The sequence below is a fragment of the Podarcis erhardii genome (assembly GCF_964252035.2).
Source record: "Podarcis erhardii genome assembly, chromosome: 13".
Lineage (NCBI taxonomy): Eukaryota > Metazoa > Chordata > Lepidosauria > Squamata > Lacertidae > Podarcis > Podarcis erhardii.
Window position 1 is genome coordinate 36,133,640 of NC_138502.1, and position 141,743 is coordinate 36,275,382.

The following is a 141,743-nucleotide window of genomic DNA, read 5'->3' on the forward strand; positions in this document are numbered from 1 at the left end:
GTGCAGCTTTGGCTGTGGAATTTCTACCTGTGATGCAGCTGTTAAAGACCCAGAACCTCAATGGGGGGGAGGGGAGAGAGAATGGGTGTCACTCTTATTTACTACACTATGCACTCAACAGTAGCACCAATTCAGAGAGTCATTCTCAGCAATTTACATGTCATTTTTACTTTTAACATGACAGCGCCCATCTCTAATGCCGTTTTTGTGCAGGTGCACATAAGGCGTTTATAAAATTCACCGTAATTGCAGTTCTGCAATGGTAATGGAAGACTTAGAACTGAGCTACTCATGCAGCGGAATCACATGGTAGCCTTTCCTGGACAAGATTGCAAGAGAGGAGCAGCAACCCCCTAAGACAGGGTTGTAATCTGCACATAGAAAACTAGCTCTTAAGGGGAAAGCAAGTCTATCTTCTGCACAGGCAAGGAAAATGTGTATGGGAAAGCATTTGTCTGAGGGCAACAGATGACCACTTTTCTATATAATAAACTTATGCAACAGTTTCCACGTAGGTTCCAGCTGTCTGGATCCACACAATAACAAGTTCCTGCTTCTAAACTTCTGAATTGTATCTGTTCTTTAAACAGTGACTTGTGTGTCCAAAACAGCAGAGTAATAATTGCAAGGTAATTGAATATCAACAGCGACACAGCCAGCGCAAGTTTGGTTAGCAACGACAGTGCAGCTATTCTGTACACAAATCACACTGCGGTTACTGGATTACACAGAGAAATTACATGCTACTCGGATGTTTGAAAAATGCAGCATACATGCGAGGTCACAGCTGTTACAGAGATGGTTGCCACCTATATTTGTGGTCCTGGTTGTTAAACAGCTACAATGCAGCCACTATGAGATGGAAGGTTTGCCTAGTGTGCAGCTATGAAGTTCCTCCTCTGTTAAAGGCACAGAGCAGCAATCAGAAAAGGGGACAACCTAAATAAGAGTCACCTTTTTTTTCTTCTTAGCTGTGTACACTGGCTTAAAATGAAGCTTTCTTTTCTCAATTCAGATTGAAGCTGCGGTTTGGGGGGTGGGGGTGGGGAAGCATCAAAACACAGTATTGCATAAGGAATTATGGGATAGATAAAGATTGTTGCTAATGTTGTACAGTACACTGCTTCCCAAACCAGCAGTGGGAGCAAAATAAATGGGAGTTTACTCCATTCACTCCAGTTCCAGTGTGCTCCCACCAATGGTTCTTGAGGCTCAGTACACAGGACTGCAATGCATATGTAGCCTGCATTCTTGAAAAACGGTCCTCTGTGATGTGCTTTCCCTGATGATAAGAGCTGTTTGACAGTGGAACAGACTACCTTGGAAGGTGGAGGACTTCACTGGAGGTTTTTAAATAGAGATTGGCTGGCCATCTGTCAGGGATTCTTTAGCTGTGATTCCTGCATTGCAAGGGGTTGGACTAGATGACCCTTTGGGCCCGCTTACAACTCTACAGTTCTACGATTCTATAAAACCAGCTTCCATCCAATTAGAAAACAGAAGCTGCAGCGAAGGTGAGGTTGTATACTTTGGAGACCAGCTATCATGCCTGTGCAGATGTCAGCACATGCACAGATATCAGCTTCAGCAAATTGGAGATCAAGTCAGATAATGTGCTCTGGGTGAAAAACATCCCTCTTCCTCTCTCTGATGTGTAAAGCAATGTAAAAAAAGAGACTTGAAACACAAATGGGAAGGGGTGACATCACTGCATGTCAAGCTGCTAATGTGTGCATATCCTGACACCTAGTTTCGTTGTAATAAGTGCACATGCACAGTTTGGAGAATGTGGAAATAATTTTTCTCTCTCCCTTCTCATAAAACTGGAACCCAGGGCATGCCACTGAAACCATTCGGCAGGAGATTTGACCATAGGCAAAAAGGAAGCAGTAACTTTGTTCAGGACGCAATTTGTGGCATTAAGTATTACCCAGAAGTAAATGGGCCTAAGTTATTTGTAGAGGGCAATTCTGTCCGTGGCTGCTGGTCACAATGGCTGCTTGCAGCATCAAGTGAGACAGCGTGCTGCTGAAGACCATGGCAGTGTGCCACTGCTAGGATTACAACTGCTTGTAGGCTTCCCAGAGTTGTCTGTTTGGCCATTGTGGGAAATATGATGCTGGATTAGATGGGCTTTTGATCTTACCCAGCGGAGCTCTGCTGGAGCCATACTTGCATAGATGGAACAGCACCTCAATGATCACAGGGTTCTGTCTTGTCCCTGCACACCAGTTACAATCTTCATCTGCTGCGGTTTGCAATGTAAGTTAACACTCTGACATAACTTACAATTACCTTGCAAACCAAAATCTGAATGAAGTGGACTGTAGCTACCCTTTTATTTATAGGTACCATAATCACCCTTTTCTTAGGTAATTGCACTGCTCTTCATTTCTACCCAGACACCTTCAGCTTACTCACACACATTACTCACACAGTAGCTTTTATTCTCTTATGGCATAAGTCTTACGCACATCCTAATGAAGCCCAAGTAGCTATGGATTTCTTCTTCTTCATTTGTAAAGCATTTCTGCTCCGCGTTCTCTCTGCAGCCAGACAGGGCAAAAATGTCACTATGGATGAATGAATGTAAACTTCCCCTTAGGTCTCGCTCTACCCAGCCTGTAAGACCAATGGAGCAGGAAACCATACATATTAAGACAAGAAAGGTGGCTGGGAGAGTAGGGATCGTTTGCTGGATACTTGCTGGGTTAAGACTTTAGAGAAACGCTTCACTGTCCCCTCCTGCGCAGATATCTCAGGCTAGATCATAGGGGTTGACTTTGAAAGAGACATCACTTATCAGAGGAGAGATTCCCTGGAGGGAGTGAAGGGTGCTCTTCAGCTGGCAGAAGACCAAACTGAGCTCACGTGGCTAAGTGTTTTGTAGCTAGCCAGACTGGGGTGGAAGAAGGCCATGCTGCGGCTTGAGTGGATTTGAAAATGACTGAACGGAAGGTGATTTTTTGCCCAAGGATGCCAGAGAATTGTGACTGGGCTGAGAAGAAGGGTCAGCTCAGAGGGAGCAATAAGGCAATCCCCTTTCGAGTTATGCAGGTGGGAAGGCTGTAGCTCAGTGGTAGAGCAACTGCTTTGAATGCAGAAGGTCCCAGTTTCAACCCCTGGTGTCTCAAAGTAAGGCTGGGAAGATTTCTACCTGCTATTTCTACCTGCTAGTTATGTAAGGTTTCCTGGGAGAGCCGCTGCCAGTCAGGGCAGATTGTACTGAACTAGATGAACCAATGGTTTGACTCAGTAGGAGGCAGAATTCTAAGCTTAAGACATTCTAGTGCCAGAAGTAGAATGTTCAAGCAGTATTCTTCGCTCTCGCCCTTTCCTTGGTGGTAAACATTTAATGCTATCTAAATCAAGATGGCTGCCCTGTGGTTCTCCTTGGCCCATTGACTGTTCTAGCTGGGGCTGATGGGAGTTGTAGTTTAACAGCATCTAGCGGGCCACCCCTGAACTCGGTAACTGATCAGCTGCTGCCCTTTCATGGGTATCACCAAAATTTGAAGCATGATCTAGGCTGCCTTGCCCTAATGATCAGTAGGGAGTCAGTCCTAGAGATGGGGCAAAAGGTTTGGTTGTGCTGCACTCAACTGCTGTCTTGGGAGGGACACCAAAGCAGAAGAAGTGGACAGGCTTGGCATTTACCGCCTTGTGATGAATGGAAGAATGGTTTGGGGCTGAGTCTTGGAAGAAAAGGGAGAGCTGTCATAGGATCTGCATGCAAGGCAGATGCTCTACCAGTGAGCTATGCTCACAACAAAACAAAAGTTATGTAAGCATTACACTTTTGTTGTAGCCTAAGAAATTAAAATGTGTCTGCCCCTATCCCTTTCACTGTGGATTGTCAGCAAAATGAAATATAGCCACCTAATGAAAGGGGATCCTATAAAGAGGGACAGATGGATGCTGACAACTCCTTTGCTTCTGCCAGTTGTATCCTGGAGATGTATTTACAGTCCCCTCGCCTCAATGCGCTAACAGTGTTCCCTATGATGCCCTGATTCAGAAGCGGGTGGCTGATGGTGTTCCCTTATTTATCCCCCGCTCTTGCTATTTGGGACTGGGTCGCTCTGGGTATGTTCCACTGTGCGCTCCAACAGATGTAACCCAAGAACGCATTGCTGTGATTTCATGGAGGCATCTTCATGCCAGGGCCTCTTTGACTCACAGAAGGGTAGCGGCGTGTGACAAGGCAGAGGGAGAGGGGAGTAAAAAGGAGCAGAGGAGGGCAGGAGGGACTGTTTCTTCCTGGATGGACTGCGCCCTCAGCCAACCAAGCAAGGAGTAGCGCAAAAGGGTGTGTCTGTTTGTCTAACTGTCTCCTTGCGACTGAGTTCACGTGATGCCCCCTTATTTTCTGTCCTGCCATGTGCTCCGCCGGCAACCCACTGTGACTTGCCCCATCCCAAATTTAATCACAGCTGTCTTTCTCCTCCAGTCTCCTCTCTAAAAGTGATGCGAAAGGTTCTCTCTGTACCCAATGTACTGTCTTTGGCTTCGAAAGCCAAACCAGAGACCGGCGTTTGGGCTAATTGGTATTTGGGGTTTTGCTTTTGCAGAGCCTTCCAGTTAAGACAATGAGGTGCAGGGCTAAGTCAGGTCGGGGTGTGGGGATCAGTCACTTGGATAGGTAAGGTGGGTCACACTTGGGTTACGAGACGTTTGCTGGGGTTTTCCGAGTTGCCCATAGGCACCACGCCGTCTAGCAGTTCCGAATTGGGCACAGTATGGGGGTTATCCCCATGGTGATGCTTCTCCTTGAGGTGGGCCCTCTCCCGGATAGCGGCAGGGGCAGGGGAGGGCGGTGGGGTGTATGGGCAGGTGGTAATGTGAATGTACTGCCCTGTCTCCTCGCACTCTGTCTCACGGTGGTAGAAATAGCTGAAGTTGGAGACAATGACAGGCACCGGGAGGGAGATGGTGAGCACTCCAGCGATGGCACACAGGGAGCCTACAATTTTGCCACCTACAGTCTCAGGGTACATGTCGCCGTACCCCACGGTCGTCATGCTGACCACGGCCCACCAGAAGGCCGCAGGGATGCTGGTGAAGCTTGTGCCTTCGTGGTCAGCTTCGGCAAAGTAGACAGAGCTGGAGAACAGGATGACTCCGATGAAGAGGAAGAAGATGAGCAAGCCAAGCTCCCTCATGCTGGCCTTGAGTGTCTGTCCTAGGATCTGCAAGCCTTTGGAGTGCCTGGAGAGCTTGAAGATCCTGAAGACCCTCACCAACCGGATGACCCTGAGGATTGCCAAAGACATAGCAGGCTGGCCCACACCCCGCTGGCGGGCAAACTCCGTGCCGAGGGCTACAAAGTAAGGGATGATGGCCACGAAATCAATCATGTTCATGACGTTCTTGAAGAAGGCGGGCTTACTGGGACAGGCGACGAACCGCACGAGGATCTCAAAGGAGAACCAGCAGATGCAAATGGTCTCAACAATGAAGAAAGGGTCTTCAGCATGGGACTTTTGTGGTGGCAGGTGATGTACTATGCTGCTGTTCAAACGGTGATGAACCATCTGTGGAAAGCAGGAAGGGGTGGGAGAAAGAGAGAGACGTCAAGGCATCATTGTGTTAATATGACTTGTTAAACCTGAAAGAGTTCACAAAACTATCTGCGGCACAGCGAGAAATTTGGCTGTCATGCTGGACTCAAATATGATGCTTATTACCAAGCTACACTGCTCATATGTGGTTTTCCCCCCTGATTTTGGTTTTGTTTCAAATTCTTACTCTGTTTCAACAGAATTATAACAAAAAATATCTGTATAGTACAAAGCATTAGGGTCAAGGGAAAGTGTTTAGTCCACTTCTTCAAAGTAAGATGCAAGGACTTGCATCCCTGGTTATATTTTGTGCCATTCTGTCAACCTTTCCCCAAAGACCACTGCATCGCCTCCTCCAGCACAGAAAATGGAAACAAAGCCTTCCTGCCTTATTCACATTTTCCATTAACACAATCACAGCTAAAACATACAAGTCACATCACTACCATAGCATTCACACTAGCTCCATCACAAGGGCCGTGGCCGGTCCTCCACTCGGGCAGATGGGGCATCTGACCATGGTACTACTGAAGGATACTGATGGGAGTGCCAAGGAAGCTGTATCTTACACTACAGCAGGTGTAGCCAACGTGATGCTCTCCAAAAGTGGTGGACTGCAGCACCCATCAGTCCCAACCAGCATGGTCAATGGTGAGGGATGATAGGAGTTGCAGGTTAAAGCCTGCATTGCCTACCTCTGCCTGACAGGCTGTGCTGTCTGGGAGGCAGCAGCATGTTCACAGAGCCAGCCTACAAGCATTCATAGTTGTGCCACAACTACAGTCTGTCTTGCTAGTGCCAGGCAAATCCTTTCACATAAGTATCATAGGTGACCTCCTGCTACTTTAAAGCCCTAAGTGGCTTAGGCCCCAAATATCTGGAAGTCTCCCTTCCTCCAGCACTATTGGGTGTTAAGATCAATTTGCTAGTTTCACCACCCTCAGAGGTTCAGGGGTTGGTGGCCCAAGAGGGAGCACTCTTTCGTAGCCCCCAAGCTGTGGAATTCCCTCTCCACAGAGGTGCATCTGGACCTTCCTTGCATAGTTTCCATCATCTGCTGAAGACACACCTCTTTACCTTGCTTTTTGGCACCTGAACATGGGCATAGCCAGGATTTATGTTAGGGGGGCAGAACCTCAGTTAGTTTTTTTTAATTGATTTACTTGATTGGGGGAGCAGCTTCCCCCCACCCCTGGCTATGCCCATGTACTCAAGTAGTAGTAGTAGTAGTAATTATTATTATTATTATTATTATTAATAATAATAATAATAATACCCTGCCCATCTGGCTGGGTTTCCCCAGCCATTCTGGGCAGCTCCCAACAGATTATTAAAAACATAATAAAACATCAAACATTAAAAACTTCCCTAAACAGAATTGCCTTCAGATTCCTTCTAAAAGTCAGATAGTTGTTTATTTCCTTGACATCTGATGGGAGGGCATTTCACAGCACAGGCACCACTACCGAGAAAGCCCTCTGCTGAGATATATATTGTTATAGATTTGTAGGTGCTAGAGCAGGGATCAGCAAACTTTTTCAGCAGGGGGCCGGTCCACTGTCCCTCAGACCTTGTGGGGGGCTGGACTATTTTTGGGGGGGGGGGCGAGAAATGAACGAATTCCTATGCCCCACAAATAACCCAGAGATGCATTTTAAATAAAAGGGCACATTCTGCTCATGTAAAAACATGCTGATTCCTGGACCGTCCGCAGGCTGAATTTAGAAGGGGATTGGACCAGATCCGGCTCCCGGGCCTTAGTTTGCCTACCCATGTGCTAGAGTTTAATTAAGGCTTGGAGTACTAAAACTGGGAAATAGCCAGACTCATGTGTCTTTAGGATAGATCCATGCATGTCTTTAGCATAGATCCATGTGTACTACAAGCTTCCAATCCTTTAATTAGCATATGTGCAAGACTAATGAAGTTAAGGTAACTTCCTAAACTGTGTATTAGACACCTCACCAATCCCTTAATTTTAAACATGTGTTAGAAAGTAATAACCTTGAGATGATAGCCTGGGGTAATGGGTCGTTCACACAAGAAGATCAAAGGAAGTGGGGCCTCTGTTAAAAGAGGCCAATGCTTACATTAGGGAGGAGAGTAGGCTGGGATGTGACTTTGGAAGCGAGGCAAGCTGCAGGGCACAGAGCAATGATGCTGCTGTGGCTAGGGGAGAAGCAGGACCTGCATGGAATGCTGATGCTCTGAGCCTCTCTATGGCAGGTTCAGGTTGTATATATGGGTAAATGAAACATATAACATAAAGACCCCATAGTCTCTGCTGTGCCTCATTGTCCAAAAGGAAACAGAGACCCTTGTAAGTATGCTTGAAACTCCCTGGAATCTCAAACTGCTCAGAGATTGAGGGTGGCGTGTAACAATACTTACAGTGGTGCCTCGCAAGACAAAATTAATTCGTTCCACGAGTTTTTTCGTGTTGCGATTTTTTCGTCTTGCGAAGCACGGACTTTGGAAAAGCTTCAATAATCACCAAAGTCTTCAAAAACCTCAAAAAAGGCTACCACACCGCGTGCTATGAGTTGCTCCTCGAAGTGAATGCACTGTTTTAAGAAAAAGGAAACAAACTTGCAAGACAAAGGAAACAAACTTGCAAGACGTTTTCGTCTTGCAAAGCAAGCCCATAGGGAAATCCGTCTTGCGAAGCAACTAAAAAAATGAAAAACTCTTTCATTTTGCGAGTTTTTCGTCTTTCGTGGCATTCGTCTTGCGAGGTACCACTGTACTACTACTACTAGCCTTTATTGGCACAAGGTGTAACAATACTTTAGGCCCTACTTGATCGAAATCCATTTTAACTGTGTTAAATTGTATTTTTGAAATTACTCTTGGACCTCATGATGAAGGGCAGGTAAGAAATCTACTGTTGTTGTTCATTATTATTTTACTTGGAAACCATCCAAAGCTACTTCGGCAGGGGGAGGAAAGCAACAGGCGCAAGCTGACTTTGGGTGGTGGCAGCAAAAAAGAACGACTTTGACCTATAAAAATAGGGAAAGCGGAAAGGAACGAAAGCAGGAGGAATGAAAAATGTGGAGCTAGGTCTAGAACACTAAAAAAAAAACCCAAAAACCTTTGCTCAGCAGATCTAATTGTGTCAGTGCTCCCTGCTATCCTGCCTTCTTTTCCTAGTTTAGAAACTACATTCCACTGAATGCTTCATAATCCACAATATCAACACTGGCTAAGTACACATCATATATTTATAGCTCATGACCCCCCCCCCAAAGAATCCTGGAAACTGTAGTTCCCCTCACATAGCTGCAATTCACAGCACCCTTATCAAACTACAGTTCACAGGGCGCTTGGAATGTGTGTGCTTTAAATGCATGGTCTGTATGCAGCAACTGAGAAGTTCTCACTTTTCCCAAAAGACTTCCTCAACTTCCCCCCCATATAATTCCTGTTCTGTACATGACACCACAGTTACACAATTTTTGCACCACAGAGAGCAGCTCAGGCTGTGCTTTCACACTGTACTCCATGACATCCTACACACCCCGTCCTGCAGATGACCTCTTCTTGGTTGTTCAGAATAATGGGGAAACCGGGAACAGAGGTAGGCATGTGCATGATACAGAGTTTGGTGGTTTACAGGCCATCACTGTGAGGTGCTCATTCATACACGGAGAGATGAGAGAGTATAGTAGCTAAGAGACTTGGCTGTGAATCAGGAAGGAGGGAAGGGGAAGAGGAATTCTGTTCAGATTTTAATGCAAACCTATCATTTAACTAGGGATGCGGGTGGCGCTGTGGGTTAAACCACAGAGCCTAGGACTTGCCGATCAGAAGGTTGGCGGTTCAAATCCCCACGACGGGGTGAGCTCCCGTTGCTCGGTCCCTGCTCCTGCCAACCTAGCAGTTCGAAAGCACGTCAAAGTGCAAGTAGATAAATAGGTACCGCTCCAGCGGGAAGGTAAATGGTGTTTCCGTGTGCTGCTCTGGTACGCCAGAAGCGGCATGGTCATGCTGTATGCCGGCTCCCTCAGCCAATAAAGCGAGATAAACGCCGCAACCCCAGAGTCTGTCATGACTGGACCTAATGGTCAGGGGTCCCTTTACCTTTACCTATCATTTAACTGGCACCTTCTCATATGCAAACCAAAACCAAAGCTACCTTTTGAAATTTGCACTTCTTTGAATTTTGCATTGCACTTCTTCAACCAAATAGTGTGCATAAAAATTCATACGTTAGTGAAAAGAAATACAATAATGTTTGCTTAAAAGTGTACATCAGGCAAAATTTAGTAAAAAAGTGTGAATATCAAACAAATGTGGAAGATAGGAAAATGGGAAGCCAGAATGGGCAGATTCATTCTAACTGCAGGTCCCTGGTTGGAATCTTGCTACTGACACGAACCCATAGGTAAAGGTAAAGGGACCCCTGACCACTAGGTCCAGTCATGACCGACTCTGGGGTTGCGGTGCTCATCTCGCTTTATTGGCCGAGGGAGACGGCGTACAGCTTCTGGGTCATGTGGCCTGCATGACTAAGCTGCTTCTGGCGAACCAGAGCAGCGCACGGAAAAGCCGTTTACCTTCCCCCCGGAGCGGTACCTATTTATCTACTTGCACTTTGACGTGCTTTTGAACTGCTAGGTTGGCAGAAGCTGGGACCAAGCAATGGGAGCTCACCCCATCGTGGGGATTCGAACTGCCGACCTTCTGATCAGCAAGTCCCAGGCTCTGTGGTTTAACCCACAGCGCCACCCACGTCCCGACACGAACCCATAGGCAAGCCACATTCTCAGCCTTTACAACCCCCTCTCTCTGCATCTGCAATGTGGAAGACAATAATACTGACATGCCTGGCTTAAAGGGTTATGGTAAGAATTGTAGCTAGATACATACAGGAAGCACTTTGAACACTTACAAGCTGTATACTGGTGTTAAATATTATTTTATTACTGTTCACTCTGAATGCTTCAATTGAATTAAGTTAAATGAACAGCATATTTTGTTCTGAATGGATGGTATTTTGTTTCTAATGCTTTGGAATTGAAAAGCTATGCAGTATACAGAAACAGTACATTCCTTTACTGATATGCATATACAAGAAAATGAGAAAGATGGAAGAGCTATTTATTTTTATCCTTTATAAGTTGGCAAGTGAGTTCTGTTAAGCAACTCAGGTCTCCTGTTCTGTTTCCACAGCTGGCCATTTCCCATCCTCACTGGAAACAAGCAATTTGAGGGAATCAAAGCAATTTGAGGGAACCTGTGAAGAACAGATGAAAGTTCTGGGTACGTTTAGCTCAGTGAAGAGAAAATTCTGGCTGTGTCACTATTCCTTTAAAACATGTTCAGAACACACACTCACCCTGTCCAACAGTTTGTTAAGAGTTGCTGGGAATTGTAATTCTGTGAAGCGCAAACTACAGTACTGTACCCAGAATTCGGGGGGGGGGGGCACAAATGTACTTTGAATGTGTTTTAAAGATACAGTCTGTTTGAATGTGTTTTAAAGATACAGGGTAACTGTCTTCAAATATCCAAAGAGCTGTCAGACAGCAGATGGAAACAAACTTGTGGAAACTGCAAAGAAACAGATTTTGGCTAAGCATTAGCAGAACATTCCTTATGGTAAGAGCTGTTTGACAGTGGGACAAACTGCCTTTGGAAATGGTGAGATCTGCTTTACTGGAGGTATTTAAGCAGAAGATAAATAGCTGCATCTTACAATGTAAATCCTGAATTGAGCATGGGACTAGTGTAGATGGCCTCGACAGTCCCATCTAAAACTTTATGATTTAGACCCCTTCTGAAACTCTATGATTCTGTGACTTGGGCTACATACACACTATACATTTAAAGCACATGGCTTCTCTCAAAGAAACCTGGGAGTTGTAGCTTATTTAGATTGCTGGGAATTGCAGCACTGTGAGGGGTAAATTACAGTTCCCATGATCCTTTGTGGGAGCAAGTAATCTACTTTGGGGGGTTCTTTGGGGGAACCACATGGATCCACAGTGGGGTAGGGAGAGAAGGGTCATATAAAAATGTATATATTGCCCATTGGGAGCAGGGACACATACCAGCTTGGCCTATATATTCTCAGGGAGAATCAAAGCTGTTTCTGAAGTCTGGAGAAAAGCCGAATGTCAAGGTCAAACACCCCTCCCAGCTCTGTCCTCTGGTCAGCTCTAATTTCCTGGCTCGCTAATTTTGACTCCTGTTCACTATGTAAGAAGGACTTGTTTGCTTTGCAAGCAAGTGAGGTGTGTAGTGGGTTAATGGGAATTCTGTCTCAGATCTGTTTGGACTCAGAATAGCCCCTGGACTAGGTCAGTCTGTCTGATGCCCATGTGTAGAGAGCATACTTAAGAGCTGCATTCAATATTAGGCATGCGCAGAGCATGTTTTAATGAACATGACTACCATGCGTCCATTCATTTCAAAGGGCCTCCCCTGAATAGAACTTAGTTGCTTGACACTGGCTTAGATGCAAGCAAGGCTTCTTTACATTTGTGGTGGAGAGAACCCCGGCAGTCTCCAGAGAAATCCTGCATTTTCCACGCAACCTGTGTCGATTCCTTAGTGCCTACTGTTCTCCGGACAGCTCAGAGTGGAATCAGTTCAGCTGTCAAGCAATCTCTAATCCAGCTATTGGGAGGCCTCAGATTTACTTCACTCTGGTCTACAGAGGGAACTGCATCATTTGCCTTTAGAGACCACTCTCTAAAACCCATAGCACATCCTACATACTAATAGCGAAAATATTCTCCAAGCTAGATCCTTATCCATCCGAAACAGCACCACCTCCATGCAAGAGGGAGACATCAACCAGCTTAGGGCATCTCAGCAGTTTGCAAAAGTACAAAAAACCTTTTGGAGGGAATCCTAAAGGTGGAGAGAGAAAGCCCAGTTACAGCTTAATCAGGGGCATGCGGTGAAATTTTTCGTAGGGGAACAGTTAGGGCCAGAGGTGCCAGTTTGTGAGTGCAATGAGTTGCACATGTGATGTCCCAACATTCTGACATCATGCGCATGAGCTTCCTGGACTTTGGGAAGGAGGCACCAGTGTGTTGGAGGGCAGGGGGTACGTGCAGCTAATACTTGGGAAGCTTGGCGATAGCCTGGTACTGTCCAAATTCACACCATTTTTGGTCCAACAGGAAATTAATTAAGTGACACAAGCATCCTACCCACATTTGCCCTGGAGGAAACAGGACTGAAGTTGCTTTTGTTCTGCAATTTTATTATCCATTCTGACTCTTTAGAAGGCACAGGCTTTAGGTTTAAAAAAACAAATAATCTATGCTAGGCCTCATGTAGAGGATCAAATCCTGCAGCCATTATGAGATTACGCTGACATATTGATCCTACTGATTTCCAGTGATTCAAACTGCAGATGTGTAGCTTGTTATTCCACCAGGGGAGTTCCACTGTATTTAGCCTCTCATTGATTGCAATGCACATATTTCTATATAACCAGAGTGCAGAAATTGTGTACAGTATTTCTGGGCCTGATTTAAGGTGCTCAACCTAGTGTTTAAAACTCTGGGTGACTTAGGTCCCAAATATCTGAATGACCATCTCCTTCCCTACAGACGTTCTCAGAGGTTAAGATCAACAGAGGTGCATCACACACATTAATTTTACAACTTTTGTGGTGTGCTGAATTCATGGGAGGGGGGAAGTGATGTACTTGAAAGGTATGGTGTCCTGGCAGCAATTTGATATCATTTAAATGGTGCCATAGGTGAGCTGCCTCACTCTTTCTCAATTGCAGGGCTGGTCTAGTTTGCCCTATAATCACACCAGCAAGCTGAATGCTGGTTCCCTTCATGTCTGAGGTGTGCTGCCTGCACTTAAAAAACATTTATTTTAAACAGCCATATAATATTGATCCTTCACCTTAAAAAGCAAACTAATGAAAACAGTTGAAAACTCCTCTGGGAACTAGGGATAGGGATTTTTCAGAGCTTATTATTTGACAGAGAAAAGTCTGTTGAGTATTTAATGCTAAGGGCGTCCTCGAACTGGTCTCAGAGTACTTAGGAGTACTTAAGACATTAAATATTGTCTTCCTAGGTTCTTGACGGTTTAAGTCAATATTTACAACATGAAAAGGGTAATTCACAAAGCTCCTTCCAGATCTGGAAAAAGGGTACTTCAGCCAAGGTGAGAGGAGGGTGAAAGTGAAGGCGCTTCCAGACTGTCAGCATTTTGGGATGAGATTCAATTGCCTATCAGCACATTCAGATTCAGTGATTAAAGTTGAATTGCAGCTCTTGCGCAACAAAACCTCTTCCTCTTCCCCCCAAATCAGACTTTTTGCTGGAAGGAAAGTGATAAGGAAATGTACTGGAGAAAGTGGGATAACATTTGCTTGTTGCAATGTTGCCTAACCTCTCCACAGACAAAACTGAATGAATGCTCAATGAATAGCTGACATCACCTCATCTCCTAACACAAACTTTCTGCAAACAGATCAGGATGAAGGCTTGATTAAACAGGTCATCTAGAAAGCAACTTTAGCCTCAAACATATGGAGGTTCTTCACGTTTCAGAGGTCATCATGGCCTCACAAGAAAAGAGAGGAAATAAACTAAGGAGACTTCCAGATTGTCACCATTTTCAGGTAGTATTCAATCACATCCAGGTAAATTGTAAAATGCACTGGAAATTGTGGCATAATACTGGCTTTGACACAATATCATCTAACTTCCCCGTAAACAAATCAGAATCAATGCTCAGGAAATAGCCAACTTTCTCTAATCCCACTGCAAACAAATCAGGATGAATGTTCAATAAACAATTAACCTAGCTGCAATCCAAACTGAGGCTACTGGCATAAGCCTCATCATGGCACAAAATCAGAGAGGCAAGGGATGCAACAGAGGCATGTACACACTTTACACAGAAAACACATTGAAAGCACATGACTTCCTCCCATGAATCCTGGGAACTGTAGTTTGTTAATGGTGGTTGGAATTATTATTATTATATTTATATCCCACCTTTTCTCTTGACTGGGACTCAAGGCAACCTACAGATAAAGTAGAAACAGCTAAAACATTGGGGGGGGGAACCATCATTAAAAAGAATTAAACATTAATAGAATTAAAACTATACATATGATCCATTAAAATTAGTAGTTCTGTGAGGAGATAAACTACAGTTCCCAGGATTTATTGGTGGGTCATGTGCTTTAAATGTATGGTGTGTACATAGCCATACAACTGAAACAAAAATCAAATTGAGCTGAATTTTCAATTCCAGATCCCCAACCTCAACATTTGAGTTTTAGGGATACTTTTAAACATTAATCACACACCAGTAAATGGTAATTGCACTGGTTTTAGGTATGAGCTTGCTAAATTTACTATGCCCTTATTTTCGTTTGAGTGGCTCAAAACAACTGTTTTGGTCCTGCTCAGGTTCACCTTAACAACTAAATATACATTGCTCTTCAGTTAGCTATGTGTATATATGTGTATATTAGAGGTGTGGGAAACTCCTACTCAAGGGAACTAGCTTGGCACAGCAATAACTGTGCCTTAGTTTAACCCCCGCCGGCTGCCATCAGGGCATTACATAAAACGGCTCTGCTGAATATAGTTCCAAGTAATTAGCCTGTGGTGTTGATGGCTTTCTAGACAGTGGTGGTGACCAAAATAAGACAACAAACGCCACAGATATGTCAGCTTCTCAGTTTCCGAGGGGATGGGGGGGGGTCTGGGCTTAAGACTGTGAAAGGAATATCTTGTGAGTGACCTGTATAAGGGTTAACTGTGTCTTGTGGAAGGAAAACAGCCACTTCCAGGCTCTGTGTGCCCCTACAGGAGAAGGAGTCCCACAATGGGCACACAGAGAACCCTATATTAAATTTGCGGGAGAGGGCTTTGGTTCAAGCAGTTATGAAATACTACATTTTAAGTATAACTTACACCTCTTGTCCCCGTCCCTTCGCTCAAGCTACTTACATTTTGCATGGCTGATCCCATACTACATAAAACAGTAACAGAAGACTTCTGGAACTTTACAAACTTTAAGATATTGCACTCACATGCACTTTCCCCCTGTCAATAATAGGAAAAGTCTTGCGGATGTTTTTAAAAGTTTATCATGATTTTATATGTGTTCTAATCCTCTTCCCCCTTCCGAAAGGCCTGTATTTGATACATTTTGCTATATTAAAGGTAAAGGGACCCCTGACCATTAGGTCCAGTCATGGCTGACACTGGGGTTGTGGCGCTTATTGGCCGAGGGAGCCGGCGTACAGCTTCTGGGTCATGTGGCCAGCATGACTAAGCCGCTTCTGGCGAACCAAAGCAGCGCACGGAAATGCTGTTTACCTTCTTGTCGGAGCGGTACCTATTTATCTACTTGCACTTTGACGTGCTTTCAAACTGCTAGGTTGGCAGGAGCTGGGACTGAACAATGGGAGCTCACCCCGTCGCAGGGATTCGAACCGCCGACCTTCTGATCGGCAAGTCCTAGGCTCTGTGGTTTAACCCACAGCGCCACCCACATCCCTCTTTGCTATATATTACACTGTGACTAAGTCAGTAACAAATTGCTACTCCGTTTTTTAAACAGGTTGCGTAAATATGAACTGATTACTTGTGTTCGGTCTTACCTACTTCTTGAGGTTGTTGTGAACCCAAAATGGAGGAGGGGAAAGAACCACGAATGCTGCCATGAGCTCCTTGGAGCAACTGGTTTGGTTGTTCTGGGTGCAGAGCCTTGGGGGCACCGCAACATTGATGTGGAATGGAAGGAAAGAGGAGTGGGGACGTCGAATTTTGGCATCGCTGAAATTTGAGACCCCAAGGTCCACCACTGCTTGGAGGAAGGGTATGTGGAAACATAATAAATATATATGAAGTAAAAATAATCTCATGAGATAGGGCTACTCTAAAAGAGAGTGGGTTGGATCCAGACTAAGTTAGTAGCACTTTAGTTTTATTGAAAACATTGGGAAGCTTGTCGTGTCCCCACTGATTTCAGTGGGACAGGTATGGGCAACCTGCAGCTCTCTTGATGTTGCTGGACTCCAACTCCCATCAACCCTATGCTGATGGGAGTTGGAATCCAGCAACATCTGGTGGGCCACAGGCTCCCCATCACTAGACTCAAGCTTGACTAACATAGTCTGGATCAACCCCAGTTATTCGCCTGGGTAAATGTCTCTGAGTTTCCTGCACCTCAATTCCCAAGAGACTGTGGTCGTATTCTGATTTTCCAAACCCACATATAGGCCAATGTGTTCTTACAAGCAATCACATAAACAGTCTCAACCCCCACAACTCACCTAAACCCCTGCTCTGTTTTTTCCACCACACCAGGCACTGTACAAGCCTGTTTTTTTATCCCCCAGTTCAGTCCATAAACCCAGAAGAACCCCAACCCTGAGCCCCCGAGTTTAGACAGCTGCTCTACCAACACCGCCTCCATGGGGTTCTCCAAGGTCTGGCACCTGATATCCTTTAACTGGGGATGCCAGGATGGGTTGTGGGACACCCTGCATGAAAAGCATGTGCTCTACCACCAGGATCCAGCCCCTCCCTGCATATGTCAGGGGGTGGTCAGGGCCCTCTGAGTTACCAGATGCATTTATGTGTATGATGAGCATCTCTCAACACTCAGTTTGTTCATTTCCTTGAAATTCAGATCTTTAAATTGCCCAAGATCAGCATGTGGCTCCAAAACCCTTGATTGTTTGCACATGTGATACTTAAAATTGTTGGGCTGGGGTGTTCTTTTTGCATTTGCCATATCTGTCATTTGTATTTTCTCTACACCTACACAAAATAGAACGTGCATTTTTAAAGAAGTCTATCTTCCACTTTCTACCAAACAAAGTTTATACAAAGAGTAGACCCATTGAAAGTAATGGTCCTAAGTTAGAGACATGTCCATTAAGTTTAATGCGTATACTCCCAACAACATCCCAATATGTACACTAATAATACAAAAGGCTCAAAAGTGATTTTAGTGTCATGTGCAAAACTACTTCAATTTAGCTATTCTTTCCATCCTGTTCATATAAGGTGCTATATTGTATACACACTGGGTTGTATCCAAGTAAGTATCCTACTCAGAGTACGTCCAGTGAAATTAATGAAACTAACTTAAAAAGGTAAAGGTAAAGGACCCCTGACAGTTAAGTCCAGTCGTGAACGACTCTGGGGTTGCGACGCTCATCTCGCTTTACTGGCCGAGGGAACCAACATTTGTCCACAGACGGTTTTTCTGGGTCTTGTGGCCAGCATGACTAAGCTGCTTCTGGCAAAACCAAAGCAGTGCACGGAAACGCTGTTTACCTTCCCACTGGAGCGGTACCTATTTATCTACTTGCACTTTGACGTGCTTTCGAACTGCTAGGTTGGCAGGAGCTGGGACCGAACAATGGGAACTCATCCCGTCGTGGGAATTCGAACCACTGACCTGATCGGCAAGCCCTAGGCTCAGTGGTTTAGACTACAGCGCCATCCGCGTCCCTGAAACTAACTTAGTCATGCCCATTAGTTTAAATGGGTCTGCTCTGAGATTGACTAAAGTTGGACGCAACCCATTTACCTGGAGAATTAAGCCCCACAGAACTGAGTGGGGCTAACTTCCAAGTTGACAAAATAGCATTGCGCTGCATGAGTGAATATCTACCATCTGTGAAATGTGTCTGTTCAACCTGCAGTTCATCCTGTAGTAAGTGGTCACATGATTGCTCACGATGCAACTCAGTTACAGCTTACCCCACATTTAAAATGTCACTGAAACCTTTGAAAGAGGTTGGTGTTATTGACACACTCAAGGCATGACAACCACGTTCAAAGCACATTCTTTGCCTTGAATAATTGTGGGCACCATAGGTTACCCCTCAGAGTCACAATTCCCAGCAGCTCTTAACAAACAGCCATGCCCAGAATTCTTTCATGGAAAGAATGTGCTATGGATGTGCTTTAAAGGTATTATAGTGTGTACATAACCTTTAGTCACATCCAAACTGCGCATTTAAAGCATGTTGCTCCCCACAGAGAATCCTGAGAACTGTGATTTGTTAAGGGTGCCAGGAATTGTAGCTCTCCGAAGGGTAAACTAATGTACGGTGTGAATACATTTGTGTTAAAGTACACAGCAATATAAGAAAGATGGGGACCAGAGCAAAGAAAAGGAGGGAAGTAGGGAAAAGGGAACACACATAGGAGATTAGAATGCACATCTGCTTTTATTTTATTTATTATAATCTTTTGTCTTTCTCTTTATTTTTATTTTGTTTTCTGTAAAGTAGGTGTATGTAGTAAGTTTTGCAATCTGGTGTATATATTGTATTGTTGTGTAAGTTAATGTTGATTGTTTAATAAATATTCTTCTGATAAAAAAAATAGAATGCATATCTGTCAGGGAACTGACATCAGAGCGAGAGGCGGAGGCAGGGCTCCAAAGCGATGCCGGAGAGGGGACCAGCAGGGGGGAAGGAATTCAGCGTAACACCAGTAGAGAAGAGAGGGAGATGGAGGAATTGGTGACAGGGCTCCAAGACCCTTCACCCGAAACTAGCGGAGAGAGCGCTGGCACGCCCCTGCCTTCCCCTTACTTGCGCAGATGCGTTCCGCGCAGGGAACATAGGAGGAGACTTGGCGTCAAACAGCTTTTATGCTGGAAGAGGTTCAAGAAACGCCCACTGACAGATTCTGCAAGTGACTGACCGGCCATGGAGTGTGAGCTGTCAGCCAAGGCATGGTTGGCCAGGCAATCTAACCAAAACTGAAGGCAACTTACGCACAAGTAATCCCTTACAACCATTACAATATCTGTTATTCCTCTTGGATATGAATAAGGTGTAAGGGATGGATACACTGGCTGGGTTCACACCTTTACATGCTGTTTTATCATGGTTTTGTTTTTGTTTTTTGTTTTTACTTGATCTTATTGCAGTTGTGAAGCAGGTCATAGTCAATAAAAGGAAACATAGAACATAAAGGAAGCCAGCCGCCTTATACCAAGTCTGACCACTGGTTCATCCAGTTCAGCAATGGCCTGGTTCATACAACACGGTAAATTAAACTATCACTTGCTGGGACTGTGCAACTGTGTGGGCTCTCGGAGAGGAGCTCTTAGCTGCTTTGCTTCTCCCTAGACCTTTTTAATGCCGCACTCAGCTAAGGCAAGGTTTGCCTTTGCATGTCATTCAAACCAGGACTTGGGGTTAAGCTCTCTCCTCACCAGTGTGCAAAATTCCCCCGGTGCCAGGCACGCTTTGCAACTGGTGCGGGTCCAGTTGTGACCACGTGGAGATCTCTGAATACCAGGTTGGCAACCAACATCTCCATCTGGCTGACCCCTCCAGTTTTCTTAAGCAGGTAAGCAAAAAGGTAAAGGTAAAGGACCCCTGACCATTAGGTCCAGTCGTGACCAACTCTGGGGTTGCGGCACTCATCTCATTTTACTGGCCGAGGGAGCCGGCGTACAGCTTCCAGGTCATGTGGCCAGCATGACTAAGCCGCTTCAGACAAACCAGAGCAGCGCACGGAAACGCCGTTTACCTTCCCACTGGAGCGATACCTATTTATCTACTTGCACTTTGACGTGCTTTCGAACTGCTAGGTTGGCAGGAGCAGAAACCGAGCAACGGGAGCTCACCCCGTTGTGGGGATTTGAACCACTGACCTTCTGATTGGCAAGTCCTAGGCTCAGTGGTTTAACCCACAGCGCCAACCATGTCCCTAGGTAAGCAAAAGAGCTTATTTATTGCAGTTATATGCCACCTTTTTCTCCAAAGAGTACACGGTTCACCCCCCCTCCTCAGTTATTCCTTACAATGAGCTTGTGAGGTAGGTTAAGTGGCTTCTCCTTCCACAAGACACCTCAAACACCTATCCAGACATTCATTAATTTCTAGGTTAGATTTTCCTTTGAAATCCATGAGGACTAGAAACAAATGGGTGTGGAGATGTTCAGGATTTTGCTTAAAGGTTTTAATCATAGCTGCTGTCTCAGAAGAGAAAGCAAAATTTTGTGTTGGTAATTGAAATGAATGCTTACTTCCATTAAAAAGAGTCAAAGCCTCACCTCACTGAAATATGGAATTGTTAACTGTCATCAGTTCTCAATTAATCACTTAAAAGCAAGAACACTTATGTAGTAAAAACCTTTCATCCAGGCAGAAGGGGAAGAAAAACCCTTCCAAGCTGCATTATGCATCAGGTATCTTATCTCCGTGGCTAAATAAACTTTTGTCATTTGCAAACGATTGGCTCAGCTACCATACATAGCTGGTGACCACCAGCATTTTAGCATCTGAGGGGGCAGGTATCAGCAACAGAATATTCTCAAACATTGCAGCTGCTCTGCAAGGAATGTGAAAAGTCAGTTTGGCTAGGCACTTCAGGAGTGATGGAGAAAGCAGAGGTGGGGTGCTGGCTAATCAGACAGATTATAAAGACCAAGAGGTGGGGGAGCTAAACATAGGAAGCACAGAGGAAGGGTGATTGAAAGAAGAGATCATAGGAACATAGGAAACTGCCTTATATGAAGTCAGACAATTGGTCCATCTAGCTCAGTGTTATTTTTTAATGTCTGGCAATGGCTCTCTGGCATTTTAGACAAGGTTCTCCCCTAGTCCTATGTGGAGATGCTAGGAATTGAACCTGCAACCTTCTACGTGAAAAGCGGATGTGAAACTACCACTAAACTAGGGGCCTTCATGCAAAGAAAAAAGAAGTTTGCTGAGAAGGAGGGACCTGAAAGAAGTATAGATGGAGAAGACTGGAGCCTGATAGAAAGGTGCAGGGGAGCGGGTGCAGCAGGGAAGGAGGAGAGAACAAGAAGAAGTGTATCTAGAGACTAACTGTTCACAGGCTCCAGGAACAGAGGAGGCTGGGGGCTGTTGAACCATGGGGGCAAGATGAGAAAGAAGGTCCCTTTCAGTACAATCCTGTGCAAGTATATTCAAAAGGAAGCCCCGCTAAGTTCAGTGGGGCTTACTGCCCACAAAGGCTGCAACCCTATACAGCACAATTACCTGGGAGCAAGTTCCACTGCACTTAACGGGCCTTGCTTCCGAGTAGACATGCATAGCATCGCAGTGTTAGTGCCCCATTACACCCATCTGCCAATTTTGACGACTCCTTCCTTGCAAGTGGGTTGGGGGAAATGTACAAAACACCAAGCTTTATTGTAAAACTCTCCAGATTTAGGTTCCATAATTTAAAAAGGGCCCAAAGAGAACAGGTTGCTCTGAAAGAAGAAAATGGCTTCTATTTGCAAAATGTTATTGGAAGGTGGCATTAGGACGCAGCTGTTTCTACTGGTGATGTAGATGCTTCCATGCTTGCACCAAAACAGGTATCAGGTAAGGGAGGGGTCTGTGTGATGCAGTCCATTGGGCAGTCCATGATGTGGAGGGGCAGTGGGGGCTCTGTATGGCAGTGTGCCCCATAGGGATTCCCCTCTTGGCCTCAGAAGCCAGGTCCTTTTGGCCTTTAAAGCTAGAAACATCACATCAATTATCTCCTGCTGCCTCCCCTCATCCTGCTGCTGTCAGGATCCCTTGATAGTGAACACAGCACCAAGGGTGTTAATCCAGCCCACCTGCTCATGCCCTCTCCCACCCCCCGCCAGCCGCTGCTGCAGAGCCAGCAGCAGGTTAACACCAGTCACACCAGGAGGAAGGCAGGCGCCAGAGAAATCTTGCTGGACAGCCAATTAGGGCGCCTAGGCTATCTCTGAGAAGATGGGGATTTGCAAGGTATGAGCAGAAAGTTTTTAGGAACGATGCATGGTGGTTATAAAAAGGATGGAAGTGGACAAATTTGTCAGATTCAGGCTGTGTACATGCTCCCATTTACTCTGTATCCAGTGTGCTCCCACCAATTATTTGGAAAGTGGTGTGCACAATGTCAGCCACAATCCATATCTATCCTGTCATTTCTTATGAAATAGAGCATATAGATATGCCCCCCCCAAAAGCAAACTAAATTTGATCTGCATTGAGAAAAAGAACAACTTGGCTTCATTTTAAGCTGGTAACGTACATATGGCTGTTGTGTTGTCATTTTTTAGTTGAAAAGGGGGGAAAAATCATTTGGTACTATCAGTTGCATCCAGACTCAGTTAGCTGTACTTGGGTCCCATTAAAAGCAGTGGGACAAGTTAGTTCCAAAGTCCCAATGATTTCACTGGGAATTAAGCTTTCAGTACAACTAATTGTTGTAAACTGTCCCAAGTGATGTGTGAACACTAGAAGGGTGAGGTATAAATCCTTACACAAATTAATCAATAAATGCTTCCAACCACAGCAACGACAGTTCGGTGTTAGTTTTCATCACTGAACAGAGTCTTATGTTTTGAAATAAGTCATCTTCTGCCTGATCATGTGAAGGAATTTGCTTAGATCAATTGAAGGACCAGAACTACCAGACACATGACTGAAAAAGAGCACACTCCATTTTAGAAATTCATTTGCTGTGTTGTGCAATGTTCCAACAAGAAAACAAGAAGAGCATAAGTTAGGAAAGAGGAACCTATGGCCCTCCAGATACTGCCAGATTCTAACTCCCATCAGCCCCAAGCAAGCGTGGGCAATGGTCAATGATGATGGGAGTTGTAGTCTTAGAACATCTGGAGGGCCACAGATGCCACACCCTTGATGTAAATACAGATAACTCTAAGTCAACTTTCTTCAGTTAAATCTAACTAAATAGTCACGGCTCCCTCTCCCACATGCTGCCATACAGCTGAGTCCACATTCATCAAGGGTAATGGGTCTAATCCCCCTGCAAAGTTAAACACCCACCACACATACACCCTATTTCAATTCCTGCAGAGAAATACGACAGCTGGGAGCCAGAACTCCAGAGCCCTCTTGGAAAGTGTCTAGTGGTTTAGAGTAAACTAACTGTGGGACACAAATACGTGTAACTATGACGACCTTTAGCAAATCATCTCAACTTTGACAGTGGACATTTTTGCCTGGATAAATACTGTAATAGGGGGGAAAGGAAGCTTAACCCTTTCTCAGCCCAATGTTTTCCTGCCACAACTTCCCAGTTTAATCTGCCCACTAATTTCCTGCTGTGATTTCTCTCTGCCAAATACTTCTGCAGAGTTTTGAGTGCATGTTTCTGAAGGTCTAAGAGGTTTGAAATGGCTCTCTAGAAAGGAGGTTAAATGGGTTGAGAGAGAGTGGAAATCAGGACTCTTGCATCCCATCCCTATCACTTAACTTTTGTACAGCTACAAATTACACAGGCACACTTGAACTTATTTTTTGGTCTCAGTGCTGGATGAGTGGTGATGGGAGGGCCTAGGCAGAAACATCTGGGTGAAGAGACTGTAAGGGAGAATTGACAAGGAGAGGGAGAGTTAAGCATCCACTTCCTGTCCACCATACTTGCTTGCAAACATCTCCCATCTTCATATTAATGATAAAGAGACAAATACAGGATTGGGAAAGCCATGATATGCAGTCTTAGAGGAGGGAAAATAAATTTATCACATCCATACCATACAATTAAAGTACTCTTATGCCACATTAACAGTCATGGTTCCCCCCACCACCCAAATATCCGGGGGAACTGTAGCTGGGAACTGTAGCTCTGTGATGGTGAATCATTCCCATCATTATTTGGGGGATGCTGTGACTGTTAAAGTGCTTTAAGAATGCTTTAAATCTATGGTGTGGATGTGACCAGAGAAGAGAGAGAGAAAGAGAGATCAGAAACAGGACTCAGCTATCTCTGGTACTTCCATGTAAAATATTATGTTATGGCCAAGCTCTCTAGTCAGCGGTTATTTCTAATAAGCTAAACTATTTTGCTGCCTGATGGGGAAAGCAGCAATTGGTGTTCTTCAGCTCAAGGTATATAGTGCCCAAAGCCAGTGAAGGTATTTTGGTACTTGAGGCACAAAAGCCTAGAAGCACACTCTTCCTGGATGGCAAAAATACAACAGAGATAATGAAATAATAATTTATATTATACCCTTTCATGATGCCCCAAATCACTTGCCTGAGGTGGCTGCTTCACTCTGCCTCAAAGCATAAACTGCTGAGCTCTGGTTGAAAGCCATATCTTCCAACCTGGAATCTCTTAGTCCCTAGCACATAGGTTATGTTAGCTCACTCATGTGGGAAATGCATTCTGCACAAGTTTTAGAGATGAGCCTTGGCTCAACATAGTCCCTTCCTATTTTTCAGGATGATGGAATCTCTCTGTTCTTTCTAAGTCACCTGATCTAATCAATACCACACAGGGATCTTACTAGCCACTGTTATGGGATTACTCACTCCAAAGCCCTGTAGCACCCAGCTTTCATCCACCACTGCAGTTCTTCTCTTTTGCAGGTTTCCTTAAGAACCACTTAAAGATCCTACCACATGGATCCTATTTTTCCGACCAGTTTCACACTGGCATTCCTGATCTCCAGGTCAAAGGCCCCACCTGCACTATAAATGTAAAGCAATATCATACACTTTAAACAGCAATGGGTCGTCTTTGTCCCTGCCAGCCCCAAATCCTGGGTACTGTAATTTGCTAAGGGTGCTGAGAATTGTTAAGAGACCCCTATTCCCTTTACAGAGCTACAATTCTCAGAGTTCCTTGGGGAAATGGATTGATTGTTAAACCACAATGGGAACTAGAGCTTTCTGAGGAGCATAGGGAATCTTCCAACAATTATCAGTACTCTTAACAAATGACAGTTCCCAGGATTCTTTTGGGGAAGCCATGGCTATTTAAAGCGTTAGGCTTCAAATGCACAGTGCAGATGGGACCTAAATCCAAATCAGCCAATATGTACTGAGTTACATTCAGTAAAATGTATTTGTTGCTGTGCATTCCACCAAGGTCAAAGCAGATCCAGTGGTCATGGAAGATAAACGGAACATAGTCTAGTAAAGAGTGAAAACAGTGTGTCCATTCCACAGCATCAGAAGATTGATTAACCACCCGGCAGTGACTGGGGGTTGGAAATATCACACAGATGGTGGAGGCACTGGAGATGGCAACATGATCTGGGGCTTCTGAAGGTTTGCAGTTTGGGGCTGTAGACTAGAAAAGGCATCTTTTCATAACATTAAACCTCCAAGTGTGAATTCATGCAAATGTTTCTCCCACTGCTACAGGATTGTTCCCAATAGAGACACATGTGTAGGTGGGACATTGGAAGGGCCCAAGGTATGGTGAGGCTGTGGGCCCATCAACATTAATCTCCATATGTATTGGAATGGGACCCTTTCCACTATCATTTTCTACATGTATTTGTGGCTAGATGATGGCAACCAAAGCTGTATGAATCCACTTTTACTACCCTTCTCAAAGGTGTTCAGGTTGCCTCTAAAATAAAAAGATAAAATGCTAATAATTTGAAAGCATAGCATGCAGGGTTGTGGGATGTATTTCGTTGCTAAGACATTGTTCCACAATTCCAGGATGTCATAGCCTCACAGGAGATATACTTACCAATCCATAATATTACAGCTTGTGATTTATCCCTATTTCTACTAAAGGTAAAGGTAAAGGGACCCCTGACCATTAGGTCCAGTCGTGGCCAACTCTGGGGTTGCGGTGCTCATCTCGCTCTATAGGCCGAGGGAGCCAACGTACAGCTTCCGGGTCATGTGGCCAGCATGACTAAGCCGCTTCTGGCGAAGCAGAGCAGTGCACAGAAACACTGTTTACCTTCCTGCCAGAGCGGGAAGTGCTTTCAAACTGCTAGGTTGGCAGGAGCAGGGACCGAGCAACGGTCCGTCACGGGGATTTGAACCGCCGACCTTCGGATCGGCAAGTCCTAGGCTCTGTGGTTTAACCCACAGCACCACCTGCGTCCCTTTCTGCTACTTTCATCTTAATGATGGCCCTGAGAGGTTCTAATATGAACCTATATCTCTGAGGGATAGTAGGGGATGGAGAAGAGAATGCTGAAGTTCTTCCCCAAAAATTCACTTATTTGACTCATCAGTAGTTTTTTGAATTGTCTCCTGTTTCTTCCAATACTAGACAGCAGTCCCCAATATTCACAGCTGGTCATATGCGACTCCCACTAAATTGCTTCTGCAATTATAGGTAAGAAACATTTTATTGGGGGAATTTATATTATGTGATGTTGGGGCCAAGATAGAGCCTTGGGGGTTCATAGACTGAAGACTTGCCCATATCCCTATCACTCTTTACAAGGAGACATCCTAAATCTCAGGTTTCCAAGTGAAGGCAATGTGGTGAATGGGAAATAAAAAGAAGTATTTAAAAAAATAAAATATGAAAGTCACATTTGACATTTTTCATACGTCAAATTCAATATTTGCCATCAATTGATTCCCCCTCTCTTCTGCCTGTGAAAAAATACCCTTATATTTTAGTGGAACTACTATCTCGATGGTAGTGGTGGTAGATGATTATTTCCAAATCTCAGTGGTGAAGCAGGACTCATATGAGAGTTGTATAAAATGTGGAAGCTTTGGAGAAGGCTTAGTTATAATCTGACAATTTTGAGGGATAAGAAATAAGAATACCTTTTCATGCCGCTGGCTCTAGGATGTTGGGCTCAGGAATGGCACCTTCAGTGCCCATCCCACTGGGAGAGAACTCTCTGATACCTGACCTTCTTGGATACTCTGCACAAATTGGAAATGGTAGCATTGCTAGGGTGGTGGGCCCTCTGCTGGACCTGGAGCCCTAGCAAATGCCCAATATTGCCACCCTCTGGACCTCACCCTGATTTGGAACCTACTAAAATTGTTATGGCAGTGCCACTAAGAGAAGACAAACGTTGGAAGCAAGTGCAGAGAAGAAAGATCAATGTGGAGCTAGTCACTCACCGGCAACGTCATGTCTCTCTCATCTCGAAACTCAGGAAGGGTCTCCAGGCAGAAGATCACAATAGAGATGAGGATGACCATCACTGATATTATTGCGATGATGCGAGCAGCCTGGGAACTCTCTGGATGCTCAAAGAGCAGCCACACTTGTTTGAGAAACTCCCTATCAGGCATGGGCTGCTCTTCTTCCTTAATGAAACCCTCATCATCGCGGAATTTGCTGAGTGCCTCCTCCCCTAGCTGGTAGAACTTGAGTTCCTCCAGGAAAACATCAATGGGGATGTTGGCTGGTCGTCGGAGCCGCCCTCCCGACTGGTAATAATACAAGATGGAGTCAAAGCAGGGCCGGTTTCGGTCAAAGAAGTATTCACCACGCAGTGGGTCGTAGTATCGCACGCGGCGTCGCGGGTCACCTAGTAGGGTGTCGGGGAACCTGAGCAAGGTCTTCATTTGGGTCTCGAAGCGTAGGCCCGAAACATTTATCACCACCCGCTCACAGCAGTCCTTGTGCCGACACCCCCCGCCGTTGGCAATGGGTTCATTGTCCACTGCTGTTGGTGGCAATAGCTTCTCCATGGCAGGTTTGCAGCTACAGTGATCCTAGCATGAGGTCAGGAGCCATGAGCTGGACTTCACCCTGATGCCCTCTCCCTCTCCAGAGAATGGTTTCTGTACACTTCTGTACACTATTCTGTACACTTCCCAATATCAGTTCACTCACGCTGTTATCTGAATCTCAGATGGCATCTTCTCTCTCTTACTTTCCTGCTGTTCTAGCTCCCTTTCCTTTCCTTTCACTGATCCACTCCTTACTTCAAGCATATCTGACCTCGCTTCTGGCTAGATTCTCTCTCTCTCTTTCTCATTTGCTTATTACCCCTTCCCTACTTCACACCATCTCTTTCCTTTCTTGGCATGAACTTGTTTTTGTAATGCCAGTCTCCTGCCACTGACACCCACGTGCCACCTCCCTAACTCTTCCCCTCTTGCTGCACTGCATTCAAGCTTCCTCTGGTTTTCTCTCTGCAAAGGAGTTAGACCCGCAATCTAGATCCCCCTCCCCACTGCCCTTCTCTATGTCCCCTTTCTGAGAACACCCCTGCCTTCTAGTGCCAGCGTCCAAGGTTTCTGCCTGTAAACACTTTCCTCAGACCTAGAGGTATCAGGTTGCCCAGGACGGTACAGACTCTTGGCCCCCTTGCCAAAAAAACCAGCACCGCCCCTATCCCCAGCAGTACACTGATCAGAGGAGGGGAGAGCTAAAAATAACTGGAATGGCGGTGACATAGGGGCAGGCAGAGTGCCCGGGGCAGAGAAGGGGGTGGGCAGGGCACCTTCAAGATGGTAGGGAGGCCTGCCAGCCAGAACTCTTGTGATGTCTAGAAAGAAGGAGTGGTGCTTCTGCCAGAACACCTGGGTCTCTGAGAACAGAGCGGGGTCTCGTGAGCTAGGCTGAGAGACTTGGGAGGACTCAAGGGTTGTTGTGAGGTTTGGATCAGCAGCCAAGGAGACGCCACACTAAATCATATTTAGTGCCCCAGGCTTCTCTGACAGCTAAACTAGCTCTATCCTTGCTTGCCAATAATCACGCTCAAAAAAAATGCAGACACACCAACACAGGGCTGGCCGGCCCTACCGTAAGCCTGAGTGAGGCAGCTGCCACAGGTGGCATAGAGTCATGATAGGGCAACCAAGTTATATTTAATTATTAATGTCTTTTTACTGCACAGGGTGTGGGGGGAAGAGAAGCACTTGTAGGGCTTTCTGCCTCAGGTGCCAAAATAACTCAACCAGACTTGGGTTCTAGATGGGGAGGGCTGATTTGCTGCTCTGACTCAAGTAGCAAGATGTCCTGGCCCTGCACAAATGGCACCCCTCATCATTGTATTAAGTTTAAACACCTTCTATGCCTCTTCATGATAGTTGTTCTTCTAATCTTTTTTTTGCTTCTTCTGTATTCTTCTCCTTTCACCGAAAACAAAGCTTCATCCTCAGTCTTCATTCCCTTTGTGTTCTTTCTAATTTCCTTGCTTTTTTCTCCCACAGTCCCTTGTGCATTGCTCTCTTGTTCTCAATATTTGACTGGCCTTTTCTTTGTCTTCCTTTAAGAACTGATTCAAAATGTCTCTCTCCCACATTTCCTTCTGGATATTCTATTTTATTTTTTCCAATTATTTTCCTTCCTACTGCTAGGTTCATAACTGTTCGGGATTTAACTCTTTTTTAAAAAAAAAAATGCTTTTCACTCAACAAATACAAAGGTTTCCCATTCTCTCCATTGCCCCTCTCCTTAAGACTGTGTATACAACATACACTTATGGCACATTTGAAGCAATAAACTGTCATTTATTAAAGGTGCTGGGAATTATAGCTCTGTGTGGGGTAAACTACAGTTTTCAGGGTTATTGGGGGTGGGAGATGTGCTGTAAATGTGCTTTAAATGTATGGTGCATACAAAATGGTCTCATGTGTTTTCGATTGTGAGTCAGCAAGCAGGAATCTGTTCATTTTATCCATGTACAACAGCCAGTATATTTTAGATGCATTTATCAATATTAAGCGGTGATGATGATGTATGCACCTCAAGCATTTTCCTCATGCTAGTGAGAGTATAAACATTCAGGTATTTTTGCTAGCCAGCTCCTCCAGACAACCTATTTATTGAGCATTCACCCTGATTTGTTTGCACAAAGCATACACGGGGCTCAGATTGTATCTGTTTCTTATTGAGCATTTATTCTGATTTGTTTGCCAGCGTGAGGGGTTTATATACGACATGTGTATTCAGCCTGCGTTCATCCTGATTTGCTTGCCAAGTGTGTTTGCACATCTTTCTACACTTTCCCCACACTTTTCAATGCATTTCCCTATCACTTTCCAAACTTCAAAAAGTCCGGTTCTTTTTAAAGAAAAAATTGGAAAATGGGAAACTGAGAAAAGCTGAAATTGGCAGTTTCGCTTATCCCTACTACTGGTGCTTAGTGCAAACTGAGAATGCATCCTGGGACAATGACTAGCTCTCTCCCATGGCTGCACTTGGCATGGAAGTTTGTTAGTGGCGTGCAAGGTATGTTTCGAGGATACTGCCACCATTACCGGTCTTCTAACTGAAGAGCCTGATAAACACTGAGGGAAGCCCAGGCTTTTCTGGAAGGAAGTTTGAAAGCCTCTGTCCCAGATAATGAAATACGTAGTAGCAGTGCAGGGTGGGATGAGCTAATCAGTAGCTTACTAATCGTAATAGTTACTCCAGCCAGCAAGGGATGGAAGAATCGATAAGTTTCGGTTCTGTCTAATTTCTAATTTTTCCAAACTAAAATTCAGTTCTCTACATTTTGCATTAAAAAAAATCCTCATCAAAATTCATCAGCATTTTGGCAATTTATTACATACACCAACAATACTGGACTTACATACTGATTATCAGCAGCAGCATTACAAATTTGGATGTTGTAATTACAGACTACATCTCCTTCCAGGAAAAATAACTTTTCTTTCTTTGTGAATGATGAACTGACTGCTGCTTAGACTTTGTGCTCTACCCTTTATGCTGTAGAAACAAAAGTTGATGTGAAAACTTGAATTTATTACAATGTACCATTGTATAATTACAATGTACCATTGTACCATTGACGGAAGGGGTGGGCAGGAGGGTTTGGGGGATCTTTACGTCTGTTCCTGTTATTGTTTGTTTTTCTTCTTATATTTAATTTTAAAAAATTAAAAAGCATCAGGATTTAGTGTGAATTTCTCATAGCAACACGTCTGTAAGTGGTTTTTAAGCTTCATCAGGAGAGCACAGGTCCCCCATTCCTGCAGTAAGAAAAAGGATTAAAGGCTTCTGGGTGTGTTTTACACACACAGCACCCCTTTCTCTGGTCTAAAGAATCTGGTCTGTTCTGCCCATCCAAGTTACACCACAGACTGCTGTGTTTCCTTAATTTGTAATGGTTGTGAGCACAATACCATCATCCATGAGGCTTCCAGTTGTCTTTGTGTTGTGCCCTTGCAATCACACCTATTTACATAGAACTGTAGCTCTTAGTATGCTGTGAGCCTTGACATTCAGCCCTTTTGCTCTGTGCAGTTTTAGGCCATGAGGGGAACAGGGTATCTGGAGCTGACACTTTCAAACTGTTTCTCTGCCCTGTTTATGGCCACACCTTTCACTGTACTGTGGATTGTTAAAACAGACAAGGGCTTAACTTGTTTTCAGAGTTCAATTTACATCCATATTGCAAGGAGAGCAGGTTCAGCATATCCCTTGGAGTCTTGAAAAGGATTGCTGCCCCACCATGGAGTAATGCCTAATTACTTTTATAATTTAGATACTCCATCATATAGCAGAGCTTTTGTGCTAGCTCGTCTAAATGCATTCCCCTCATATGTATTGTCTGGAAGGTTTCAAAAAATCTCCTTCCAGATCAGATTTTGTTCCTGTAATAAGAAAACACCAATACATCACATATTTTTGGATTGCCCACTTCTCAACACCCATCGCAGAGATCTCCTACCGACTCCCTTACAGCTCAAAATATTGATTTGCAAAGAGTCTATAATCCAATATTTCCTGAGGGATGATACTCTCAAAACTACCAAGATTGTTTTGGGGTACTTAGCCTAAATCTTCAAAGCTAAATCTAAAGTTGCCTGATTTATTCAATGGTGGTTATCTAGTCTTTTATATATTGTTTGTGTTTGGATTAGCAATGTATTTGGATGACCTTGTATGAATTTTATGATTTTACTGTTTTAACTTATGCCAAGAAAGGAAAGAAATCTTGAAAAGTTATGTATTACTGCTTTCTTTCACCTTACACAAGCAGGCAGATCTTCTCCTGATGAATATTTCTGAAACATTCACTATCTCACAGTGCCACCTGCTGCCAGTCAATGCACTTCAGATATATTCCTTTCTGCGAACTGCTGTGCAGTAATTGAGGTTCTGGTGAGCTGTTTTGGGAAGCTTTTAATGTTTGATTTTTATTTATTTTTGTATTTATTATTTTTGTATTTTTGTTGGATGCCACCCAGAATGACTGTGGCAGCCCAATCATATGGATGGGATATATAAAATTTATAAAATTTATGATTGTGATCGTTTCCCTTTCCTGTTATTGCTTTGGTTTGCCTGCTAGACACTATCCTACTCCCCCAAATGAAATTTGATCTGTCCTGTTCACTTACCCTAACTTGGGTTCACGTCTGTGTCTATGTGCATATATGTGCAGCTGCTGCCTTGTGTGGGCTTGTTGTGTGGTGATGTTGTGCTGTTAACATAGAATCATAGAATCTTAAGTGTTGGAAGGGACCCCTGGGGTCATCTAGCCCAACCCCCTGCAATGCAGGAACGAACATGGAATCTTTATTTTCATTTTGCAACATTGCAATGTAGTAAAGGTTGTTACTTACACTGGCACCATGAATATGATAGAAACTCCTGTCCCTGAGAACTGCTGGCGTAAAGACGCAAAGGTGGTGTCCATGGTTCTCCCTCTCCCCATTTTATCCTCACGGCGATCCTCTGAGGTAGGTTAGGCTGAGAGACTCAAGGTTATCCTGTGAGCTTCATGGCTCAAAAGTGGGGAAAGTCCAGCATTCGAACCATTATACTGGCTCCTAGGTACCATTATATTTAAAAAAAAAAAAAAGGTTTCTGGCCTTTGTAGAACCTGAGATATGAGGCAAAATGAACAGGTCCTATTCTTTTTTTTGTGAGAAACTAGACTGCTCCTCCCTTTAGTGTCGCTTTCTTCCCAAGACTGCACCTTAATCTAACTTTAACCACCCTACTTTAATCAGTGAACACTTTTTGCTATGTGGTCCTAACGGAAAAACAGCTTCTTGCACCAAATCTGAGGGTGGGGAAAGATTGCCCCTGCCCTCTGTATCCAACATGATCAGGAAAATCTGGGCGAAATGACCTCTAGCCGTCCTTCTGGCCAGAGCTAACCGACGGAACTCCCTTCCACGTGAGATTTACCACAGGCACGTTGACATGCGCCAGCAAGGGAAGCTTTCCTGCGCGCGGGTTTTTGTCGCGTCAGGAGGAAGGGTTCAAAGTAGCAAAATTCCACATGGACTTTGGAATGGGTTTTTGTTGGGGTGTTAAAACTCCAGAGAGGAGAAACATTCAAAATGTGCAGCTTCCCCTCTATAGCCCCGAGGCGATACACTCCAAACCTTCGCCCACCCTCGAACTGGCCTCAGCGCAGCCAATGCATAACATTTTATTCTTCTTAAGAGGACTACTTCCCTCGCCCTTCCCCCACCAGCAGCTCTCCTCAGTTTCTTCCAACCGTAAAACTCGAGCGGAGGGATCACCGCGTGTTTAAAAAAGCGGTAAAGAAGGACCGGCCGCGTAAGGATCTGGACATGCTGACTGGAGGAGGGAGGGCGGGACTGGTTGGTTGGTTGGATGTTGGAGGCTGAGCATGCGCAGAGGCAGCACGGACTAGGCCCAGCCTGAGGCGGCGGCGGCGGCGGGCGCCGAGGCATCTGAGGGAAAGAGCGCCCACGGCCCACCGCAGTGAAAGAGAGGCGGCGAGTACGTGAGGGAGCGTGGTCGCGGCCCAGGGACGGGGGGCAGTAACCGTGTGGGGGGGGGGCGCTGTGTGAGAGGAAGAAGTGGGGTTGTTGTGGTGTATTTCTACCCCCCCACACACGTTTGTCGCGCGCGTGTCTGTGTGCGGTTGGGCCAGAGGGGAGGGGCTTGGGAATAACGGGTGGTTTTTTAGGGGGGGGAGGTTAAAGGGCAGCGATTTTATGAAGGGGGGCAGAGAAGCAAAGGTTGATTACAAAAAAAGGAGGGAGAGGGGAGGCTGTGATTCTGGGTGAAGAGGGGGAGGGATCCAGGAGCCTCCTGGGATGATAATAATAATAACAGTAATAGTAATAACTGTGGTACTGTATTCACATCGTTCTCAAAGCACTGCACTTAAGTGCTGTGACTGCTTCTATTGCAGCCCTTCAAGGTAGGTCACCATATGGTTATTTCCCACCCCCTCCATAAGGCCACTTTCTGAGGCCTCTACCAATGCAGTATCGGGGGGGGGGGACAGGGGACGGGGAGGGCTAAGGTGGTGGAATGGACTGTACCACTTCAAACTGCAGGTGTGCGTATGTGTGCACTCACGTTCTTTCAATGCTCTCCTGCATTGTGAAAACGGAGATGCGAAGAGCTGTGCATTGTAGAGAGAGAGCGGTTTGGTCTGTAAAACTTGCTTGCTTGTTTTCACTCCTCGCAAGTGGTTTTTGTACGCAGGGGGAAGGGGCCCCAAGGAGCACCGGACAGTAATAAATTGCCCACTTGCACTGTGGAATGGTACAGTCCACTCTACCCCCTTCCCATCCACCCACCCATTTGCTGCATGTCTGGAGCAGGCCTCAGATCGGAGCAGATTCAAAACAGGACTTCCTGCTTTGAAGCAGTCTCTTAGCAGTGGCATTCTCTGGGTCTACTTACTCCCAGATGCGTGTGTATAGCATTGCAACACTACTCTCTGCTGCACCAGCTGATAAGAGAGGTGTAGTATAGGGAGGAGGGAGCCTGAGAGATATTGGGTTGAGCTTAGTATGATTTACTTCTGAGCAAATGGACATAGGATTGTACTATAAGTCCAGCTTCCAACGTTTGATGTTCAGAAGTGTTTTGTTGTTTTAACTGATTTGTGCAAGGATGTAGATTACTAACAGTTCTTGTGCCATATTAAGAACTTCTTAGGGAATGTTTGCACCAGCTGTCTTTATCCTGTTCTCAAACTGTCTGTTCTTTTTCTTATGTGTGGCAGGTTTTCCAAGATGACGCAATTCCTGCCCCCGAATTTGTTGGCGCTATTTGCCCCCCGTGATCCTATACCCTACCTACCTCCTCTGGAGAAACTACCCCATGAGAAGCACCATAATCAGCCCTACAGTGGCATTGCCCCCTACATTCGAGAATTTGAGGTAAGTACTTTTAAGAATTGGCCTGATTTGTAATTTGTTAGAACGTTGGCTAGTGCCTGCAGAATTTGGCTGTTGCAAGAGCAGCTTTTATTTTTCAACACTTTGTCCTTTATTAAAAATGAGCTCTTTCTCTTACAGGACCCACGTGATGCTCCTCCACCTACCCGCGCAGAGACGCGTGAGGAACGAATGGAACGGAAGGTATGTACAGGGCATAGCAATTTGTGGGTTATTGCAACAGTAACTCTGATCCAGGATTCCTAGATTACATGGGGGAATGCCGCAGGTTCCACCCTTGACTGTTTGTTGGTAGCTTTCTTCCTTAGAAGCTGAGGTTTGTGGGTCCCTATTGCTTTCAAAGGGATGTATTTCTTCAGGTAGTTAATCTGAACTGGAAGGTAATATTCTGCCCTTGACACCTTTCCTTGCAGAGGCGAGAGAAGATTGAGCGCCGGCAACAAGAGGTTGAGACTGAGCTGAAGATGTGTAAGTCAGGGAGAGGAGCAATGGGGGAAGGAATGAACTTTGTGAAAGTCTCACCACTTTTGGTCTTTAACCATGAATGAATTCAATGTTTCATTGATTCTTCTTAAGATGGGCCTAATGTTCACATGTGTGAAAGAACAAATGACCCCCCCCTTTTCCTTCATTTCTTATCCGTTACCTTATTCTTTTTCCAATCAGGGGACCCTCACAATGATCCCAATGCTCAAGGAGATGCCTTCAAGACTCTCTTTGTGGCCAGAGTTGTAAGTTACCTTCTTCCTTCTGCCAACACTTTGTTTAAAATAAATTGCGAATGTCCTTACCAGTAGGAGAGGAGAGGTTAGTTTACAGATGGAAACAAACAGCTGCTTTAACAGTTTCCACCATTGCCAACAGTACTTTCCTATGTAAATAAACTTATAAAAACCAGGGTTAAAAATTATGGCACAGCTTTTAAGGTGGTGTTAAAAGTACGGAAAGAGCACAAAGAACCCCTCATGCCAGGGATCTCCCCATTCATCCCGATACAAGGTCATTCTGATTTTCTTGAGAGAAACAGGTCATTTCTGAATCACAGAAACGGGCTAAGCTTCATAAACTATTGGAATTTTACATGGGAATGTGGCTCTAGGGAGCAGTGGAAGCATTAACTACACCATCCCAACATTGTGCGGCTTTCATGGTAGCAAGTAGGATCACTTTTAGATTGCCCCACATTATGGGACAAGCAACCAGAGACCTGGGTCAGTATGAGAAGATAATTTTAGAAGTAAATGACAAAGATGTAAAGGGCTAGTTTCCAGTTTGCATTAGTTCTTAATACAATGGACATGCAATCACCTGAAGAGTTAAGAAAAGTCTGGGAAATGGGACTGGGACAACACAAAAATGATAATTAACTCCCTTAGGACTTTCTTACTTTCACAACAATGCATCAGCATTATGTTGTAGAGGTTTTAAGACAAAGGGTATTTCAAACACATGTGGTGGACGTGTCATAAGGGATGAGATATTTGAGGAAATTTTCAAAACAACTAGGCTAACAAATTATGAAATCCCCAGAAATAAATATTGCATTTGTTTTTAAATAATAATAATGATGGTCTGAAAATTAGGACCTTAATTTGATGAGGGCAGTGATTGCAACAAATTGTGGAAGAATCTGGAGCTACAATGAATCGTTGGAATTCAAATAGTCTGGCTGAAAAGCTATGCAGATTGGTAAAGTTTTATTTCATACACATATAAATGAAAAAATAACAGAAGGGTTCCCAGGGTATTTCAGAAATTGTGCATATTGTGTAGCATGTGGTCTGCATCAAATATAATATTGCTCTTTGAGGGGGGAAAATGGGTTCTCTTCTGCAAACCTTTAACTGCTTCTGTGATCTTTTGCCTGTCAGTTTGTTTATATCCTTTAAGTCATATCTGCAAAACAAACAAAAACAACTCTACCAGTTATAACCTCTATGTCTGCTCCTTATTTGACTTCCCATTTTCCTTGCAGAACTATGACACAACAGAATCCAAGCTGAGGCGGGAGTTTGAAGTTTATGGCCCTATCAAAAGAGTAAGTAGAAAGGAATTTCTAGGCTTCATTCACACAAAATGTAATGTAGGCATTGGAATCTGGAGCTTCCTGTATCACTTAACTATCTTTTTTTGCAGAAATGCCCCTTTAATTACACCATAGCAGGCATGGTCAGCCAAGAAGCCGAGAGTTGAATGTGTACTGATCATGGGGTTTTATAAGGAGATGGACTTCATTTGGGTCCTAAGAAGGTATTAGGGCTATACATTTAACCAGTTAACCCTTGCTGCCACTTCAATTCCATTCCAGATCTACATGGTGTACAATAAGCACTCCGGCAAGCCACGTGGCTACGCCTTCATTGAATACGAACATGAACGTGACATGCACTGTAAGTACAATAGTTTTCTGGGATGTTTTTATGATTTGTGTGTTTTGTCTTTTTATTAATTAGTTTTTCAATTACAAAAGCATGTTTTTTCAAAGCCCTTGAGTTATTTGAGGGCTTGGGCTCCCCCCAACAGGTAAGTACAGAGTGGGGGAGCCCGGCTTGGTTTGGCAAGCACCCAAGTTCCGTTAATCTGGCCCTGTTGGGTTTCCAAGTGAGGACCCTTCCAGTCATACCAATAATAGAAAGTGAGGGGGAGGCAGGGGAGAGAATCCTTCCATTCACATCAACAGTAGAATCCAGAAGGGAGGAAGTTTTACCCTCTTCTCCCTATATATTTTGTCATTCATGTAGGGTTTGGACTTGGGAATCTCAGTATTACTCTAGGTAGGCTTGCTCTCTTTCGAGAGCGTTACTTCCATCTCTTTGTCTAGTTCTGAAAAAAGAAATTAACGTAGCTGGGGTGCTGCAAATGCAATGTGTGTGTGTGTGTGTGTGTGTGTGCGTGTGTATGCTAAAGTAACAGGCAACAGTTCAACAGCTCTCATCTTTACCCCTCAAGATTCCCTTGTGTTGGGGGGAACCCTGTAGACCGAGGGTGGGCAATTAACTAGTCATGCCAGCAGGCTGGAGTTCTTGCTTGCATTGCAGAACCCAGCAGGGTCATAAAGGCTGCCCCCACACACTGAACTGTTGCCCATCTCCTTTCTGTTAATTTTTTTTAAAGAGGGAGAATGAATGCTGTGAAGAAGTAGTTCTTCTAAAGCAAGTGTAACTTTGACCTGTAGCTGTGTTTTGAAAAGATGCTGTTGTTGAGAGGCGTGTTGTGAGCGGGGTGTATTAATTCTGTGTTCTTATTGTCACTGCAGCCACCTTTCTGATGGCTATTGCCACTGCTGGCTTGCAGCTGATCCTTATGCTTCCCCTTTACAACATCTCATTGTATGGTTGGTATAAGGGTTTGTATAATTGGTAAGAAACCGCAGTACCCAACACACTTCTATACACAAGCCAGGTCAAAGGCAGATGCTAGGTGACATGACTTAGTGTGGAGGTGGGGTGGAGGGAAGGAAGGAAGAGGAATGTGTTTCTCTTCTGGCTTCTGCGCTGTTCTCTTGCTGTGTGGAAGGAGAAGGAGAAATGGGTTCCTTATGCTTGGTTGTTGTCCTTATATTTTGCAGCATAAATATAATGGGGAGGGAGGGAAGAATAATAATAGGTCAGCCCTCTCCAGTAGGGCTCAAATATCCTGAGTGAACCCTCCCTCTCCAAGACACACATGTGCTGTTTTACGCTCTGCAGTCTGTGAGGCTGGATTGGCAATCATTAAACAACGCAGGCAGAAACAGTTGGCGAGTGAGAATTTTTTCAAAAATATCATTTTATTATGTTTGCCCCAAGTAGGTAGGGGCTCCTCAGTCCTTTTCAGACTGGCTAGATCAAAATGCTTCCTCTCAATCATTAACACACATAAGAAAGCATCACAGTATTTGAGGTCACTTTCTGAAATCACCATGAGAATGTTAATCTTTCCACTTTTAATCACTGCTTACATTAATAGCGTAGACACAAGAGATGGTAATATCTGATGCTAATACGAGGCTCCCAAATATCCTGACAGACCTGGGTTAGATTGTGTTAGTGCTCTTTGGAAAGGACTGGGCTCTGTTAGTCCTCTTTGGAAAGGTGGGGAAACCCCAGACTACATCATTCTTAAACATTCTAGCTTAAATAAAAGCAAGTTGCAGCATATTAAGGTAGCTTTGTAATTTAGCACTTGCCTGATGTTTGTGGCCAGTGACAATTGCCCAAAGAAGCACCTCCAGTGCCAGAGGGATAGAGCCACTCACATATAAGCTCCATTATTCTATCTTGAAAACAAGGTAGCATCATAAAGCATGTGTACCTGGCTGTCTTCTCACTTTACTTGGACAGACACCCGGACTAGGTGCCTGGGCAGTGGAGTGACTGGTAGCAGTGAGAGTGGTATTGGTAAGCTTAGGAATGAATGGGAAGCCATCCTCTGAACAATTATTTGCACAGCTGTATTAGGGGAGAGCAAACATATATATCAACTACCACTTAAGTCAGTTCTTGAATTTAAGAGTTTTAACAGATTGTACATTTGTGGAATGGAGGATTCTTCCCAGTTATTAGGTCACATGAATCAGATTGAGACACACGGGGCCTTACATTTTAAATCTTTTGGCTTTGCTGCTTTATCTCTAGGTACAGTGGTGCCCCGCAAGACGAACGCCTCGCAAGACGGAAAACCCGCTAGACGAAAGGGTTTTCCGTTTTGGAGGCGCTTCGCAAAACAAATTTCCCTATGGGCTTGCTTCGCAAGACGAAAATGTCTTGCGAGTTCCTGCGGGTTCCCCCCCCCCTTTTTCTAAGCCGCTAAGCCGCTTATCAGCTGATCCGCTAAGCCGCTAATAGCGCTAATCCGCTAAGCTGTCAATGGGCTTGCTTCGCAAGACGAAAAAACCGCTAGACGAAGAGACTCGCGGAACGGATTAATTTCGTCTTGCGAGGCACCACTGTACAGAAATTGCATTGACTAACAATATTTTACCATGAGCCACTGCAACTTGCCCTGGCCAAACTTGGAGGCAAATATCTTTTGATGCTCCTGTTAATGTACATAATCCCTGAGTAGGCTGATGTGTGTTTCTTAGGAGGGAGTGTATTTTTATGCCTGTGCTCTTCGATTGATAGGAACCAGGACTGAGGATATTTGAGCTCTGCTTTTAGTTAGGAAGCTGATGGGTGGTTGGGTAGTTAGCAAGAGTGGGAGCACAAAGCTATGTAGAGTAATTCCTCTGGCTACCCTTGCAGGGCTTGCCAAGGCCGTAATGGGACCTGCAAAGTGGGACACGGTTGGGATGTCTGTCTCAACAGAGGTTCTAAATCGTTGATCCCCCAATGTGGGTTTTAACATGCAAGCAGGCAACTATACCACTGTTGCTGGGTTCCTAATTATTGCTAGAGAAGGCAGTTCAGATACATCACACATACCTTGCTGTTCTTTCTTGTTATCTTCTTTTCTGTCTGGCTCCTTTAGCTTAGATCTTTCAATTGTGTAGTATTTGGAGCCCTCAACCCTGCCTAATGCACGCTATAGCTAGGAATGCCAAGGTGGGGGGAGGCTTGGTAAAATTCAGGACTTAAACCTGAAAAGGACCATCCTGTTGCCTCCCAGTATTTACTTTGGAAGGATGTGTTCCGTCAGAGGCCTTTAAGCTTTGGAGTATTGAAACTTAATAAGGATTTAGATGGGGCCCTTCAGCTTGCCATTGTCTGCAAGGCAAGATCTAGAATGTCAAAGGCAGCAGTATATCGCTAAATAGCAAACCATAAAGGCCAACGTGCACGTACTGTCCACCTCTGCTTTGCTTCGGGGCACTGTTGACAAGGTTGGGAAGTTAATTAAACAAAGAAAAACCCACCTTTGCCCTTGAAACTTAACTGCTGACCTCTGAATCCTAGGGGGAAAGCGGTAAGTGCTGCCCTTGGATCTATTAAAGAACAGGAAAAAACAAGAGTGCCTGTGAGTTTAGTATTGGAGCTATAAACTGCTTAGTGTGCTGATTAACAGGTGTTCGCTGTTGGCTCCTTGAGGGACTTGGTAAATTCTGAAAGCTCCCTCCCCAGCATTGCGATTATGTGTCTCCAGCAATCCAGAGCAGAGTGTTACTTTGCCAAATTCTGATAAGTAAGTGCTACTTACAGAGAGTCTCATACTCATCTTTTACATAGTAATCTTGTCACAAGATGGAGGGATTCCTTATACATTCTTCTCTGTTGATTTGTTCTCATAAAGGTGTGCCCTTATAAAAAGGATGAGAGAGGTACAGTGAATGGAAATGCACACCCTGCGTGTCCTTGCCTCTTTTTAATTGTGCAAGCACATGAAAGCATGAAGAATTATTAGGAATCTCTTTGTGGTGAGATTTCTGTATGAAAAAACGAATTCACCAATTTATCCAGAGTAACGTGTGAACTGGCCTCTCCTAGAGAGAAAAGTTTGAAGGTCTAACTTGGCATTGAAAAGCTTTGAAAACCCAGGGCTTGGTCATTGATGGGATACCAGAAAGGGCTTGAAATAGTAACTTTTCAGGCCTAACTGTAATGTGACATCAGAGCTGTTCTAGGTGAGCTTCCCCAACATATCAGCTGCTGCTGCTCAAAGCCCTTGAACGCCCTGAGAAAAGCTTGGGGATTTTTATGCTAGGGCCATTGTGCTTAATTATAAAACGTCCCAGGAAGGTAAGATGCAATGCAGAGGGTGGTTTCAGGTAAGCAATCTGGGACTCGCCCAACCATGGACTGACCTCTTCACTGGAGAAAAGGCCCATCTTCGTCTCCCATCTTCAATAAAATGGTGGTGAATATGGGGGGCAGGGACGCTGCTCCTTGCTGACTTTGGTCCACTGGCTGCCCATTTTGGAAATGAGCCATGAGGCTAACTTGGAGACTCAATTTGTAGGGGGTGGCGGTCTGTCATTGTGCCCCAAGACTGTGACTGGCTTCTGATTCTCAGGGCTTCGAGGCCCAGGATGACATCTTTGCCATTGGTCATTGGACAAAGCCTGACTTGACGATGAAGATCTTGTCAAGCTCCACCTTCCACAGCTTTCTCTAGTAGCTGAACAATCTCCACTTTTTGTTCTGATTTTTTAAATGAAGGTTAGGGGGATGGCAGACCGTTGGAAAATACATCCTCCTTCAAAGAAACCGATTTTTGGACTTAAAAAAAAATCAGAGCTTTTCTGCTGTGTACTGTTGCATCAGGATTTAGAACAGGTGAAATCAGAACAGGTGAAAATGTTTTGTGCCATAATAAGTTAGAGCCAGTACTTTTTCTTTATTTCACGGAACCTTCTGCTTGAAATGGAGAGCTTCCAAGTCTTTTTTTCTGAAGTAATATTTTCCCATTAAATGTATGTACATCAGAAGATTTTTGCCATTTGTTTCTATAAGAAGGGAATTTCAACCCTTTTTTTCCAGTTACGTATATGAGAACATCCTCCTTGAGCATATATGCATGAGTGAGGAAGGGGAAAATCCTATTTACCCACATCGAAGAGAGAGATTATCTCTTATCTTTTTTATGTGCATGCTTAAGGATAATGTGTTTATTTTTTCTCTAATGCAGTTTATGCACATGGTTAGCTTTAAACCATTATAGTTAATTTTTTGTGCTTCTCAACAAAATACAGCCCCAGCATTTTTATCTAAAAATAACTGTACACACATTCCCCTACTCTTTTGAACTGTGCATGTTCAGTAAAACTAAAATTTCATTCCTGAAAGTGTCCCCAAAAAGACATACAGTCAACTATCTTGCTCTATTTTTTAAAAGATACCCAGCACTTTGATAACTGATAATAAACAATAGCAACATTTGGCTCTCTGAATTTGGTGATGGGCATGTTTTTAAAAGGGAATACTTCAGAAATTTGTGGATTGAAGTCCTCTGGTAGTGTCTAGAGCTGCTTCACTGACCATGGGACCTACTGCCCACGCCTGCATTATTGACCACATATAGGTGCCTTTAGTATATTTGAGGAGTGGTGGCGCGTGGGAGCCACAAAGCTTGCAAGCACCCCTTAAGGCATAAACTATCTTCAAGCTCTTTAGAGTTTTGTGTAGTTTTGGGGAGTGGGGTGAGGCTGGGGGGACTGGGGAGGGGCTGGCAAGGGTGGGGTGGGATCTGAGTGTCCGACTTCCGCTGCTGAGACAGGTAAGGCAGGGAAGGTCGGCTCAGCAGCTAAAATGCAAAACCCAAAATACCGCCCCAGCCGGGGGCTCCCGGGCAGGGGGGAGCTGCGCCTCGGGCCCCAGCGCTAGCAGCCCGATGCAGTGAGTTTGAGGAGTTAAAAGTTGCAATGGTTTTGTAAGTAGTTTCTCCAGGTAAATGCTTTTATTTCCTTTTTACTTGTTAGCTGTGCTCGCCCACCCTTCCTTTAGCAAGTGGCTTGAGAACATTTCCTCTCCCCTTAAAGTCGTCCTAGAGATTTGCAGTGGGTTTGAAAGCGGCATGGGTGAGGGTGGGGGGCGGAATAGTGGGTTAAAGTGGGCTGGGAGTGTTGAGCCAGTTGAGCGAGGGTGCCAGCCAGTTCCCTGAGTGTTTTTCCTTGTGCGTACTACCCTCTTCCTTCCCCACCAGACCTTTCACTCCCCTGTAACCTAGAAAGCATTTCTATATCCCTCTTCCCCCCTCCCCTTCACCTGTTTGCCCCCCCCCCATTTATTTTTATTTATTTATTTTGATGGCAGGAACTCTTGCTTTTGGGTTGGGTTTGGGGGCATGGCCAATCTTGGGACTGGCTGGCTGGGGGTACAAATAAGCAGCAGAGCCTGGCCCACTCTGAGGTTTGCCGGGAGGGCTGGGGTGGAGGGCTTGCTTGTCTGTACCCAGCCTTTTTCCTTCTGGGCAAGTGATGTATGTAGCGTGAGTCTTGACTGCTCAATAACCTTCCTTCTTTTTGCAGCAGAGGCCAGGGGGCTACATTGTGAGGTGGTGCTGGGGATTGCTCCACAACTCTGGGGCAGCTGTGGTCAGGCAGCCCATAAAGTTTACTTGCCGGTTGTGTCCCCCACCCCACCCCACCCCATTCCCACAATGATGTGGATTTTGCCCAGCTACTTTAATCAAGGCAAGCTCTTGTGTTCAGGACAAGCTTTGAGGTAACGCTTCCCAAGCAGATGTGGAGCAATCCCTCGCCCGGGGCAGCGGGGCCAATGGGAGCCTCCTTCAGAATCCTTTGTGTTTGGTATATGTCTTTGGGGGCGGGTGGGCTTGTTGATGTGCAGTCCGGATAATGGCAGTTCCCTTTGCCCTCCCCTCCCCCCTGGATACCCCTCCTAATCTGTTGCAGCGGCTTACAAGCACGCCGATGGGAAAAAAATAGATGGCAGGCGGGTGCTGGTGGACGTAGAGAGAGGCCGCACGGTGAAGGGATGGCGCCCACGCAGGCTTGGTAAGTGTGTGCAGAGAGCTATACCATGCTTGCTGCCAGTTTTTCTGCCCCACCCTTGTCCCCGATAGTTGCAAGCCCCAAGAAGTCTTGGCGGGGGGGGGGGTGAGGGGCAGACATCAGTGCTGCTAGACTGCTGCATTCTGGCCACCAAGGATGTTGACATTTAGTAAGTGGAGATCTAGAAGACAAACTGAGGGAACTAAATATGTCCAGCCCAGAAAGAAGGAAAATGAAACATAGGGAGTTGTGTACTTAAAGTGGCTATTCCCTATGTTTTTTGAGGGTGGGCCAAGACTGGTTAGGTCTTAACTAGAGGAAAGTAGACTTGAGTTAAACGTTTCTTTGAAAACCTGCTTACATGTGGGAGCTGTTTGCCAGTGGAGAAATGCTTTTGAAAGGTAGAGAAATCCCCTGTGCTTGAGAAGTTTTCAAAATAATGCTGGATAGGCATCTGTTGATGTTTTCTCTGAAGGTTGTTGTGTTGGGCCAGAGGTACTTGTCAACTCTTAGTCAGTTTCTGGAAAGATGAACATGAACCGTTCCAAGGTGCTTTCATCCTTCCTTCTGATCCCTCCATTTGGCAAGGTCTGCTTTCTGTATGTTTTTTGCGAGGCAGGAGAAATTGTTCTCACTGCATATGTGGCTCAGAAACCAGGAGAGATCCTTTCCCTCCCTCTGGTTTCAAAGGAGTTCAATTTAAACAAGATATATTAGAACAAGAACAGCACACACTGGGCATGCAAGTCTGAAGGACGATGTTTCTTCCAGCCCTGGCCTTCTAACTGTGAACAAGCTTGGAAAGACCCAACATTGTCAGTGTGATGTAGTGGTTAAGAGCAGTAGACTCGTAATCTGGTGAACCGGGTTCGCGTCTCTGCTTCTCCACATGCAGCTGCTGGGTGATCTTGGGCTAGTCACACTTCTCTGAAGTCTCTCAGCCCCACTCACCTCACAGAGTGTTTGTTGTAGGGGAGGAAGGGAAGGGAGAATGTTAGCTGCTTTGAGACTCCTTTGAGTAGTGATAAAGCGGATATCAAATCCAAACTCTTCTTCTTTCCCCTCCTTTGCAGGTGGTGGTCTCGGTGGCACCCGGCGAGGAGGTGCTGACGTCAACATCAGACATTCAGGCCGGGATGACACCTCCCGATACGATGAAAGGTGAGTTGAGTTGCATAAAGTAGAACAGAGTGGTATCACTGCCATTCTCCCTCTCCCCTCAAAAAGTTATACTGTTGTAGGAATTTCATTTCTAATACAAGAGAATGATTGGTGGCAGCTCCCATTCAAAGTATTACTTAGCACCAACTGTGTGCTAAATGTACAGAAGGCTTACAGGCTTAAAGTCAAAAGCAAATATCCTAGCGTTTAAAATTAGAACATTTCTCAATTGCAGCCAGACCCTCCTCTTGTATCTCTTAAAAATTAAATACACACAAAATGGGACAGATTTGAATAGATTTGTATAATTTGTCTCAACCTCCACCCCCCTTGATTGTAAAGATAAGGGTATTAAACCAGATTCTGTGATTAAGGTAGTTTGGATTGCAAGCTTTTATTGTGTGTTGCTTTTTTATAATGCTGGACCATGGAAGGCATGACAGTTAAACCGGTTTGTAGTGCAGATGTGTCCTTGTATAGATGCCATGTTCAGTCATGGGTTTCCTCTTGTTTTGTACAGTGCCAAAGTAGTAGTTAAAGACAATTACTTGACATTTGAGAAAGTACATTCTGTCCCCTCATCACCACCCCGGCTCACAGGGATCGAGACCGCGAACGGGAGCGGGATCGCCGAGACCGCAGCCGAGACCGAGACAAAGAGCGGGAACGCCGTCGCAGCCGATCCCGGGAGCGCCGGCGGCGGACGCGGAGCCGAGAGAAAGATGAGCGGAAGCGCAGCCGGGAGCGCAGCAAGGATAAAGACCGGGAGCGCAAGCGCCGCAGCCGTTCCAGGGATCGCAAGCGGGACCGGGACCGGGATAGAGACAAGAAGGAAGAGCTGCCAGAAGTGGCTGAGGCCCCGCCTGATGAGGCCACCCTTGGCGAGATGGGCGTAGATGGGCTGGAGGTGAAGCCCGAAGTGGGGGAAGAGAAGGGCAGGGACAGAGATAGGGACAGGGACAGGGATAGAGAGAGGGATCGGCGGCGCAGCCATCGCGACAAAGACAGAGACAGGGATCGTGACAGAGAGCGTCGTCGTGATAGGGACAGAGACAGGGACCGTGACAGGGAGCACAAGCGGGAGCGGGGGGAGCGGGGAGGGGAGAAACGGGAAGAGAGGGGGCAGGACAATGGCATGGGAGAGGCCTTGGAAGAAACCAGCCAGGATATGTTCCTGGACCAAGAATCCATGCAGTCAGCTGATGGCTATTTGTCCACTGAGAATGGATATATGATGGAGCCCCCAATGGAGTGATGAATGGAGACGCTTCTGTGCCCCGTGTGGTCCAGTCAGGTGAGGCTTTTGTCTCCCGGGCTGCCTAACCAATGAGGCCCCATCAGCCAGTTGATGTAATTGATTTTAACTGGTTTTGTTTAGAAGGGTAAGTCTGTTTCAGTTCTGCCTGTCCTACCCCATTTCTTCTTAACATGTAACCTTCCACGGATCCCTTGTGTATTTGGATATTTTTCTTTAAACAAGAATAAAGTGGTGTTAATGTTTTCTTCTCCATGTGAAGTGTGTCTGGAACTGACATGTTTAAAGAGAGGCTCTGCTGGATTCCAGGTTGTCGGCGGCTCAGAGATCCACAAAGAAGGTCTTGGTTATATGTCAAACGCATTACTGTTGCTGGAACCTTTACTGGTAACGGAGTAATGATTCAGCTTTTTGCTTGCAGTGAAAAGTAAGGGGGAAGCAGCAGAAGTTGGAAATGAACCGAAAGACAGTGATTACTTCATTCTGTGAATTCAGTTATAGGAGTGGTATAACAGGAAGATAGTGACCAAATGCTAAAAATAGGTTAGGAGGAAATATTTCAAAAGGGACTGGTGAAAAAGGCAGGCAGGGTTCATCCCTGCACTGAAATTAAGCTCAAGTTTATTTAGACTTTGCCTAATGAGGGCATCTGTGAGGAAGGTACTCTATGAAGTTTAGGTTTTGTCGTGGATAAAAGCCAAGGATTGGGAGAATTTAATTTGGAGCCCAGCAATAGGAAGAAAGTCTAGGTCCAGTGTTGTCAAGGCTGTATATTTTCTACTGAAAGAAACTAGTTCTGTGTCCAAGTAATCCAGATTTTGCACTAAGAAAAGTTGACTGTCACAATTTGTATGTTCAGAAGTATGCATTTTAAAATTATTTTTAATAATTTATTCTAAGTGATAGCCAAGGGCGGGGACAAGATTTACACCTGCAACTCACTGGGCATGTTTTAGCCAGCCCTCTTGTCTTTCAGGATCTTTGCCAGTACAGTGGTACCTCGGGTTACAGACGCTTCAGGTTACAGATTCCGCTAACCTGGAAGTAGTACCTCGGGTTAAGTACTTTGTTTCAGGATGAGAACAGAAATCGCGCAGCGGTGGTGCGGCAGCAGCGGTAGGCCCCATTAGCTAAGGTGGTACCTCGGGTTAAGAACAGCTTCAGGTTAAGAATGGCCTCCAGAACAAATCAAGTTCTTAACCCGAGGTACCACTGTACTGCTCCATGCACTTTCAAGTATGTCTTTGAAGCTGTGTTGGTAAAGCCCAGAATCCTGTTTTAGTCATATGAAAGCAGAGATTCTAGGAAACCCTAGTGAACACATAACCCTGCTAGCACTGGGCAGCTCAGAAGTTGGAGTCGTGGCTTGGCATTAAGGCATAGAGGTGGCGGCTGAAAGCTTTGGTGACGAGTAGATTACACTAGGCGAGCAGAATCAAAGGCTTTTTGTGCCCTTGCTACCACCTCCCCTGAATACAAAATATATCTGCTAATAGGAATGGTTAGGCTGAGATGGAGGTATTAAGAAATACCTTTTATGATACTTCAGCAGGGGCCTACTTTTCTTGCAGGGTCTTAATATCATTCGTTTAGGGAAGTAGACATTTTCATGGCTCATCGTCCTTTACATACTGCATCTCTGCTGCAGCTTAATTTAATAGGAGGGCAGGCTCCTACAAGCAGAATTTGGCAAGGAGGCAAGCTGCATACAGCTGCTAGCCTAAACTGGTACTGGAGTAGAGAATTGCATAAGGATGCCTGGAACAGTAGCAGAGTGTGTGGGAGAAATCTAGGCTATGAGCATGGGCTGTGGAACTCTTGCTTAGAAGCCCCATCTGCTGGTCTGTGTCTGAGCTGTTTACCATGCTATTTTTCTCTTGTTTGGGAAGCCTGCCACCATGGCAGACTCATTTGTTGGAGAAAAATTGAGTTATTTGCTAGAGAACATTTTTATCCCATATGAAAATCCCACAGGCGGACTAATACACACACACACACACACACACACACACACACACACACACTTCCATGGCCCCTGCCTGATCTACTCACCCAGCTACCAAGAGAGAGTTTGCCTTGCATCTGTTAGTCCTGTTTAGATACCTGCCTGCAGCTTAAAGTAAGTGCTGATTGCAGTGATACTCTTTGAATGTTGACTGACTGCCTGTCAGCTAAGGCATGGGGGTGGTCCAGAGCCTGCCTTACTGTAGCAGCAGACTTGACACATCTGGCAGAGTTGACTGTGGTGGGGTTGCTGCCTTTGGGGAGGTAAAGGGGCACGCGCCCGTCAATCAAGATAGGAAATTGTAGGTCAAGCATTGCAGGAGACAGGCCCATGACCTGGCAAAAGCCTGGAGGAAGAATTTTTTGTTTGGCAGGTTCCCCTTGAGTGAGGCAAAGAGGAGTATGGCATGCACTTTCTACTTGGCCTGTGGCCTAATCTCCCAGCTTTGTAGGTGACACTTAATAATGGCACTAAGTTGTATCTGGGTCGGCAGATAGCAGGGAGTTGAGAAGATGCCCCAGTTTCAGTGGTGGTGGGCCAGGGAAGTTATAGTTCGAATGGAAGGGCTGACCACCATCTGGGACGGAGATGGCCCCCTGTTGCAGCCTTCCTACTCCTTCAGAGGTTACTGGCTCCTCTGGTTTGGTGGTCTTATAAATGAATGCCACAATAGGACCGTGCTCATCCATGACTTAATTGCGGATGAAGGGGGTGCACTGGGTGCCACTGACCTGACTCAGCTGTGCCCATCTGGGTACTCAATACAACACCAGTCTGGACTGGGTCAAGAGAGAGTGTGTTGGCTATCATAGAAACACCATCTCCTTTACCAGAATACCTCTTGATGTAGGGGTGGTCTTAGAGGTCTGCATCTGGTGGTGGGCTCGAAAGACAAATTGGGGGAGCTGCTGGTCTACTGGCCACCCTGTTGCCCAGTGGCATCCCTAACCAAGCTAGCAGAGGTGGTCTCTGACATGGTGTTAAGAGGATCGTAGGACAATAGTCCTGGATGACTTCAGTATCCATGTGGGTTCTGCTGCTGGGCCAGTCATGGTCACATGACAACCATGGGGCTGTCTCATTGGTCCAACATTCGAAGGTTTGGAAGGCCACACCCTTGATGGAGTCTTTACCCCCGAAAGGTTTGGACTAGTAGTGGCAATTTCTTTGCAAGGATGTTGGGTCAGTTCTCACAGTGGCCACCCAGATGCCTGTGGGAAACCCACAAGCAGGACCCAAGCACAAGTTTCTGGAAGCCACCTGCAGTGCCTGCGGAAACCCAGCCAGACGGGTGGGGTATTAGTATTATCTCCAGCAACTGATAATTCAAGGATACTGCTTCTGGAGGCAGAGCATAGCCAACGTAAGTTTATTTAACGCTCTTCCAAGTTGGCCATGACTGCCTCCTGCAACCATGAGTTCCATAGTTTTACTGCACTGTGTGGAGAAGTACCAGTACTTTCTTTTGTCTGCCCATAATCTTTAAACATTCAGCTGCATTGGATGGCCATTGCAGAGAGGAAGAAAAACTTCACTATACACTTCCTCCATGCCATGCATGAATTTGTAAATCTCAATCATGTCACCTCTTACCTCTCCAAACACTGCAACTTTCTCTCATAAGAGAACTGCTCCACCCCTGATCATTTTGGTTGCCCTTTTCTGAACCACCTCCAGCTCTACAATATTGTGAGATGACCAGAACTGTACACTGTATTCCAAATGCCGCACCATAGCTTTCTTTAATATCAGCAGTTTTATTTTTAAATTCCTGTCCTAATGATTCCTGATGTGGAAGTAGCTTATTCACAGCTGCCACCCCAATGGATCAACATCTTCATTAAGCTATCCAAGGTCTCGTTCCTGGTCAGTCACCCCATGAATGTTTATGTGACATGAATTGCATTATGTCACATTGAATTGCATTTGCCATGTTACTGCCCATTCCCTCAGTTTGGAGAGGTCCTTTTAGCGCTCTTCACAATCTCTTCCACTCAGCCCTGTTTCTCCATAACATCTATATCAGGAGGCCTTGCAGGCCCTGGACCAGTCAGTACCTGGATGCACTGATGGGATGAATGAGTGAAAATAAGCTGAAATTGAACCCTGGCAAGATGGAGGCACTGTGGGTAAGTGGTTTTCTTACAGTCGAGCAGAAAATTTTGTTAAATAAAAATTATCCAGGGAGCTAATTTTGGTAAACGTGATTGCTTCCTCCATTTGATCTTCACATCCATCCATCTTGTGCAATAAATGGTGATAGCAGTTCAACCCGTGGGATCTGCATGATTCAGTGGGGAAGAGAAATGGCTCTTGCATCCTGAATTCTGCAATGCAGCCCATCTTGGATGTTGTCTACCTTCCCATATATCCTACTGAAATCCAGCGTGTATAATTTTTATGCTCCAGATAGTTTGTGCAAATGTAACATGTTTGTCAGGTGTTCGCCGTTAGCTTTTCATTACACAATCGCCCACTATAAAAAATACTTGAGACCAGCTGGATAAATTAAAAGGGGGGGAAACGACACAATGAGAGTCACCTGCTGACAGGACCGCCGCTTTCCACTTCGCTCTGGGTGCGAGCTTCAGGAAAGAGGCTTGAAACATTAACAAAGATATTTTCCTGTTCAACGCTTTCCAAACCTGTAATAAACGCGTGCGTAAGGGACTCCTGGGACTTCTGCCAGGAGGTTGGGTTGCGTCCGATTCTTCAAAGGCGCCTAGAAGTGGCAAGTTCAAAGCGCTGATTCACCTGCGATGCGCTTTAATAGCGATGCTAACATCCGCGTAAGGCACTCTCGCGGGGTGGGGGTGGAGAAAAGGAAGTCGCTGCGCATCCTGCACGGGTGGGAGCACGCGTGGAAGGGGATGCAGCGGTGAGCGGATCTCCCTCGTCGCCTCGCGCTGCTGCTGCAACGACCAAGGATCTCGCCGGGCCAGTCCACCATGGTGCCTCACCGGCTGCGGGTCGGACGCGGTACGTAGGTGGAAAAGGAGGGGGGGGGGAATCCGTGGAGAGGCGCGCGCAGGATGATGGCTCCTCCTCGGGCTGCTTCGCTCGGGCGTTTGTGCGGCGCGGCCCGGGCGCATCTCCTGGCCGCGCCGGGCCTAAGCGGTGCACGGGAGGGGGCCGGGCGCCCTCCGCACGTGCCGCGGCAGACACGCGCACCAGCAGCCCAGCGGGCAGGGCTGCGGCGTATCAGGTTGCCAAGCCCTCTTCCCTCCCCTCGCCGCTCTCCGCGCGTTGACGTGCGAGAGGCGGCGGTGGGGCTTCGCCAGAGCGAAGATGGCAGCGCTGGCCGAGCCTCTGGGGCTGGAGAGGGGTAAGCTGCGCCGGCAGTGGAGAAGGAGGGGAGACACGGTCTTGGAGAGGGGTGGCCATCTCCTGGCCGGCCTGGAGTGGGAGAGATCGGCGGGTGGCTGGAAGGGGGAGATTCCCGCGTACATGGAGGAGGAGGAGGAGGAGGATCGGGGCGGATGGATCCGCCAGCTTCGACGCGCGAAAACGAGCAAGAGCCGTGCGCCCTCGCTGCGTCCCAGGGGGATGGCGGGGAGGGAAAAGAGCATCGCCGGGGCACGCGCGGGAAGGCGAGATCCCGCGGAAAGATGGAGGTGGCGGGTGGGTCCTTCCTTCCTTTCTCCCTCCCTTGCTCGGCATGGCTGCTGAGGAGGAGATCGGAGCTGCTTCCTCGCAGCTCGCCCGGATCTTCGCTTTCGCGCGCTCTCCTTTACGCGCGGCGAGAGCGCAAGGGAAGCGCGCGGCGATGTTCGCCGGGGCGGCCCGGGGCTTCCTCCCGCTCGGCTGACAACCCCGCCGCCTCTTCTCCCTCTCCTCAGATGTGGCGCGGGCGGTTGAACTGCTGGAGCGGCTGCAGCGCAGCGGGGAGGTGCCGCCTCAGAAACTCCAAGCCCTTCAGAGGGTGTTGCAGAGCAAATTCTGCTCGGCCATCAGGGAGGTGAGCGAGCGACTCTTCCCGGGTCCTTCCTTGGCAGACGCTTCTCCTTTCCTTCATTTATACTTTCGTCTCTCCTCCCCTCCTCTCCTTTCCCGCGCTCCTTGCCTGGCCTTCTTCCTCTAGACCAGTTCGTCCCCCACCTGTCACTGCGAGTTGCACCTGTGTCACAGCATCTGGCCTCTTGTCACTCCCCTGTCACCCCAACCTTTGTCCTATGTTTGCAATCAGGCAGTGGCAGACTTGGGGCTTTCAAATTTCAGCACAACGCCAAAATTTGGTGCATCTAGCCTCTGGCCCTCCACTCTGCATTATCTCGTGCCTGGATGGCTCAGTTGGTTGCAGTGTTTCCCAACCTTGGGCCTCCAGCTGTTTTTGAACTACAATTCCCATCATCCCTGACCACTGGTCTTGCTAGCTAGGGATGATGGGAGTTGTAGTCCAAAAACAGCTGGAGGCCCAAGGTTCGGAAACACTGGGTTAGAGCACTGTGATCATAACACCTGGATGGGACAGCTGCATTTCAGGGGGTTGGACTAGATGGTCCTCAGGGTCCCTTCCAACTCCATGATTTTTATGATTTCTTGCAGCGCCCACTCAGGCCGGGCAAACCAGTTACACTCCCTAACTCCGCCTCTGAACCAAGGCGGCCCTACTGTTATTTGCTCACCTCAGAGAGCTGATTTGAGGTTTCCTAAAAAGAGCTTCAAATCATTAGTTACTTAGCTTTATTCTTATTTGCGCTTTTAACGTTGGGCAAAGGGGAGAGATGCTTGTGGGATTTTCCTGCCTCAGGTGGCGAAATAACTTGATGGGCCTTGGTGCGCTGTGCATCTTTCATAGGAGGGGGGCTGACACCACTTGCTGCCTCACACAGGAAAATGTCTGAAGTGGCCTCTGTCTGGACTCTCCTTTAAACACTCCTAATCCCTTCTGTATCCCCTCAAAGCCAGTACAGTGGTACCTCGGGTTAAGAACTTAACTCGTTCCGGAGGTCCGTTCTTAACCTGAAACTGTTCTTAACCTGAGATACCACTTTAGCTAATGGGGCCTTCCACTGCCGCCACATGATTTCTGTTCTCATCCTGAAGCAAAGTTCTTAGCCCGAGGTACTATTTCTGGTTTAGCAGAGTCTGTAACCTGAAGCGTCTGTAACCTGAAGCATCTGTAACCTGAGGTACCACTGTATTAGGAAGAAGGGAAGCATCCTTATATGTTTACTCAGATCATAGGTCCCATCTAGAGCATTACAGTCATACCTCAGGTTACAGACGCTTCAGGTTGCGTTTTTTTGGGTTGCGGACCACTGCGGACCCGGAAGTACTGGAACAGGTTACTTCCAGGTTTCGGCGGTCGCACATGCGCAGAAGCGCTAAATTGCACTATGCACAGAAGCACCGAATCACAACCCATGCATGCTAAGACGCGGGTGGCAAACGTGCATCCCGCACGGATCACGTTCGCAACCCGAGCATCCACTGTATTGTTTACACTGGCAGGCTGCAGCTCGCCAGGGATTCAGACTGGGTTATTTCTCATGTCTACTCGGAGGTACTGAGTACTGAATCATAGAAACATAGCACCATGAAAGGAGATGTTCTACCTGCTCTCCCCGCCCCCCGTCTTGTTTCCATGCTCTCTTATCTCCTGTTCAGTCCATCCCATATTTCCATTCCACAGCGGATGCTTCTTTCAAGTATCCTCCTTAGCATCTGTGTTCCAAATGGTATCAACTCTGGACAAATCTCCCTGACCCCCCCCCTTTTATTGTCTCTTTTCTGGACAGGTCTATGAGCAGTTGTACGACACACTGGATATCACGGGGAGTGCTGAAATTCGGGCGCATGCCACGGCTAAGGTATGAGAAGAAACCTGTTGCTTTGCTTCCAGTTGTGTAGGTTCCCACCACCTGCTACGTATTTTGGGAAGTTGTTTGCCTGCTTGTTGTGATTCCTCTTAAAACATGTTAACCAAATTTTGCATGATCAAGCAATATGATTTTGGTTTATGTTTAAATCCAGCCAGATGCCATTTTGAACAGAGGTGGCTGGCTGAACCTTTCAAAGCTGCACTGATTTTAACCAGTGGTTTCAAAACGGTGTTGGTTTCAACTGCAGGTTTCGATACTGCACTATTTTTTAAAAAATCATTCTGTTCCTTAGAATTCTTGTGCAACGCTTGGTCTGAAGTTGCTCCTGACTTTTTCATAGAATTCATATTTCATTCAACTTACTGAATTTGCTGTAATGGTGCTAGATAGCTTTAAAGCAATGTTCGAAATTAGCCAGGCGCGTTTTGCATCTGACTTTCCCAGGTGCCAGGATGGCGCTTGACATCTCCACCATCTGGAGATGCCTGCCTGGTGAACCTTGGATCTTGGCTGTTTTCACACACTAGCAGCACATCCTGTAGAATTAAATCCGTTATATTTTAACTGCACAATCAGAATGAATTTCAGGAACCAACCACAAAGTCGTATTGAAAAATACTGCTTCCGAGCTGTCTCGCCCCAAAATCAACTAAGCATTCCGTTTTGGCGACTGTGACCCTGGTTTAAGGAGCCATTTGTTGCCTAACTTATATAGCTGAGTTTCTAACACTGCTTAAAAGGCTGTGGACCGGCCCTTTCATTAGACAGAGTGAGGCAGATGCCTCAGACAGCTCATTTTCAATGTCACGGAATTACAGCAACCTGATATTTAGTTTCGCTGGGCGTTTTTAAACTATTATTTACTATGCGATGGTTGTACACTCAGGGAGAGGTACCAGTGGGATTTTTGTGCGTCGGGTGTCAAAATAACTTGACCGGCCTTTGGCTGCAAGCACCTTGACGTGGGGCTGGGATGAGGGAAAAACAGCTTAGTCCGGCCCTGATTAAATAGCTTTAGAAGGGGATTAGACCAGCTTGGGAAGCAAAGAGACTTTCAGTGGCTATTAGACATAATGGCTATATGTACCCCTTGGGTCTGGAGGCAATATACCCTCTCAGGGTACCAGTTTGCTGGGAACAACAGCAGGAGAGGGCTGTTTTGCCTTGCTTTTGGCTTCCCTGAAGCACCTGGATGCCCTGTGCTGGAAACAGGGTGGTCAACTGAATGAAGTTTCCTTAGAACTAATATCTGTATTTCAAATATGATGTGAAAATTGCTAGAAATGGGCTGTTTATAAAGTGGTCTCCCTGTGCTCTTCTGCTTGATAGTGTTCTAAAGCGGCTTGCATAAGATGCGTAAAAGCAACAGGAAAGTAGGTTGTCCTTATGTGTGCAAGATTGCAATCTAAAAGGCATGGCACGAAAGGAAAAGATGAGGAGGAGGGAGGAGGAAGTGATGGGGAATACAAGACTGTATGTGTGCCACAGTTTTGTAGGGGTTGGAGGGGGAACACAGAATGTTACTGTAGTTTCAAAATCTAATTTCTGAGATTCTCTGCTTTCATTTCTTTTTTTAAAAAAGCAAGTTTCTAGTCCTTATAGCACCAAATATATGCTTGAAAGTTTGGGGACAAATACGTTTTCCAGTTATTGGAAGTGAGGCTTCAGGGCCCTGTGTAGCGCTTGCCCAAGTAACTTGAAAAAGAAAAGAAAGAATAAGTCTTACAACATAAGTGATGACATGGTAGCTGAGCAATCTGCATAATTTATATGGGGTTGTAAAATTCAGTTTATCTTGGCACTGATTTTATTTACTAATGTTTAGCATGGAATATGCAGAACCCTGGGTAGAAATATGCACATAGGTTAATTTGAGTAATTTGGCAGTGGCTGGGGAAGCCCAGTTAGATAGCCAGCATATAATATAGATGATGATATAATAATAATAATGATGATGATGATGATGATGATAATTTATTATACCCCACCCATCTGGCTGAGTTTCCCCAGCCACTCTGGGCGGCTCCCAATTGAGTGTTAAAAACAATACAGCATTAAGTATTAAAAACTTCCCTAAACAGGGCTGCCTTCAGATGTCTTTTAAAGATAAGATAGCGGCTTATTTCCTTGACATCTGATGGGAGGGTGTTCCACAGATCGGGCGCCACTACCGAGAAGGCCCTCTGTCTGGTTCCCTGTAACCTCACTTCTCGTAATGAGGGAACCGCCAGAAGGCCTTCGGAGCTGGACCTCAGTGTCTGGGCTGAACAATGGGGGTGGAGACGCTCCTTCAGGTGTACAGGACCAAGGCCATTTAGGGCTTTAAAGGTCAGCACTGACACTTTGAATTGTACTCAGAAACGTACTGGGAGCCAATGCAGATCTCTCAGGACCGGAGTTATGTGGTCCCGGCGGCTGCTCCCAGTCACCAGTCTAGCTGCCATATTCTGGATTAGTTGTAGTTTCCGGGTCGCCTTCAAAGAGAGATGATGAGGGATGAGTCAGAAATGAAAACCCGAGGGAATAGGGGCACGAGAGGAAGGGTGTTGCCACTGACTTTTAAAGAAGTCTTCGAAACAGTCCTAAATACTGGTGCAGAGTCTTCTCTGCTTCCTCCCCATATCCAGGCGACGGTGGCTGCTTTCGCAGCAAGCGAAGGCCATGCGCACCCACGGGTTGTGGAACTGCCCAAGACAGACGAAGGCCTGGGCTTCAACATCATGGGAGGCAAGGAGCAGAACTCGCCCATCTACATCTCCCGCATCATCCCAGGGGGCGTGGCTGACCGCCACGGCGGCCTCAAGCGAGGAGATCAGTTGCTGTCGGTCAATGGCGTGGTGTGTATATTGGGGGGCAGGCGATACGAAAGGTTTCTTTTTGGGTGTATGGAAGCGGGATAAGGGTTTGCTGGATGCGGAAATAGATGGGGTGGGTGGAGATCCAAAACAACTCTGGAGGTGCAGAGCGTGCTCAGTCAACTGCGGAATGCTGATTGGCTGATTTTATTTGTGGTTGCACATGTGTTGTTGATTTTATATAGACATAATACATAAAATTGGGAGGCGGGTGGCGCTGTGAGTTAAACCACAGAGCCTAGGACTTGCCGATCAGAAGGTCGGCGGTTCGAATCCCTGCGATGGGGTGAGCTCCCGTTGCTCGGTCCCAGCTCCTGCCAACCTAGCAGTTCGAAAGCACGTCAAAGTGCAAGTAGATAAATAGGCACCGCTCCCGCGGGAAGGTAAACAGCGTTTCCATGCGCTGCTCTGGTTCGCCAGAAGCAGCTTAGTCATGCTGACCACATGACCCGGAAGCTGTACGCTGGCTCCCTTGGCCAGTAAAGTGAGATGAGCACTGCAACCCCAGAGTCGGCCACGACTGGACCTAATGGTCAGGGGTCCCTTTACCTTTAATACATAAAATTACATGGTTTCCAAAAAAACATGTGTGCTGTTCATCTGGAGGTTTACTCCAGCTGATAGTTATTTTTTTCCTTATTATTTATAGATCTCAGGGTGGTTCACAACATAAAATCGCAATAAAATAAGAAATATAGTGGTACCTCGGTTTTCGAACATCTCCGTTGATTAACATTTCGGTTTTCGAACTCCGTAAATCCAGAAGTAACTGCTTCAGTTTTTGAACATGCCTTGGAAGTTGAACGGTCTTCCGGAATGGATTATGTTCGAAAACCGAGGTACCACTGTAATAAAAAGATCAGAAACAAACCAATAATCTCCTCTCCCCAACACATTTTAAAAGGGCATTGGGTGTCAATCAGCCAAAGGCCTGGTTAAAGAGGAACGTTTTCGCCTGGTGCCTGAAGGTGTATAATGAAGGTGCCAGGCGAACCTCCCTGGGGAGAGCATTCCACAGACGGGGAGCCACTGCAGAGGAGGCCCCGTTCTCGTGTTGCCACCCTCTGGACCTCTCAAGGAGGAGGCACACGATGGAGGCCCTTGGAAGATGATCTCAGGGTCCGGGTAGGTTCTTATGGAGACAGGCAGTCTTTGAGGTGTTGCGGTCCTGAGCCATTTAAGGAGAGGGAAAACGGGGCTGGCTTCACACTGCAGCATTTTGCTGCTAGTCCCGCTTGCGTAAATACGTCATTTGAGGCAGGGACGGCTGCTTCTCACGGACCTCAGCAGTGACGATGGGAGGCGAAAGGTGGAGTCTTGAATCAGGAAATGCACTTACTGCTCTTGTGGCGTTGCTTTTCTTCCTTGTTTCCTGCAGAGTGTGGAGGGCGAGCAACACGAGCGGGCAGTGGAGCTCCTGAAAGCAGCCCAGGGTACCGTGAAGCTGGTTGTGCGTTACACACCCAAAGTACTCGAAGAAATGGAGGCGCGCTTTGAGAAGATGCGGACGGCACGGCGCCGGCAGCAGCATAACAGCTACTCGTAAGAGCGGGCTGGGAAATGGGGCTTTCCAACTGGTTCTCCCGGGGGATAGTTTGGGTGGCCAGGGGCAGAAGAGGGCAGGGCTGCCACACCTGGAAGGTGAGATGGCAGCAGGTGTACTGTATTTTTCACTGTATAGAATGCACCTGACCATAGGACACACCTTGTTTTAGAGGGGGAGAACAAGGGAAAAAAAATCTCCCCCTCTCTGCGCAGTGCCCCTTCAGCGAAGCAGCAGGAGAAACGGAGCCCCTCCCATTTCTCCTCCCGCTAAGCTGAAGGGGCACTGTGCACACCGACCCCTCTTGCTCTCCAGGCTTCAGTGAAGGCAACCCAAAGCCTCTGGAGTGCAGCGAGAACGCTCCCTCTGCGCTTCGGAGGCTTCGCATTGCTATCGCTGAAGCCAAGGAGCCTGCATTCACTCCATAAGACACACATACATTTCCCCTTAATTTTGGGAGGGGAAAGTGTGCATCATATAGAGCAAAAAATACGGTAGCTTGAAGCTGGGTGGCTGACAGTGTCAGCTGAGTCACACAAGTCCAGCCATTAGGTTTGGGAGAGAAGTTGGGGTTTCTTTTTGGGACCTGATTTATCCCCATTGCCGGCATCAAATCTGAAATCCCAATGTTGAAATCTTCCTGGTATCTCATCAACATGTGCAAATCTAGAACTGGGGTAAGGAATACATGCTTTGCCTCTGGTTTCTATTAAGCTGTGTGTCCCTATAGAGAGAGGGAGAGAGATCAATATTTGATACTTCCCAGAGAGCGTCTTGCAATTGACACAGTTGGGTGATGGCAAGGGGAAAGGGCAGGCACAGAAGAGAGGAGAAATCCGGGTGCAGAACCCTCAGTATTAATTTATTTAGGGCCATTTATTTTAAAGATATCTAAGGAGTAAATGGCAACTTAAAAAAGCAAACAAACCCAAATTACCAAAAGCAATACAGTCATACCTCATGTTACGTTTGCTTCAGGTTGAGTGTTTACAGGTTGTGTCCAATGGTGACCCGAAAGTACTTGAAAGGGTTACTTCCAGGTTTTGCCGCTCGCGCATGAGCAGACATGCAAAGTGACGTCATGCGCAGAAGCGGCAAATCGCAACCTGCAGAATCGCAGACACGTGTTGCGTTCTGCTCATGTTGCGAACGGGCCTCCGGAACGGATCCCGTTCACAACCAGAGGTACAAGTGTACAATAAAACGATCAATGCAAAGTACTGACAACATCAGTAAAAAGTGCAATAAAGCATGATAATATAATAACAATATTAATATTAATAATTTATTATTTATACCCAGCCACTCTGGGCAGCTCCCAACAGAATATAAAAAACGTCAAAATTAAAAGCTTCCCTAAACAGGGCTGCCTTCAGATGTCTTCTAAAAGTCAGATAGCTGTTTATTTCCTTGACATCTGATGGGAGGGCGTTCCACAGGGTGGGCGCCACCACTGAGAAGGCCCTCTGCCTGGTTCCCTATCACCTTGCTTCTCGATAACATGCAGAAGATGATTGGCTTTAATGATTGGTCAGAGACGAGGAGGAGGTGTCTTCAGAAATTGACTGAAGCAGGTGACCGACAGTAATGCAAAGAGGCAGCATCATAACTATACAATGTTAACCAGGAACCCTTAACCCTTTTAATAGTTATATATGATTTTCAAGCTTACAAAAAATGGTTGTGGTACAAGGAACAGAGGAAATGAACAATGCAAAGTCCTTAGCTCCTCCTCCTCATTATTTCACCATTGTTCAGAAACCAATCGATCTGGTTTTCTTGTCACCCACCTCTTCCTGCCTCTCCCTTGCCATCATCACATCCTAGCTTGCTCTTAGACAAAGGTAAAGGGACCCCTGACCATTAGGTCCAGTCGTGGCCGACTCTGGGGTTGTGGCGCTCATCTCGCTTTATTGGCCAAGGGAGCCGGCATACAGCTTCCGGGTCATGTGGCCAGCATGACTAAGCTGCTTCAGGCGAACCAGAGCAGCGCACGGAAACGCTGTTTACCTTTCCGCGGAAGTGGTACCTATTTATCTACTTGCACTTTTGATGTGCTTTCGAACTGCTAGGTTGGCAGGAGCAGGGACCCAGCAACGGGAGCTCACCCCGTCGTGGGGATTCGAACCGCCGACCTTCTGATTGGCAAGTCCTAGGCTCTGTGGTTTAACCCACAGCACCACCCGCATTAGTTAACTAGAGTGGCCACATGGGAAAAAAAATTAGTCCTTTCTCAGAGTTTTAAGAAAAACTTCTTTTGTGGCTGCCTGCCTCCCTGCTTGCTCTCACAGTTGGTATTTCTTGTCTCTCTTTGTTTCTTCAGATCCCTGGAGTCCCGAGGATAATTTGCATCATTATCTATCTGGTTTGTTTGGGCTGGCCTGCGATTTTTTCCCCCACCCCACCGCACCCTCCCTGATGGTTTTATCTGTATAGCAGGAGACATATTTATCTGCCTTCCTCCTCTTTGCCAGGAGGTGGGCTCCTATGTACAGTATTTATTCTCCACAATCCTCTTATTTAAAGATGTTCTGTGTGAGTGACTGTGTATCTGTGCGAGTCCCTACCCTTTGTGAAACTGAAGAAGGTACCACAAAGCCCCCAAGAGCCTGTTCTTTGCTGCCTATGATGTACAGGGCTATAAAAAATTAGAGGAAAATGGAAAGCTCCAACGTATAATGCCTCTCCTCTAGGGATGGTTTCATTTCCATTGCGGGGTGAGGGGTCCCCTCTCTAGCCAGCCTCCCACCATAATAATAATAATAAAAATAAAATTTATTTATATCCCGCCCTCCCCAGCTGAAGCCAGGATCAGGGCGGCTAACATAACAACAATAAAAAAGTGCAACATTCTAAAAACAATTCATTATAAAAATTAATTAAAATCAAATTGATGGCAACCATTAAGCTAAAGTTCTGTGAAGATTGCCAAAGGAGGGAGTCAGGCTGCGCCCTGACCAAAGGGCTGGTGGAACAGCTCTGTCTTGCAGGCCCTGCGGAAAGATGTCAAGTCCCGCAGGGCCCTAGTCTCTTGTGACAGAGCGTTCCACCAGATCGGAGCTGCAGCCGAAAAAGCCCTGGCTCTGTTTGAGGCCAGCCTAACCTCTCTGTGGCCTGGGACCTTCAGGATGTTTTTATTTGAAGACCGTAAGTTCCTCTGTGGGACATACCAGGAGAGGCGGTCCCGTAGGTACGAGGGTCCTAAGCCGTATAGGGCTTAGACACAGAAACGCCAACACTGATGAGAAGGCGTGGTGTAGCCCTGGCTTTGGACCTGGGTTCAAATCTACCTGGCTGACCATATCACCTGTCCCTCTCTCTCCTCAGCCTAACCTACCTCACAGGGTTGTTGTGAGGACAGAACAGTGAAAACCCATGTTTGGTGCCCTTGAGTTCCTTGGGATATCTTGCCAATTAATACTGATAAGAGCCTTGGAAGGAGAGAACTGTCCCAGGACTCTAGGGCTACAACTTTACCAAGCCAAACCATTTTTTTTTCTATAGCAACCCATAGTAGAATGTGATTTTTTAAGAAAAAAAGCAAAACAAGGTTGGATATGGATGTGGGAAATCACAATAATTTCAGCTGCAGAGCTCACTGGCGATCTTTGGGTAAACTTGTGTAAACTCAGCCTCAGTTCTCCCATCTGTAAAATGGGGGCTGGAACGGCCTCCCTCGCAAACTTGCTGTGAGGATTAATGAGATAAAAAACAGCAAAACGCCAAGGAGTTTTATGAATAACACGACGTGTATGTAAATAATGTCTGTCCAGATTATACTAAGTAAGAAAAGATAATCCCCCTTACCCCACAACAATCACAACAGACCTCTATTTTAGATTTCTCTTAACAGGCCTCTAAATGACTATCCTGTCCGCAGACAGCTTTCCGGGTCATGTGGCCAGCATGACTAAACCGCTTCTGGCGCAACGGGACACCATGAGGGAAACCAGAGCGCATAGAAACGCTATTTACCTTCCCACCGCAGTGGTACCTATTTATCTACCTGCACTGGTGTGCTTTCAGTTAGTTACAGGGGCAAAAGCTCCATCAGAGCGTTGGCAGAAAGGGGAAAAAATCAGAATGAAATAAGCTGCAGTGCAGTTTGACCCTTTGACCAGCAGGTGGAGCACTTAATGAATCTCTGGTCAGGATTTGTGAAAAAGTAATGTTTAGGTGAATTTTGGGGAGAAGTTGTGGCTCTAGCTGCATAATAATGATTTGAGAATGCTTACATAAAATATCATGGCTCCCAGCCCCATCAGAATGCGAAAGCCTGTAGTTTTCAGCTGATCCATGCTTTACTTGAAGTCACCTGATTGCTTTAGTCTGATTTAGTTGGCATGGGTCAGAGAAACCCACTGTTACTTGTCGTGACATTCAGAAAGCCAAGCCAAAGAGTTACCGTATTTTTCTGTGTATAAGACATCCCCATGTATAAGACCACCCCAATTTTTTGAGCCCCAAATTAAGAAATAATTAATTGCAACATGTATATTGATGACCCCCAATTTTAAGCTTTATAAAATTGGGGGGGAATATAGACTTATACATGGAAAAATACAGTATGTGCAAAAAGGTCTCCCAGGCTGGGAGTTGGCACAGGTTTGCGTGAAATCTGCCTTTTTCATGTGTCAATGGGGTGCAGTTTAGGAAGAAGACCCATAACTCAGTGGGTACAGCCCATGCTTTGCCTGCAGTAGTTAATAATAATGACAATAATTTTATTATTTGTACCCCGCCCATCTGACTGGTTTGCCCCAGCCACTCTGGGCGACTCTTCCAGGATAGCTTCAGGCCCTGGTGTTTTTCAGCTGAAAGGATCGGATGAGACCTGAGACACAGGAAGAGCCATTGCCGGTCAGAATAGACAACACTGTTATGCTAGGCCGGGGATGGGGGAAGCCCTCTATTTGTTGCCGAACCACAACTCCCAAAAGCCCTTGCCAGCATGGCCACTGCAGGGGTGGATGGTGGGAGTTGTAGTTCAGGAACACCCAGAGATGTTTCTGCATGCCTGATATAGAGGACTGCAGGTTCTCCACCCAGGCCTAGATGGACAAAATTGTCCCTGACCTTGTGTGAGGCAGGTTCTTCGCAGAAAACGAAGCGTGCACTAGCGAATGCCTCATGTTGATAGGCTCTGCGTGCAAACAAAATAAAATAAATCTCCCAGGTTGGGAACAGATGGACGAAAAGCCTCTGCCCCTGTTGTAAGGCGACTTCCTAATTTACAGCGAAATAGGTAGCTGAGCAGGCTGTTCAAACTAGTCTTTCATTTAATCCCAAGAGCACACCTGTATGCTAAAATGCAACTCTGAAGAGTTGTCCAGCTCTTGTGTTCAGTCCAAGCTGGTTGTATTTACGACGGCAAAATGTGTCAAATTTCAAAAATTTAAAAAGAAATATTTTCCTGGATGCTGGGATTCGATAAAATAATCCAAAAGGAGTGTCAAATCTCCTTGTAAATGCCTAGATTTATTTGAATACGGTGTTGCTTTTTTCTGGATCGGTTCTCTGCATACAGTACTTCCCCTGAGCTCAAATGAAAAACTGAGTTTTTTCCAAAAACACCCCTCCTTTCAAGTTGTACTTCTTCTCAGAACTGGGATCCACCCCACGTATGTGCAGAATATGGGCTCAGGGCCAAGCCACAGACTTGACATGCTGGTTTTTTAAAATGCAGGTTGCATCAGCTTTGAGGGGTGGGGGCAGAGGGTGCTGATAATTAACAGGATTAGTGCAGGCATGGAGAGCGAATTCCTCCCATGTCACAGTCCGGAGGAAAATCTTCTGTAATTGGGGCTGTAAACCAGAAGTTTATGCAGGAGTTACGTTCCGGCGATCGCGTCTAAAAGCCAGAGTTGCGTATAGTCAAAACACATTGGTTTCAGTGGTGCCTGGGATTCCCAACGTCATTTTTCCTGGAACCCTGCGCTCTTTTTAATTTTTCCCCACACGTGTAAAACTTGAAGGTGCACAAGTTAAAGGTTCACAAGTGGTGGGCTCACTTCATCTGCTTTTGGAGGATGATGTTTTTACCCCTCATCTTCAACAAACTCATGCCATGTTCAAGAGGGCTTTGCTTCAAGACTGCTGCATGGGAGGAAAAGGTTAAATTTCCTTTCTACATCTGCTCTGATCCTGTTAATTATCAGCCCCCTAAGTATGCTGATAGGATTTTGTAATTAACTTGCATTTAAAAAAAAAAAAATTTGCAAAAGGCTTTTAACTTCAGGTCTAGTTTGGCTCTGAGAGGAGGTCATGAAAAGAACATATGCTTTAGTGTCTTAAAAAGCAAATACCGTATTATTTGCTCTACAAGACTCACTTTTTCCCTCCTAAAAAGGAAAGGGAAATGTGTGCGCGTCTTATGGAGCAAATGCAGGCTGCGCAGCTATCCCAGAAGCCAGAACAGCAAGAGGGATTGCTGCTTTCACTGCGCAGCGATCTCTCTTGCTGTTCTGGCTTCTGAGATTCAGAATATATTTTTTCTTGTTTTCCTCCTCCAAAAACTAGGTGTGTCTTGTGGTCCAGTGCATCTTATAGAGCGAAAAATACGGTAAATACAACTTTTCAGGTCCTGGCTATTGATGCTCACAGTCTCTGTTGGGGGTTCCTTGGATTCATGCCTTTGCTCAGTCTGTCCATTGGTTTTGGGTTTGTTTAAAACTCTGTATTCCCATCTCTGATCAGCATATTCCTGTGACATGTTTCACGGCACTCCCAGGCTTCCATTTTTTAAAAGCAATTTGCCATGCACCACGGAGGCTGGATGAGTGAGAACGCAAGCTCAGAGGCTCCCTTGGACTCGTTGGCTCTTCAGATTGCTGAAACGGTCCAGGATGCCGTGCCATGGTCAAGAACGAGAGCGGCGAGCCCAGTGTTTCCCAAACTTGGGTCTCCAGCTGTTTTTGGACTACAACACCCATCATCCTTAGCTAGCAAGACCAGTGGTCAGGGATGATGGGAACTGTAGTCCAAAAACAGCTGGACACCCAAGATTGGGAAACACTGGGCTAGCCCTGTGGCTTCCCAGATGCGATTTGACGCAGCTCCCATCAGCCTTAGCTGGCATAGTAAATGGGACTTGTAGTCCAGGAATATCAGGAGGTCTACAGGTTTGCCACACTTGATTTAGAGCAGTGGTGGCCAAACTTTGGCCCTCCAGCTGTTTTGGGACTACAATTCCCATCATCCCTGGCCACTGGTCCTGTTAGATAGGGATGATGGGAGTTGTAGTCCAAAAACAGCTGGAGGGCCAAGTTTGGCCACCACTGATTTAGAGGGACAAAATAGCTTGCTTGTGGCATTAAGCTCCCCTAATAATACACTGTTGTTGGGGAGCACATGCAACACTTCGCCATTGCTAGAGTGGGGTGCAAATATCTTTTTCCTGACCCAGTCAAACCCCCACCCCACCCCGCCTTGCCCAAAGGCTCAGCCAAAAGTGTTGTGCTCCTCCTAATAGCTGATTAACCCTCTCTAGGAAAATCTGTCTTCCTTTAGCAGAACCCCATACTTCAATGGGCTTTTTTGCCAGCTACCTGGTCCCCATGGGTGTCATGTGATTATACCACTAGCAGGTCACTGGTTGATCAGCGCTGTAAGGGAAGAGTGACAGGGAACTCTTGTGTAAGCTGTTCCAAAAGAAGAGTGTGATTTAAGTGTAATACATCAATAAACTAGTAAAGCACAGTGTTTGAGAAGCCTCACTTCGTATTACAGTCTGTTTTTGCATCTCTCTCCCCCCGCCCTTTCTGCTCTTTAAAATGGGTGTTTGTTTGTTTTTCAAGTAATTTTTTATTGTTTTCCTTACATATTCTTTTCCAACAAACCATATTAATGCCATACATTCCCTTTGACTCTGCCGAGTCGCGACTCCCCTCCCTCCCTGGGTGTTTGAACCTTAGTTGGAGAATGATTATGCAAATGTACACACTAGGGTTGGGCGATTCCTGGTTTTCAACATTGTAATATATATCACCTGCTAAACATGGCAATATACAGTGATACCTCAGGTTAAGTACTTAGTTCGTTCTGGAGGTCCGTTCTTAACCTGAAACTGTTCTTAACCTGAAGCACCACTTTAGCTAATGGGGCCTCCCGCTGCCGCTGTTCTCATCCTGAAGCAAAGTTCTTAACCCGAGGTACTATTTCTGGGTTAGCGGAGTCTGTAACCTGAAGCGTATGTAACCTGAGGTACCACTGTAATGACATATCACGATGTCTGAAGTAAGGATGGAGCTATGTAGATGTAGAGGCGTTGGCTGGCTTCACGGTTTTCCTCACATTGTGATTTTTGTGTAGCGCGCACACACAGACACACAATTTGTGATATATTGCAAGGTCAAAGATTATGAAACCAATATCACAATATGGACTTCAAACCAGTTTTGGACGCTATATTGCCCATCCCTAGTACACCCCCAGCTTGGTTCTGTGTCACAACACTCAAGGCATTTGTTACATCAAGGGCCTCTCTTCTCTCTGCCAATAATATGTGGTGTTATGGTGCTTATCATACACAACTATGCCCTTTGCCATAGAAGAAATGTTGGAAGATTTGATTCCAAAGCAGACTAGATGAAATATTGGCAAACTTGGTTTCCAAAGGCACTTTTCTGTCAAGTTTGTTGGTTCGTTCACCATTCACAAAGAAAACCTAATACTGTACAATTAAGTGACATAATTTAAGATATTAAAACTGCATTGCAAGTATTAAAATACAGCATCCAGCTAGGGCAGATCAACATAACGAAACCTCTGGGACTAAATATCAGCAGAGGCCTGAGAATATGCCAAAATCAATAGTGTCTGTGACTATCTGAGCCTACAGAGAGGGGCCAGCACCGAGAAGGCCTTCTGTCTGATTACTACCAATTTTTTCTCCAAAATGGCACAACCAAGAGAAGTCTCCTCAGCTGATCTTAGTGAATGAGAAAGGTGATGCTGCAGGTAACCTGATTGCCAGTTGAAGGGCTTTGTAGATCAAAACCTTAAACTGGACCCAATAGCTTATTGGCAGCCAACAGATGTCTGCAAGGTCAAGGTTCATAAAAACAGTGGCTAGGGCTTTATGGCTGGCAGAGCACCCCCTACTGGGTTTCTGGTGTATTTACACCTTTAGTGCCTTGCTGGCGCTGCATTCTGTTTGTGGCCATTCCAGGAGTGTGTGTAAGCATTTTCATGGTACGTGTATCTCGGAATAGAGATGTTGCTTTAGCCATCGTAGGTGCAAAATCTGTTTCACCAGCGGCTTTGTCCTGCCACATTACTGAGTTGATATATCTGGTTTGGGCAATGGGATCCTGGGTACATACACGATGGAAGTGCCCCAAGGTGGTGGTAGGATCCTGGGAACACGGTGGGTTTTTATCTAGGGAAAAACGGTTAAATGTATTTTTTTTAATTATTAAAAAAAAAACAGCTAAAATATATCCTGTCATTTGGCCTTCAATAAGGTGCACAAGGCAAATTTTAACATCAAAACAATATAGAAAGATATAATTTGGCAAAATATTTGGACTTTATGATATGTATTTGTATAATTTGGAATATTTAATGTGATTGGATTGGATTGTTAAAATGGAAAACTTAATAAAAAGTATTATAAAAAAGAAACAATATAGAAAGCAAAACGCTAACATCAAACACACACAAAATGGAGCACTGTCTCACCTAACATAAGCAACAACTAAAATTGGGGAGCAATCTCAGAAGTCTGGGAGAGGGGATCTTTCCTAACAATCTGAATGCAATGGAGTTGGATGGACTCCCTTGGAAATAATTCCACAGGGAAGATTTCTGGCAGCTATCAAACTGAGCTTAAGGCAGCCCCTTACATGTCACCAGAAGAGGATGGTTATTTGCTTAAAAAGTGCATATGCTGATTTTTGTGTTTAGAAATAATTACTATAATTGTAAATAGAAATACAGAACACCTCACTACCACAGAGAAAGCTGTGACCTACATGCGTACTAAGTTTGCTATTTAGGAACTCAATGGGCAACTTCAAGGCTCCTGAGCTCTGTCTTGTCTTCAAAGGGCACAACTCGGTGCACACCCCTGCTTCCTCCCTCATCACCATCTCCAAACTTGAGATTTCATTCAAAAACAGGGAGGAATGGTGATGGACTATATGGAATTGGCTGAGATGACTGGCAGAAACCGGGACCAAGGAGAAGAGTCGGTGGAAGAAGATTGGAAAAAATTTAAAGATTATTTACAGAAATATTGTAAAATTAAGGACTGTTAGAAAGATGTTGGAAAAAGAAAATTAGGTGGTTTTGGTAGAAATGATATAAAGGATTAAGTTAAAATGAGTTGATGAAATTGATGAAAGTAAGGACGTTAACTATAAATATATTAAATTAAATTATTTACTGTAAATGAAAATAAGGTGGGAAGGATTTGCTGAAAAAACGATTTGAACTAGAATACAAAATTGGGAGGTGTGAGGAGGTCAAGAAAATAAGTAAAGGAAGAAAGTTATGTAAAGGTTTAATCTGTTCTTTTTTCTTTTTTAAGTGAATGCATTTTTATTTTTTATTTCTTTTTTCTATGTTGTTGTATTCTTTTTTTGTATTTTGTATTATTTTCTTTTTTTCTTTTTGTAACTCTTAAACTCGGAATAAACATTATATATAAAAAAACAAAAAACACCAAAACAGGGAGGAATGAGACATGCTCCTCTGTTAGATCCCATTCATGAGGCATCAATTGACCATCCTGGTCCATTCATCAACAACCCATTTAGCAAAGGAATGGTCAGTCAGCAACTGAAATTATATGTTTCAAATTACTTAAAACAATGAAACCTTCGGTTTGCTGGATGATTTTGCTAAGAGTAAACCAATGATAAATATACTGAGCTCTTGCAGTCGTGAGCTGATCCCAAAGTGTTTTGCCTTCATCTTGCAAGCTCAGCTATTGGGAGAAGTCTCATCTCATCGTTTAATTTAATCCCTATAACATTTAGTATGCTTCAGTGATCACTGTGAAATTGACCAAAACAAGGATGGCAAACTGGCCTTCAAATTCTCAGCAATATTTTTCAAGGCTTGCTTTCGGATACGTTTAAATGGTAAAGAGAAGCAGCATGTTTTATGCATGGCAAAGGCATAGATCCCTTTGCTTCAATTTTTAAAGGTTCTGATCTGTGCTGAAAATATTGCTTAGTTATCAGTTGCTCCTTTATTACGTTCTTAAGTAAAGGAATGAGTGCCTTTGGTATGTGAACCTAGTAGAGACCCATTGGTTTATTTGTTAATAGTAAGTCACTTGAGGTTGTAGCCAACTAAGTTATTGTTGGCTTCTGTCAGCCTCAAAAGACAATGGAGTGCGCTTCTGGGGGTGAAACTGCTGGAGAATCACAGCGCCTGCTGTGGCTGCTGCAGAGACTGGTAACTTGTAATTGCTGCCTCCGGCATTTTTGCTGCATTAGCAGAAGCAAAGTGAACTCTCTGGAGCACAAGCCTGAGCAACATTTATAGGGATCCTGGGGTGCCCTGACAAGATCCCCTCTCTGCCTCACTGCCATGTTCCAAAGGAAAGCAGAGCAGTGGCGTAGCGTGGGGGTGCAGGGGGGGCCAGCCGCACCGGGCGCAACATCGGGGGGGGGGCACGCTCACACTCGCAGCTCTCTGCCCCTACCTGGCTCACTCACTCTCTCTCACTGCAGTGCTGGCTGTGCGAATCCGATCCGAGCCACCGGGTCGCCGCCCACTGTGGAGGGGGTGGGTGCCAGGCGTGCGGTGCAGAGAGAGAGCGAGGGACTATCTGGGGGAGGGACAGTGCAGCGGCCGCCCAGCGCAGCGCTGAGCGCAGGAGAGAACCACACCAGACCAGACCAGGCAGCAGCAAGAAGAAGCTGGCAGTGGCGGCAGGTTAGGGGTTAGGGGGCGCAAATTACTTGCTTTGCCCCGGGTTAGGGGGTGCAAATTACTTGCCTTGCCCCGGGTGCTGACAACCCACGCTACGCCGCTGAAGCAGAGCAAAACAGTGGTACCTCGGGTTAAGAACTTAATTCGTTCTGGAGGTCCGTTCTTAACCTGAAACTGTTCTTAACTTGAGGTACCACTTTAGCTTATGGGGCCTCCCGCTGCTGCCGTGGCACCGCCGCGCGATTTCTGTTCTCATCCTGAAGCGAAGTTCTTAACCCGAGGTACTATTTCTGGGTTAGCAGAGTCTGTAACCTGAAGCGTATGTAACCTGAGGTACCACTGTACATTTGGCACCAGCTTGGCTCAGGAGTTGCTGGAAGGAGGCGTACAAGGCGCCATCTAACCATCGTAGGGAATCCACTCTGGATAAGTGATAGACCCTTTGAAATGAATAACCTGAAATATAGGGACTCCTGAGGAATAATCATATGTGACCTAAAACTGGGGTGTGGATGAGCCGAGGCCAACTTATTCCTACCCAAAATGGCACCCCAAGGTGCGATGGTTGGAAGGTTTCTGTCAGTGAACCAAGAGGGTCCCCCTACTGAGGAAATCCTGGCTTTTAGGTTCCTCTGGCAAATACCAGTTCTTCATTAAAGGTTCCCGTGTTCCGATATCCTTCAGGACACATGTATTTCTAAATATGGAAATGGTTATGCCAATATACCTTTATTCTAATACAGGGGTGGCGACCCAGTGAACCTCCAGATGTTCTTGGGACTCCCAACTCTCATCAGCCCCCATAAGTAGTCAGGGACAATGAGAAATGGTCCAACAATGCCTGGCCGCTGGTTCCTCATCCCTTCTAATATATGTGATCATCAGCGGATATATCTGGCTATTTGATGTTTTGTGTTCACATTAAAAAAGAACGGTGGTGTGTTTCTTTTCGTGCCCTCTTATATTTATCATATTTGTTTGTTTCCCTAAAATTTCTAGGTTCTGTGTTTATAAATTACGAATAACAGAGGTTTCCAGCAGGGCCAGCCTCAGCCCTTGGAGGGTAATACCCTCAGTGGGGTGCGTGTGTCCCTTCCTATACCCTCCTTGCCTAGCAGCACTCCTCCATGGAAATTTTCCACAGAGTGAGGCTGTGTCAAGGGCCTTGTGGGGAAATTAAATGGCAGCTGCCTAACGCTAAGCACCATGGGATTTTTTTAAAAAATGGGAGTCCAGGACAGCTGTTGGAGGTGGCCCCTGGCAGGTTGCGATGGCCTCAGCAGCTTCCTGAGGATGCTAGATGCAATTCTCAGGGTTTGCAGCCCAAAAGTGAAGAAGACATGACACATTAAGAAGGAAAGTTATCTCTCTCTCTCTCTCTAACACAGAGTTAGTGGCCTCTGGAATCGCAAGAAGGAATGTGCACCTGGGTATTTCAGGACCACAACTCCATCGTCCCTGACCACATTCTTTTTTCTTTTCTTTTTTTTAAATATATCTTTATTGTTTTAAAATAGATATATTTATGCCAGGAAAGCAGACAAACCAACCAACAAACATACAATCAAATAAACAAACTATAAATTGACAAACAGACACTAGGAATACAGTGGTACCTCGGGTTACAGACGCTTCAGGTTACAGACTCCGCTAACCTAGAAATAGTACCTCAGGTAAAGAACTTTGTTTCAGGATGAGAACAGAAATCGCACGGCGGCGGCAGGAGGCCCTATTAGCTAAAGTGGTACCTCAGGTTAAGAACAGTTTCAGCTTAAGAACGGACCTCCAGAACGAATTAAGTACTTAACCTGAGGTACCACTGTATATGAAACAACACAATTCTTATAACTAACATCATTTGTACTCCCAGTGATGTGAACGATTGTAAAACTTGTAAAACAAGAAATTAAAAATGACTTCCAATTAGTCTCACTGTACTTTATCTGTTGATTATCTTATACCGCACAGTTACATATTTCTGATGTAGTTTCTATTAAGTTCCCTACAAACTTATATTTATACAATGCAAGGTTCAGTCTAATTCTGCCCTGACCACATTCTTGCTGACGGGAGTTGGAGTCTCAACAGCATCTCCAGTTCCTCAAGGCCCTCAGGAGACTCAGGTATATCCTGGCTCCAAACTGCCTCCATTTTGCTTGCTGCTCCCTATCGCCTCCAAGCAGGCCTTTGGGCGCAACACATTTCAGGTCCCAAATAGGTTTTTAATGGCAGGTTCCCAGCCGTTCCTCCAGCGTGTTCCCCCGCTGCCATCACTCCCTGATCCCAATACAAGGTCATGTTTTTTTTTTTTAAAAAAAAAAGACAGGTCTGTGCTTGCTTAATGGAACAGGTGCCATTTCAGGAGAGGCAGGTGAGGGGAGCCACAGGCAAAAAAACCACACATGTGCCCAGCACCACACCCCTCAGTCTCATGCGCTAGGCCTCATTCCCTTCATAGGCCAAAGGAGGGAGCAGGGGAAGTAATGGCTCTGTATTGCTGTGTGTTTGCCACCTACTGCTACAAATTGAGGTCTCGGTCTTGTTCCAGAAAAACAAGAAAAATGCTGCTCCCTGCCCAATGGGTATGTGAGTCACCCCACTATGCTTCCAGAGTTGGTTTTACAGGTTGGGTTGCCCTCTGGAGACTCATCTACCAGAAAGGGTGGGGAGATAGGACTCTGCAAGCCAGCAATGCCTCTTTCTCTCGCAGGGCAAGAGAGAACCTAGCAGGAAGAGCAGGAACTCAGGATTTCTGGGTTCCTTGGAAAAGTTGCCATTCAGGAGCAGCACTGAAATGAATCGGGAAGAGGGGGAGGTAGTTCTCAGGCAAACCGCAAAAAATAAAACGTTTCTTCTGCCGTTGGAATGCAGCATTCTAATGTTGAGCCCATGAGGTTTCAACAGCCACAAAAGCGTAGAAACAACATTAGATCTAGAGGCCCAAGATTTAACAAAGTTGCCTGGAAGTCAGTCAACAAGGTGGGTGGTACTCAAGCTAAGCCCTACTCAGAGTAGACGTGCTGAAGCTGGTAAACCTTAGTCACATCCATCATCTTTTATTGGTCTTAACACTATCCAGTAAAGGTAAAGGGACCCCTGACCATTAGGTCCAGTCGTGACCGACTCTGGAGTTGCGGCGCTCATCTCGCTTTATTGGCTGAGGGAGCCGGTGTACAGCTTCTGGGTCATGTGTCCAGCATGACTAAGCCGCTTCTGGCGAACCAGAGCAGCGCACAGAAATGCCGTTTACCTTCCCACCGGAGCGGTACCTATTTATCTACTTGCACTTTGATGTGCTTTCGAACTGCTAGGTTGGCAGGAGCAGGGAACGAGCAACGGGAGCTCACCCCGTCGTGGGGATTCGAACTGCCGACCTTCTGATCGGCAAGTCCTAGGTTCTGTGGTTTAACCCACAGTGCCACCCGCCTCCCAACACTATCCAGTAGACACCTTTATCTCTCACGTTTGAATTTTGGAATTAAAATGCGTAACTTCGAAACGTAAGATTTTGAAACGTTCTCAGGTTTCAAATTTAGGTCTAATTCTGCAAGGAGTGCAGGTGGGTTGGGACTGGGTAAAATGCCTACCTCTTACTAACGCTTGCAGCATGTCCCTCTCCCCAGAGGCCAAGCTGTCTCAGGGCTTCGCTGCACCCTTTCAACACAGCCGTGGGGAACTGGATCCAGCCGGGGGGAGGCCAGTTCCCCTCAGTACCACACCCTGTGAAGGCCAACTTTGATAGTAGGGTGAGACCGCCCCTCCTGTCAACCACCTGGTGTGTTAAGGATGCCAGGTGATTGACACCTGTCAAGGTTGGACGGGGATCGCTGTAATCGTCCCCAATCAGCTGATGGATTGAACGCGTCCACCCCTGGTTGCACCCTTTAGACAGCCCTTTTTGGGTCAAAAGCACACTCACAGTGAGGTTCTCTTGGTATCCAGCTTCTCACTCTACAAGACAGTTGAGGGCTAACTCCAGCCTTGGGCATTTTGATGGTAGGGGAAGCGTGTGCGTGTGTGCATTTAAGTTGACTCGCCATCATCTTGGTTTAACCTCTATTCATTTATATGTCAGTTCATGTTGCAGTCTCTGCTCACATCTCTGTGTCGGTTTCCCCAGCTCCTGCCTGCCTGCCTGCCTATAATTCGATTGCAGTTCTGGCGCGCTTCAACATTCCTGAGTTTTTAATTTTCACCCGGTGGTCTGATGAAAACAAGCACTATAAAGTATGCCAGTGCAAATAACATATTTTTTAATTGATATGAATTACATTTGTACACCGCTACAGCTGTAGATTTCAAGGCGGATCACAACATAAAATTACAATATAAAAACAAAACACATAATAAAAATGAGAACCAAAACAAGCCAAAAATCTCCCCCTCCCGCAACACATTTAAAAGGGCATCGGATGTCAAATCAATCAAAGGCCAGGTTGAATCTTGGGAATTGTGGTTTGCTAAGGATGCTTGGAATTGTAGACGTGCAGTTCCCAGGATTTCTTGGGAGAAGCCATGTGCATGGTGTGCCCATCCCACCCAAAGCATGCAGCAGTATGCAGTGGCACCAAAGGAGGCAGAAGACTCCCTATTCTCCTCACAGAGCTACACTTCTATGGGAAGATGATTGTTAAACTACAGTGGGAATTTTAGTTTTATAAAGGGAGCAGGGGTCTCCTAAGAGCTCTCTGCACCCTTGAAGGTGAAGGGTGAAGGGACCCCTGACCATTAGGTCCAGTCATAGCCGACTCTGGGGTTGCGGTGCTCATCTCACTTCACTGGCCAAGGGAGCCGGCGTACAGCTTCCGGGTCATGTGGCCAGCATGACTAAGCCGCTTCTGGCGAACCAGAGCAATGCACGAAAACACCATTTACCTTCCCACTGGAGCGGTACCTATTTATCTACTTGCACTTTGACGTGCTTTCGAACTGCTAGGTTGGCAGGAGCAGGGACCGAGCAACGGCAGCTCACCCCGTCGTGGAGGATTCGAACCGCCGACCTTCTGATCGGCAAGCCCTAGGCTCTGTGGTTTAACCCACAGCTCCACCCGTTAGCAACCTACAGTTCCCAGGATTCATTGGGGGGAGCCATGACTGTTTAAAGTGGCATATTACCTGCTTTAAAGTGGTACCTCAGGTTAAGTACTTAATTCATTCCGGAGGTCCGTTCTTAACCTGAAACTGTTCTTAACCTGAAGCACCACTTTAGCTAATGGGGCCTCCTGCTGCTGCCGTGCCGCTGGAGCACGATTTCTGTTCTCATCCTGAAGCAAAGTTCTTAACCTGAGGTACTATTTCTGGGTTAGCAGAGTCTGTAACCTGAAGCATATGTAACCTGAAGCGTATGTAACCCGAGGTACCACTGTATAGTGCAGCAGGGCCCAGAAATGATTATTGCGGTGCTTCTGCTGAAGCTTTGAAGCAGATGAAAAGGGGATGTTGAAGGCATAAAAGAAAGGAAGTCGGGTGCTGACTGCTCTGATCAGTCTAGGAATACAGGGATTCCTGTTGTCTGCTCCCAGAAAGAGCTTTGGAGCTGCCAGTGGGTGCTATGGAGCAGGCACATCAAGTCAGCCAAGTGCCATAGCAACAAAAGCACCAAACCCTTGGCTAGGCTCAGTGCTTCAGCTATGGGGGAAGAGGTTCCATGGCACAATTCCAATGAACCTGCAGTTCCGTCTAAGTCAGAAACTCTGCTCATCAACCTGGTGCCCTCTAGGTGTTTTGGCCTATAATTCTCATCATGCGCAGGCTGGGGCCTAAGGTCCAAAAACTTCCGGAGGGTACCAGATTGGTAAACGCTGGTGAAATCTAATCCCAGGTGCAAGGGGCAGTCTATTCTAACAGGTGTGGGGAGCCTTTGGCCTTCCAGATGCTGCTGAACTACAACTCCCATCAGCCTCGGCAAGCATGGCCAATGGCCAGGGGTGATGGGAGTTGTGGTTCAGCAACATGCGGAGGGGCCACAGGTTACCCACTCCTGTAATACAGGCTTCCGAGAGTTGGCCAAGTTAACATAGAATCACAGAATTGTAGAGTTGGAAGTGATCCCAAGGGTCATCTAGTCCAGGAATCTCAAACCCGCCCCCCAAATCTCCACTTGAGGTCCCCCATCCAATTTGAAACCATACTGGGCCCTGCTTAGCTTTGCTAATGTGATAGCAGTTTCATTGCTGCGCCAGACTTCTGAGGCTCACCACTGTTTTCTGATGCCCAACATGGGAAAGCTGGTGTATGAAATGTTTTTTCTATGCTAGCTGGGAAAGTGACTAGGCTACAGTACAGTGGTACCTCGGGTTAAATACTTAATTCGTTCCGGAGGTTGGTTATTAACCTGAAACTGTTCTTAACCTGAAGCACCACTTTAGCTAATGGGGCATCCAGCTGCTGCCGCGCTGCCGGAGCACGATTTCTGTTCTCATCCTGAAGCAAAGTTCTTAACCCGAGGTAATATTTCTTGGTTAGCGGAGTCTGTAACCTGAAGCATATGTAACCTGAAGCGTATGTAACCCAAGGTACCACTGTACATGTTATTTTCCTAAAAGGGAGGCCGATGGGTAGAGTCTATTCTGTAGCCCCATGAAGATACAAAGGCTTAAAAAATGGTGTTAGCTATTATTATTATTATTATTGTCCAAATGCAGCTATCTCATGTCAGGGATGGGAAACCTTTCCCAGCCTGAGGGCCCCATTTCCTTTTGCGCAACCTTCTGGGGCCACGTGCCAATGTTGGGCGGAGCCAGAAGCCAAAATGGGCGGAGCAATGAACGTAAACTTTACCTTTGTACAGTGGGCTAGATAGCTATCCCTGATGTATTCCTCCTTCCAATGAACAATATGGCTCTCAATTCAGACCCGAAGCAAGAAGCACAAATAAATATCCCCATCACAATTGCGTATCATGATTCCTGCCTCCTGAAGCAGCAAGAAGATGTTTCAGGGCGTTATCCTGGCTCAGGTTGAGCCCTTCTGCTGTAGCCACCAACCCTTCAGACCGCAGGCCAACAGGTCCCCAATGTCACACAGACCAATGATCCAGAAGGGAGCCATCTCCACATCAAGGAATTTTTAGTGAGCGTTGTCTAAAATTAACCGATTGCTGCTATGGAGATAGGGTGTGGGATATTTTTAAAAGAACCAGACAGAGATAAAAAGCCAACCAGGAAGGGTTTACAAGAAGGTTTGGAGCAGGAATTTAATTTGAGTATACCTAGCAAAAGGGGTACACTTTCAGATTTGGGGGAAGCTTGGAGATACGAAGATTTCTATAGGGAAGGCAATATTTCCAGCAGGGATGACAGAAATCTGTCTTAAATCGGGGATAGACTGGATCTCCAACTAGCTCAAGGCTAATGACTCTCCCTTTACCTGCTGCATGATCCTTTAAATTGAACGTGGATGCAAAGCAAGTTCTCTGCTACTAAGCTATAGCCCTGAAGTGGAGAACCAACCCCCCCCCCCCAAATTCTGGACAGCCACGTGCCAGTGGTAGCAAACACACAAATGACAAAAATATCAAAAAACACCCAAATTCCAACATTTTTACAGTGGTACCTCGGGTTACAGACGCTTCAGGTTACAGACTCCGCTAACCCAGAAATAGTACCTTGGGTTAAGAACTTTGCTTCAGGATGAGAACAGAAATCATGTGGCAGCGGCACAGCGGCAGCAGGAGGCCCCATTAGCTAAAGTGGTACCTCAGGTTAAGAACAGTTTCAGGTTAAGAACGGACCTCCAGAACGAATTAAGTTCTTAACCTGAGGTACCACTGTACCTAGTTTCTGCAAGCGCTTAACACATCCTTCTGAGGTTTCTATTCTGGTAAGCAAGAGGCATTTTCAAATTTCTGAGACACATTCCCTGAATGCAAAAAAAACACTCCACCTCCCATTGGCCCCAGCGAGCATGGGCAATGATCAAGGATGAAGGAAGTTGTAGTTCAGAGAGCCACAGATTCCCTGTTACTAAAACAGCAGTGATCATCCCTGTAGCATAGTCGTCTTTCTCATGGTTTAGACTAGTGATGTGGAGTCTATGGCCCGCCCAATGAGGCTGGACCACACCTCCCATCATCCTTGACCATTGCCTATGCTAGCTGAGGCTGATGTGACTTGGGAGGCTGTAGAGCCACAGGTTCCTCATCTCTGGCTTAGACAAACACAGAATGTTTCTAGGAACACCTATTGGCTGTGACCTATGATAGCTCAGCTGGTTAGAGCGTGGTGCTGATAACGCCAAGGCTGCAGGTTCGATCCCCGTATGGGACAGCTGCATATTCCTGCATTGCAGGGACTTGGGACTAGATGATCCTCAAGGTCCCTTCCAACTCTACAATGGCTTAATGAACTCCCATTTACACAGGAGGTACCGGTATACTATGTAATAACGAAGCCCCTGGGAGAGGGAACAGCCCATGATCTTTATGCTCTGTAAGTGCTACTGGAAATGATGTTGCACCAGTTGGAACCCCTGGTCAGATCCTCCTACAGATTGCGTGTCTACATACTGGTACGCTTCTCTCTGGGATGCCTAATTATGATAGAGCGTGTACGTTGCGATGGACTGCACAGTGTAGTAGAATTCCTCAGGTTCCCCACTCTCTCCTGTGCGCAAGAACTGGCTAACATGTCACTGTTGGATCAGAAAACTGGGCTGTGTTTCCTTCCTAGCAATTCATTCTTCACTGACCACAGGAATGGGTGCTACAGCTTTGCTGAAGATGAGCAGCTAATACTGTTGTTTGTAGTTCCTTGGTTCTTCTTCCACATCTCTGTAAGGCTACACAGGGTCCCACGGCCTTTGCCTCTTTTCACAGGGCCACAGTCTCTGAATTACCAAATAGGGACATTTTCATGCAATCTGATGTTTCTTGCACCCTTACTGCGATGGACTTCCCAAGTTTTATCTCCTTGCGCTTGACAGGCAGTCCGTGCCGACGGAAATTCACCACTGCTCTTTGTTATGATCAGAATATTACCTACCGTCTGCATGCATTTGACACATCTTCGTCACAGACTCGGCGCATTTCTTCGGGCCGTTCCAGGAAATACTTTTCAAGTGCTGAGTTGCAACTCACTCCCTTCAGGGCAACGGCATTTTGCCAGTACTAAAAGCAAAATATTATGTCACTGGGCAAAGATGATCCACAACTCCCCTCCCAAGTATAGTCAAGGACTGTGGTTGAACAAGGACCTATTGGCTAGTGCCTGTGCATCGCTGTACTTTTGTAAATCATTTTACAAGCTTTACTTTCTTCTTTTTTAACAGACTGGGTGCTTCCCAGTTGCACCACCAATGTAACTGACAAACCCCAGGACATACACCATCCTCCTGCAGTCTTGCCATTCATGAATCTTTTTCTATTCTTTTCTCTTTAAACTTTTTTTTTCAAAGATTGTGTTCTTTGAAGGTTCTGCATCCTCCTTCCCTCTCCAGCCAAGGAAGTGCAAAAAATAAAAAATAAAAAATAAAGAAAACATCAGAAAGGTTACCAGTGAGGACAAAACAGCATATCCCAGAGTTTATTCAGAGCTAGCATTGACAGAGGACCAAGAATAAAATGTGTTACTTCCCTCCCCTGCCATCTGGAAAGGCCCTTAATGATGCAGGCTTGCTGCTCCCTCCCTGGACTGTCTTCTGCCTTGCAATGATTTGCTGTTCCGATTTGGTTTCATGCATTGATTTTTTGCACCTTCCCCTACTGCTCCATGCCTTGATATATTTCCATGTCTTTCCTGGGTTCTCTTAAGCAAGCGCATCTCATCCGGAGAGCTCAGCAACCAAACCGCTTCCTTACCTTGCTGGGCATTGTTTCACGTTTCTCTTTTGCACAAATGAGTTTCCCTAGGTTGTTGCATGACCAATTCCTTAGGTGGTGGATGGATTTCTCTAGGCTATGCCGATTGGCACGCATTTTTTGGACTGATGCATTATTATTTTTTTACACTGACTTGCATGAAGTGGTGCATTTCTCAGCAGCACGTGGTTTGGCGTGTCACGCCTTTCCTCCCCTTCCAGGTTCTCTCGAGGTTCACGGTTTGCTGTTTCCCCCCTGGGTGAAATGAACTGGTGCATCTCCTCATAACGGGGCGCCGTGATTTATTTCTTTTTATGTCGCATGGGCCGGTGCATTTTCACTCCTCTGTAGCCCACCGGCTCCTTTCGCAGAGAGTTTGTGCATCTCGGGGGCGATGGGGCTGGAGTGTATCCTCTTGGTGGTTTCCGCCGGGTTGCTGCATTTTCTCAGCTGTAGGTGTATCTCCAGGTGGTACATGCATAAATATCCTCTCTGAGCTGCATGAATCGGTGCATTTCACTGTCTCGATTTTTCTCTCTATGCACGCATCTGGTGCATTTTCCGCCCGTGATGCAACGTCTCATTCTTTTCACCGGACTGTTGCGTTATTTAACACGGGCTGGGATGCTTCCTTGGGTCATTGCACGGATTTCGTGCATTTTTGTTACTCCCCCCCCCCGCTTTTTTTTTTTTTTTAACCTGCGATGCATCTGATTTTCTCCTCCTCCTGTTCTTTCCCCCCCTCCTTTTTCCTAAAGAACCACCGGATGACATCATCCTAAAACTGAGCCCCGCCCATAGGCTTCCCCAATTGGCTTCTCGCAGCCCCCCCGCCCACCAGCTCGCCCACCCCATTGGCTCGGCCACCTTGCCACTCGGAGCTCGGCTTCCCCTCCCTTCCCCACGCGTGGGCGGTGCCTAAAGGGCTGTCCCGGATCATGCCGCAGGCTCGTTGGTCGGAACGCTTGTCAATCAGAGATCTCTTAAAGGGGCAGGCGCGCCCAAGCTCTGCGCTGGGCGAAGGGGCGGGATTTGCTTCTCTTTTCGCTCTCTGGATCTGCCTGGGCGGGCTGGAGGGGGGCGCCAGGCGGTGGCCGACCGGCCGGCCGGGAGGGAGGGATGCCGGGGCTGGGGAGTGGGGTCCCCCTGAGGGATGGCAATCGCCCCTGAAGGCCGGAGGAGGGGGCCCAGCATCAGCATCCAGGCTCCCTCCTGCATCCCTCCTGCATCAGCACCACCAGGAGCAGCACCGCAGCCTCCCCCGCCTGCTGCAAAGGCAGGTAAGCGCCGAGCTCAGGAACCCCCATCTCCTCCCGGGAAGCCCCGCGCTGCGCCCCGCTGCACCCGATCTCCGCGTCCCTCTCCAGCGGGGCGCCACCTCTCCACCAGGGGACCGTCCGGAGCCTTTGCTCCATCGTCTCCAAAGCTGCCCCCAAATCGTCCGGCAGCTTCTTCTTGCCGTCTCTGCATCCCTCCCTCCCTCCCCGCCGGCCTTTCCCCAATGCGCCTCTGACTCCCGCATCCCAGGGCTCCCCGCTCCCCATCGCACCCCCTGCGCTGCCACCCGCCGCTGCCTACTCTCTCCAGTCACCCGCACCTTTCTCCGTGCGCTCCGCACGGATCCGGCCACCACCACCCCGGCACCCACAGCCTCTCCTACCCGCCGCCCCCCACCCCACCCCGCGCCCTCGCCCATCCCGATTCTCCGGCACGCTCCCTGCAACTCAACTCCTCCGCCCAACCCAGCCTCCTCGCCGGTGCGCCCTGGCGCCTTCTCCGAGCCCCTTTCCCACGAGATCGCGCCCTGCCTCTTCGTCTCTGCCCAGCCGCGCACAGTCCATCTGCCTGCCGCCGCCGCCGCCGCCGCCTCCTCCTCCTCCTCCCTCTCCGGCTCCTCTCTGAAAGCCCTGCAGCCTCGCTCCGGGCTCCCCTTCTCCTGGAACCTTCCAAGCCATCTCCACCCAGCCCCAGAGACCCACCTTCCCGTCCCCTCCGTCTCTCCACCCACCCGGGCCCTGGAGCCTCTCCAGATAGGTAGGTCGAGCTGCCGTGATGGCCAGCGCTGGCGATCTACAGGGTGCCCCACCGCCAAAGCTGGGGAGGCGCCTGTAGCCTCTAACCCCCTCCCCAGTCGTCTGTTTCATGGAAGCAGCAGCTCACCAAAGGCCCTCTCTCTGTTTCTCCAGGGGCCTCTCTCCTCCAGAATCGCCTTCCTTCTGCCCATTCCCCAAGCCCAGAAGTCTTCCCCCTCCACTCATTTCTTCCCATATCCCCCGACCAACCTTGTGTGTAGCTCTGCTCCGCTGTCCCTGGTTACCCTTTGAGCCTTGGATGCCCCCACTTAAAGGAAAACCCAAGCAATCTACCTAGCTCCACCAGACCCCCCCCTTTCCTACCAAGTTCTCTTTTCCATTTTGCACACCCAGTAATTTACAGCGTGCGATCTACCCCCCCCCGACTTTGTTCCCGAATGGGCCCCCTAAAGACCCCCAAACACTCATTCTCCCTGAGCGCTGTCAGTTTTCAACATTGCTCACAGGCACAGCCGACATCACTCCAGCTCCATCATTCTGCCCAGCCATTCCTCGCCCCTGCTTGGCTAAAGCAACCCACATTCTATCTCTAGGCAACCCCTCTGCTCTTTCCTTTAGGGAACCTGCACCCTGTTCCACCTCATATCCACCAAGAAACCTATGCCACTCCACCCAATGCTACTCCATCAGATTTTTTTAAAAACCCACAGCCCCCTCTAGTTTTTTCTTAATTGGCCCATACCCACAATTCCATCCCTCTTGCCCATACTACTCAATGGCCCCCAGCACTCTTACTTCTATGGTCTCCTAGATTCCTGCTGTTTTGAACCTGTGCCTTGCCACCAAATCTCTTTCCAACAGCTTCTTCCTGTGCGTCTTGCACCCTGCCTGATTTTTCTTCATTACCCTACACCACACAGTCCTATGAGCATAAGAGTCTGAGGCTCCAACCCAAACCCTTAATATATTGTGTTATCAATATATTCCCATGGGTTGTCTTTTCTGCACCTCGTAATACAACGAAACAGTGGCCTAACATTTTGCAGAGTGGGGTCTTAGCAGAAGCAGGAGATCAGAATGGCAGGTGCCAGTTTGACGGTGCGGGGATGGGATTTTGAAGTAGATGTTGCAGGGAGTGGAGGACCAATGTGGAAACATAGCTGAAGAGAATCCAGTGCAAGTGTTTGGGAGATGGAAATACATGATGGTTAAGAAAAAGGAAGCAGGATGTTGGTTCTGTTAAAAATGGAGGTGCCTATAGACAAAGAAAGTATCAGGCTGTAAGGCATAATCACATTATATATCTCCCAAAGGTGGAGAGTTATTAATATGTTGATTAAAAATTGGGGGGTCCTTTATTATGTGTTTCCAGGCCTACCTTTCCTATCTGCAAGCAGCTATTGTATTACAACTGAAGTAAAGCTGTCTATTGGAGGGGTTAATGATAAGATTATAATTTGTGTGATTCCCACCTTCATTCTCCCAAATTCAGCGATCACCCATAGCTATATTTAATACAGCTCAGGTGTAGGTGTGTAAAAGAAGGTGAAAAACATAGACTGTGTGTGTGTGTGAGAGAGAGAGAGAGAGAGAGATGCTGTGGTCAGACACATGTTAGGCAAGCTCATAACAATCAACATGCGCCATCCCTGTTTCACAAGCGTGCTCCAAGCTGTGATGTACAACCCATTTGCACAAGCAACAGTAAGTGCTGCACTTTCTGCTTCCCGGGGGCAGGAGATAATGCACGTTCATTGACCGAGATCCATTCTTATGTGCATATTTGTCTGCATATGCATTGCAGTACAAAGGTGTTATAATACTGCACAAAGGTTTGCATGCAGGGCAGCCGTGCAAACAGGAGGGTTAGTCACACGTGCAACATGCGCATGACCACTCGCAAAAATGCCAGAGATGACATGCTGGTGTAGGCAGCTGTGACAACAAGTATTGTATGTGCAGAAGCATGGGGAAATACCAAAGTGTCATCTGTTAGGGCAAGTATGTAGGCGCTCCAAGCTTTTTTGTGTGTGTGTGCACAGTTATACTGAAATATGTATGTTGCAGGTGTCTGTGGTGTGGAAAGAAGTATAGCTGCACTAGGTGTGGGGTGTATGTAATCAATGTGTCAAGATGAACATGAATGAATGTGGTGAGATTCTAAATAGATTGAAGTGTGACAGGGAAAAACCAGTCTTTTTTCTAAGCCCAGCTGTGCTACATAGAAGTTACAGCACATGTGCTGGATTTTGTACAATGGTTTTTGTACAGATGTGGTTCCACTTGTGCCAACATGTGCCCGTTGTTATATTTGTTTCTTTACACCTTTTGGATGAGCATGAAATCTTATGTGTCACATCATAGCTGCATATGAAAAAGATTGGAGCACCAGAGGTGGTGCTTGCGCTGCGCATGTACAGTGGTGCACTGTTTTGGTTTGCATGCACATGCTCATCTTTGCTAGTCATAGACCTGCAAATAAGTTTGTACACTGCCCATGGGTTTGGCAAGGCCTGTTGTAAGTGCATCTTGTGCTGTTGCATGCACAGATGTCCGTGTGCTTTCACAGAAGTCAGAACCCGTTGTGCTTTGTGAGCACCACCACCCATGCCCCAATCTTAGCAGTGTGCAACTGCGTTCAGGGGCTGTGAATGTACAAACGCCTAAACACTAGTGCAGTGTTGGTGAAATTCTATATTCCGCTCCCCAGAGATGCAAATCCTTAAAGCAAACTAAACTCATGTTATGCTACTGTGAAGTTACATTAGCATAGTTTAGGCCAGGCTTCCTCAGCCTCGGCCCTCCAGTTGTTTTGAGACTACAGTTCCAATCATCCCTGACCACTGGTCCTGCTAGCTAGGGATCATGGGAGTTGTAGGACAAAAACATCTGGGGGGCTGAGGTGGAGGAAGCCTGGGTTAGGCTAACTTTACTACTTCTTCTCATAATGTTGCTTCCATGGGAGAAGAGTTTCTTCAGATAACCTACCATGTTTGACAGCAAGTGGGAGAGATGACAAGCTGAAAGGGACGTGATGGTTATTGTGGAGGGGAATGTGGCTTCTCTCTCCCTTGATTTCTGAGTGTTCACTAGACACTAGTCATGAAGGTTAGAAATTTACCGGTTTTCAACAAAAAAATAATAGGAGCGGGAGATGCTCAGAATGTCTACTACTGTGCCAGAATCTGGATTCTGAGCTTGTTTTATGTCTCTCCAATGCATGTGTTCATATGTAGCTCCTTTGCTCATGCTGTCCATGAGTGTATATGTGAGAGAGGGGTGGGGGGAATAGGAATGTTCAATCCTTGGTGTCTCTTTCATAGCAGTCTCAGTATCCATAGATGAATACATAAATGTCTCAATCTCTCTCCGCTTCTCAGGTGTAAAAGCTGTGTAAATCCATGGGCCAGAATTACCGTCTGCGGTCTGTGGTTGCACATAAAAGAACAGAGCAATCTAATGCCATCCACAAGCCTCTGACCATTTTGTCTATATTTGTGCTGCATCCTAGACTTTGTATGTCTGTTCCCCTGACCAGCTGCTAATATGAGTTCTTAATGTCTTCTGGAAGCATGAGAGTGACTGTGCATGTGTGGGCTTGTCTTGGCCTTGAAAAGTGTATATTTTTTCAAATTCTGTAAGATTCTGGGGATACTCAGATTTCGCCACCCCCATTTGATGGGCTGTTTGCTTCCATTTGTTTAGCTTGGTGGAGAAAGAGGGTATATTAGGCAACGAGAGTGACCTATGGCACGTCTCTGTTGAGTATTTTCTTGCATGTCTTTATATGCAGAGTTTGATTTTGGCCAGGATTTCACATTGCTCAACCCTAGAGCTTATCAGTGGCAAGGTTTGGCCCTTGAATAGGTGAGAGCTCTTTTCTTTTTATCCATTCAGAAGCATTTCTATCTTACGAGCCCTGCTCACATCTTTTCTAGGCACTTCTAAGGGAATCTGTTTATCTTGTTGTTCCAGGGAAACTGAACCTCTCCAACGGGAGATGGAATATGGGCATAGAGAGAGGGAGAGAGAGAGAGAGAGATGCTTTTAAGTGCTAAGTCCATCATAGACAATGGGCTTCTGACTAGTTTGAGCAGTCGTTATCGAATACCTGAAGCCAAAGCGTCATCCTGCACCTTCTGCCTGGATGGCAGGAAACTGCCCCTTAGGAGATATACAGAGCATCTTTCCCTAAGCAGCGAGGCACTTCCATGTACCTCTGATGCAGTTAGGTAATTTTAACCTCTGGACTTAGTGGGAAATGGCTCTTTAGATGTTAGCATGAACTAATTCACTTACTTCAAAATGTGGCAAACCAGCTCTGTGGTATTTGGGGGCCCCCTGCTCGTTCTGCTGTGGGGGGCTAGGAACATTTGCCGCAGAGTCCTGCTCTGTTGGTACCACTGCATGTGGGACTTAATGGGGAGGACCTCTCGGTCAAGTCTGGAACCACTTCTAGATAGGTTTGATTTCCTCAGCTCCCATCTTCTTAAAAAAATATAATAAATCTGTTCTTGTGTTCTTGTTCCAGAGGAGGAGAGCATAAAACCTCATCCGCCACAGTTGAGTTGTAATTCTTAGCTTGTTTGTAATATTGTCCAACATTTCTCTGATGAAAATAGGGACGTCCTAAAGAAAGTGGGACATTCCAGGATCAAATCAGAAACCTGGATGGCTTCTGTAAATCTGGGACTGTCCCTGGAAATCTGTGTGTGTTAAATTTGAATGTTTCTGTGCAGAAGGAGGGAGTATTGGGTCTAGACCGTGGCTTCAAATTCCAAGGGTTAAACATTAGCAAGAACTATTGCTAAGGGGAGTTCAGCAATGGAATAGAGTGTTTATGGAGCTTGTAGAATCTCCTTCCTTGGAGGTGCTCCAAAAAAAGATCCCATAGGAACCTACTGGGAGTCCTAAAGGCATAGATTTCTATCCTGAAACAATGGTTCTGCTTGGGAAACCTGTGGCCCTCCAAATGTTGTTGGACTACAACACCCATCATCCCTGACTATTAGCCATGCTAGAGGGAAGAGTTATGAGTGGCCACAGTGGGTGTTTGTGAGAATGAATGAGTGAAATGTCAATATAAATCCGTTTTTCCTAGAGGACCTATTTGAGAAGAGTAAGGAGTGATGAGCCAGCCCCACACCTTGACGTAGCTGTCAAACTCTGGGACCATGGGGTGCCCCCTACACCATAGCTGTCATTGTTTCCCATTTTTAAGGGAAATTCCCTTATTCCCAATAGGATTCCTCACAAGAAAAAGGGAAAGTTGACAGCTATGCACTACACTCTCCTCTACCCTAGCAACATGGATGCCAACTTGAATAAAATATTGGGGGGGATGGACAAGTAAACCCTGCCCTGCATAATCAATCACATGATGCGATGCGCAGGCACCATTTTAATGGCAATGCCCATCGACATTTTGCTGGAAGGGGCAAAGACCCCTCAGCCCCTTGGAATTGGCTCCTATGCTTAGTAACAACAGTGGAGGGGAGTCAGCAAACAGCGTCCCTGATAGTCTTCCATCGCCAACCCTCTAGTATACAATATGCAATGGACCTTTAAACAAGGGGCCCAACTTTAAGCTGGATGCCTGAGACTTGGAGGAAGCCCAAGCTAGGCTTGAGATGTGGAAACACAGGGGTTCACTCTGCTCCCTCTGAGACAGCTGCTTAGTGTTTATTTCCGCTCTCCAGCAAACTCTCAAGGATCATAGATGAGCCTTGGGGTCAGCATCAAGCCCTTGGGAGACCAAGCTGTGTCCCCCGTAGTGGTTTGCCAGTCTGGCTGTGGCCCTGGTTGTCCACAGCTAAGCACAGGGCCTTGTCTTAGGCTACTTAGTAAGGCCATGGCTGAGGTAAAATGTGAACCAGGGTTGTCTTGCAAAGTAACAGGGAAAAGGTAGGAGAGATCGCGGAAAAAGAGTACAGTATATCTGCATTGGCCCAGGGACGATTATTCTGAGAGGAAAAACAAGGTTTTGAGGAAGAGCTTGGAATATGGAGGCTGTTCCAGGCAGAGGGAGCAGCCTGGCAGAAGGTAAAGAGGCAGGCGTGAGGAGGCAACAGAGGGACGGTGGTTGTGACGGCAGGGAAAGCGTGTGACTTGATTAAAATGGGGTAACATTTTAGGACACAGACTTGATTCCCAGCAAGCAGAGGTGGCTGCAGTTTATTCAAAGCGCTACTGCTGCTGCTTCCCACGCCAAGTTAGGTTCTCTGTCTGGAGTGCAAAGCAGTGCAAGAAGGGAAAGGTAGAGGAGGCAACGCAGTTCAGTGAGAGCACAGAGTTTGCAACGCGGGTGAGGAATCTGCAGTCCTTCGGGTGTTGCTAGATAGCAGCTCCCATCATCCTTGACCATTGGCAACAGGCAGACTCTCCATCGCTGCTTTGGAAAGGTGTTCTGCGGCCGTGTTTCATTTCACAGAGGGTAAGGTTAGCAGTGGCTACTCCTGGCCACGATGGCTAGCTTCTATTTCCATTGTTGGAGGCAATATGCCTCTGAATCCCAGTGGCTGGAAACCGCTGTCGCACTCGGGTCCTGCTTGTGGGCATCTGCTTGACCACTATGAGGACAAGATGATAGACTAGATGCCTGATCCAGAAGGACTCTTCTTATCCATAGTTGCATTGGCAGAATGGGGCGAGGGCATTGTTACAAACTTCGATATACAGTCATACCTCGGGTTACAGAAGCTTCAGGTTGTGTTTTTTCATGTTAAAAGGTAAAGGACTGACTCTGGGGTTGCAGCGCTCATCTCGCTTTATTGTCCGAGGGAGCCGGCGTACAGCTTCCGAATCATGTGGCCAGCATGACGAAGCAGAGCAGCGCACGGAAACGCCGTTTACCTTCCCGCCAGAGTGGTACCTACTTATCTACTTGCACTTTGACGTGCTTTCGAACTGCTAGGTTGGCAGGAGCTGGGACCAAGCAACGGGAGCTCACCCCGTCGCGGGGATTCGAACCGCCAACCTTCTGATCAGCAAGTCCTAGGCTCTGTGGTTTAACCCAAACCTGGAAGTACTGGAATGGGTTACTTCTGGGTTTCAGCAGTCACGCATGCGCAGAAGCGCTAGATTGCGCTTTGCGCATGCGCAGAAGACCAAATTGCAACCCGTGCATGCGCAGACATGCAGCTGCGGGTTGTGAATGCTGCGGGTTGCGAACGTGCATCCCGCACAGATCACGTTCACAAGCCGAGCGTCCACTGTATAAGCTGGGTGCCAAATAGCTCCTTAAACCGAGGTTGCAGTCGCCAAAACAGAATGTCTAGTTGCCATTTTGGGGCAAGGCGGCCATAAAGTCTTTTTTTTTTTTTTTTCAAATGATTGACTAACTGTGATTGATTCTCCATTCAACATCTGGCTCGTTCCAATGACAACCTTGAGCTAGGTTAAGAACTTTGAGAACCTAAAGAAGAAAAGTCACTTGATCCAGGGACAGTCCACATATATATTGGCCCATTCCAACCTCTTTTTCTTAATGGTGACATGGACCGCTCTTTACATAGGAATATTCTTCACAACTGTGAGCAGCAGTGCAGTATTGGGGGAGGGGGGGGCAGGTTTGGTAAGTGAAGACAAGTGACAACAATTAACTATAATGTTGTTCACCGCTCCTGCTCAGGCTGCATAGAAAAAAGCAATTTGGTTCCAGAAATTGATTCTGATTGTGCAGATAAAATATAACGGATAGAATTCTATGTAATAGTGTGTGAAAACAGTCCAGATCCAATGATCCCCAGGTGGTGGAGATGTCAGGCGCTTTACTTGCTCGTAGATGGTCAAAAGACTAGGCACAAAAGACTTCAGATTAAAACTGCAGAGTGGAAGGACCATGAGGACTCTCTGACCAGCTACTGTCTGAAGACTGGAGAAGAGACCCGCTTAAGAAATGTCTAGGCGCGCCTTTTTTATAACAAGAATACAAAGCTGAAAATGAATGAACTGCAGCTAAAATATCATGTTCATTTTTCACGTGCTCTGGACCTTCCCCTGCCCACCCCCCTAATATTCTTAAGAGGGTCTCTTCTCCAGTCTTCAGAGAGTAGCTGGAAGTAGAGGAGACAGGAAAAGGTCCTCCTTTCCTTGCACTCTGCAGTTTTAAACTGAAATCTTAGTGTTGTGCCCAGAGCTCAGAAACTGCTCGCGCTAATGGAATTCCCTGTCGCAAAATGCGCCAAGAACAATGGGAGTTTCGAACACTGGTCACAGGCTTGAAGGGGTGAAGTTGCACACAAACTGGAAGTCGGTGGCATCAATGAGATGTTACACTGCTCCTACAACTGCTGCACTTCCTCATGGGATTGTCTAAAGATGTTCTGTCTCCCTCCATTGCTTTGTGATCAACAGAAGTGCCTTTCCCCAGTTTTAGCTGCCCTTGCTGTTGCTTCTGGTTCAATTCCATCCCCACAACTCATCAGGTCACATCCGCACAATGCCTTTAAAGCACATGACTTCCCCCAAAGAATTCTGGGAAGTGTAGTCTAACCCCTCACAGAGCCACAGTTACTGTAACAAATTACCATTCCAAGGATTATTTGCAGGAAGCTGCGTGCTTTAAATGTGCTTAATATATATGCAAACCCTCCAACATTTCTCCAATGGAAATAGGGGTTTCCAGTGCTTTATTTTCTAGAAAAGAGGTGCCAGAACCCACCACAAACACCTCTCTTATTCTCTTAGAATAGCAGTGGCGTCCACCTGAGAGGTTCCAGAATTGAGTTTCGGCAAGTTCTGGCTGAAAAAAGGGCTCCAAGGATGTCCTATTCCAGTGTTTCCCAACCTTGGGCCTCCAGCTGCTTTTGAACTACAATTCCCATCATCCCTGACCACTGGTCTTGCTAGCTAGGGATGATGGGAGTTGTAGTCCAAAAACAGCTGGAGGCCCAAGGTTGGGAAACACTGTCCTATTCCATACCCCCCAACATTTTCCCAATGAAAACAGGGACATCCTAAGGGAATGGATGGTTTCTGTAAATCCGGGATTGTCCCTGGGAAATAGGGACACTTGGAGGGTCTGAATATGGTGTGGAGGTGAAACTCAATTCTCCACCTTGCATATAAGAATGTAGGCGCCTTGCGCAGCAGCCATGTTACTTAAGTGTTCTGTACAGCACCTAGCACGTCCTGGTGAAATTAATGCTGAGTCAAGAGAAGTATGGAAACAGCCTCCCTGGCACCAAGTTAAGCAGACTTGCATAATTCATAACTCAGCACAATTTTTGGAAAAAAAACTTTTACTTACTTTCAACACAACATCACCATCAACCTTCCTTCATCTCATTTGCTCTCCTAGACTGTAAGAAGGGACCATTTATTCCTTGCACAATCCGTGTGAAGTGTTGTGAACAGCCATGCGAATGCTGAGCATTGTGCCAATTTTACAGATCGGGAAAAGCGAGGCAGAGAAGTTGATTGCCCAAGGTCGCCTGACAGCTTCTGTTGTGAACTGAGCTACGCTTTGAATCTAGGCAATGCAGATCCGTGACCACTAGGCCTTATTGTGTGGGGAATGGGAACGAAACAGTCCTGCATGGACTGTTGTTTCCTTCAGCTAACGGTTGTGGGGGGAGGACTAGGGGCAGGGGTCATTTTGGCACTGAAGTCAGACTGAATTGGCCCTAGCTGAGACAGGATTGAGGGTGTTGCTCTAGGGAACTGGTTGCCCCATATGGGAAAGAAAATAAATGTTAGGGTGGGGCAGGGTTGCTTTTCTGGCAACTCCAGTTCCCCAACCGGCTGAGCCTCATGCCTGCCCCGTGATTACACTTGATCTCCCCATCCACCCACAGAGTTAAATCTCAAGCTCTTCCTTCCCCCCCAGCCAACCCAGCGCTGCTCCCCCGAACCAATGCTTTTGCTCGGGAGGTGGCGACAAGAACGTCACACTTGCTATAGTAACATCTCCGGTTTCCCATTATCTCCATTCATAATAAGTTAGCCGGTGTGTCATCTCGTTGACTGTTTCCCGGACTCCTGGCTCCCAACCTCTCCTCCCTGTCCCCTCCCCACAAGGGCAGTGCAGATCTTCTGTGCTAGAGATCATAGTCGTCCCGAGTTCGTATGCATATATATCTCCTCCCATATAGCTGAGTGCTTGAAACTCTGGAGGGTCCAAATTCACAGTTCCAGCCCTCGGGTTTTAGCTTAGCCTGCTCTTCCCAGAGCCAGACACCACACCACTTCTGGAATTCATGGAGCCTTGGGACATGGGAAGCTGCTCTATATATACTAGGTCAGACTATTTCTCTATCAAGTATTGAGTATTGTCTTCTCAGAATGACAGGTGCTGTCCAGGTTCTCAGGTGTCGTCCATCACCTACCTAAGGAGATGTTGGGGACTGAACCTAGGTTCTTCAACATGCACAGTGTGTCCTTTAGCTGTGATGTCAGCTGTGCAACTTTTTGGGATGAAATACTCTGGTTTCCCTGTCCCCCTGCCTTTGAGTCAGACACACATTTCCTTACTTTTCACCTATAGAACTCCAGAGTTCAGGGGTATTATTTGGAGGGTTTTGTTGTTGATGGTGGTGATGCTAATTTGGCGGATCTTATGATTTATATAGAAACTGGTTGTGTACTTTTTGATGTTTTGCTTATTGTTTAGGACTAATGATAGATATATAATCTAAATTGCCAAATGGAACCTTAAACCTAAGCTGCAGACACCACAATGGAACGTCTATGTAGCGTTCCCCCACCCCAGTGGGATTTACTTATTTATAAATAATAATAATAATAATAATAATAATAATAATAATAATAATAAATTTATTCCATTTCCGTACTGGTTTATAGTTTAATGAAACAAATCTCAAAGTGGTTTACAGCACATTAAAACATCAAATAAGACAATCTAAAATAAAACTAGTTCAAACTCCTAGGAAAATATTTCAGATCCTTCTCTAAAATACATTATACTCCATGTGGTTGAAATGGGAACACAAAATGTTCCCACCACCTGGCAGATTCCGAATACTGTTTATGACTACCTTTGTTATGTTTGTAGTTCTGTAAATTGTGTGTGTGTGTTGTAAGACTCCTTACGTGGTTTTGACTTTGGAAAGGCGGCATACAAATAAAATGATTTTTTTAAAAAAGGACTTTCCTCCTTTGTTTCTCTTTCTCTCTCCAGCTAAACGTCCCTGGGGTTAAACGTCCCAGAGAGCCTCCAGTCTTTCCCTGAGGAGCCCCCCCCCCGGGGGCAGCCCTCCCCACCCCACTTGGCATGATGATGTGCGAGGTGATGCCGACCATCAATGAGGACAACCGCCGCGGCTCGGCCTACGGGGCCGACGACGCCAACTTTGAGCAGCTCATGGTCAACATGCTGAATGAGCGCGAGCGGCTGCTGGAGACCCTGCGCGACACCCAAGAAAGCCTGGCCACCTCCCAGCTGCGACTGCGCGAACTGGGCCACGAGAAGGAGTCCCTGCAGCGCCAGCTCAACATTGCCCTCCCGCAGGTCAGAAATGGGGTTGGGGGGTGTTTGTGTGTGTGAAGGACAGTGGGGGAAGACGGCTGGGCTTGCTGGGAGATCTGGGAAGAGGAGTCACTGGCTGGAAGTTCAAAGCGTTGTTGGCTGTGGCCACGCTCACACCATCCGTTTAAAGCGCTACGATACCACTTCGAACAGTCATGGCTTCCCCCAAGGAATTATGGGAGCTGTAGTCCGCTAAGAGTGCTGAGCAGTGTTAGAAACTCAGATATATAATCTAATATCCAAATGGCACATTAAACCTAAACTGTGATCACTACAATGGAATGTCTAGGAACTGTTTTCCTCCTCCATTGTATGTATGTAAGTGTATGTTATTTCCATACCGCTTTATATTTTAAATACCAAATCTCAAAGCGGTTTACCACACATTAAAACGACAAACAAAAAAAAACCCCAGGAGAAAACTGCTGTACCTTTCCGTCAATAAAAATAACAATTGTCAGGGAACTGCCATCAGAGCCAAGGGTGAAGGTAAGGCTCCCCAATGATGCTGGAGAGGGAACCAGCAAGGAGAGAGGGGGAGCTTCCGCTGGGGAAGGAGATAGGTGTGACGCTAGGAAGAAAGGGGAGGCTGAGGGAGCTTCGGAGGGAGGGCTCCGAGACTGTTCCAGCGAGACCAGCGGGGAGAGCACAGAACCTCCGCTTGGGACGCCCAATCTGCGCAGAAAGCTTCCGCGCAGGGAGGCTAGGCGGAGGCTTGGTGTCAAAGAACTTTTATGTTGGAAAAAGTTCAGGAAATGCCCACTGACGGATTCTGTCAGTGATTGAGACGGAGTAGAGGCTGTCCAGCCGGGGAAAAGTTTTAACCAAACAACTCAGCTTGGAGCAGTTTGCGGCTTACGCACAAGCAACCCCAACCCCCATTACAATAATAATAATAATAATAATAATAAATTTTATTTATACCCCGGACTCAGGGCGGCTAACACCAGTAAAATTACAATAGAAACATAATGGGGGGGGGACACAATTTAAAATACAGGTTAAAATGCAATTTAAAATGCAGCCTCATTTTAAAAGTAGCCCATAGATCAAAACCATAAGGGGAGGGAAACATAAGGGTCAGACTGAGTCCAAACCAAAGGCCAGGTGGAACAGCTCTGTCTTGCAGGCCCTGTGGAAAGATGTCAAGCCCCTCAGGGCCCTAGTCTCTTGTGACAGAGTGTTCCACCAAGTCGGGGCCAGTACTGAAAAGGCCCTGGCCCTAGTTGAGAACAATCTAACCACCTTGCGACTTGGGACCTTCAAAATGTTGTCATTTGTGGACCTTAAGGTCTTTGGCGGGGCATACCAAGAGAGGCGGTCCCGTAGGTACGAGGGTCCTAAGCCACATAGGGCTTTAAAGGTCAAAACCAGCACGTTAAACCTGACCCTGTACTCCACCGGGAGACACCCCCATGTATAAGACACCCCCTATTTGGGGGGGGGGAGATGGCAAAAAGTTGTTGAGCTTATTTTGGGGGATGCCGAAAATCGCTCACCCACACGAATCACAAAATCCGCCTCCCGTCTGTCCCCTCGCCAGCAGAAGCTGTCAAATCGCTCACAGCACCCAGTCAGACATCCGCCCCATGCACTACCCATGTATAAGGCGACCCCCACTTTTTAGCATGATTTTTAATGAAAATAACCTAGTCTTATACACGGTAAAGTACGGTAATTAAAGCAACAAGGAAAACATTTCAGATCCTTCTCTGAGCGACGTTTTGCTTTCCCCAGTCGCCAGCTTGACACCCAGAGATCTTCACATGGTTGAAATGGGACCCACGCCAATCGTAAAATGGGCCTGGCTAATTTCGAACGCTGGTGCTGAAAAGTTGTTAGGAGGCTCCAGTTCCCCTTCCAGAGCTAAAGTTCTCAGAGTTGCCTGTGAAGAGAAACTGACTGTTACTCTGGGAATTGTAATTCTGGGGGGTGGGTGGGAATTTGGGTCTCCTAACAGCTCTCAGCACCCTTCACAAACTACAGCTCCCATAATTCCTCGGGGGAAGCCATGACTGTTCAAAGTGGCATTGTCGTGATTTAAAGCGAATGTGGCTTGTGAAGGTCTGACATGCAGATGGGTTGTGTTGAGGGCATGGCTTCCAAAGGAGAATGCCTGGTGTTCTGGTGTAACTTTAGCAAGAGGAGGCCGTGTCCACTGAATAAAGGTAAAGGGACCATTAGGTCCAGTCGTAGCTGACTCTGGGGCTGCGGCGTTCATCTCACTTTACTGGCTGAGGGAGCCGGCGTACAGCTTCTGGGTCATGTGGCCAGCATGACTAAGCTGCTTTTGGCGAACCAGAGCAGCGCACAGAAACGCCGTTTACCTTCCCACCGGAGTGGTACCTACTTATCTACTTGCACTTTGACATGCTTTCGAACTGCTAAGTTGGCAGGAGCAGGGACCGAGCAATGGGAGCTCACCCCATCGCGAGGATTCGAACCGCCGACCTTCTGATCAGCAAGTCCTAGGCTCTGTGGTTTAACCCACAGCGCCAATAGTGTGCACCAATGTTTCATTTGCAAGTGGGGTGGTTAGAAGGGTTCTTAGTTCTTCTGTGGTGACCTCAGAAGCTCCTGTTTTTGTTCTTTTTGGTTCTGTGTAACTTGGTTTGCTTTAGAACTGGACAAACCACAAGTGTGCAAAATGGGAGATGACACTATATCAGAAGCAGAGGACTGGCAGACCCTCCCAAGTGTCCCTATTTCCCAAGGACAGTCCCAGATTTACAGAAGTTGTCCCGGTTTCTGATTTGATCCCGGAATGTCCCGCTTTTCCTTAGGACGGGAATCGGAGGGTGAAGCTCGTGGATTTCATTAAGTGTCCTCCGTTAGTTGAGCACTGGTGCAGATTTCTCGGTCCATAGCAATCGCAAGCAGCTGACCCCACGTGGGCAAGCCAGAAAGCAGGCCAAGCCAGGAAATCAGCAGCCACTTATAGGTGTGACCGCATATATGCATGGTGCCAGGAAAATAGATAAATAAATACAATCACACCAGTAAATGGCAGGAGAGAGCTGGAGAGTCCTCTTGACTTGTGAGGAGACGCTCCCTGGAGGCAAAAGAGGGTGTCATTGATGGTGGAGGAAGCCCTGAAGAGATCTGTTTAGGCTTCTCAGCCTCCCCACCTAACAGCTGATGTGCGGGGTAGCGCAGCAGCAACAGCAGTTGCATTCCTGCGTGGCCTCCAGCCAGCCTCAGAGCTTCAACTCTAGATATTATGGTCTGGATTGGAGAGAGTGTGAGGAGAGAGCAGGAGGAAATTGGCATTTGGAAGCTTTTTAGAGGATGTTCCCCACTTTATGTGATTTTGCTGGAACGTTACCCTCACCTACATGGGGAGACGCCTGTACAGTGGTACCTCGGGTTACATACGCTTCAGGTTACATATGCTTCAGGTTACATACGCTTCAGGTTACAGACTCCACTAACCCAGAAATAGTACCTCGGGTTAAGAACTTTGCTTCAGGGTGAGAACAGAAATCGTGCTCCAGCAGCGCGGTGGCAGCAGGAGGCCCCATTAGCTAAAGTGGTGCTTCAAGTTAAGAACAGTTTCAGGTTAAGAACGGACCTCTGGAACAAATTAAGTACTTAACCTAAGGTACCACTGTACTCTGCATTCCAGAAAGGGATGGTATAGTTTAAGTGTGGGGAACCTTTGACCTTCCAGATCTTGCGGAGCTACAACTTTCATCATCCCTGGCCATTGGCCGTGCTTTTGGGGTCTGATCTGGAGGGCTATAGGTTCCCCACACCAGGCATAGTTGTAGGGTTGGAAAGGGGATGTCCTGGACGTGAGAGAGTTTGGGACATTTTTCATGGTTCGGACAGATTGAGTCCTGCCTCAGGTATATAGATTCATTCTGAGGAACAACGAAGGATCCAGCCTTGTTCATTCTGTGTCATTACCGTGATGCTAAAGTGCAGATGGGGCTATATTAATTTATTAAAGGAACTTTTATCCCACTTTTCAGCCAAAAAAAAAAAGGCTCCGAGAGAGGCTTACAGATCACCAAGAAGAAAAATACAGTCTCTGCCCTCAGGCTTACAATCTTAAAAGACATGACATACACAAGAAACTGTAGGAGGGTTACAGCAGCTGCAGGTTTTTTCTTTTGCTATATTCCCTTCTACCACCACACCCCTTCAGTGTTCCTGCTCGCAGATGTTAAACCACCAACTCATTACTCATAGGTAGCAACTTTGACTTTTTAATGCCATTTCGATGCTGGCGCCTTCTGGAAACTCAGATGCAAGCTACAGATGTAGGAGATGGGGTTGGGTAGAGTCCTGGATAACTTTTTAGTTGCTGCAGTTCCATCTTAGAAGTAGCTTCTTATTATTTCAGGGTGCCGGGGAAACTGATGGAAAGGAACACAGAAAAGTCATGTTCACAGTGAATCACAGTGAGCTTATATAGATCAGACATGGGGAGTCTTTGGGCTGGGGTCCAGATTTGGCCCACCAGGTATTCACATTTGGTCCATGAGGCGCTTTCCCCCCAAATCATGGCCATCGACCTCACACCTGATTCCTTATGTGATGTCCAGTGCAGCGCAGGTAGGGACACAACTGGATTGACTGCTTGCTGAGTCGAGGCCTGCAGAAAACAAGTTGATTTACCCAGCTGATGCGTACAGAGGTCAATACTAGTTCTGCATGGGGAATTTGTTGGCATGGTATTCTCAGAAAGCAGGACTGAGCTCCTTGGCCATCAGCTGGTGGTCAGAGAATTCAATTCTGCTTGGCCACTCCTGCAACCCTCATGGGTCAACTTTGACAGGTGGGTGGGATAACTCCCTGTCAATCTCCTGGTTTCATTATGAGTTCAGGTAAATGACTGGTTGGTTATCTTGCCCACTGTCAAATTTGCTTCATGGGGTAGGGGTGGGGAGATAAATATCTGACCCCCTGAGACAGAAAGATTTCCCCATCCTTGATACAGATGATGTGTTCTGAGAAGTGTAGAAGTGCTCTTGACTTCCTCTTATTGTGTGGAATGTATATTATTTTTATAGATTTTGTGTAGTAAGTACCTGCTAAATCTGAAACCTCCACCCATTTGTGCAGCCAGTACGTCTATGGCAGAGATGTGATTCTGTCAGCTGCAGGCACGTATTGGATAGTAACAATGATGTCACTACTAATACAGTGGTACCTTGGTTCTCAAACTTAATCCGTTCCGGAAGTCCATTTTAAAACCAAAGCGTTCCAAAACCAAGGCATGCTTTCCCATAGAAAGTAAGGCAAAACAGGTTAATCTGTTCCAGACTTTTAAAAACAACCCCTAAAACAGCAATTTAACTTGAATTTTACCAACAAGAGCATTGATCCATAAAATGAAAGCAATAATCAATGTACTGTACTATAAAATAAATAAGTCAGTATTATAGATGATAAAAATCAAAATTATTATTTTTTCCTTACTTGTTTGGATGGGGGGCTTTTATTCATTTCCGCAGTCACAAAATCAATCAATCAATCAATCAATCAGTAGCTGAACTGGCTTCCACACAGTCACAAAAACAAAAGAATCAAAAAAGCCTCAAAAAACAAATAAATGAAAAGCAAAAACAAAAGTGCCGAACTTAATCGTTCCTGAAGTCTGTTTGACTTCTGAAATGTTTGAAAACCAAGGCACAGCTTCTGATTGGTGCAGGCGCCCCGGAAACAATAGCCGACAGCCACATTGGAAGTTCGGCTTCCGAAAAACATTCGAAAACCAGAACACTCACTTCCGGGTTTTCGGCGTTTGGGAACCAAGGCGTTTGAGTACCAAGGTGTTTGAGAACCAAGGTACCACTGTATAATGATACATATTTTTTGCCCATTTTTGGAACCTTTTTTTAAAAAGGTAGCTAGCATTCTAAACTTTAATCAGTAGATTAGCCAACAAAAGCCATGGTTGACTAATCCAAAAGGATAATTGGGGTAGCATTGGGGTTAGGGTCAGAGCTAAGAAATAAGGGTATACTTATTTGAGAACCGTTCTTGGTTCTGGTACAAGTGTAATAGGGAATGAAGAGGAAGATACTGAAAGAGCAGTAGCTTTTGCTTATGTATCAATTAGTAATCTCACTCTTCCTTCAGTATATTATAAAAAACACTTGTATTCAGGCTTTGTTAATATAACTATTGACTCTCATCTAAATATTTAAAGTGCAATCTGATGCATTTCTGCTCAGAAGTAAGTCCCATTGAATTCAATGGAATTTTCTCCCAGGTGAGTTGTATAGGATTGCAGCCAGGTTAATCGATTAAGAAAATGTTGCTCCTATTCTTTCTTTAATAATGATGATGATGATGATGAAGAATAAGTGTGGGGCTTTTTTATGCAGGTCAGAAGAATGAGCGGTGGTTTGATGGGAGGTTATAAAATCACCAGTACATTACAAAAGTGAATACATTTGCAATTTTCTTCTTCGCTTCAAAACTAAATCGGGAAGCAGAGATGACCAGCAGTAAAATAGCAATAGAAACATAATAAGTTAGCATGGGCTAATCATCTGCCTGAACTTTTCGAATGTCCCCAAAACCTTAATTTAAGGATTACATAGGGAATGGAAGACCTGGTTAACTCCAAGGGCCCTGAAAATCCACATAGCTGTGATGGAATCCAATCACTCTATTAGAATTCAGAAAATGTCAAGTTGCCTCTTCCCCACCCACCCACCTCCCCTGTCTGGCTTCAAAGTAAGTCCTAAATCTCAGAGAAGCAACGAAGAGCCTGAAAATGTATTTATTGGCAGTTCTAGCCAAAAAGGGTGGGGAGAAGCATGAGGGGGGAAATCTGGATAGCTGGGGTGCTACGACTTAAACACAAGTTTGTGGGCTTTTAAAACCAGTTCAATATTTATCAAGGTATATAATTTAAAACATACAAAGGAAAGTATAAAGCACTTAACTTTATTTTCTGGATGGGCGTGTTCAGATAGCTGTTTCAGCATATGTAGATAATATGAGGCATTTCATGTTAATTATCTTCATATGTTGCCCTCGTTCCATGTGCAGAATTTGGGGTTGTTTTTTTCCACGGCACAGATAAAATAGTTGAATAAAAAGGTAAAGGGACCCCTGACCATTAGGTCCAGTCGTGGCCGACTCTGGGGTTGCGGCGCTCATCTCGCTTTATTGGCTGAGGGAGCTGGCGTACAGCTTCCAGGTCATGGTGCCAGCATGACTAAGCCGCTTCTGGCGAACCAGAGCAGCGCACAGAAACGCCGTTTACCTTCCCGCCAGAGCAGTACCTATTTATCTACTTGCACTTTGACGTGCTTTCGAACTGCTAGGTTGGCAGGAGCAGGGACTGAGCAACGGGAGCTCACCCAGTCACGGGGATTCGAACCGCCAACCTTCTGATCGGCAAGTCCTAGGCTCTGTGGTTTAACCCACAGCGCCACCTGCTCAAATAGTTGAATACTGTACTATAAAATTACCTCTGGACTATTGTGTTTTCGAGGAACAGTTACAGCAATCCTGCAGTCTCTGAAACGTTAGGCCAGGGGTGGGGGCCTGCAGCTCTGTAGGTGTTGTTGAACTACAACTCCCATGATACTTGAATATTGACCATGCTGGTTTCCGTTGATGGGTATTAGAGTCCAACGACACCTGAAGGCCACAGGTTCTCCATCCCTCCTTTTAAGTGCTTCATAAAGGATGCTAACCTTGCAAATATACAAAGTAGCCAGAAAACAGCAGAAGAAAACGTTATCTATAATGGATAGTTATATGAACTGAATCAAAATCAGTATAGTGTGGTTATTTTTTTTACAAAGGACTCTCATTGGACTCAGAAAAACAGGAGCATTGTTTCTCAGATGAAGTAAGAATATCAGGGAGACAGCTGAAGTGTGATAATGGATGACTTCCAGCTACCCTCAGATTGACTGGATGAATGTAAATTTACGTAGTGACAAAAGACTATTTCTAGATACAACGAGTTATTGTATTTTGGAACAGTTAGTCATGAAGCAGACAAGAGAAGGGGCAACAATTGAGTCTTCTTGGTGGTGACAGGTCTAGCACCAGTTGCAAGTGTCGTTGAATTGCTTGGAGATGGTGACCACAATGCTATCAAATTAAACGCAGGAAATTGCCCAGAGTGTCCAACAGTCACTTAATTTCGAAAGGAGAAGTTTTATCAAGAGAGGGAATTGGTTAAAGGGAACTGGAACTGCAATTAGGAGGCTCATATCCTTCCAGGAAGCTTGGAGGCAATTTAAAACCGCTGTAATAGAGCCTCAGAATTCATACATGGATTAGAAGAGGTACAAGCAAGCCCGGGAGGATGCCAGTGTGGTTAAACAGTGGAGTCAGGGAGGCTAGAAAAGATTAGCACAATCAAGCTCCGGTAAAACTATCTCTGGGTGTTTGCAGTAGAAATCTCCTATGCACAGAGCAGGGTGGCCTAGCGGTTAGCGTGTCGGGGATCTGGGAGACCAGGGTTCTAATCTCCACTCAGCCATAAAGCTCACTGGGTGCATGGTCCAGCCACTGCCTCTCAGTCCTAACCTATTTCACAGATTTTGTTTGTGGAGATTAAGTGAGGATGGAGAGAGCTTTAATTTGTACATGCACCGTAAGATTTTCAGTAGTGCAAGCAAGCAGCTGACTAGGTAGTGTGAAGATTCACTGTCTTGGGGGATTTAAAGGAAAACGTTGGAGGTGTTGGAAAGGTGTATTGTGGGATTAGGGGTAGTGATGCCTTGTGTTAGACCAGTGGATTGGACTGGGTAACTAATTTTATGAAGATGGCCCAATAGGAGATGATAATCCAACTTTGATGACAACATTTCTGCCTCAGTTTGGGACAGCACTTTGTCTCTGTCCTCATTTATTAGTTTATTTAGGGCTTCTCACCTGCCCTCTGTCAACTGGGAAATGGTTAAATATCGCCTTCCCTTGTTGATATAATATTTCTTTTCCAGTGCTAAAATTAAGTGAATACTTAGAATTGGCTAAACTTACAGACTCAATAAGAAATCATTCAAAGGAGAGAATAAGGAAAGAATGGGATGTTTTTATAAAATATATGAAGAATGGAGGTTCCCAGAATATCACTTGGCTCAGCGTAGATTAAAATCGCACTGGCAACCAGAATGTTTCTCCACAGACTTACCTATTGAATACAGATACCGTATTTTTCGCCCTATAGGACGCACCGTCGCATAAGGCGCACCTAGTTTTTTGGGGGGGAAATAAAGGGGGAAAATTTATTTCCCCCTCAGGCGCGGGGCTGGGGCGGGGGAAGCCCGAGCTTCCCCCGACCCCAGCCCCCAGAACAGGCAACTCTCCGCAAGCCGTGGGAGCCCAGCGCCAGGCTCCCCCGCCTTGCGGAGAGCTGCGCGAAGCCTGGGCGCGGCCAGCCTTCGGCATGCAGGCAACTCTCTGCAAGCCGTGGGAGCCCAGCGCTGGGCTCCCGCGCCTTGTGGAGAGCTGCGTGAATCCTGGAGAGCGAGAGGGGTCGGTGCACCCCTGCACTAGGGGTGCCTGCATTCGCCCCATAGGACGCACACACATTTCCCCTTCATTTTTGGAGGGGAAAAAGTGCGTCCTATGGTGCGAAAAATACGGTATTTAGGAAAAGGAATAATCAAGTATATTCATGGGAAGCAGGAAGTCATGTTAGGAATCAAGGAGTCAAGCCAGACGTTGAAAAAGATGGCTTGTACTCCCTATGAAGAAGTGTATTTGAAAATGCTTGTTTTTGAGGCTTTTTTCATTTCTTTTTTTCCCCCATTGCTGATATGCTTTTTCTTTTTTTCTTTTTCTTTTTTGTTTAATTTTCTGTTATTTGATGTGTGTGTATGTATATATGTATACACACACACACACACATATATATATATATATATACACACACACACACACACACACACACACTGGTATACACACACACACACACACACACACACACACACATATATATCGCCTTCCCTTGCCCTCCAACATTTGATGTGTGTGTATGTATATATGTATACACACACACGTATATACACACACACACACACACACATATATATATATATATATATATATATATATATATATATATATATCGATATATCGCCTTCCCTTGCCCTCCAACATTTCTTTAATGAAAATAGTGACATCCTATTCCATACTCTCCAACATTTCTCAGACGAATATGGGGATACAGTGGTGCCTCGCAAGACGAAATTAATTCGTTCCGCAAGTCTCTTCGTCTTGCGAGTTTTTCGTCTTGCGATGCACGGTTTTCCATAGGAATGCATTGAAAATCAATTAATGCGTTCCTATGGAAACCGCCTTCCCCCGACCTCTTCTGGCGGCATTTTAAAATCGCCCGGGACAGCGGAGGACTTCTCCGCTGTCCGGGCGATTTAAAAGCCCCTGGGAAGGCAAGCAGGGGGGACGAAGCCTGGGCGCTCCTTGCGGAGAGTTGCCAGCGCGCCCAGGCTTCGCGGCCCCGCCGCCCGGCTTCGGGACGATGCCCCGAAGCCGGGCGGCGGGGGGAGGCTTTCCCGCCCCGAAGCCGGGCGGCGGGGGGAGGCGTTCCTGCCCCGCCGCTCGGCTTCGGGACATCGTTCCGATGCCGGGCGGCGGGGGGTAGACTTTCCCGCCTCGCCGCCCGGCATCGGGGCATCTTCCGATGCCAGGCGGCGGGGGGAGGCTTTCTCGCCCCGCCGCCCGGCATCGGGACGATGCCCCGAAGCCGGGCGGCAGGGGGAGGCGTTCCTGCCCCGCCGCCCGGCATCAGGACGATGCCCCGAAGCCGGGCGGCGGGGGGAGGCGTTCCCGCCCCGCCGCTCGGCTTCGGGGCATCCTTCTGATGCCGGGCGGTGGGGGGAGACTTTCCCGCCCCGCCGCCCGGCTTCGGGACATCGTTCCGATCCCGGGCGGCGGGGGGAGACTTTCCCGCCCCGCCGCCCGGCTTCGGGACATCGTTCCGATGCCGGGCGGCGGGGGGAGGCGTTCCCGCCTCGCCGCCCGGCATCGGGGCATCCTTCCGAAGCCCGGCGGCGGGAGGAGGTGTCCCCGCCCCACCGCCAGGCTTCGGAGGAGGTCCGAGGACAGCGGGGAAGACGAGCTGCGCTTCCCCACTGTCCCGGAGATTTCCCTATGGGCTGTCGTCTTGCGAAGCAAGCCCATAGGGAAATTCGTCTTGCGAAGCGCCTCCAAAACGGAAAACCCTTTCGTCTAGCGGGTTTTCCGTCTTGCGAGGCGTTCGTCTTGCGGGGCACCACTGTATCCTATTCCATACCCTACAGCATTTCTCCAATGAAAATAGGGACATCATAAGGGAAAGTGGGACACTCCGGGATCAAATCAGAAATCGGGATGGCTTCTGAGAATCTGGGCCCATCTCTGGAAAATAGGGACACTTGGAGGGTCTGTCTTCCCCATCACCTCACCACTGCCCTAATCTGACTTGTCTTATTGTCTTTTCCTTCTCCTCCACTGGCTGCTAAGTTTTCCAAAATCATGGGAAGGCCCAAACTTGAATCTCCTGTATCACATCTGTTTTGGCCTAGATATTTAAAACAAAACAACCAAATTTGAAGTGTGTGGTGTGTTACTGGGATTGAAAGGGGATCCTGAAAATATTAATAAATACCACTGCTTTCAGGTAAAGTTGCCAAGTCTGAGCTTTGGTATGAAACGCAGTACTGTAGTAAGCTTGGTCCATATGGCTGGCTCCATCTAGCGGTTGAACAGTATGGATGTCCCAAATGGAAATTCCACTGGGGGCCAGTGTTCTCAGAATGCTTTAAAGAAAGCAAGCAGGGGATGCCACACTCCAGATTAATGCAGCAAATTGAGGCCAGAGAACCTTAAATTCTCCTCCATTGCCTCTCCACCTCACAACCACTTGTTCTCCTTCCCACCAGGAATTTGCAGCGCTTACTAAGGAGCTGAACTTATGCCGGGAACAGCTGTCAGAGCGAGAGGAGGAGATCTCGGAGCTGAAGGCAGAACGGAACAACACACGGGTGAGCAGGGGAAGGCTCTCAACTTTGCTTTGGAATCCAGAACTTGCCTGACAGTGTCACATTTTGTGTGTTCATGTTACAGAGTCTCTCCCAGAAACCCCCAGCCTGGTTGTATCCAGACGTTTTGATATATAACCCCCATTTGCCTCACCCCAAAACATCCAGAGGGTACCAGTTTGGGGAAGACTGGTCTATGTGAGATTTTTAAGAGGTGGATGTGGGAGGATGGTGGGATCTTGAACATCCTTTTTGGACAGATGGCTTTAGGGGGAGAAATGAGGTATCTCCTGCTCAACTGTTTTTGCTGCAGCAGGAAACAGAAGACTTGGGCCCAAAGCTCAGATGGAACAGGAATTAGGGTACTGTGGATTTACCAATCTCACTTACCTGGCCTGTTTTCAAGGCCAGCCAGGTAACTTGAATTGAGTGGGGCCTAGTACTTCCACCACCATCCCTCACTGGTAAGTTCTTCTTCTGCAGCAAAGCTGTGGAAAGCTTACTAGGGAAGAACTCATTCTAAGGAAGCTGCTAACGAAACCATAAAGGTACCTTACAGTAGATCCACCGCTGTGCATAGGCTTGGTTCACAGATAACACTAAGGCGTGAGCTAAGCATGAGTTGTCCCACGATGATCAAACAAAAAATGACTTGTTTATCTGAAGCTTGTTTTGATTTCCAGCTGCTCTTGCCTTGTGCCTTTGCAGTCTGATGAGTTCACGTGCAATGTAGGGCTGCCTACAATGTTGGGGGTCTTCCTAAACACAGTTTAAATGAATTACCTAAAAGACCTACTACTTCCTTCCCAACGAAGAGCTTTTATGCTCGCAAGATTAAATGCTTTCCCCTCCGCAATGACCACAGCTAGATACTTGCAGATTCCTTATCAAGCCTGCCTGTGTGCTTGCAATCAGGGAATACCAGATTCACTGGACCATATTCTGTTGGACTGCCCTTTGCATAGCAGACTCCGCAAACAGATTCTGAGCAAGATGCTGGACCTGTGACCCATGGCTCTGACAGAAAGCCAGATGAGGTTCCTCCTAGCTGACAGGGACAAGGACATTACTGCCTCAGTGGCTTCCTTTTTATTCTCCTTCTTACCCAAAAGGGTTCTTAATGAATCATCCCTCTAGGGTAAAGCAGAACATGCCTTGTGAGCCTCGACAGCCTCACTCCTGTCCCTTTTAAATTTATCCTAGTGATTTGAAATGTCTGAACTTATAATGCCAGTAAAGGTATTTGTCTTGTATTGTATTGAATCAAGTTTCATAAGCCAACAACAAACCATGATTTCAGTTAAGCTACTAGGCAGGGCTCACTCATAATGCTAAGCCATTGTTTAATAAACCACAATTGAATAAACCGTGGCTGAATGTTAGTCAGGCCATATTGTCAGTCAGAACCTGACCATAGCTGAGTACTTGATCTGTCTGATTCATTCAAAGGGACAAGCAAAATAGGTTTTCTTGCACTTACGTTGAAGGGCACTGCATTGAGAAGATTTCCATTGTTCTGGTTCATCACTCTTGAGTTCTGGTTTGCCTATGAGAATTTCTAAAGTTACCTCTGTAATTGGAGCGTGTGAAGTTTGTCGCAACTTCCAGTTGCAACATTCTTCCAGCTGCATATTCTTTTATTTGCTTCTTCTGTGATGCATTTGCGTTTAATGAACTTGGATCATGTGTGCAGTCACATTAAGACTGGTTTTCAAAGCACGCTGGAGTGTTTGTCACTGCTTATTGAATGTTCTGACAGAGTCATAATTTGTGTACTAATCATTCTGGGGTTGCTGTTTTTTTGGTCTGTTGCATTAAATTAGAGGCCTGTTATTTTTATGTTCCTTATGGGGTGTTCTTTTCTTTTCCCCCAAGGTCTGTTCCCCCCCCCCCCCCATTAGGGTAGGAACGCTCTTTCATTCCCCCTTCTGTTATTATTTTCGCTGATAGAACCTCCCACCACATGTGATAGCAAAACTGCTTTCCCCTCGCCCCCATCTCTGCTTGTTGAGAACTCACTCCCTGCACCCCTGTTTGGCACAAAAGTGGCCATTTGGCAGAGGAGGCCCTTTTAGAAAAGCAGAGAAGGATCTGTGTTACAATCTGTGTCTGTTGAAATTTGGGCCCCTAGCTATGTACCTGCAGCCTCACTATATCTCCATCAATCCTCAAGCAATGCTATATCTGTCTGTCTCTTCTCCCTAGTTGCTGCTAGAACACCTGGAATGCCTTGTATCGCGACACGAACGCTCCCTCCGCATGACGGTGGTGAAGCGGCAGGCCCAGTCGCCGGCCGGTGTCTCCAGCGAGGTGGAAGTGCTGAAGGCCCTCAAGTCTCTCTTTGAGCATCACAAGGCCCTGGATGAGAAGGTGAAGAGAGGGCAGACAGAGCAAATCTTGACAAGGCAGTGGAGCTGGGCTGGTGGGGGTGTTCTAGGAATTTGTCCCAGGTACCAAGCCTGGGTACCTGCAGTGTTAGAAACTCATATAAGCCAGGGGCCAATAATGGCTCCTTAAACCAAGGTTAGGGACATGGGTGGCGCTGTGGGTTAAACCACAGAGCCTAGGACTTGCTGATCAGAAGGTCGGCGGTTCGAATCCCCACGACGGAGTGAGCTCCCGTTGCTCGGTCCCTGCTCCTGCCAACCTAGCAGTTCGAAAGCACGTCAAAGTACAAGTAGATAAATAGGTACCGCTCCGGCAGGAAGGTAAACGGCGTTTCCGTGCGCTGCTCTGGTTCACCAGAAGCGGCTTAGTCATGCTGGCCACATGACCCGGAAGCTGTACGCCGGCTCCCTCGGCCAATAAAGCGAGGTGAGCGCCGCAACCCTAGAGTCGGCCACGACTGGACCTAATGGTCAGGAGTCCCTTTACCTTAAACCAAGGTTGTAGTCCCCAAAACATAAGGTCAAGTTGCCATTTTGGAGCAAAACGGCTCTAAAGTCTTGCTTTTCAAACGATGGACTGATTGTGATTGATTCTCAGTTAAACATCCGGCTGGTTTAGACGACAACCTTGGGCTAGGTTTGAGAACTTAAAGAATAAAAGCTTTGAGAACTTAAAGAAGAAAAGTCACTTGATTCAGGGATAAGTCACATATCTATTGGCCTATTCCAACTTCTCTTCGTTAATGGCGACTGCCCCTGCTCAGGCTGCACAGAAAAACCAATTTGGTCCCAGAAATTCCTTCCCATCGTGCAGATAAAATATAACAGATAGAATTGTACAGGATGGGGTGTTAGTGTGTGAAAACAGTCCAGATCCAATGATCCCCTGCTGGTGGAGATGCCAGCCGCCATCCCAGGGCCCAGGCATCTTTACTTGGTTGTAGGTGGTTGAAAGCCAGGTGCAAAATATGCCTGGTACCTGCGGCCTGCAGATGCTGTTGGACTTCAGCTCCCATCAGCCCCAGCCAGCTTGGCCCAATAGTCAGGAATGATGGGAGTTGTATTCAACCAGCACTGGCAAGGTTTCCCCATCCCTTCTTTAGGGGTAGTGTCACTTGTGCCATATTTAAATCATAACTGCAGCTATTCTGCCGCCAGCCACTACTATTTCTGCTGGCTTGAACTAAGTGCAGGAGCCAGAATGAGACCATCGGGGAAGCAGTACATGGTTAGGGGGAAATCTGGTCTGTTGCCAAAGGTGTGGAAATACCATGGTTAGCAGAGCTGCATACTGGGGGAGGCAGGGACTGTGGGGATAAAGGAAGCTGGCTGTTTTTTCTCCTGCCTGACTAACGCCTATTCGACTCTCTCTCTTGTGCATGGCAGGTTCGAGAACGGCTGCGAGTGGCGTTAGAGCGGGTTGCAGTATTGGAGGAGGAGCTGGAGATGTCCAATCAGGAGGTAGGGAGGAGATTCTGCTCCTGCCTGCAGCGGGAAGTTGGTTGAAATGTGTGCTGTGACCCTCAGGCACTACTATAAGCCAGACTCAGCTGGCGATTCCCAGAGGTTTGTGAGCTGAGATTCCCCACAAGGGGACCGTGGGTTTGTGGGTGCTGGTGTGTGTTACTGACACGGCAGCCCCCAGAGATGAGCAGGGAAAGGGCATAACTGGATTCAACTTGCAAGTCGATGTGGGGGATTGGTCTTGGAACAAAATTTCACACCTCATTCATGAAGGAGATAGCTGAGTCTCTCTTGGGAGAGAATCCTGCTGTTCAGGCACCACCACCAACCAGACCCTGCCTCTCATACTTGATGGTCCTTTACTGACTTGCACACAGACTCTCTCTACGAATGCTGATGGAGGTCCAAAGTAGATGCAGGCATTCCCCGCCCCCTCTCCACCCCATTTACGTCAATTCTACTTGAGTGCAATTGCATATATGCACGGCGCCAGGAAATAATTAAATTCAAACCTGGAAATGATGGGAGAGAGCTGGAGAGTCCTTGTGGCTCGTGAGGATACCCTTCCCCCCCAGAGCCCGAAAAGGATGTCAGTAAGGGCAGAGGAGGCCCCAAAGAGACTGGAGGTGCAGCAGGGTTTTGTTTATGCTGCTCAGCCTCCTCGCCTAACAGCTGGTGTGTGGGGTAGCACCACAGCAGCAACTGTTTTCCCCTGTATCCGTCCGGCTTTCTGCTGGCCCCAGAGCTTCAATTCTAGTTGTGATTTTTGGATACAGTATTTTTGGTATGTATAGAAGAGAGAGTGGCAGGGAGGGTGCTCCCCACTTTACGCAATTTCACTTAAGTGCACAGGGGCCCGGAACGTAACCCCCATGTAAGTGGGGAGTCGTCTGTACCTAGGGACCATCTTCCTACACAGGTAGCATTGTGGTCTGGGGCCCCTTGGGCTTGCTGATCAGAAGGTCGGCAGTTCGAATCCCTGCGATGGGGTGAGCTCCCTTTGCTCTGTCCCAGCCCCTGCCAACCTAGCAGCTCAAAAGGATGCCAGTGTAAGTAGATAAATAGGTACCGCTGCGGCAGGAAGGTAAACGGCATTTCCGTGCGCTTCTGTCATGGTGTTCTGGTGTGCCAGAAGCAGTTTAGTCATACTGGCCACATGTCCCAGAAAGCTGTCTGTGGACAAAGGACGGCTCCCCCGGCATGAAAACGAGATGAGCACCGCAACCCCATAGTCACCTTTGACTGGACTTAACCATCCAGGGGTCCTTTACATTTACCTTCTGCTGCCCCATTGACAGTAGCAGAGTAGCGGTGGTGGTTCTTTGCGGGACGAATGTAGCCAACTGCGGAAGACACCTGTTTATAATAAATAATAATAATAATAATAATAATAATAATAATAATAATAATAATTTATTTATACCCCGCCCATCTGGCTGGGCCTCCCCAGCCACTCTGGGTGGCTTACATAAAAACCAAAAATACAGTAAAATATCACACGTTAAAAACTTCCCTGAACAGGGCTGCCTTAAGATGTCTTCTGAATGTCAGGTAGTTGTTTATCACTTTGACATCTTCTGGAAGGGCGTTCCACAGGGCGGGCGCAGGCCCTCTGCCTGGTTCCCTGTAGCTTTGCTTCTCGCAGAAGGCCCTCGGCGCTGGACCTCAGCGTCCGGGCAGAATAATGGGGGTGGAGACGCTCCTTCAGGTATACTGGACCGAGGCCGTTTAGGGCTTTAAAGGTCAGCACCTCTCATCCTCTATGCATTTGTACCTTGAAAGCTGAACACCTTGGGAGTCGAACATTTGACTTCTGAGGTACGACTGTACCTGAGAACAAGGTTGAAACTTTTGCATCACTAACCTCAGCCCTTGCCCTGCCCTGAGCCAATTCAATTGCCTCCACTCCTCCCAGAAGCCACTGCTCAGCTGAGAGGTAGTCACTTTACCTGGGGGGCGGGGAGAAGTCTTATCAAGTCCTGAGTAGCAACCCCTAAGAGTGACAGAGGATGGACATCGTGTCTTTTGTGTGGGAATTAGACTTTCGTTCCCATTCCTTGGTCGTTTGACTCTTTAGTTCTTTTTTCTCCCCTATAAAAACTAAGCAGAACACTCTCATTTAAAGTTTAAAGAACATGTAACTTTTGCTTCGTGTACTTGCAGTTGTCAGAATTTAATATACAATGCAGGCAGATGTTTTTTAAGTTGCTAATGCATCTTACATAAATTAAACTAACTAACATTTACAGATTGACTGATACTCTGACTTTGAGGCCGACAGCAGCAGCACAACACAACATACCTGCTGCTCTAACTGTTAAGACTCACAAGACTGTTAATAACTGAACCAACTAAAATAATGGCCACAGAGTGTATGACATCACAGGGTTCTACAGCCAATTATTATTATTATTATTATTATTATTATTATTATTATTATTACCCCACCTAACTAGCTGGGTTCCCCCAGCCACTCTGGGCAGCTTCCAACACATATATAAATGTAATAAAACGTTTCAAGTAATAACCCTTTACATATGCATTTTTCATGCTAACATCCCACATTTTGGTGCAGCGCAACGGCTGATATTTAACATGGGCAATAGGTTCCCCAGACTGGAATGATTCCCTGGTACGGCTGAAGAGACTATTGTTGCCCAACGCTGATTGCCACCGGCCTCTCATTCCTCAATTTTATTTTTCATTTCATTTTTATTTTTTAAAATATATTTTTATTAAGTTTTACATAACAAATTTAAATTCAAACATTAAACTTCAACATTGTCATTTAGGATTCTCTGAATCCTTCGACTCCCCTCTACCCTTCCCTGGTTACCATTATCAATCTTTTTTCAACTGCTTCCCTTATTTTCTTTATTTTTAAAAATAAGAATCCATTTTTACCATAGTTTTTTTTGTACATTACAAACATTACCCAAATCCTGCCAAAGTTTTTAGTTTATAAATACATTATAAATTTTGCCCATTCCTTCTTTAATTTCTTCTCTTCCTGGTTTCTGATTTCCCCAGTCAATTTTGCCATTTCGACGTAGTCCATCATCTTCATCAGCCATCCGTCTCTGGTCGGAACTTTGTCTTCTTTCCATCTCTGGGCCAGTAGTATCCACACTGCTGTCGTCGCAGACATAAATACTTGTATAAAATAAAAACGGCTTTTTTATTTTTCATTTTAAACACTAGTGCATCTTCTTCCTTTTCTTCCTCTTCCTGTCTGCAGTCTCTTTCTCTTCGAGAGCAGCTTGCCCGACGCCGATCTGGCCTGGACGACCCCAGCAAAGAGGGAGACTCCCAGATTTGTGTAAGTGGCGCAGAAGGGAATAGGGGCAAAGCTATCACCAACTCTTCTCTTGTGTGAGGGGTTTATTTGCCTGTGGGAGGTGGATATAGATGCTTGCTTGTTTCAGTGAGGTTGTCAGGGACAGTGTTTGTTTGTTTGTTTGTTTGTTTTTGTTTTTTTATTCAAAATTAAAACAAAACATATTATCCAGAAACATATCATCCTTATTTTTTCCCTCATTTTTCCTCCCTCCCCCGCCCTCCCACACAAAACCCACCCACCCCCTGACTTCCCTCAGTTCCGTTCTTTGATTTCTCTGAGAATGCTGATTTCTGTATGTTACAAAGTTGTATAGATCCTCAAACTATTTAGCTGATTATTATCAATAAAAAAGTTTGTGAATGTTTATTCAAAGCCTGCCATTGAGTCCAGTTCGCTTTGTTGCGTCTTCAAATACTTCGTAAAGGGTTCCCCATTCATCTTTAAAGTCACAGTTATCCTTGTCCCGTAGCGTATAAGTCAGTTTTGCCAGTTCTGCATAGTCCATCATTTTTTCTTGCCATGATTCTTTAGTTGGGGTTTCTTCAGTCTTCCATCCTTGTGCTATTAGAACTCTCGCGGCCGTTGTCGCATACATGAAGATGTTTTTCAGCTTTTTTGGCAGGGTCAGTGTTTGTGGCATGCCATAATCCCTTTCCCTTCCTTCTGTTTCTCAGGCCAATGGATCCCTTGAGTTGGGGCGCGGTGGCCGGGAATCCGAGCTAGAGGAGGTGTTGGAGCGCCAGCGAGGAGAGCTTTCTCAGCTAAAGGAGCGACTGACCATGCTTTGCCGGCAGATGGCAGAGCTGGAGGAAGAGCTGGCTACAGCCCAGCGGGACCTCATCAAGTCTGAAGAGATCAATGCCAAGCTGCAACGAGACCTCAAGGAGGTAGACGGCCGCAGCTGGAACACTCCATACATATCATTATAATTATTACCGTATTTTTCGCTCCATAAGACGCACTTTTTTCCTCCTAAAAAGTAAGGGGAATCATAGAATCATAGAGTTGGAAGAGACCACAAGGGCCATCGAGTCCAACCCCCTAAATGTGTGTGCGTCTTATGGAGCGAACACAGATGGGAGGCAGGCGGGAAAAGCCCCCAAGAGCCGCACACACGCTCCGCACGCTCTTTAAAGGGAGCGCGGCTCTTGCGGGCTTTTTCCCCGAGGAGGGAGAAGGGCCACACACATGCTCCACGCGGCTCGTGAAAGGGAGCGCTCAGCAGAATATTATTTTTCTTGCATTCCCCCTCTAAAAACTAGGTGTGTCTTATTGTCAGGTGCGTCTTATGGAGCGAAAAATTACATTTATACAGTGGTACCTCAGGTTACATATGCTTCAGGTTACAGACTCCGCTAACCCAGAAATAGTGCTTCAGCTTAAGAACTTTGCTTCAGGATGAGAACAGAAATCGTGCTTTGGTGGCACGGCGGCAGCAGGAGGCCCCATTAGCTAAAATGGTGCTTCAGGTTAAGAACAGTTTCAGGTTAAGTATGGATCTCCGGAACAAATTAAGTACTTAACCCGAGGTACCACTATATATACCACCTATCTTCCAAGGTTCTCAAAGTGGTTTATATGGTTCTCCTCCTCCTCCCCATTTCATCCGCACAACAACCCTGTGAGGTAGGTTAGGCTAAGAGATGGTGACTGGCCCAAGGTGCGCTTCATGGCTGAGTGGGTGGGATCTCAACCCCGCTCTCCCAGGTCCTAGTCCAGCACTCTAACCACTGTACCACCACTCAGAATGTATTGCTGATTAACTAAAAACCACCCTAATTGGGGGAATAGCCATTGTAACTCACAGGGGGCTGGTGGGTGTGGAGGACTCCCTGGTCCTGAATGGGTTAACTGTGCCCCTGAAGGACCAGGTGCGCAACATGGGCATCATTTTGGACTCACAGCTGTCCATGGAGGTGCAGGTCAATTCTACCAGCTCCATCTAGTACGCAGGCTGAGACCCTACCTGCCCACAGACTGTCTCACCAGAGTGGTGCATGCTCTGGTTATCTCCCGCTTGGACTACTGCAACGTGCTCTACGTGGGGCTACCTTTGAAGGTGACCCGGAAACTACAACTAATCCAGAATGCGGCAGCTAGACTGGTGCGTGGGAGCGGCCGCCGAGACCATATAACATCAGTCTTGAAAGACCTACATTGGCTCCCAGTATGTGTTTGGGCACAATTCAAAGTGTTGGTGCTGACCTTTAAAGCCCTAAACGGCCTCGGCTCAGTATACTTGAAGGAGCGTCTCCACCCCCATTGTTCAGCCCAGACACTGAGGTCCAGCTCCAAGGGCCTTCTGGCAGTTCCCTCATTGTGAGAAGCCAAGTTGCAGTGAACCAGTCGCAGGGCCTTCTTGGTAGTGGCACCCATCCTATGGAACACTCTCCCATCAGATGTCAAAGAAATAAACAACTATCAGACTTTAGAAGACATCTGAAGGCAGCCTTGTTTAGGAAAGCTTTTAATATTTGATGAATCATTGTGTTTTAATATTCTGCTGGAAGCCACCCAGAGTGGCTGGGGAAACCCAGCCAGATGAGCAGGGTATAAATATTTTATTATTATTATTATTATTATTATTATTATTATTATTATTATTGACTTTCAACCATAAAATAAGTTGAGTGCAGTCGTTAGAATGCTGGGGCAGCCCAACTTTGTAAGCCCCAATTCCTAGGTAGTTTTGGCCCAGTCACACTCTCTCAACCAAACCTACCTCACACGGTTGTTGAGAGGATGGAATGGAAGGAGGAAAAAGCATGTGATGCCACCTTGAGCTCTTTGGAGGAAAGCCAGGAAATAAATGTAGCAAGGAAATGTTTTCAAGACAGCTTGCCATTTCGGTCAAAGAGTAATAATCAAGAATAACAATCCTAAATGCCAAATAAATCGATACAAGTTAGTCTGCTAAGTTGCAAATAAAGCAACACTTAATACTAGTTTCTGTTAAAAGCTCAAGCAAAGTTCTAAAACATTTATTTGGTTATTTATTTGCTTCTCATTAACAATAGGTTTTCATGATTATGTACATTTAAAAAACCGAGCCATAAAATATATTTTAAAAATGCAATAAGTTCAGTGAAAGAGGGGGAAAAGTGATGCCCAAGGTCTGAAAGATCTACAATGTGTTTTTAAAACTATCAAGCTGGGGAAGATAAGAAAAGTCTTCACCTGATGCCAAAACAGGCCACATCTTAGGGGTCAGGCAAGCCTTTCTGAGGAGGCCGGTGCCCAACTTGCATGCTATTACTTAAAAAGTCCTTTTTCTGGGAGCCATTGGCTCAGAATGCCCTCTTTCAATTTGCCACCCAATTCTCAACTGTTGAATTGGAATGAGGGGAAGCATTTCACACTGCCCACTGGTTTGCCCCCAATACCACAGATGGAGGAGCTTGTCATGGCAGCTTAAAAAAACCAATAACATCAGGAGGAAACCTGGCAGCCCTGCAGTTTGATGGTTGCTTTTTTGTTACAGTACCATGGTAAACACCCCTTTCCCCTGAACATCCACATAATGGCTCAGGGGCAAAATTGTGCCCCAGCTTTTCAAAGGCTTGATTCTCTCCCCCCCCCCCAATTTACTTTACTACAGCCCTAGAGCTGCTCACCTGATTTCTGATGGTAGGGACACTCAGAGAAAGGCCTCAGAGGAAGATCTTAATTTCCAGGCCGGTTCATATGGCAGCAATATGTTATGGCCGCAAAAGAGGCAAATTCAGTGTTGGGAATTATTGAGGAGAGATTGGAAAATACAACAGAATGTAATGTTAGTATATAAACTGGTGGCACCCACGTGTAGAGTACTGTAGTGTGTACATTTCTGGTTCTCTCCAAAAGAATATTATGGAGGTGTTTTTTTGTTTAAAGGAAAATGAAAAAATGACAACACACACACACACACACAGCAATTTTATGTGATTTCTCCCTGGCAGTTTACATCACATTTTAATCAGTGTGTGTTAAGAAGTCTGCCCACAGAGTCTCTCATAAAGAAAAAGAAAAAGGCTTTTCAGTTTGTAAGAAACAAGAGATTTGTGTGCAAAATCCCAAAAAGAAGCCTAGCATTAACACCTCAGCGATGCCTGCACTTGTGTGGGAAGCTTATTCTTACAATGGGTACCAGCTTTGCTATGGAGCCTGACGACTCACAGAGGGGGATCTGTTTGTGCAGCAAAATACAACTCTGGACCCCAAACCAATGCCTAAAAAACAGGGCGGACTCCCAAGAGCACAAGGTTTGGTCATCCCTTGCTTCACAGATCTGGGCTTTTTGATTTAGAAAAGGGGGGGAAAGACCACAAAGGTGGAGTATGACAGAAGTCTGTGAAATTATGAACAGCGTAGGGAAAGTGAATAAGTACTCCGTCTCAAAGCTACTAAAACCTCAGTTTCACTAAAGCAGAGATGAGGAACTTGTGGCCTTGCAGATGTTGTGGACTCCAGCTCCCATCAGCCCCCGGCAGCATGGCTGATGGCCAGGAATGATGGGAGATGTACCCCAGTAACTTCTGGAAAGCCAAAGATTCCCCATCCCTTTACTAAAATCTCAAGCGACAAGCAATAAGATTGCTGGGTGGGGTTAACAAAGGAATGCAAACTGCTGCTCCCTCAAGTAGACAATATACACAGAGAGAGAGAGAGATCTCCACATGTTATTTAGTGCATGCAAGGCACCGAGAGGGACACGGGTGGCGCTGTGGGTTAAATCACAGAGCCTAGGACTTGCCGATCAGAAGTTCAGCGGTTCGAATCCCCGCGACGGGCTGAGCTCCCGTTGCTCGGTGCCTGCTCCTGCCAACCTAGCATTTCGAAAGCACGTCAAAGTGCAAGTAGATAAATAGGTACCGCTCTGGCGGGAAGGTAAACGGCATTTCCGTGCACTGCTTTGGTTCGCCAGAAGCGACTTAGTCATGCTGGCCACATGACCCGGAAGCTCCCTCGGCCAATAAAGCGAGATGAGTGCCGCAAGCCCAGAGTTGGCCACGACTGGACTTAATGGTCAGGGGTCCCTTTACATTTACCTTTTAAGGCACCAAGAACCTTCATTTCTTCCACAACTGGCAACTAAAGGAGATGTGTGGGAGTTCCCAGTGTGACTTCTCCCTCATTCCCTTCTCTTGTCTGGCGGGGGGTGACAGGCTCTAGCCCAGCGGGAGGACATGGAAGAGCGGATCACTACTCTGGAGAAACGCTACCTGAGTGCTCAGAGGGAGGCGACCTCTCTCCACGATGTCAACGACAAGCTGGAGAACGAGTTGGCCAGTAAGGAATCCCTGTACAGACAAGTGAGTCCCTTACTACCTGTCTCTCTGTGTCCTCTCCTGGCTGAGTAACCTTGGCTGTTCCCAACACCTCCCTCCTTAAACCTGGTTGTCCCAGGCATGCTCTCTCTACGCTTCCTACGCATGCCGGTGGTTGTGAAGAAGTTGCCCCTGTCTCTTTCCAGCGAGTCCCTATTGGTGTATGCAGTTCCAAATGATGGAGGTTCATTACACCTTCCTCCTCTAGCCCAGCTTTGGTGGACTTGGAAAATCTCATTTCCGGGCTGTTTTATCACCTTCCCCAAATTCCTTGGTTCTCTCCCTGCCCTGCCCTTGTCCAAAGCATCAAGTTTGTTTGGGGTTGCTGCTTGCAAGCCGTTCATTGACAAAGCCATCGGACTTAACCTTTTACCCTGCGCAGAGTGAAGAGAAGAACAGGCAGCTACAAGACTGGCTGGAAGATGCCAAGCAGAAGCTTCAGCAGACCCTCCAGAAGGCCGAGACCTTACCTGAGATAGAGGCCCAGCTGGCCCAGCGAGTGGCAGCCCTCAACAAGGTACTTGCACGACGGGGAGGAAGTGGCCAGTGCGCCACATGGCTGGTGGAGGAAGTGGGCAACGAGGCACACCTGCTGGAATCAGAAAAAAAGGAGATCAAATGGGAGTCATGGCTTAACACTCCCCTTCACTCTCTTCTTAGATTAGCCTCAACCAGAGCCAGGGCCTTTTCAACACTGACTCCAGCCTGGCGGAACGCTCTGTCTCATGAGACCAGGGCCCTTCAGGATCTGATTTCTTTTTGCAGGGCCTGTAAGACAGAGTTGTTCCACCTGGCCTTTGGCTTGGAGTCAATTTGATTCCCTCCCCCTCTTTCTTTTTTTCCTTTGTCCTCCTGTGATGAGGCTGCATTTTAATGTTTTAATGTTGTATTTTAATCTTGTTTTTAAGTTGTATTCATTCAACTTGTTTTTATTATTGGTTGTTAGCTGCCCTGAGCCCGGCCTTGGCTGGGGAGGGCGGGGTATAAAAAATTATTATTATTATTATTATTATTATTATTATTTAGGCAGAGGAGCGCCACGGGAATTTTGAGGAGCGCCTGCGTCAGCTTGAGGCCCAGCTGGAGGAGAAAAACCAGGAGCTCCAACGGGTGAGGTCATGATGGGACGTAGGGCAGGAGTTTGATGGGAAAGTGGGGTACCAGGAATTGGAAGAAAGACTATAAAGTAGCTCATTGGTGGAACATGTTGCTCTGTGTGTAAAAGAGCCCAGGTGCATATTCTAAGGGGCCCAGACCCCTTCAGACCCCCTCCCCAATTGACTGTGATGGGATGCCCCAGCCTCCCTCTCTGCCACCATGGCATGAGAGTGCAGGTAAACTGCCTGATCATCCACCTGACTCCCTTTCTCCCTCCTCTCTTCCCCTCTGATGGCCTTGGCCTGAACCCTTCGCCCTACGGGGCCCCTACCACAGAAGGGATTGCTCCTGGGCCTGCCATCGCCCCCCAGTGATTCCACTGGCTCAGCTTCTCAGCGCCATCCCCAGCCCAGGCAACGCTATATCTCCCGTGCCCGGAGCCCAGCTGCCTGGGTTTTGGAAGAGCTGGGCAAGGGAGGGAAAAGGCGGCACAGCCTCTGCCAGGCCGGGGGCCCTCACTCTGGGCTACACTCACCTGGCTCGGGCCTGCCTCCCTCCCTCCTTCCAGCAACCTTCTGGCAGGGCTGGGCCCCCCAATATTTTGTTCAAATTGGCACTCCTGCCCACGTGCAATCCCTGGCAATTCTAGGTAGGGCTGGAAAAGGCCCCTATCCAAAATGCTGGAGAGCTGGTGCCACACAGTGTAGACAGCACCAAACTAGATGGACCAGTGGTCTGATTCAGTGTAAGACAGCTTCCTGGAATCCAATTTTAGAGAGCTTTTGTGGATACAGAGGCAATAAAGCATTGTAAAATCAAGTAAGGAAGAGGGGGCTGTTGGATGTGAGCAAGGCAAGACAGTGGGAGGTGGAATCGGAGGTGAAGGTTTCTGGGAGGTGAATGAGAAAGGGGTTGTTGCCCTGTCTCCAATGCTTGCTGCCTCCTTTGTTAAAAAAAAAACCAAACAAACAGGCACGCCAAAGGGAGAAAATGAACGACGAACACAACAAGCGCCTCTCGGAAACGGTAGACAAGCTGCTCTCAGAATCCAACGAACGTCTCCAATTGCACCTCAAGGAACGGATGGGGGCCCTGGAGGAGAAGGTAGGGTGTGTGGGCTTGTGGTGAGAGGTAGGGACATGGTTAGGGGAGAGCTGCTTCGGAGCAGCCATATGTCTGCTGTCCCTGTGCTCGTCAGGTGGGTGGAAATCAAAGGGAGGAACTGTCAGAGCCAAGATATGTGGTGGGGAGATAAGGATTGGCCCTCCGGAAGGAAGAAGATGAGGTGTCTCTGGAGCACAGACTTCACCTGTTTGAACCTCTTGAGGTCTCGAAAGGTGGTACTATCTGAAGCCTTGCCCTAACAATTTGACCAGATGAAAGGCCAACAGCTCTATTCACATTCCCTCAGCAACCACAGCTATGGCAGCCATGTTGGTTTTCTGAAATACAGTCCACTGGCAAGTAGATAAATAGGTACTGCTGTGGCGGGAAGGTAAACGGCATTTCCGTGCGCTCTGATTTCTGTCACGAAGTTCCGTTGCACCAGAAGCGGTTTAGTCATGCTGGCCACATGACCCGGAAAGCTGTCTGTGGACAAACACCAGCTCCCTCAGCCTGAAAGCGTGATGAGCAGTGCAACCCCATAGTCGCCTTTGACTGGACTTCTAGGGGTCCTTTTACTGAGAACTCTGGTTCTGGATTACTGTGAGTAAAGAAGCATGGCCACCATCACAAAAACAAGATGGCAGCCATGTGTTTTTTAGTCATAATGCACCAAAATTTCCGTTTCCATGTACTTCAGGAAAACAACTGCTAGTTCCAGTCAAGGGAACCACCCACCCAGATGCCAAGCTAGAAGGGAGCCCAGGAGGTTCTCCACCAAGGGCCCTCATGTGAGGGACATTTAGGACTCTCAGTGTTAGGCAATTGCTGTGATGGTTTTGTCTGCCATTGGGGTTGGTCTTAACAGCAGAGGCAACTGCAGAGAAGAGGCCACAGCCCTTCAACGCAGCTTCAGTCACCTGATGCAGAAAAGCCACCTGGGTTGAGTCTTCCACGTGGGGTGATGGAGAATATGGGGCATTTGGGAAGGGAGGGAGAAACATTCTCTTGCTCTCACTAAACTCTTTCCTTTCCCCCCCATCAAGAACACACTGAGTGAAGAAATAGCCAACATGAAGAAGGTTCAGGATGAACTACTGGCAAACAAGGTGAGGCTAATTGTGGCTGAATTACTATCAGAGAAGGTGAAATTCACTAGTCATGAAATCTAGAAGGGAGAAGAATGTCCTGAATTTGCAGGGTGAGCTAAGGGCTAGAGGAAGAGGAAGGGAAACTTCTGGGAGTGTCTGAGGGCTAACAAACAGAGGCAGAATCCTGCTAAGATGGAGGCGTTGTGGGTGAGTGGTTTGCCTGTTTGCAAGCTGGAGAGTTTATCAGTTTGGGTCGGGAATGCATACAGAAGAAACAGATGCATTGTTTTTGGGGTGCTGCTAGATCCATTCCTTTCACTGAAGGTTCAGTAACCTCCGTGGCAAGGAGCCCCTATTATCAGTTTAAGATGGTATGCCAACTACACCTTTTCCTGAACATGAATAGTTTGGCCACTGCGACTCAGGTTTTGGTAACCTCACGATTGGACTACTGTAATGCACTTTGTGTGGGGCTTCCCTTGAGACTCATTCGGAATGATGTGGCCAGGTTGTTGAGTTGAGCACCTAGAGAGGGGCATTTTCCACTATTGCCCATATTCTGTGTAATACTCTTCCCTCTGTCATATGTTGTTGGCATCCATCTGTCTTGGGGGTGAAGTCAAACTTCTGTGTCAGCAGCACCAAAGTAACCTCCCTGGGCAGTGTGTATGGAGGTCCTGGGCTGCCCAGACGACAAGACCTGCCTCTCAGCCTCAGCGATGTGGTCCAAAAGAAAGCAGAGCAATACCTTTGGTACCAGCTTGGCTGCAGGCATTGCCGGAAGGAGGCGTACAAGGCACTGTCCAACGATCTCGGGGACTCGGGATTTGTGTAAAGTTTCACTCCTTAGCCTTTTACAGTGGTACCTCTGGATGCGAACGGGATCCGTTCCGGAGCCCTGTTTGCATCCTGAAGAGAACGCAACCCGCGTCTGCGCATGTGCGGGTTGTGATTCACCGCTTCTGCGCATGTGCGTGACGTCGTTTTGAGCATCTGCACATGCGCGAGCGGCGAAACCCGGAAGTAACGTGTTCCATTACTTCTGGCTCATCGCAGAGCGCAACCCGAAAGTGCTCAACCTGAAGCAGCTTTAACCCAAGGTATGACTGTATTACACTCTTCTGTGTTTAGCTGTTGTATGCTGCTTAGAGATAAATAAAATAATATATTTTAGAAATACTATATCTTTAAAAAAATTAATATGATGGAGGGCTTTGAAGTCTGCTAGGTTGCTTCCAAGTTTTTGTTTTTTTTAAATAACAATTTTTATTAGTTTTCAATTACAATATTCCAATAATAGCCTCATTATAACAATGCCAAATTATAATACAATTACTAATACCAATCATTCAGATGCCCCACGTGCTAGAATTAATGGTTTGATGGTTTACTTTATTTCTGCGTTCCAAAATCTTATTAATTTCAATTACACTCCAGTCAAACTAACAATCCCTTATACAACAACTGCAATTCTAACGACTTCCATTTGTATTGACACATTAAATGATTTATAAACATACGGGTGAAGCATTCAAACGATGTTCTTCCTGTGTGCGGTAGTTATTCTGTCCTTGATGTTTCTTCTTGTCCTTGTAAAATATTATGTCTATCTTTTCCTGGTTGTTGCTGTTGCTTCCAAGTATTGATGGCCTTCTTTGCACATGTCCTACAGGAACAACTCTTAGCTGAAATTGAGAGGATGCACATGGAGATAGACCAGTTACGCGGGCGACCTGTCTCTACCTACTCCCGGTAAGAAGGCTCCTCCCCCTCTCAAATTACATTAACCGGTTTAGTGCAGCCCTACCCGCAAAATGACAGGATTTCAAGAAAATCTTGTTACATGGCTTCCAACGGGCTGAGTACCTGAAAGACTTATTTGGTTCAGGGGGGATTGGTGGGATCAAACCCCTTTACTTGCATGGTGGAGACCCTCTTCCTGGACACCCTTGCTCATGCTTCTCATTTTTCCTGCTCCACGGAGGTCCCTGCCGGGCAGCGCGTTGGAGCTACGTTACTCCCAGGCGCCCACGCTGCCCGTGGGGGCCCACGTGGACCATTACAGCAGTGCTGGTGTGGCAAGACGTTCAAAGAAGGGCCGCTGGACCGTCAAGGACGAGGCTACCAAGGTACGGGGTTGTTGCGTAGGGCTGGGCATGAGCTTTGAAGAGGGCGGGACAGGGCACCCAGAGCTGGCCCCCATACATTTTGGCATGTGGGGCGAATCACAAAATGGCAGCCGCCACCCACCAGGGAAGAAGGGGGTGGGAGAAGATCAACACCAGGAACAAGGGTGGGAAGAGGCCATTGGCGCCATTGATTCACCAAGTGTTTCCTGCTTGGCAGGTGTTTCCTGCTTGGCAGGGGGTTGGACTCGATGGCCCTTGTGGCCTCTTCCAACTCTATGATTCTATGATTCTAAGTGGCCACTGTAGAGGCTGCCAAGGGGGTGGGCACATCCGGCCTACAAGCAGTGTGCCGCAGCTGCTGCTGCTGCCACCATGGCAGCAGCTATGGGTGATGCATTCCTTGGAGGTTGGATCTGCTGGCCCTGCAAATCCTGCTGCCTGAGGCAGTCGCCTCACCTTGCCTCATGTGTGGGCTGGCCCCGGGGGCACCCAAAAAGAAGAAATGAGTTGGTTTGGAGTTCTGGGATGGTACTAGCAAAGGTCTAGTGTTTGTATCACTGGATTAGAACACTTAACAGATTCCAGTTGCATTCCATTAGGAGCCACAATTGGAAATGGTGGCAAAGGAGATTTCCAGAGCAACAAAGCTATTGCTGCCATAAACTCTTCCAGGCCCTACCACCCTCCCTGCATCCAACAATTCATTTTCGTTCCTTCTTGAGCCTGTGATTTTCCATTCCCCATCTATGCCTTTTCAGTGGTGGCACTGAGAATGTGGAATGCCCTCTCCAAATGTGGAGGCCTACCAAACTCCTCCTATTTTAGTTTTTAGACATCCGTTAAGGATGCTCTTATTCTGGTGTGCTTTTTAACATACAATTTTTTTAGCCTGCTAATCTGCTGTATCCTGCTTTTAATGTGGCTGCTGTTTTAAGACGTCTGTTTTCATCCCGATTATCTTTTAACGTTTGTCCATGTCACTATTCTTTATGGCGTGTTTTTATAAGGTTCTTTGTGTATGTGTGTGCATGATCTAAACAGAAAAGTGGGGCGGAAATGAAGAAAAATGCCAGACCTAGACAGTCTTGTGGATGCATGGCTTTAAATGGATAGTGCAATGGGGCCTGACAGGAGGAACTGTTGCTTGTGGCAGGGCAAATGGTATAGAGCAGTAGTTACATTACTTTACTTTCTCCCCTCATATTTTTTTTCTTTCTCTCTCTTTTCAACCTCAATTTCCACTGGACACCCGCCTGGTGAGTCTCCCTCTTGACATCGTTTTTGTGGCAAAGGCTGAGCTCACAGCAGTGCAGTGCCAGGAATCAGGGCAGGGGGCGAGGCGAGACGAGGGCCTTGGTTTCCATAGCAACCATGGTCCCATCACCACCCAACTGAAGTCTGTGCTGCCTTTGAGGGGTTTTGTTGTTCTCTCTGGTGTATATCCAAATATGTTACGGGGCAAATGGACCACACGCCCTCCATTCCCCTTCTTCTTGCTTTTCCTCTGCAGGTGGAACCCTCTCAGGAGTGGGAACGCGCTCAACAGGCAGCTGGAGGCCCTTTCGAAGGCGGCTTGGATGGCTCGGATGAAGACGAGCGTGATCCTCTCTTCAGCTCAGCCGACCTGCTCTCCCCCAGTGGGCAGGCTGATGTGCAAACCTTGGCCATTATGCTACAGGAGCAGCTGGAAGCCATCAACAAAGAAATCAAGTGAGTTGTCTCGGCCCTTTGCAGCAAGCCTGCGCAAGTATTTTCCCATGATGCACCTCTTTGCATTCCTGTCATTGAACATAGATAATTGCATACCCTCCAACATTTCTCCAGTGAAAATAGGGACGTCCTATTCCTCCACAACAACAACAACAACAACAACAACAACAACAACAATAATGTTATTATTTATACCCTGCCCATTTGACTGGGTTACCCCAGCCACTCTGGGTTGCTTCCAACATATATAAAAACAATAGAACATTAAACATTAATAAACTTCCCTAGTCAGGGCTGCTTTCAGATGTCTTCTAAAGCATGCATAGTTACTTATCTGCTTGGCTCGGGGAGATACCCTCCAACATTTCTCTGATGAAGATAGGAACATCCTAAGGTAAAGTGGGACATTCTGGGATCAATTCAGAAACTGGGATGGCTTCTGTAAATCCGGGGCTGTCCCTGGAAAATAGGGACACTTGGGGAGGGTCTGTGATAATGCCTTGTTTATTCCTAAATTTAGGGCATTTGATTCAGACAGAGTTGATTTGGTGTTCAGGAAATCGATGAGGCTTGTTAGTCATGACAACTAACTTTTCATATTGATTTCAGTGGGACCTCAGGGCAAGTAACTTAGTCTGGATACAACCTAGAAGTTTTGATTTTTTGTTTAAAACGCACATTATTCAGGTCATCTTAACGTAGATTACTGATACACTGCAAGTTGTTCTGTCTTTATGGACAGTTAATAGTGCCTTGTTTACTTGTTCAGTTGTAGCTGGTTTTGCGTGCCTCTTCTGTACCTGCGCATTGTTGGCAAGCATTGAATTTCCTATCCGGTGCTGAATTTGGCAAGCACTATATATATATATATATACACACACATATATATACATATATATATACACACACACACACAGGGGACGTGGGTGGTGCTGTGGATTAAACCACAGAGCCTAGGACTTGCTGATCAGAAAGTCGGCGGTTCGAATCCCTGCAACGGGGTGAGCTCCCGTTACTCAGTCCCTGCTCCTGCCAGCCTAGCAGTTTGAAAGCATGCCAGTGCAAGTAGATAAATAGGCGGGAAGGTAAACGCCGTTTCCGTGTGCTGCTCTGGTTTGCCAGAAGCGGCTTAGTCATGCTGGCCACATGACCCGGAAGCTGTATGCCGGCTCCCTTGGCCAATAAAGCGAGATGAGCGCCGCAACCCCAGAGTCGGTCACGATTGGACCTAATGGTCAGGGGTCCCTATACACACACACACACACACACACACACACACACACACACAGAGCAGCAGCAAAGGCTGAGAAAGCAGTAAGTTTCTAGAACTCATGATTGCAAATTTATTTGGGAAACTGGATTAGGAAAGCACAATAAATGAAGCAAAAGGTATTCAGATCCACTTTGTTTACTGAGTGAAGATTTCGAAAAGGGCAAGGTACAAAGAGAGAGAACAAATGGCCGTGATTACCCCAATATTGCTCACGCTTTCCCCCTCTGCTCTCCTTGCAAGGCTGATCCAGGAGGAAAAGGAATCCACAGAACAGCGGGCAGAGGAAATTGAGAGCCGGGTGACCAGCGCCAGCTTGGACGGGTCCCTGGGACGCTACCGCTCGGGCACTTCTATCCCTCCCTCTGTCACCAGTTCCACTCTGGCCAGCCCGTCTCCCCCCAGCAGCGGCCATTCTACTCCCCGCTTGGCGCCCCACAGCCCTGCTCGCGATGGAGAAAAAATGGTGTGTTGGGAGGTGGGCCAGGGACATGGTGGGCCCTGTCCGCTTCTTCTTGCTTTCAGTTTTGAAAGATTTTCCCTCAGGAATCTTTGTGTTGTGTGTGTTTATTCTTAAATGAGCACATGGAAGCCCCTCGTTCGCAAATGATTGGTTCATCTGGTCCAGTATGGTTTCAGCAGAGCAGCCCTTCAAGGCCTCAGGTTGAGGGTCTTCTGGGCCTTTCTGCCAGTAATTCTTCAATTAAAGGTGTCCGAAAATGAAGCCCACCCAGGGGTTGTGTGCCTCAGAATAATAGATGCCTGGGTGGCGGCTGACCGAACGAGTTGTGGGCTTCCTGGAGGTATCTGGGTGGTCATTGTAGGAAACAGGGTGGTCCAGTGGCATAGCTGTCAACTGTCCCTTATTTGGTGGGAAACTCCCTTATCCCAGCGCTGTGTCCCGCTGCTGTCCCTTACTGATGATGTCCCTTAAATTTCCCGGGTTTCAAAGGAAGCAGCTCCTCTCCCTCTCTCCCTGCCGGCCAGGGAGGAGGGAGGCTCCAACTGTGTTGCTTGGCTGCGTTGCTCACCCAATAAGGAGTCTAAGAACGACTGGGGGGTGGAGCTTGCATGCCTTGTGCTGATCAAATCGGCCGTGTTGCCTGGGGCTCGCCTTTGCTCAGCGCTTCCCAGCGGAGAGGTGACGGTGGTTTTCCTTGCTGCATCCTCTTTACCGGGTTGCTGCGCTGTGGGAACATCGCTTGAGGCTTCATTTTGGCTGCTGGCTGGGCTTTCTGCCTTTCGCTCGGAGGGGCTCAGAAGCTGAACATACCTGTGCCCTGAAAATCCCTTATTCTGGCTGCCAATCCCTTATTTTCGAGGCTTCTGGTCCCTTATTTTCAAATCTGTAAGTTGACAGCTATGTCCAGTGGGCCTGCTCATTCGTTATGGACATGAGTAGGAACGAGATTAGGAAAGTGAGGGTGAGTGGATGAGTGGACTCCATAATGTTTGCAGCAGGCCGCTGAGGCAGAATCAGGTGCTCAGGTAGTCAGGGCCGCACACAGATTCCTCAAGTGCTTTGGTTGGTTGCTGGAGTTATCAGGTTGGGAGGGTCATAAAGTTGTCAGCCTCTCTTGGCTTGAGAGATTCCCAGAGTGGCAGCCTTCCCTTTTTCCTTAGTCTCTTTCTTTCTGCCTCTTTCCCCTCCCAGCAGAACCACGTTGCCAAGGAAGAGGGGCGAGGGTCCGAGGAGAAAGCCCTGGCCTTGTGCGAGCCCCCGGCTCCCTCCACCCCCCGCACGATGCGTCTTGAGCGCATGACCCAAGCCTTAGCTCTGCAGGCTGGATCCCTGGAAGATGGGAGGGACCTGAGAACCAGGTAGGTTGCAAGGGGTGGGACAGGACAATAGGGATCTTTTAACATATTATTCAGGCCACTTCTACCAGTGTGAACATAACTGGAGCCTTTGGTCTTCCTCTGAGGTCTTCCTCCAGGTTCCCCCCTCTCATGGAGGTTTTTTGGGGGGGGGGGCAATGAAGGAGAGAGCCTTTTCAGTTGTGGCTCTCTTCCTTGTGGAATGCTCTTCCCAGTGAGGTCCACCTGGCACCATTATTATTATTATTATTATTATTATTATTATTATTATTATGGGCTGTCCCGTGAATCCGCTGGATGAAATAGCGGAATAACGTTACCTCAGGAGAGTGAGGAAAATTTTCAGGGATGATTCACCTGCCCTCAGGCAGAAGATATAGAAGCATGATTAGTCGCACCAACAGGGTAAAGAACAGCTATCTGTGGGCTGCTAGGCTGCTGAATGAAAAGATAACAACAGGGCAACTAACTTTCAGGTTTGGTGGGTGTGCGTCAGTAAACGAGGGGAATTAAGACTAAGAGAGCTGAGTGGGGGGTGCTCGTGTAATCTCACTGTATACAAGTGACAATAAAGTATTTCTCTCATTAATGTGGTTTTGGCGCCAGGTAAAAGCACACCTCTTTTGATGGATTGTGCTTAGCAGGGGTTGGAGTGATGAGGCCAACTGACAGGGAGGAAGATCTTCTTTTAGGTTCTCATTTTAGGGTAGGAGCCTCTCTGGAGGAGCAAGCCTTTCTTATTTAAAAATAATCCCTTTCTTATATTGTCCATCTCCCCCCCCCCCTCTCTCTCTCTCCACCCACCTCCTTCCATTGTTGTCACAGCATGGGGTCCGATGCCACCAACAGCAGCCAGGACTCCTTGCACAAATCCACCAAGAAGAAGAGCATCAAATCTTCCATCGGGCGTCTCTTTGGCAAGAAGGAGAAAGGGAGGCTGGGACAGTTGGGCCGTGAGTCCCCCTCGCTTGGTATGCCTTTCCCAACCCAGAGCCTCAGTTCTGTTGTCGTTCCCCCGCCCTCCTGTCCGCCGTTCACATCCACTTCCTGCCTTTCCCTTCAAAAAAGAATTATTTCACATGTCCCTGTGGAACCAGGCATCAGGAACCTGTGGGTAGCCTTCCCAGTGTTGCTGGGTCGCATCTCCCATCATCACTAACCACTGACCCTGCTGGCCAGCTAAGGCTGATTGCAGCCTTGCCTGCTATGGAACCTGGCTGTTCCAACTATCAGTATTAAGAACTAGCAAAGAGACGTCTTGCTCCTCTGTCTCCCCACAAGAATGTTGCTCCTCAGTAACCTCTACTTGTGCGCTTATTATAGAATCCTTTAAGTTTCTAGCCCTCAATTTTTTTGAATCCAGTGCCTGGCTCCAAAAATTCCACAGTTTTTGGGGCACATGCCAGGCCTGGATAAGCATTGTGGCCTTCTGAGCTGGGCTTCGCTTGTGAGAGCCGCTGTTCTGTAGGTCTCAATCCCAGTCCCTGGGGCCCTTTCCAAATAATCATCTCATCGCAGATAGGAGGAGAAGGATGCTGTTCCTTTGCACAAGGCTTCTGGAGGAGCTCAGGAGAGATTCACACTGTCTATGAACTCTTCAAGAGTCTTCCATGTCATAAGGGACCATACTTGCACACAACCTCTATGTCATGCAAAGGGCCTTAGCCGAGAGCAACACAACAGGACTTGGCAGGTGGAGGGAACTGCTTGTTCATAGCAACCCCATTCTGCCCACTGATGCATCTCTTGCCTCTGGACCCCAAAAAACCTTGGCACTGATGGTAGCAAAAATGTCCAGGGTTCCTCTGTCCCATAGTTGCAGCTCCCTCTGGCTTTTGATGCTGCTTGTGCCAGAACACTCAGAAATACTAGCCCTGTTCAGGTCTTCTAAATCTCTCAGGCAGTGAGAGAGAGCAGAGGTGAGCGTGCTAGTTCTGCGTGTGCTTCACCATTGTCACCACTGACCATCCCTGTCCTCAAGTTGGAGGGATAACTTCTTAAGTGGAGAACATTCCTGTAATTCCACCCCCTGTGCAGTGGTGTAGCATGGGTTGCCAGTGCCCCGGGGCTGCACAGAGAGTGGAAGGAAATGGATGGAGTACGCATGTGCATTCAACTGCCTAACAGCGTCCACATCGCCCTGGACATCACAGCCGCAGGGGTACGAAAAGAAGAGTCATTCCATTGTCTGAAGAGGTCACTTTCTGTTTTGTTTTTTTTAAAAATAATATTTATTACTTTTCCAACAATTTAAACACTACAAAAAACAAAAACAATACAGTACAATACACAAACACTACATAACACTAACACATTAAACTAACAAAACAAAACAAAAACAATTTAAAGCACATCAAATAATTTCCATATCTTATTTCCACGACCTCCTCACACCTCCCTTTTTGTATTCCACTTCTATTAATTGTTTCAGCAATTCCTTTCCATCTTCCTCTGTTTTCTATCCTATAATTATCTTAGCACATTCTAACCTTATTTTCCCTTTAATACTCTATTAATCTGTTTATACTTAATTCCTTATAACATTTCTACTAAAGCCGTATAACTTCATTCCAACATTTTTCTAACATTCATCTTTAATACTCTATTAATCTATTTATACTTAATTCCTTATAACATTTCTACTAAAGCCATATAACTTCATTCCAACATTTTTCTAACATTCATTAAATTTACAGTATTTCCGTAAATAATCTTTAAACTTTTTCCAGTCTTCTTCCGCCGACTCTTCTCCCTGATCTCGGATTCTGCCAGTCATTTCCGCCAGTTCCGTATAGTCCGTATAGTCCATCAACTTCATCCTGGTGATCTTCTATCCGATGCTCTTGGCTCTTTTCCAAGTCCCTTCTGGTTCACATGGAGAAGCTGTTCTCAACAGAGCCCAATGACAGAAGCACACAGCTGCATTGAGGCAGTACCGAATGTTGACATTTTGCACCTGGTGCAACCACCTCTGTGCCCCCATGCTATGCCACTGCCCCCATGCCATTTAGAACCCTTGGAAATCAGGGTTCTAGAACACACAGGGGAACCCACATGAGCTGGAAAGGCTCCCTGTGACAGATGTCATCCCTCCAACTTGGGGGCAACAACAGCGGTTTGGGGTATAGGGCAGAACTAGCACATTCACCTTCGCCACCCCAGCTCTCTCGCATGAGTCACTGGGAATGCCTGAATGCGGCTACTGCCCTCATGATGGAGATTACCAGAGCAGATGGTCTAGGGTCCGGATGCCATTCTCTGTTCGTAACTTGCCCATCTTTCTCCCTAGCTGGGACACCGTCAGACGAGATGTCGCCTGCAGATCCCCTGGGCCTTTCCAAACTGTCGGGACCAGTGGACAAAGACCGTAGGAACAAAAAGAAGTGAGACGTGGGCAGGGGTAACTGGCTGCAGGTGGCAGGGGTAGGGCAAAGGGGTGGGAGATTAGCAGGGGGAAGAGCTTCTCAGGACATGGGATTGCGAGACCTGGTTGCGCTGGTTTGTGGATGAGTCACAAACACGCCACACACCTGCCCCCTCAGCTTCCTGCCTGTGAATTGAGCATGAGTGTAAGTTTTCACTTGGGCTTGTTGTGCTGATGAACAAGGACTGTACAGTCGTACCTCGGAAGTTGAACGGAATCCGTTCCAGAAGTCCGTTCGACTTCCGAAATGTTTGAAAACCAAAGCGCGGCTTCTGATTGGCTGCAGGAAACTCCTGCAGCCATTCGGAAGCTGTGGAAGCCCTGTCGGACATTCAGCTTCCAAAAATCGTTCAAAAACCAGAACACTCACTTCCGGGTTTCGATAGTTCAGGAGCTGATTTGTTCTGGGGCCAAGGCGTTTGAGATCCAAGTTACGACTACTGTAATGTCGAACTTTTAAAATTCCAAAAGGAACGCTTTGAGCATCCAAGCACATTTGCGTTGATGGCTGGATTTGGGAAAAGGGGGATTTGTAGTTAATTATTTTTATTGTTGTTTCATCCATGTTTATCTCTCTCTCTTAAGACCATGGTTTTGAAGCAGCGCACAATAATATTTTCCCCAAAAAAGATGCTGTAGAGAAAATCCAGTTAAAACTCATAATAGAAAAAGTTCCTTAAAATGCCCAGTAAAATAATTTTAAAAGTCTTTGTCAAGCAACAGAAGTTCAAACAATATGGAACACACAGCTCTGGGTACATACAGGCCGTAGGTCTGAGCCATGTGGGACAACCAATAGAGAATATATAATTGGATGTAGACACCCCTTGGATTTTCAGATCTTCTTATTTCTCTTTCTCACAGGCATGAGCTGTTAGAAGAAGCTTGCCGGCAAGGCCTGCCCTTCGCTGCCTGGGACGGGCCCACTGTTGTCTCGTGGCTGGAGGTAATGAGGAGGGAAGGGAATGCGGGCTGCAGCAAGGAGAATTTAAACTGAGCTATGTGGATGGGGCAGAGAAGGCAGATGTTTAATCATGGGACGCAAAGTGAAAAACAGCCCCAGCCCCAGTCCCAGCAGAATCTTTTGGACACCAGTTAAAGCATGGCCGAAGGCCTTATTCCCATGCTGCATGGTGGCAAACCCTGCTTTGCCACTGAACAGATACACTCCACAAAGAGATATAGCCAAATAACTGCTGGGGGTGGGCACTGGTGGAGGAAGAGGAGTGCGGGAGGAGCAGACAGCCCCCGGCAGCACGATCCTGGTGGGGTGCCATCGCCTCCCCTGCAGGCAGCGTGCCACGCCCCTGGGATGTGCACCAGCGCCACCCTGTCTGCTCTCTGCCCTGGTGCTGGAGCATGAAGCTCCGCCATTGGGTGGGGGGCAGTTGTCGGGACTGCAGCACATAAGGAAAGTCTGGATGCTCGCCTGCCTCCAGTCCCATTCCTGATTTCCCTCTCTCCTCTCCTCCAGCGCATGGCATTTACGTTTTTAAAAAGATCACTTGCAACTTCCAAGTATTGTACAGGCTGCGACCATTTTGCATGGGGGTTCTGTTCCCAGCCCCCATGCGTGTTGGTAGAGCATGTATGAGCACGCTCCATTCTGCCCCGCTCCCGTTCCACCCCACTCCCACTCTTGCATTCTTTTGGGTCCAAAATCAATGCGGCGATGGCCCATCAATTGGACACGCCCAAAATGGTTGCTGCCTGTATTTTTCAGTAGGGCCAAACTGGGTGTACTCTTTACATGATTAGCAATTTTAGAGCAAGCAGTTGGTGTGTTGAGCACAATTCAGACTGAGCCCCTGGTAGGGTCAAAATAGGTGAGTTTAGCCAGGACTCCCGCACCTGCCTTTTTAATGATGATGATGATGCCATTGCTAGTTTTGGTGCTTAGTAGGTCAGTTATTTTCTTAACTTTGTTTCTTAAAGGCAGACCTTTGCTAGAAGGGGAGCTGTGGGGATCTCAAACAGAGCAAAAGAAGAGAGATTTTAGGAGTTCTGCTTTCCCCAGAGCTGCATGGCCTCTCCTTAACTACCTTTCCCCTCCCGTTTGCTCTCGACAGCTGTGGGTCGGCATGCCAGCCTGGTACGTGGCTGCCTGCCGCGCCAACGTGAAGAGCGGTGCCATTATGGCCAACCTGTCGGACACAGAAATCCAGCGGGAAATTGGCATCAGCAACCCGTTGCACCGGCTCAAGCTGCGACTGGCCATTCAGGAGATGGTGTCGCTGACCAGCCCCTCGGCCCCCGCCACTTCCCGCACGGTGAGTGAGGGCCTGCTTCTTCAGTCGCCCCTTCTGTCGGAGGAGCCGAGACCAGTGAAGTTGGAACAGTTTCTTTCATTAAATAATAATAATAATACTGATAGCCATCTCCTTTCTTTTGCTGCTGCTCTTGCTAGTCTACTGGGAATGTGTGGATGACGCATGAAGAGATGGAATCTCTCACCGCCACAACAAAGCCAGTAAGTGGCGCAGCTGTGCGCATGCTTCCTTCGTGCCCACTTGTTTCCCTGTTCCAGGATCTTACCTTGCTGTTCCTGAGCAGCGGGCAAGACTAGCAGCGGCCTTCTTCCTCTGCACTGACCTTAGCCACCAAAACTGCTTCCTCTTCTTCTCTTTCCTGCAGTTGCCTCTCCCTCCTCCTCCTTCCAGAGGCGGTGTTTAGGGCATTGTGGTGGCACTGGGTATGAAGCTGAGGCGGGCGCCTTCTCAAAGCCCGATAAATGCTTGCCCGGCTTTGGGAAGAAGATGGCGTGAAGGCTCTGACAGGACCCTAGAGCCCTTCTACCTCCTTCCCAAAGCCAAGAAAGTGTACCAGGCTTTGGGAAGGAGCAATGAGGGCTCTAGGACCCTGCCAGAGCCTTGCGCCTCCCCCCCCCAAGCCTGGAACACGTTTAAGCCAGTGCCGCGAGGGCTGTGGAGAGGGCATCCAATGTTGGCTTTGTACAGGGTGACATATTACCAAGGTCTTCCCATGCAGCTTCCTCTGCTGTCTGCTGCCTTTGGGGTCATCTCGCTCCAAGGAACTCTGTGGACCCTTCCTCTGAGTGGGGCATTGTAAGCAAGGCAGCCTTGGGAGAACGCCTGCGCCGCTGCCACGTTTGTGGCAGCAAAGACTGTTGAAAAGCTTCAGAGCAGGCGCTCCCCAAGGCCACCTTGCCCACACATGCCTCGCTCTGAGGAAGGCCCCTTCCTCATGTTAAGACGCAGCTGAGTGACACGGACGGCACTTTAGCAGCCTGGGAGCTCCTTTGCTGCAGTGGCTGGGCGGCGGCAACACTCTAAGAGTCCCAAGGAGAGCAGCTGCAGAGCTGGAGATGGTGGCTGCTTTGCAGCTGGCTGGCCGGCCAGCAAAAAGGTGGTGAGCAGCTAGGCAGGCAGTAGAAGCAGACAGGTTAGGTGAGGGCACCAATCTGCTGCCTCTTCCACCTGCCGCTTGAGGCAAGAGGCTCACCTCAACTAATGCCCTGTGTGGGCATATGATGGCGCTTGTATGCACCTGGGAGGTCAGAAGATGGCGCTTGCCTATTTCTCTGGGGACTTGCTGGGTCCTTCTTGCAAGCGGACGCTATTTACAGTGGTGCCTCGCAAGACGAAAAGAATCCGTTCCGCGAGTCTCTTCGTCTTGCGGTTTTTTCGTCTTGCAAAGCAAGCCCATTAGCAGATTAGCGGATTAGCGCTATTAGCGGCTTAGCGGATCAGCTGATAAGCGGCTTAGCGGATCAGCTGATAAGCGGCTTAGCGGCTTAGAAAAGGGAGGGGAGAGGAAAAAAACCCGCAGGAACTCGCAAGACATTTTCGTCTCGCGAAGCAAGCCCATAGGAAATTCGTTTTGCAAAGCACCTCCAAAACGGAAAACCCTTCTGTCTAGCGGGTTTTCCGTCTTGCGAGGCATTCGTCCTGCGGGGCACCACTGTATCCCTTTCTCTCCTTCTGTTGTTTTTGCAAAGGTGGGCTCTGTGCTTCCTTCATGCATATAGAGGCAGGTGAAGGGTGCTTGACGATGGCACTCTAGCTTATTTCTGGTACAAATCCAGCGGGTGGACAGATCAGAAAAGTCCATAGTCATTTCATGTTGCAGGATGCCACTTTTAATGCTTGGGTGTGCTTTTTAAATAAAGGCAGCTTGCAGGTCAAAGGTTAGCGCACCATGTGCTAGGTTTCTGCTTGTAGGGAGATGGTGGCGTGTATGTGTGTTGTGAACAAACAGAATGATCCCAAAATATGATCCAAGCTGTATTTTAAGTGATGTAACCTATTCTGCCAAATGAAGACTCCAGTTCATTCTTCTGCATGTGCAGAGTAGGCCTGATCTGAGATCAAGTGAGAAATTCTTAACTCTGAGCTGTCAGTGGTCACATGTGCAAGCAAACTGTGTTTAACCCTGTCTTAACAATTCCTTTCTGCTTTCCTTCCTGCTTTCCATTTAACCTCTATCCAGGAGACAAAAGAAATCAGCTGGGAGCAGGTATGAGAGGGATCTGCACAATAGCCCTCTCTGTCCTTGCATGCCTACTTGTCTGTGGAAGAGGAGGGGGTGCGGGTTGTTTGTTGTTATTGGAGAGCGTAGGGCTGGGGGAATCTGCAATACTTCAAGAGAATGGGTGGTTCTCCCATTGTGTAGATTCTTCTGTTTCAGTCTGTAGCAAAACCAACAGTTCCACTGAATTCAATGGCCGTCTCCCCTTAAACCAAAAGGACTTCCCATTGTATAACACATTTAAGGATGTTCTGTGCGATGTTTTGTTTGAACAATATTATTAGCACAGGTGCCCTGTGTTCCATGTCTATTTAATCCGGGATGGCTGCGTTTTGGGACAGAGAAAGAGCATTACAGATCTGTTTGCACCCTTTCCTTTCTTTTGTCCCTCTCATTGTATTGCAAGTATCCGCCTGCTCTTTCTATGCTTTCTGGAAGAGGCCATCTGTGATGAGATGGCGCGAGAGCTGCTTCACACACCACCAGGGATGGGGGAAAAGGTGGGGGAATCCAGGACACATAATACTCTGCTTTGGGGAATGGGTGAAAGGGGAACTTGCCCATCTGCCCTGGGCTGAGATGCGCAAGTTCCAACAGTGCCCAGAACCCACGCCATCTTGTCGCAAGAAAGAGGGGCATGTTCCGCTCTCCGGGAATCACACTGGAATTTAGGGAAAGCACTAATGTCTGTTGCTCAGGGATCTGCTACCTTCATTGCACTGTAACGTCCACTAAGTCTATAAGCTGAAAAAGAAAGCGGATCAGAGAACCAATGGATTTGAAGAGCAAGTGAGAAGAAATTTTAGTTTCCCCATTTTTAGAGTGGAGAGAGGAGGGCCTGATGGGCTTTTTGCTGCTTTCCTACCCATCCACCTCCCCGAAAGTTTGCATTTTTTAAATTCCTGGTTCCATTTTGTCCTGAAATGGGAAAACTAATGCTAAGGACGTGCGCAGCAACTTTGCTGAAGCTGGGCAGGTCTAGGTCCAGTAAAGTATCTGGCTTGGGAGACTCCCTAAGGGACATTATTAACAGCAACAGCAATAATAATAATAATAATAATAATAATAATAATAATAATAATAATAATATACCACCCTTCACCCAAAGATCTCAGCTTATTGGTTCCATGAAAGAAAGGCAGCTTATAAATGCAGTAACTAAATAAATACAATACAGTAGATGCACAGAATTCAGAAGGAAGGGTTGTTCTGAGAGAGGTGAGGGGGATTGGGGAAAGGTTTGTAACTGTGTTAATTAAACAAGCATCGCTAATTGCTCAAAACCCAAAACATACATAGTGTGTTTGTGTGTGCGCACCTCCCTCTCACTCACACGGTCTTCCTCCCTTCTCTGTTTCCCAAGATCCTGGCATACGGTGACATGAACCACGAGTGGGTGGGGAACGACTGGCTGCCCAGCCTGGGCTTGCCCCAGTACCGCAGCTATTTCATGGAGTCGCTCGTCGATGCTCGGATGCTGGACCACCTCAACAAGAAGGAACTGCGGGGCCAGCTCAAGATGGTGGACAGCTTCCACAGGTGAAGAAGGGGAACCCAAGGGCTTGACTGAACCTTCTTGTGCTGGTCCCAAGGGTTAACCATGCAGCGAGGTCCGAATCCAGTCTGAGGTTGGGGGTGCGGTATGGAGGCTGTCCGTCAAAGCTGAAGCTGGGTCCAAGGCAGGGAGTCGGGTGAGGTCAGGAACTCTGGCAGGAGAGCAGGACAGGGTGCAGGCAGGAACAGGCTACCAACAATGTTGCTCCCACAACCTGGGACTGGCTGGCTTTTATCTGCCCCGAGGCATAGGGCGGCCCTGGTCCACAGGTGACTCGCCTCTCCTGGCCTGGAGGCGAGCACACCTCCTGCGGGAACTTAGTTCCCTCCACCTCTCTGCCCTGAGCCTCTGCAGCTCAGAAGAGGCTGGAGGGTTACCGGACCCAGAGGCAACCTCAGCTTCCTCTGATGGGACTGAGAGTGGAGCACCTGCAGGCAATGGGTCCTCCATCACCTCAGGAGCCAGAGCAGGCTCAGCTGATGCCTGCACCTGAGGATCCAGCACAGGTGAGGACCCTTCAGGCTCAAGCCCCAGCCCCGGCTCAGCTGGTTCTGGAGGCAGCGACTCCTGTGCAGGCTGGGATTCCTCAGGTTCAGCCTCCGAGTCCGAATCCCAGGCCATCACACTTCTACAGATAAGATGTGTGCATCCACATTGAAAAGGTAGTTTTACAGAGCAGTCCTGCACCTGTTTGCTCAGGAGCGAGGGCCTACTCCTGTATGAAAGAGCAGCCATTGTTGCGAATAACGCTTCCTGTAATGGCTCCACACACTCGCTGCAGGGGATTCTGGGAAGGGCGAGGGTGTTGAGAATAGTGATAAACAAGCACCAAAGTGCCCACCTCCCAAATCGTTTTCTGTCTTCTGCGTTAAAACCTTAAGCTTGGAAGCTTTCAATGGGATTCTCTGAGCATTTGACAAGAAGCTAAATTTGAACCAAGAATTTGCCCACGCATAGTCCAGATCTGGAATCGGCATGTGGCACCCACGGGTGGCTAACAAGGCCCCAGCTGATGCCTGTGGCACTTCAGCACCCAAAACAGTAATGGTCAGCCAGGTGTGGGAGCCGCCATTTTCATTTCCCACAATCCCCTAGAGCAAGGATGTGTCAGGGGCATTGTGGGAAATTTAAATGGGGACTCCCTGTTCCGTTGTACACAGTACTGAACAGAATGTTGCTGCCGCTGCCACCAGATGAACCCACCATCACCCACCAACACAGGAAGGAGTCCAGTAAAGGGGCCCCCTCGAACCCGGAGCTAGCCCTGTCTTAGCCACTCCACTTATATCTCAGGTGTAACCTCCGCTTCTATCTGTCTCAGGGTGAGCCTCCATTATGGGATCATGTGCCTGAAGCGGCTGAACTATGACCGGAAGGAACTGGAGAGAAGACGGGAAGAGAGCCAGAACCAAATCAAAGGTAGGCGTGCAGCAGGAAGCAAAGGCCCGGGGTCATCCTCAGGCGGTGTCTACAAATAGTGTAAATTGGGACAGCGACAAACGGATTGTGGGGTGTGCGGGACTGAGCTTGCTGCTAAGCCTGCCTCCTCTTCGCCCCCCCCTTCCAGATGTGATGGTGTGGTCCAATGAGCGTGTGATGTGCTGGGTGCAAATGATTGGGCTGAAGGAGTTTGCCAACAACCTGATCGAAAGCGGGGTGCACGGGGCCCTCCTGGCCCTGGATGACACCTTTGATTGCAACGATTTGGCTCTGCTGCTGCAGATCCCTACCCAGAACACACAGGTGAGGAGCAGGCCTGGGAAGGCCGGATGAGGGAAGGGGAGGACTGAGGGGGAGCCTGAGGCACGAGGCAAAATTAAGGGTGCCTCGTGCAGGGGTAAATCCCGGAGCCCTGGCTTTACCTGGCCTTGGACCTCTCTTAGGTGCCTTCAGTGTGGCAAGTGGGTCACCCTGACTTAAGAGGGACACACACACACACACACACACACACACACGGTCCCTCATCATCAGTCTCTGTGGCAGATATGGGGAACACCTGTCCTAAAGGATCTACATTGGCTCCCAATACGTTTCCGAGCACAATTCAAAGTCTCAGAAAGAGTGGGAGGGAAGTAAAAGTAAAGATATATCAGGATTAAACAACCTGGAGGAATTTGGATATGTTAGGATATAGTTCTGTTCCACCTTAAAAGGATCAGGCATAACTATTGTGTGTCACATGCCTGTTTACTTCCAGCACAGTCTGCTGGGAACTTCCGTTTATATATTGCTTTTGCTATGTTCCTGTTTGCTGGACACAAAGGGAAGCAGACATGTTTTTCATTTGTTCCTGAACTATGCTGAATAAACGCCTGTATATAATGCTTACACATGTCTCTGTCCGCCACTTCCGTTGTGAGAAGTTATTCACACTGCTGATAAGAGCGTCCTGAGTCTCTAAACGTATCTGAGGCTCGTGTCGCTGATTGATGCTGTACCGGATTTCGCCCGGCTGCAAGCCGGTGGCTAGAGCCAGCTGGGGGCCTGCCGAACGCCCCCGTCTCCCCGGCAGTATCCCAACAGCCATTATTATATGTCCATGTTTTACATTTATGTTTTTTTTAATGCTTAAATGTAACAGAGTACGTATTGATGGCAAGACATAACAGAAAAGCAAATAGAAAATATTATATATTAAAAAATTCAAAGTCTTGTTGCTGACTTTTAAAGCCCTAAACTGCCTCGGCCCAGTATACCTGAAGGAGTGTCTCCATCCCCATTGTCCAGCTGGGATGGCCTTCTGGCAGTTCCCTCCCTGCGAGAAATGAAGTTTCAGGGAACCAGGCAGAGGGTCTTCTGGGTAGTGGCACACGCCCTGTCCTTCTTCTGTTGCTGAACTACAACTCCCATAACCTCTGGTCTATTGGCCGTGCTTGCTGGGGCTGATGGAATTGGAGTTCAGCAACACCTGGAGGGTAAAAGCTTCCCCACCCCTTCTCTATGGGACCATAATGCCCTGGCTGACTAGATCCCCAGACTCTGTCTCTCCTCTCCTTGATCCTTTGGGAGCAGAGAAGGGCCAAGGGAGACCAGTACCTTGTGGAGCAGTTGCAAGGGGTCAAG

General features: G+C 47.0%; 4 protein-coding genes across 16 annotated transcripts in view; 3 read left to right on the forward strand and 1 right to left on the reverse strand.

Annotated features, from left to right (window-relative positions):
• Nucleotides 1–2,426: 2,426 nt before the first annotated feature.
• KCNA7 (potassium voltage-gated channel subfamily A member 7) lies at nt 2,427–28,529 on the reverse strand. The gene is made up of 2 exons (XM_081837992.1): nt 27,346–28,529; nt 2,427–5,534 (listed from the first exon to the last, which is right to left on the reverse strand). Exons 1-2 carry the CDS (start codon nt 27,919–27,921, stop codon nt 4,653–4,655), a joined length of 1,458 nt encoding a protein of 485 aa, XP_081694118.1. The 5' UTR covers nt 27,922–28,529; the 3' UTR covers nt 2,427–4,652.
• Nucleotides 28,530–33,738: 5,209 nt separating this feature from the next.
• On the forward strand, nt 33,739–47,357 carry SNRNP70 (small nuclear ribonucleoprotein U1 subunit 70). Of its 2 annotated transcripts, XM_081838017.1 has the most exons (10): nt 33,739–33,892; nt 35,136–35,292; nt 35,431–35,493; nt 35,724–35,778; nt 35,977–36,041; nt 37,286–37,348; nt 37,619–37,700; nt 44,582–44,683; nt 45,754–45,841; nt 46,406–47,357. In XM_081838017.1, the coding sequence occupies exons 2-10, from the start codon at nt 35,146–35,148 to the stop codon at nt 47,094–47,096; spliced, it is 1,356 nt and encodes a 451-aa protein (XP_081694143.1). In that variant the 5' UTR covers nt 33,739–33,892; nt 35,136–35,145; the 3' UTR covers nt 47,097–47,357. The 2 variants fall into 2 exon arrangements, with proteins under 2 accessions (XP_081694143.1, XP_081694142.1); XM_081838016.1 differs by lacking the exon at nt 33,739–33,892 and having other exon boundaries at nt 46,442–47,357.
• A 3,339-nt stretch (nt 47,358–50,696) lies between these two features.
• LIN7B (lin-7 homolog B, crumbs cell polarity complex component) lies at nt 50,697–67,039 on the forward strand. 2 transcript variants are annotated; one of them, XM_081838289.1, is made up of 6 exons: nt 50,697–52,080; nt 52,941–53,059; nt 54,843–54,914; nt 57,554–57,763; nt 59,160–59,323; nt 61,648–67,039. In XM_081838289.1, exons 1-6 carry the CDS (start codon nt 52,050–52,052, stop codon nt 61,667–61,669), a joined length of 618 nt encoding a protein of 205 aa, XP_081694415.1. In that variant the 5' UTR covers nt 50,697–52,049; the 3' UTR covers nt 61,670–67,039. The 2 variants fall into 2 exon arrangements, with proteins under 2 accessions (XP_081694415.1, XP_081694414.1); XM_081838288.1 differs by lacking the exon at nt 50,697–52,080 and adding an exon at nt 52,196–52,426.
• A 27,140-nt stretch (nt 67,040–94,179) lies between these two features.
• The window catches only part of PPFIA3 (PTPRF interacting protein alpha 3), a 53,060-nt gene continuing 5,496 nt past the window's right edge, over nt 94,180–141,743 (forward strand). The window contains exons 1-25 of one of the 11 annotated variants that reach the window (XM_081837612.1): nt 94,180–94,509; nt 106,398–106,499; nt 108,702–108,866; nt 110,270–110,344; nt 113,586–113,666; nt 114,362–114,574; nt 118,832–118,978; nt 119,376–119,510; nt 120,020–120,103; nt 121,064–121,195; nt 122,242–122,304; nt 123,959–124,038; nt 124,271–124,415; nt 125,926–126,125; nt 127,639–127,861; nt 129,050–129,216; nt 130,039–130,184; nt 132,503–132,596; nt 133,502–133,583; nt 134,707–134,907; nt 135,045–135,107; nt 137,087–137,113; nt 138,489–138,664; nt 140,002–140,099; nt 140,248–140,423. In XM_081837612.1, the coding sequence (XP_081693738.1) occupies nt 94,273–94,509; nt 106,398–106,499; nt 108,702–108,866; nt 110,270–110,344; nt 113,586–113,666; nt 114,362–114,574; nt 118,832–118,978; nt 119,376–119,510; nt 120,020–120,103; nt 121,064–121,195; nt 122,242–122,304; nt 123,959–124,038; nt 124,271–124,415; nt 125,926–126,125; nt 127,639–127,861; nt 129,050–129,216; nt 130,039–130,184; nt 132,503–132,596; nt 133,502–133,583; nt 134,707–134,907; nt 135,045–135,107; nt 137,087–137,113; nt 138,489–138,664; nt 140,002–140,099; nt 140,248–140,423 (3,312 nt within the window). In that variant the 5' untranslated portion in view covers nt 94,180–94,272. The remainder of the gene's footprint in view (nt 94,510–106,397; nt 106,500–108,701; nt 108,867–110,269; nt 110,345–113,585; nt 113,667–114,361; nt 114,575–118,831; nt 118,979–119,375; nt 119,511–120,019; nt 120,104–121,063; nt 121,196–122,241; nt 122,305–123,958; nt 124,039–124,270; nt 124,416–125,925; nt 126,126–127,638; nt 127,862–129,049; nt 129,217–130,038; nt 130,185–132,502; nt 132,597–133,501; nt 133,584–134,706; nt 134,908–135,044; nt 135,108–137,086; nt 137,114–138,488; nt 138,665–140,001; nt 140,100–140,247; nt 140,424–141,743) is intronic. The other 10 variants (XM_081837618.1, XM_081837615.1, XM_081837616.1 and 7 more) reach the window with 10 other exon arrangements.

Excerpts from the sequence above, each read along its gene's own strand:
- KCNA7 (XM_081837992.1), bottom strand. The coding sequence starts at position 27,921 with ATGGAGAAGCTATTGCCACCAACAGCAGTGGACAATGAACCCATTGCC. Across the intron at positions 5,535-27,345 it reads AGAGAGACATGACGTTGCCG|ATGGTTCATCACCGTTTGAA; the intron begins GTGAGTGACTAG and ends TGCTTTCCACAG.
- SNRNP70 (XM_081838017.1), top strand. The coding sequence starts at position 35,146 with ATGACGCAATTCCTGCCCCCGAATTTGTTGGCGCTATTTGCCCCCCGT. Across the intron at positions 36,042-37,285 it reads CTCTCTTTGTGGCCAGAGTT|AACTATGACACAACAGAATC; the intron begins GTAAGTTACCTT and ends TTTTCCTTGCAG. Across the intron at positions 44,684-45,753 it reads ATGGCGCCCACGCAGGCTTG|GTGGTGGTCTCGGTGGCACC; the intron begins GTAAGTGTGTGC and ends CCTCCTTTGCAG.
- LIN7B (XM_081838288.1), top strand. The coding sequence starts at position 52,390 with ATGGCAGCGCTGGCCGAGCCTCTGGGGCTGGAGAGGG. Across the intron at positions 54,915-57,553 it reads GGGCGCATGCCACGGCTAAG|GCGACGGTGGCTGCTTTCGC; the intron begins GTATGAGAAGAA and ends CCCCATATCCAG. Across the intron at positions 59,324-61,647 it reads CAGCAGCATAACAGCTACTC|ATCCCTGGAGTCCCGAGGAT; the intron begins GTAAGAGCGGGC and ends TTGTTTCTTCAG.